Source organism: Denticeps clupeoides, chromosome 13, assembly GCF_900700375.1.
Source record: "Denticeps clupeoides chromosome 13, fDenClu1.1, whole genome shotgun sequence".
In the NCBI taxonomy this organism is placed as follows: Eukaryota; Metazoa; Chordata; class Actinopteri; order Clupeiformes; family Denticipitidae; genus Denticeps; species Denticeps clupeoides.
In genome coordinates, this window is record NC_041719.1 from 9,149,840 (window position 1) to 9,264,841 (window position 115,002).

At 43.9% G+C, this 115,002-nt stretch overlaps 4 protein-coding genes across 13 annotated transcripts; 3 read left to right on the forward strand and 1 right to left on the reverse strand.

Moving 5' to 3' along the window:
• The first annotated feature begins 5,984 nt into the window (after nt 1–5,984).
• On the forward strand, nt 5,985–54,850 carry raver2 (ribonucleoprotein, PTB-binding 2). Of its 2 annotated transcripts, none has more exons than XM_029001797.1 (15): nt 5,985–6,326; nt 16,336–16,402; nt 27,797–28,269; nt 35,569–35,760; nt 38,916–39,036; nt 39,432–39,514; nt 39,908–40,006; nt 41,242–41,353; nt 42,149–42,453; nt 44,887–44,998; nt 45,272–45,420; nt 48,222–48,323; nt 49,403–49,525; nt 49,670–49,867; nt 51,796–54,850. In XM_029001797.1, the coding sequence occupies exons 1-15, from the start codon at nt 6,078–6,080 to the stop codon at nt 51,931–51,933; spliced, it is 2,523 nt and encodes an 840-aa protein (XP_028857630.1). In that variant the 5' UTR covers nt 5,985–6,077; the 3' UTR covers nt 51,934–54,850. The 2 variants fall into 2 exon arrangements, with proteins under 2 accessions (XP_028857630.1, XP_028857629.1); XM_029001796.1 differs by having other exon boundaries at nt 5,986–6,326; nt 49,400–49,525.
• Nucleotides 54,851–55,023: 173 nt separating this feature from the next.
• Nucleotides 55,024–75,674, reverse strand: jak1 (Janus kinase 1). The gene is made up of 24 exons (XM_029001795.1): nt 75,353–75,674; nt 72,736–72,941; nt 71,555–71,678; nt 70,377–70,530; nt 69,821–69,984; nt 69,314–69,659; nt 68,139–68,315; nt 66,683–66,840; nt 65,458–65,572; nt 64,972–65,167; nt 63,507–63,616; nt 62,581–62,739; nt 62,402–62,489; nt 61,489–61,616; nt 61,208–61,343; nt 60,426–60,577; nt 59,931–60,081; nt 58,936–59,024; nt 58,653–58,845; nt 58,186–58,310; nt 57,437–57,609; nt 57,075–57,192; nt 56,300–56,410; nt 55,024–56,218 (listed from the first exon to the last, which is right to left on the reverse strand). Exons 2-24 carry the CDS (start codon nt 72,932–72,934, stop codon nt 56,114–56,116), a joined length of 3,471 nt encoding a protein of 1,156 aa, XP_028857628.1. The 5' UTR covers nt 72,935–72,941; nt 75,353–75,674; the 3' UTR covers nt 55,024–56,113.
• Nucleotides 75,675–78,123: 2,449 nt separating this feature from the next.
• On the forward strand, nt 78,124–84,915 carry ak4 (adenylate kinase 4). 4 transcript variants are annotated; one of them, XM_029000481.1, is made up of 6 exons: nt 78,124–78,193; nt 79,568–79,733; nt 80,924–81,043; nt 82,226–82,398; nt 83,033–83,151; nt 83,336–84,915. In XM_029000481.1, exons 2-6 carry the CDS (start codon nt 79,592–79,594, stop codon nt 83,460–83,462), a joined length of 681 nt encoding a protein of 226 aa, XP_028856314.1. In that variant the 5' UTR covers nt 78,124–78,193; nt 79,568–79,591; the 3' UTR covers nt 83,463–84,915. The 4 variants fall into 4 exon arrangements, with proteins under 4 accessions (XP_028856314.1, XP_028856311.1, XP_028856312.1 ...); XM_029000478.1 differs by lacking the exon at nt 78,124–78,193 and adding an exon at nt 79,132–79,246; XM_029000479.1 differs by lacking the exon at nt 78,124–78,193 and adding an exon at nt 79,246–79,348.
• Nucleotides 84,916–86,189: 1,274 nt separating this feature from the next.
• dnajc6 (DnaJ (Hsp40) homolog, subfamily C, member 6) lies at nt 86,190–109,939 on the forward strand. Of its 6 annotated transcripts, none has more exons than XM_029000523.1 (20): nt 86,190–86,502; nt 89,251–89,362; nt 94,067–94,202; nt 100,780–100,829; nt 101,048–101,196; nt 101,803–101,925; nt 102,295–102,428; nt 102,911–103,105; nt 103,397–103,514; nt 103,623–103,702; nt 103,786–103,979; nt 104,239–104,265; nt 105,026–105,433; nt 105,590–105,745; nt 105,945–106,040; nt 106,524–106,661; nt 106,781–107,083; nt 107,178–107,326; nt 107,555–107,731; nt 107,914–109,939. In XM_029000523.1, exons 2-20 carry the CDS (start codon nt 89,350–89,352, stop codon nt 108,013–108,015), a joined length of 2,748 nt encoding a protein of 915 aa, XP_028856356.1. In that variant the 5' UTR covers nt 86,190–86,502; nt 89,251–89,349; the 3' UTR covers nt 108,016–109,939. The 6 variants fall into 6 exon arrangements, with proteins under 6 accessions (XP_028856356.1, XP_028856355.1, XP_028856357.1 ...); XM_029000522.1 differs by having other exon boundaries at nt 86,190–86,457; XM_029000524.1 differs by lacking the exon at nt 86,190–86,502 and adding an exon at nt 86,783–86,801.
• Nucleotides 109,940–115,002: the final 5,063 nt, after the last annotated feature.

The following is a 115,002-nucleotide window of genomic DNA, read 5'->3' on the forward strand; positions in this document are numbered from 1 at the left end:
GTGAAAAATGCTGAGCGTTTAAGTGAGAGGTGGTCAGACTGAAATGGAAATGGTTACACAGATGGAGCATCTCCACCGAGGGTGCTGCCACACGCTTGTTTTAAAATTGTAATTAGACGTTTGTGATGAAACTACTTCATGCTTTCCAGCACATCCACGGAGAAGGACGAGTGTGAATCACTGCGGCCCCATCTGTGCTTTTAAGCTCCGCGATCATCGCGCCGCACAGAATCAGAATGGCGTTCGGGTATCATTTGGGAGAATGGTTGTCTGTATAAGAAAAGTGTATCTAAATGTAAAGTTTTAACAAATAGCTATAAATGTGTTGTACACACGGTCACATTTGCATTTGTTTTTAGAGGTACAGTTTGTGTGCAGATGTTTTTTTTTTTATATTATTTCCTAAGCTTGTTTTTAAGCTCACCCTGGAATGAAGTTTTAACCCATCTGAACATTCGTGCCAAGCATTGGGAGTCAGATGTTTTCTAAGGACCCAGTCACACATTTGATCCCATTCATAATAACTTCTGGAATATTTTATCTGTGTATAAAACCAGATCTTTTTTTTCATAGTAATGCTGCTGCAAAACCCTCAAAAGAATATTGAGATTATTTTTTTAAAACTTTTAAAGATGACCATTGTAATGTGTTTTTTTTTTTTTTTTGTGTGTCGGGATCATAGACAGTATTTACCATCTGATGTAAAGCAATCATAATCATAATGTGTATACTGAACACTATGAATTGCATTAATGTTTGTAAGGAATGAATGTGTGTGTATGTCATTCCTTTTTATTTCCCTATATAACGTTATAAAGACGGGGAATGGAGATTTATTGCAAAATGAATGTGATAAAAGGTCTGCTCTAAGTATCATGTCTCGGAGTCTCATTACATCTGAGCAAAATTAGCTTTTACTGGAAGCCAGCGTTCCCTCGGACGTGCTGGCCAGACTGTGTAACTAGCGAAAATAGATTTTAATGCACCGCAGGGTAAAGGTTGGTGCATTGTGGCGTTTAAAATGGCAGAATTATCATGTTTGCTGACACACACACGACTCTGGGGGTACACCACAAAGCTCCTTTAGCCAGATTACTACAGCCAAAATGTCCCGGGCAGTGGTGGCCTAGCGGTTAAGGAAGCGACCCCGTAATCAGAAGGTTGCCGGTTCGAATCACGAGCCGCCAAGGTGCCACTGAGGTGCCACTGAGCAAAGCACCGTCCCCACACACTGCTCCCCGGGCGCTGGTCATGGCTGCCCACTGCTCACTCAGGGTGATGGGTTAAATGCAGAGGACACATTTCACTGTGTGCACCGTGTGCTGTGCTGCTGTGTATCACATGTGACAATCACTTCACTTTACTTTATGAACCAGAAGACCCGGGTTCGAATCCCACTTACTACCATTGTGTCCCTGAGCAAGACACTGACTGTCCCCTGTAACTACTGATTGTAAGTCGCTCTGGATAAGGGTGTCTGATAAATGCTGTAAATGTAAATGTAAATGGGTAAGGAAGCAGACCCAAAATCGGAAGGTTATTGGCTTCCAAGTCCCGAACTGCCAAGATACCACTGAGGTGCCGCTTGAGCAAGGTACTATCCCCTCACACCTCTCCCCGGGCGCCCACCCGCCGCTCACCAAGGGTGATTGGTTAAATGCAGAGGACACAATTTAAAGATTGCACTGGAAATCGGCAGCTGCTTATTCTGGAAATGGTTAGAGAAGCGAGCCGATGAGCTTGTGGAGAGCTCAGAGCTGGAACATCTGGTCACTAGCAGCCTGCGTTTCGCACAAGACCTCATCGTCACGTGCAGGGTGCTTCTGAATGCACATGCAGTTTACAAGCCAAGGTCCTGAGTGGGTGTGGGTGGACGAGATCTGTGCTGCCGCCTGAAAACATTATCTTGCCATAGGCACGGTGGTCTGCACAGAAAACCTGCATCTTTATTATACTGGGTTCCGGTCGAGCCGTGGGGATCCCGTTTCATGAATTTTATTGTAAATGTCTTATCAGATTCGTTGTATTTTTCATTGTATATTCATCTGTTGTGCCGTTACCAGTAAATTAGATGAAGGTCAAGTGGGTGAATGGAAAAGGGCCACCGGCAGCCGTGCTTTCCATCGGTAAGCTGGACTGGCAGAAAAAGTGGAACAGCTCTGCTCAAGTTTGGTGGCGAGGGATTGGTGGTGGGGGGAGTGAGCCGGAGTTCTACGGCTGCCAAAAGCGGCACGAAGAATTAGAGCAGCCAAGCTTTCCTGCGGCTGGTCCGAGGCTGCGCCGCCGGGAACCGGTAGAAAGGAGCCCCGGCCTTCTCCTTCTCCGTCCCGTTTACCCTTTTTCCTTAAAATGCAGCACAGTAATTAAACATTCTCATTTGGCTCCGTGTCATAACATCTAAAATGCATAATGATGGGCCGTATGATAAGTACTGGTCAGCCATAACATTATGACCCCTGATGTGAATATCTTTGATTGTCTTGTTACAAATGTACCTAGAAGAGTGAAAGTTCGAAAGTGAAGTGATTGTCACATGTGATACACAGCAGCACAGCACACAGTGCACACAGTGAAATTTGTCCTCTGCATTTAACCCATCACCCTGAGTGAGCAGTGGGCAGCCATGACCGGCGCCCGGGGAGCAGTGTGTGGGGACGGTGCTTTGCTCAGTGGCACCTCAGTGGTACCTTGGCGGATCGGGATTCGAACCGGCAACCTTCTGATTACGGGGCCGCTTCCTTAACCGCTAGGCCACCACTGCCTGCCGCTAGGCCACCACTGCCTGGGATGTGGGATGTATGTATATAGTGGACAATTTTCTAGTAATTGGTGTGTCAGAAGGAGCAAGAACGGGCAATTGTACGAATTTGAGAGACCAAATTGTATTGTGAGGGCTAGATGACTAGGTTGTGGAATCTACAGTGCTGCTGTAAATGAAAATTGACAGCTACCAGTGAACTAGTGACAGGGTCATGGGCGATAAAGGCTCCTTGATGTGCGAGGAGGGCACAGTCTGATGTGAAGACAGTTCCAACAGAAATAAAGTGACATCACAGTGTGATTGCTGATCATTGCATGACTACATCATGGTAGAAAATAACAGTAAGTAGACCAGTGAGGCATGGTAAACTTTGTTGAGTTTTAACAAATATTTTTCCATGTTATGGTATAGTATATTAATAAATTAATAATTAATAATAAAAACTAGCCTGTGAGCAAATACTGTAAACATACCAACAAATATAGACCAAGTATTAATAAAACAGCACATAGTCAACATTCTAATGATAAAATCCTGAGATTCTTAGACCAGCATTGGTCTGAAACTATGGCCCGTGGACCGATACCGGTTCCTGCCCTTTGTCTCATTCACTCCAAACTGCAGGACCCTGCAGCCCGACATGACTGCTCCACAGGACAAATAAGTTTGACAAACTACTACATTTCAGAATCCAAAACAGCAGTGTGTGGGGACGGTGCTTTGCACAGTGGCACCTTGGCAGATTGGGATTCGAACCGGCAACCTTCTGATTATGGGGCCACCTTAACCGCTAGGCCACCACTGCCCCTGAAGTCACAGGCCCATGAAATAACACACATGAGGTTATGTAATAAACAAAAGCATAGCAAACAAGGCAAGACTTTTGCTGTGATGGCAGCACTTCACACTCTCGGCCTGTCTCCACCACTTTAAGTTAGAAAACAGGGATGATGGTTTAAAACAGTCCTGAAGGTTTATGCTGATCACTTTGATTTTTCTTACCATTCACTCATGTTAAAGAGGTGATTTTATCAAACAAACTTCACTTTCTCCTGCTACAAAAATACTAAATATGTTTCTTGCATTGGATTGTTCCAAATGGCTCCATCTTAGACTTTTGACTTGTAGTGCATGTTAAAATACACAAGAAATTTGGTGCATTAAACAAAACAACACAATAAACAATAAAGTGTACATTTAAGGTGCTTATTAACAGACAAGACATGATAAATTGAAAATGACATCTAACATTGGTTCACAGCGCTTCGTTAATTCTTAGACCAGCGTTTCTGAAACTTGTGGACTGGTACCGGTTCCTGCCCTTTGTCTCATTCACTCCAAACTTTGGAGTCCAAATGTTGGAGGCACCGCTTTCCTCATCTGGACTCAATCCCCCCAGAATTTTGCACTTTACTTTACACATTTCCACACCTTCACCCTACCTGTTACACATATTTTATGTTTAAAAACATACATTTATATATATGTAACATTTGGTTATGTTTGCAATATTTGCATATTGGTTCCACTTGAATACTTGCAATACTTGCAATATTGAGGTCTATTGCAGTCGCAAAAGCATTTCACTGCATATCATGCCGTGTGTGACCGTGCGCGTGACAAATAAAATTTGAATAATCTCTTTGGAACCGCCCACTCCTCCACCCGGAGCTTCCCCACCCCCGATCGATTGAAGGGTTCGAGGTCCCATTGCTCCCTTTACGTAAATGCGCACGTCGCCCCGTCCCGTGTGTTCGCGCCCACATGGCGGCTTCTCGTGCCGCGCTCCCACTCAGTGGTGCCGGGCCTACTCTCTACTCACCCACCTTCACCCGGCTCGAGCCGCGGCATGTTGGTCCCGTCCATGGTGCCCGCGTGCTTTACGGTGCTCTCCTCCGTGTGCTATTTTGAGGCCGTTCCCCGCGTCCATAATAGGCCCATTTATGCATGTGAGCTATTATTTATATTTGCAAGGACCGATTGTCGTTTACAGCCACGGCGTGCCTGATTCTCTTTTTATAAGCTCTGATCAGCTGGCCTGCTGAGGAGGACTCAGGTAAAGATTTCAAAATCTGAAATCGCAAGAAACGTAGACCATGTAACGTAGACCAAGTATGACAATCCTCATGCACCTGTAAGATGGGAAAAGCTCCTCTGTCCAGTTCTTAAATGTGGACGGAAAACAAGGAAGGCCTTAACAAGGTCTCCCACTCACAGTTAAGACCAGAATGTTTAAAATATTAACCAATTTATGCAGATGCAGGTTTCATGACCAAACGGAAGGCGTTCATTCATGCATGGGCTTTATTGGCTGCGGATGTTAAGTCGTCTGCCAAAAAGTGGAATTTTCTGCTGCTCCACACACACGGGACTAAATTCATTCCTGCCAGTCTATCTATTTGTTGTACCATTAAATAGAGTTTCTGTTTTATATTTTGAGGAGGACCCATATGAGGTCTATGTGATGAAATGCGTATTAATTTTCTATTCTGTGTTAAGCACAATGCACAAGGAAGCCCTCCATTCCTAATCAAAGCCCGAATCAGCAGCTATATTTTGGGACATGCTATATTTTCTGCCTTTTCAGCCTTATGCATAATCAGGACGAGGTATTGCAAGATGATGCCACAATAGAATGAAATTGAATAAAATAATATAAAACCATAGAATAAAATGTTTTGTTCCGTTGATGCGCGATTCTCTACAAATTCAACCACGCAACGACTGCACGATTGAAGAAGAAGCGCCACCTCATTGTCGTAAAAGCAGGATTCCAGCATGATAACGGTATGGATAAAAAAAAAGGGTGGTAGTAGCCTAGAAGACCCAGGTTCAAATCCCACTTACTACTTAACTTAACCCTGAGTGTCTCCAGGGGGGGGACTGTCCCTGTAACTACTGACTGTAAGTCGCTCTGGATAAGGACGTCTGGTAAATGCTGTAAATGTAAATGGTTAAAATACAGCCAGAGGAAGTATCGCGATATGTCGCGCCTGACGCGTAATAATGAAACGACACTGTAGGACAAGCCAAGACCATTTCTGTTGCAAAAAGCGTTTTCTTTCTGAGCTTAAAAGGGTTACCGGAGTGGAAACGCGACATCATCGTCGCCAAAAGCCCCAAAAAACGCTCGGCGGCATCCCGCTGTCCTGACTTCCGCCGGCGGGGGGCGCTTCGGACGGCCGAGCGAGGCGCCCTCAGGGCCGCGGGCGGGTGGGCGGATGGGTGCGCTACCTTCGCCCACCTCCTCCCTCCTCTCCCCGAGTCTCGCTCAGCCTCTCCGCGCCGCTCGCCGCTCGCCACACTCGCGATCAACATGGCGGCAGCTTCCTCCATCCAGCCGCCCAGCCTGCCCGCGCCAAAGCCCCAGAACTCGCCCTTCGCGGACTCGGACGGCGCCGAGAGCCGCCCGGATGACGAGCCGGCGCCCGAGGGCACGAGTCTCCGGGACCTGGCGGACCTGGAGGCGGAGGAGATGGAGGGGAGGCTGCGGAAAACTCGCACGGAGCTGAGCAACAGGAGGAAGATCCTCATCAGGAACCTGCCGCAGGACACCAGCACCCAGGTGAGAACTTTCACCACGTTCCGCGCCTGATGTCGCTCCGGTTCACTTTAAAACGGCGGGTTCGATTCTAACAGGTGAACTGGTGACATGGCGGCGACGCGACATTTCTTTTAAACACCGACTAGAAAAGCCCGTTTACCGACACCGTGAAAACCGGGGCGCCTTTAACTTTGTTTTTCTGTGCTTCTCTTTTTTTTTTTTTTTTTTTTTGCTCTCGGGTCGCCGAGGCGCGGGCGCGCGCCCGACAGACACTTTCGGGGTTCGCCGAGTCGCCCGTCAGACGCGCCCCGTTCGCTCTCGGTGTTTTTACCGCGGCGCGTCACTCTCTGTCCCGCGACCTCTTTCCGGAACTCCGGCAGTTCGGTAGGATTATTTATCCTGCACCCGTTCACCCCGCCCTGCCAGTAAAAGCTGCCTGTACTGCTTCATCTGAACTGTGCAGTTCCAGCCATGCTGCACAAGGGCAGGAGGTCAGGTCCTCTACATTATTAAAGCAGAAGTGAAGTCAGATCGTTGTTTAATGGGGAGAGCTAAAATCTTTTCCGCACACAGTGTTGACACGAAGGTAGAGAAATGGCCATAAGCAGGCATGAGGTCGTGAGGAAACCCCTTGAAAGGGTTTCGGTTTTGCCTGGGAGCAGGAAGATTGGACCGGTGTATCAGGTATGGATCAGGTATAAGGCGATGGTCCCTGGTCCCTACCGTGCGAGTCTTGATGGAGGTGGATGCACGAATGACGTCATGAGTGTACCGAATGACTTTTCCATCGATGGACACTTTCAAACATTAGGCCCGGAGAGATTGGTGAGATCACAAACTCTTTTGTGGAGAAGCTGGGCTGAGATAAATGTCAGAATTATATCATCAAATCTAATGGTGGTACATAACTCCACATGTGTCCATTCATAGTTTTGATGCCTTCAGTGAGAATCTACCAATGTAAAGGGTCATGAAGATAAAGACACATTGAATGAGAAGGTGTGTCCACACTGTACTGTATGTAGATTTGTTCTAGAGATGTGTGTACACGTGCCATAACGGTATGCAGTCGGTCACATGACACTGACTTACCGTCACAACAGTGTGGCCTCATGACGAAGTGCTTCCTCTGCACAGGGTGACGGGGACGTACCCGTGTCCAGCTGCTGTAAACTGAGACACATGTTGCAGTGTGACATTTGAGAGAACGAGGAAGCTGGAAACACGAACTGGTCGCGATCAGGTCACGGAGGGTGACGGTCCGATCTCTTTTTTCCGTCTTTCTGTCCCCCTGCGGAGGCATCTTTCTAACTTCCATCCATTTTTGTACTCTGTGTTCATGTATTTCTATGTTCCCAGCCCCCTCGTTTTTTCCTGCTCCGCCGTTTGCGTATCAGTAGAGCTTTTCAATTATTCAGTGCCTCTTTACAACAGGTGACTGTCACCCCAGGCCGGAGAAACAATGGGGCGCGTGAGCACCCGAGACGGTGGCTCTGGGGGCGGATGGATGACGGTAGAAACCCACGTGTGTGTGTGTGTGTGTGTGTGTGTGTGTGTGAGCGCACGCACTTTTAAGTGCAGTCAAAGTACGTTTTTTTTTTTTTTAAGCAGCGCCCTGTTAATACGCCCCGTCAGCCCTCCCCGCGCGTTACGCTTTTTTTTTTTTTTTTCTCGAGCCAGACAATGGAGCGTCATTAAAAGGAGCCCCGGGCTGCCCAGGCGAACCCCTCCCATCACACGGAGAGATCAACAGCGTCGCCACGCAGTGGCTACCGGCCCCATCTCCCCGTTTCGTGAGGCGGAAGGCCCCCGTTACAATGCGCTGTCCCGTTCCTGGTAGGGCGGGTGGCGGCGCGCTCTCGGAGGCTCCGGCCCTTTATTTTACAGCCTGGCGGGAGGATACTGTGTCCGCGTGCCGGGATGGAGTGGGGGTGTTAAAATCGGAAAGGCGACACCCTGGCCACGGTGTTTGTTGAGCTGTTTAGTGGACAGAAGCTTTATCCGCACGCAGTAATGTAAACTTGTAAACTTAGCCGTCCGTTACCGCAGTCGTTTGCATTTTCGGGAAGGCGGCTGCTGTTTTTCCGCTTTTTGCATTGAAAGTTCCCAGGGCTTCGGTGTGGCTTTGACATGCGACGGGACTTGAGCCCGTCACTGTGAAGGCGTGTTAATTTATAAAGCATTAATTCAAAACATTTCTCAGATGTGCCGCTGGGTCACAGGCTTATGCAAATTCTTCAAAGTTCATATTTAAAATACATAAAAATATATATATATATATATATACAGTACAGGCCTCAAGTTTGGACACACCTTCTCATTCAATGCGTTTTCTTTATTTTCATGACCATTTACATTGGTAGATTCTCACTGAAGGCATCAAAACTATGAATGAAGACATGTGGAGTTATGTACTTAACAAAAAGTGGAGACCTGACCTCCACAGTCACCGGACCTGAACCCAACCGAGATGGTTTGGGGTGAGCTGGAAAGTCCTAGTAAGACAGTAAATGAGTGAGAGAAGAACAAAATTGACAGCAGACAAGTCGGGAATCACCCCTTGTTGACGTACTTCTTCGTGCTGCCCATTATTGATTAAAGCGGTGCGAAGGTGACAGCAGGGTTGTCATGCATGGGAAATACTGCCAGATGTCACAGAACCGTTATGACCTTACATGAAGGGCTTTTGGGTCATTTTTGCAGAAATCAGGCAATAGGATTAAAACTAGGCGTGTTTTATGCAGAAAATTGCTGATTTCGTAGGATTTGATGTGATCGTGGAGGGACTGAACCAGGAAGTGCTCTGAACTCTGATCAGTATCTGTCATAGAGATAGCAGAGATCTAAGAATGTAGACAGTATTGTGCAAAACTCTATATATTTCTATATATTTTGCTTGGAAAATTAGACAATGGTTTATTCACGATGTGCACACATTCATCTAAATGCGGTATAAAACACAGAGCCAATATTTGGTATTGCATGATGGATCAGAATCTGCCTGTACATTTCTAGCATCAACTTTGACAACATCCCCAACTCCGCTGGCTGACATGCAGCCCCAAACCATCACAGAGCCTCCACCATGTTTTATAGATGGCCGTAGACGCTCACCGTTCCAATGCAGCTCTCTCCTGACTGTGAACAGAAAATCACTCCACTAGACCTGTTGTCAGTGATATTTAGCCGGGCTCTTGTGTAATAAGTACAGCATACGCTATATACTGTGGGTACGGAAAGTCTTCGGACCCCCTTAAATTGTTCACTCTTTGTTATATTGCAGCCAGTCCTCATTAATGTACACACAGCACCCCATATTGACAGAAAAACACAGAATTCTGGACATTTTTGCAGATTTATTAACAAAGAAAAACTGAAATATCACATGGTCCTAAGTATTCAGGCGCTTTGCTGTGAGACTCACATATTTAACTCAGGTGGTGTCCATTTCTTCTGATCATTCTTGAGATGGTTCTACACCTTCATTTAAGGTCCAGCTGTGTTTGATTATGCTGACTGGACACATGCTGTCTATATAAGACCTTCCAGCTCACAATGCAGGTAAGAGCAAATCATGAGGTCAAAGGAACTGCCTGAAGAGCTCAGAGACAGAATTGCAGCAAGGCACAGATCTGGCCAAGGTTACAAAAAATTCTGCTGCACTTAAAGTTCCTAAGAGCACAGTGGCCTCTATAATCCTTAAATAGAAGACTTTTGGGACAACCAGAACCCTTCCTAGAGCTGGCCGTCCGGCTAAACTGGGCTATCGGGGGAGAAGAGCCTTGGTGAGAGTGGTAAAGAAGAACCCAAAGATCTCTGTGGCTGAGCTCCAGAGATGCAGTCAGAGGGGGCCACCAATCGGAGCGTTACGGCAGAGTGGCCCGACGGCAGCTCCTCAGTGCAAGACACATGAAACCACGCATGGAGGGGCAACACCTGAAGGACTGGTGAAAGATGGTGAGAAGATTCTCTGGTCTGATGAGACCATTAACCTTTTAAGTGGTATGTGTGGAGAAAACCTGGCCCTGCTTATCACCTGTCCATCACAGTCCCAGCAGTGAAGCATGGTGGTGGCAGCATCATGCTATGGGGTGTTTTGCAGCTGCAGGGACAGGATGACTGGTTGCAATTGAGGGAAAGACGAGTGCGGCCAAGTACAGGGATATCCTGGATGAAAACCTTCTCCAGAGTGCTCAGGACCTCAGGACCTCTTCCAACAAGACAATGACCCTAAGCACACAACAAAAATAACAAAGGAGCAGCTTCACAACAACTCAAATTCAAATTTTATTTGTCAAGTACACAGTCATACACGGTATGATATGCAGTGAAATGCTTTTGCGACTGCTATTGGCCTCAATATTGCAGAAATTGAAAGTATTCAAGTGAAATCAATATGCAAATATTGCAAATATAACCAAATATTACAAATGTATGTTTTGAAACATTAAATATGTGTAACAGGTAGGGTGAAGGTGTGCAAATGTGTAAAGTGAAGTTGTGCAAAATTGTGCAAGATTCTGGGAGGATTGAGTCCCGAAGTGATTGAAAGTGCTGGAGTGTATTAGAGTTCTGGCCTATCACTCGGTGACTGTTCTTGAATGGCCCAGCCAGAGCCCTGATTTAAACCCAATTGAGCATCTCTGGAGACCCGAAAATGGCTGTCCACCAACGTTTACAATCCAACCTGCCAGAACTGGAGAGGATCTGCAAGGAGGAATCGCAAAGGATCCCCAAATCCAGCTGTGAAAAAACTGATGCATCTTTCCCAAAAGACTCTTTTTCTTTGTTAATAAATCAGCAAAAATGTCAACAATTCAGTTTTTTTTCTGTCAATATTGGGTGCTGTGTAAACATTAATGAGGAAAAAATGAACTTAAGTGATTTTAGCAAATGCAATATAACAAAGAGTGAAAAATTTAAGGAGGTCTGAATACCTTCCGTATCCACTGTATACAGTACATTTGCATAGCACTGTATATGGCAAAGGTCATTTTTGTGGGTGTATGTTTGTGCTGTACCAAAAAAAAAGTGCATTTCTCATCTGTACTGTAGCAGATGTTCTTGTTTATGTAGCAGCTCTGTCTGCAGTTAACAGACCTGCATGCCTGTCAGTCCGGGATTTCACAGATGCTGCTGCTTATCCTCACCGCCCAATAGTGTTGAGGTCAAGATCGTCTAAAATGAGACCAAGACATTGCCGAAACCGGAAGGTATCAAGACCAAGACACTGCCGAGATTTGAGGGTACTGAGACCAAGACCAAAACCAAGACACTCGAAAGCCAGACCAAGACCAAGGCTGGTCAAGATCGAGACCAAGACCAAAAACAGACTCGGGCTAGAATTGACATCACATTGTTCATATCAACTGTAGAGTAAAAAGGCATTGCTGTTAAGTGTCATTATTCGTTAAAATTTTTAATTATGTTTTCCATATTTCTCTCATTTGAAATCTCCCACATTTGTTATAGTTACGAAGCCTGATGGAAAATAATATTCTCAGCAATTTTCTCCTATAACCATTTTATCAGACCTTGGCAAGGGAAAGAGATGGGATGTAGCAGAAAGATCTTCATATTAAGGCTCTTATACCAGGGACAGAGGTATTGGGTACGCTATGAATATGTAATTATCCTTTGCTTTGAGTTGAAGACAATTGACATTTGGCTCTTAAATGTTCACTGAAGTGTGTTTTGTTCAAGCAAATTTGTCAAATGAACAATCGTAAGACAGTGCTGGTTCACTGATCTACAGTTAGTGACTTAAAAACTTAAAAACCAGAAGGTTACCGGTTCGAATCCCGATCCGCCAAGGTGCCACTGAGGTGTCACTGAGCAAAGCACCGTACTTAAGTGGCTGTGTAGTGGTGATCTAGCTGCTTGCAAAACACAAAATATCTCCCCCTGAACAAACGACTGTACTATGTGTGCATACACGACATTCTTTGTCAGATTTCGAATTTTTCCTCATAGTTTGATGACAAGAAATGCAGAGCTAGTCAACGATCTTGCAGTTACTTGTATTACTTTTCATGGTGCTTTCCCCCCAGATGCCAGGTGAATGTAGGCGGTATCCCTACCGTCTAGCGGGCTGTTCCAGCCGGTGTCACGTCAAGTTACCCTGAAATGTTTGCGCACCTGCCTGAGAGTATCTGCGTAGATACTCTCCTGTCCCTCTTCCTCCACCTGTCTCGCTCTGTACGAACAGTACGCAAAGCAGCGCAGCCCACCTACAGCATATCGCCTCCTTATAAAATAGTTACGTCATAAAAGTTGCAACAGAGGAATTACTGGGAAAATAATTAATTGCATTACAGGACACAAAATGGTTAGAAGGTATTATGCAATGACATTAGTTCTCCATTACTGGCTTTGCATAGCTTCTCTTCTCAGCGACTGGCCAATTTTTAGATTAGTTATATCTGCTGACTGTTTATCTGCTTTATATATGAACAGTTTGCAGTATGGTGAAAAGATTCGGGGAGAAGACTTTATAAACTGATATGTAAAATCTTGCACGAAATGAGGTTGGATTTTGGATTTTTTGAGGTTGGAAGGTTTGTCGTACATGGGGTGGACAGACCTCATGCCCTCTTAAAATCCAGGAACAGCTGTATTTCTGTATGTATTTGTCAAACAGACTGTTAATCCTTGATAGCAAGGGATTATCCGCAATCTACAACATCCGCAAGATTAGACCTTTTCTTTCACAACAGGCAATGCCACTCCTCATCCAGGCAATGGTCATCTCAAAACTCGACTATTGTAACTCTCTCCTGGCTGGAGCCTCTGCAGTCACCATAAAACCACTCCAGATGATCCAAAATTTGGCAGCCCGTCTCATCTTCAATCAGCCGAAACACCCATGTCACGCCTCTTTTCACCTCTCCACTGGCACCCGGTAGCCGCTCGCATTGAGTTCAAGTCCTTGATGCTGCCTACAGGGCTGTAAATGGAACTGCACCCTCCTACATCAATACAACACTAGCTAGCTACACTCCTGCATGCCCTCTCAGATCGGCAAATGAACCACCACGTTTAAGAAGCAGTTGAAAGCCCACTTATTCAAAAAGTATTTCAGACAAATCTAACACTTACACATGCACATGCACACACACTGCACAAAATAAATAAATAAAAAAAAATTTTTTTCTTCGTCAAGCACTTAACTTCCGAGCATGTTCTTTTTCTAACAAGCTAGGCCTGATCAGGGCTCTTAGTTTTGTTAACTCAAAATCTATAGAAATCGAACGAGAATTGCTGGTGTCTTCCTCCTGTAAGTCGCTTTGGATAAAAGCGTCTGCAAAATAAAGTAAAGTAAAGTAAAGGATAATTCCTCTCAGCAGTGATATGTTCAGCTCCCAGTGCTGGACTGATTTATTTAGCCCCGCCCTTTTCTATTATGACCCTGCAAATGATAGCCACAGATGTTGACTAGAGAAATACTGATTAACAAACACACAGATCCTTTAATGCTTTAATTCTGGTTTGTGTTTAAATGGGAATAAAAAATTTTACAAGCAGGGGGGATTCTGAGATCTGTGCTGATTCCTGAGAGTTGGGGATCCCTAATAAGATCAGTTACGGGCTTTCTTGCTTCTTGTAAAAGGGAACAGGTATGATGTGGATGAGCAAATTAAATCACCATGTCTGTGTTGTGGTCTGATGGAGTTCTGAAGCTTGTGGATCCCAGCCTCTGCAGTGCCTGTGGAGCGCAAACTGAATCATGGGAAATATTAGAGGGTCTTTTGTGAGCGCTTCAGTACAAATGAGTACAAATGATCCTATACCTGCCTTATAACTAATCATAAAAGGCACATAAATGTTACTGTGTGGTGGCAGTGGTGACCTAGCGAGTAAGGAAGCGGACCCGTAATCGGAAGGTTGCAGGTTCAACTGAGCAAGGTGCAACTGAGCAAAGTACCGTCCCCACACACTGCTCCGCGCTCGCCTGTCATGGCTGCCCACTGCTCACCAAGGGCGATGGTTAAAAGCAGAGGACACAATTTGCTGTGTGCACCATGTGCTGTGCTACAGCGTTTCACAATGACAATCACTTCACCTTCACTTTTCACTAATGCACGTTGTTTAAAATATTAACCACCTTTTTGGCTTTATGATGAAGACAATGTATTAGTCAATATATGTTATAGGCATCATTAACATCCCACACGGATATAAATAATTGATTACTGTAAATTAACAGAAGTTTTTCCTGGTAGCAGTGGTATCTGCTGAGTCCTGAGTTGAAAATGCAGAGCACACACATCGGTTACAGTTATTTAAAAATATGATATAGTTCTGATATATGCATATGATATAATTCTGCAGCGCACTCATCCAGGCTGTCGGGAAATACACCCATCTGGCAGAACCAGACAGGCGTCGGGTCTCAGATGTCATTCGGCCACTGGTCTGTTTCATGTCTGTGTTGCTTTGATGATTAAACCGCTCTTTGAGTTTTCACTGTCTGCCTCCCTGTCAATCTGACCCCTGACACCTGTGTTTATAGACGTCGGGATCAGGCTCAATAACCACAGGCCCAAAACCACAGTATGTCTCGGTGTGCTTTACAAAACACACCCCCCCAAAGGAGAAAATAATGGAAGACACCTCAGGAGGGGTACAAAAGAAGGAAACAACCCTTCAGGTAGAATGAATGTTGAATAGCTGTCACCGCAGGGTTGGTATTAAGTAGTCCATTATTGATATAAAGCCGAAATCTCCAGGTAGTGGAGAGGTGACTGGAGCTTCTCCAGCTTCAGTCCCTCTGGCACATCTTGCATGGGTCAAAGGCAGCGGCTCAAAGACAGTAGTAACACTAGAAGCTCCCATAATCTAACACTGATCCAGTCCTTTAGCCGCGAGACATTCCTGTTTCTACTATTTATGGCTGTAATTGTAACCCCGTTGTACGTGAGTATGTCAGATACTGTTATACGTAGGGTAGTAGTAGCTTTCACTGCTCACCACTGGATCGGAGCATTAAACGAATTTGGGCAATGGCTATAATTCGTAAAGGATCTATCTATAGCAGCTATTACATGCTGCTCTCTCATTAGAGTTCAGATCATGATGGATCACGCAGAAGGAATTGATAATAATTCCACCCACTGGTAACCAGCTTCCGATCCTCCCACAGCGAGTGGACCTGAACGAGGGCTGGGCCGCTTGGTTGCCCTTTAGTTAATGCGCCAGGCCGGGCTCCTGTCGAGGCTCCGGCCCGGCAGCAGTGGCTCACATGGGCTTGAAAGGGAAGAGGAGGCTGCAGCTCCAGCACTGCGAGGCGCTGCCGGTGGGTTCTGTGGGTGGGATCAGAGCCGATGAGGCGCTGGATCAGGAGGAGATTGGCTGTGTGTGGGTGGGAGGTCACTGTGGGGGATTCCATTTTGCACATTGTACTTTAAAAAAAAATGGTAAAAATAAGCACGCTCTCGCAGAGGCAGGTCCTCTCTGCCTTGGGGGGGGCGAACTTTGTATGTGTGTGTGTGAACTGAAAAAGATGCGAAAAGAGAAAAACTGCACTCGAGTGTGCACGCATCAAGCGCATCCAGCAGCGTTGATGTCTCAAGGCTTGGCAAAAGCACAGCAGAGGTTAAACATACAGCACCGTCTTTCTTAACTTTACTTCCCACACACACACACACACACACACACACACACACACACGTATTTCAAGAACCTTCAGCTGCTCGCTGAAAGATGAGACATCAGCACCCTAGGGGTACAAGTTGGTGCTGATATGTGTGTGTGTGTGTGTGTGTGTGCGCATTCATGTTTTCTATAAAAAGCCCCAACTGATGCATTCGGTCGCGAGGTAGCCCCTGAAGTTGGACACCAGTCCAGCATTCACATCTAAAATGCACCTCGATGAGCGCGCAAGCGAGCCTCCCAGAGGACGTATCAAATATCAATTAGCTTCAAATGCCACACAATGGATACTTGCCGGAGATGAGAAACTGTGCGTCATGTTCCTTTACAGAATCTATCTTTTCTGTCTTGATTAATGCATATTCTGTCTTTCCCGCAGGAGGTCCATGACATTTTGAAAGAGTACGAGCTCAAATACTGTTTTGTGGACAGGAACAAAGGGACAGGTAATTATCCATCTCCTGTCATTGTACTTTTTTTGAGAATGACTTTCACACCCGCACAGTTGAACCCACCAAGGGCTGCACCACGTACAGCAAGTCGACAAACCCAGTTGTGTTTCTGCGCTTCTCTTCCTGTGACGCACCTGAAAGGTTAATGACTTTCAGCAGATTAAAACTTAATGATAAAACACCTTATCAAGGGAAGGAGTCATTGCCACCAGAGACTTGGCTTGACTGGAGGTTGGAATAACGATAAATGGGGTTTAAAGAGGCTTTCATTGCCACGTTCTGGTCGGTTCTGTTTTTGTGTCGCTGCTGTCATGAAATTTGATTTGTTTTGGTCAATTCATTGAGAAAATGAGAGGAGTTCCTATTTGAAAATCAATGTCTTTAAAGAGATTTTACGAGTTCTGACGACAAAGAGGCTGAAGGTTGAGTTGGAGTTCACATTTGTTTTTTTTTTTTGTTTTTTTCATATTTTAAGGTCATATTTTATATTTTGATGCTTGATGTGACGTTAACAATCTTTTGGGCTTGCAGAAATAAAAACTTTTCTAAACACAGTCTACAATAAGAGCCGGCAGGGATGATTGACAGCTCTCGTGCACTCTCGTTCCTCATTCTGGATGGATGGATGTGAGGCCCAGGTGTCACCCAGCAACTCGTCCCTCTTCTCCAGTCTTTCCATGCATTCTCCCTAGTCAGAGCATTGTTTCTGAACCTGCGAATGTGATGGATTTCCTGCTGCCTTAATTTGAGTTTTTTTCTGTGATCTATATTTTAATATTTTAGGACAGTCACTTGTTTACTGTAGTTTTAGTGGATTTTAAGTCATGGACGCCCTCGTACTGTTAATTTGGATGCTGCTAAAAGTGGTGTCCTTGGGCTACTCATTGTGCTTTATGACAAACGAGGACCATTAACCATAAAGTGTTTATTATAAAAAAAAAAAGGTGTGTTACCTAACATTTATCACCATAAATGTTTTGGGGTATGCATTTTTAATCCAACAGAGTATTGCACAAAACAGCTGAACACAAGACCTGGAATATGTGCATATATATATTGATTCCAATTGTGAAGTACCAAAGCTCCTGGAACTGTTCTGGAGCTGTCACTCCATGACTTTCCATTGTCAACTGTGTGTCTGAGCGACAGATGCATCCATGCTGCTGCAGCACGTGACTTGAACGTGTCTCGGGGCAGCTGCCGAAGCGGTGGAAGCGATCGGATTCGTGTCGCCCCGTGTTAGCATTTTCGTATCTATGTTGATGTTGTATGGTCTTATCCAAATATACCTCTGACACTCAAGACATATGGAGTGACCGGGCGTTAACAGGATCAGGTCGCTGTGAAAATGCATCGGGTTAAAGTCCTGGCTTCTTTACCGACTCTCTTCCGCACTGAAATAGACTCGATATCCATATAACTGAAGAGTCCCAACTTTTACGACTACAGAAGATCAAACCATCATTTGAAAGTCTTAATCCGTGTCTTATTCTAGCCCTCTTGTAACACCATGTTCCTTGCTTTTTTTTTGGTTCGAGAGGGATAGTGTTAACCCTGTCCCTGATTATCGGGGATTGTAGGGTATTCCGGTCGTCATCCGTTTGCTGCCATACTGCCGGCCTTCGGGGCTCTTAAATGTCTGTGCAGGCACTGTTCAACAGCATGACATGGATGCCTGCATGCCCTAATTAGTGGTGTGTGTGAATGCGAAACCCATGATCTCATGCAGTAAACCCCCCCGGCTTGCCACCCGTTCCTTTTTCTCTCTCGCTCCCTGTGGTCGGAGCTCCGATGTCACGATTTGGAGAGAAGCTGGGCACGGCGTCCACGCCTCCACCTTCCCTGGCCACTTGTGAGCCACCCAGGGGTGACAAGGCCGAGCAAGTGCCTGGGTGATCCGTGAGCTGAAAAGAAACAGTGACAAAGAGAATGATGGGAAATGACTGGCAGTGATTTGGCCGAAGTCAACGAGATTTAAGGAGGATCATAGATTAATGTAAGGTCTTGTGGCTCAGGGCCGAATGGCTCAGCACCTGCTCCACCGGTCCCTGACGAACCTCATTGCGCCTGCCTCTGGCCCGAGGGACGAGGGAAGATCATCTTAGCATGCTCTGCCAGATACACAAAGCGTCAGGTATGAATTGAATCTGGCCTCGATGGCCATTCTGTTCCCAAACTTTTGCCAGTCCTTCTGGCACTGGCCTTCCCACGCACTTCTTCAGTTCACACCTCGGAGATGTCGACCATACAAGGGCCTAAACTAAGCAGCCTAAAGAGATCCTAGCCAGAATACCAAGCCACTAGACACACCCACTGTGAGAGTTGGCTTGAACGCACACATTTCTCCTAATGGGCCAACTTGGGGGTTCATTTGTTGCACTGTATGTTAAAATGCATGGTCAGGAAATCAGCAAGACGATCTATAGGCTTGATCCCACTTAGCCGAAAGCATACTCTCCCCTTCTCTCAGACAAAACACTCAGACACTCGTTCTGTGGAGAGAAAATCCATTTGTGAGAGTGGTGTGTGTGTGTGTGTGTGTGTGTGTGTGAGAGGGAAGAGAAGATCTGTGGCTGCTTCACTACCAAACAAGGCTGGTGGTCACAGCAGCTGGAAGATCTCAGAGTGTCTGGATGTTTACCTTGTGAGGCAGGCAGGCAGGCAGGCGCTCTCCTTCTTGATGAGTGTCTCTACTACACTGCTACATGCTTAAAACCATGAAGAACAGCGACAGAAAGGTGCTGTGTGTGAAAATGTGTCGTTAATTCTGATGAAATAACATTATAATTTTACCCAGACATTTACTGAAGATGTAGGAAAATTAGTATTTTGCGATACTGTACAGATAAAAAAATTCATGTAGTTTACAGGCGGTAAGTAGGTGGTAGTATCCTAGTGGGGAACACACTCGTCTATGAACCAGAAGACCCGGGTTCAAACCCCACTTACTACCATTGTGTCTCCAGGGGGGGACCGTCCCCGTAACTACTGATTGTAAGTCGCTCTGGATCAGGGCGTCTGATAAATGCTGTAAATTTAAATGTACAGGCTTAGTAGGATCACAAAAAGTCGGTTTCAAATTAGCTTGTATAGCTTTTCCCTTAAATCTTAATACACGGTGATGCTTTCTTTATACTATTTATACTAAGTTTTTCTAAAATAAAATTGTTAGAGCCATTTCTGGGGCATAATGAATATGTGTATGTGAATATTTGGATTTAACAAAGAAAATAACTATAAAATAACTATGAATATTTGCTGGAATGTAAGAATTATGAACATTAATAAGTAAGTGTTGCTTTAATGTGATGAATTTTGTTTAGTTGCTGAAGCCTCGAACCTTGGAGCATCAGCCTTGCATCAGTCATGTAAATTTGTTTTATTGATAAATTGTGGTGATGGATTTGCTGATCAATACATGTACACAACAGGAAATTATAGAAGACAATAGTTTTTTTTGCAACACACAACAAGACAACAGGCCGACAGAATCGAGCCACAGCACGTCTGGGCCTCGTTCTCATACACGTTTCCTATCTTCGGTCATCAGATCGCTCTTCCCCGCATGTTCAGAATAGATAAAGTGGCCGCCACAGATCAGGTACTAACCCACGCAACAGTGGCTCTTGCTCACTAGTTTCCATGGGGGAGGTCTCTTATTTGAAAAAAAAACATGGACCGCCGAACGTTACATCGCTGAAGTTGTCTTTTGACTCCTGCGTAATTCTACAGAATGCTGAAATTCCTCGGAATGTCAGGGCATCAGTGTGTTCACCCCCCCAGGCGTTCTGCGGGATTCCTGAGCCGGGGAAACATTTCCCAAAGCCCGCCGGCTGACATTTGGAAACAAATTCGGTGAAAAATGCAGTCCTGCACGCACACGCTAATTTATGGCCCGGCAAAGTGACCCGCTGGCGGCGAGAAACGAGGCGGAGCCGTACGTTTACAGGACTCGCCGTCAGATGGCCTGTAATGAGCGAAGCCGTCCGGCGTCAGCGAGCGCCTCCTTCGCTGAGCAGCGATGGACGAGCCGAGCGCCGGCTTCCTTTGAAACCTTCCTCCTGGCTGGTTTCAAAGGCAGCGTTCGACAGAACGCCGGGTGGATGAGAGGGAGAGAGAGAGAGAGAGAGAGAGACAACAGAACCCACACGGCAAAGCACATTTAATTGAATCATAAATAATGGTGCAGTCATTATGCAAAAGGGCTTCCTTTACAGCCCCTGACTAATGGCTTTCCATGGTGGGTGTTTGTGTCGTGCAAACAGGTGTTTTACCGTCCGAGTGAACATGGTGACCCTCTCCCTCTCCGTCTCCGTGTTCGGTACACTGCCGTGTTTTTCGTGTGTGTGTGTGTGTGTGCGTACCCCTCGGGCTGCTGTTCCCTCTCTTTAAGTAATGAGGAATATTTATCGCGGGTCCCCTGCGCAAAGTCGACTTCGGGCCCACCTCGGCGCGCTCGGCAAATTAGAAATGCGCTCGAGGAGACGCCGCAGCCGAGCGTGCACCGGCGCAGGGGCCGTTTAATTAACACTTCGCATCCGACAAGATCCGCCCCGGCCGCCTCTGCCCGCCCACGGATGCGGATGCTGGCCTGTTTCCATGGGGGAATCCGCCATGGAATTTGGAAAGTAGGCGCGGCGCCCTGGTCTACTGGAGGTGTAACAATGGATGGTGTCAGCATGGGAATCGGGGCATAAAAAAGTTAGCCTTTTGTTTGGCCCCATGCAGTCTGGTAATGAAGGGGCCACCTAATGATGGGAGCAAAGGGAATCCCATCAAGATTCAAATAGTTAAATGTTTTGTTATCTTAATTTTTGTTCACCATCGATAAATTTAACAATGACAACTAATATGTGCGCAACAACTGAGTTGAATTAGGAATTCTCTACACATCATTATGTGTGATACCAATTTGTGTATTTGTGTAGTGTAGAGAGGATGAAACAGTGGTTATTATTGGTCGAAAAACTGTGGAGTACTGGGTTTACAAAGGTTTACTTGGTAGAAGATGATTTTGAACGTCAGTAACTAATCTGAAGTTTAGTGAGCGTCTCAGCATGGGTGTAATTTTATGGTCAAGATGGTGGGCAAGTTTTGATATTATATTGATAAAATATACAGTGCAGTAATACCACACTGAGTAAAATTTTTACAATTACATTTACAGCATTTATCAGACGTACAATCAATAGTTACAGGGACAGTCCCCCTGGAGACACTCAGGGTTAAGTGTCCTGCTCAGGGACACAATGGTAGTAAGCGGGATTTGAACATGGGTGTTCAGGTTCATAGGCGAGTGTGTTACCCACCCTACTAAAATTTAATAAAAAAAAAAAATTTTAAATTTGGTTTCATGCATCTCCTCTCACACTTTCTCAGTCAAACATACACAGTATAAATTACAACTACTTAAATGATTTTGATGATTAATTAATAGCTATCTTATTGATTATGAGTTACCTTAGCAAACACATGGAAGGGATTTTCAATCAGTGCCATACACACGACAACAGGGTTTCCAGCGGGACATTCTCACTGACACAGTACTGAGACGACTGACTGGTGTCCATGAAATAGAGGCATAAAAAAACATCATTCTTATACTACATATTGACATAAGGTGCTATTTTTATTCAGATTTCTTTTCATGAAGCTTGAATTTTTGAGCATGCAGAAACCACCTCAGTGAAATCATTCAAAGCAATGGAAGCTGTTTAGAAAAAGGTCCTGTCTTTTGACAGCTTGTTCAATGAAGCATTTGAAACGCACACTTTTACATGTAATTAACCTGTATGTAGCATGACGGCGATAAAAAGACATTCCTACGGTTCTGTTCCCGGTTTGAATAATTCGCTTTGTATGGCATTTTGCGGCCGGAACGGTAAAAGCCCGCAACTATTTAGCATTTAAAGCCGCAAGTGTCCGGTATTAGCTGAAAGGCAGCGTCCCTTCATTTGACCCGGGCCCCTGTGCAGCGGGACCGGACGGCCACAGACGAGCTTCCGGCCCGCACTCGGCGCTGGACGCTCGATAGCGCCTGTTCTGTGCTGTGTCGTGGGGCTGCGGTGTTCTTGCCCCGGTTATGTGGAAGCGACCGGTGGCCCGCGCTGCTGTCCACGCTAGCTGGGCTAATTGCCATGATGGGCCGGCTTACTCTGCCACTTTCGCGGTCCATTTCGCCCGAGCTAATCCTGAGCTAATCACGAGCTTCTCGCGCCATCTTTTTATCCTGTCAGAGGTGGATTCCGTCGAAAGGGCATTACATCCCCGCTTGCTGTCACAAGTTAGCTAATTGGGCCATTAGCAGCTGTGGGTTTTTACAAATGTGCCTGAATCAACTTTTGGGTCGAACCGTTTCCCCGGCATAACACCCCAGATCAGCGTCCTGGTTTCCATTTCTTACACGATCTTCCACCTCTTTTTGCACCTGTTTACATACCGTACAGGCCTGTGTCCAGTGGCCATGTTGGTTAGGAAGGCTGGCATTTCATAGCGGGTTGCTGACCGGTCTTATCACCGCAGGCACATTTGTAGCCATTTCATGGTAGGTTATGGTCAAGAAAAAAATATTTTGTGAACCAGAATCTGATGGCCTTCATCGATCTCCACACCTCTTCAGTCGTTTGTCCTGGGGTGGCCTAGAAGGTAAGGAAGTGGCTGGTCCGGAAGGGGTTCGGACTGAAGTCATTATGGTTCCTGATTGTCCTCACCTGTGTCTTCCTGTATAAATCTGCCCTGTTTGTCTCTGTTCGCCGTCAGGCGCCATGTCCAGCCACCGTGACAGTTACTGAAGGCTTTAAATCCCGAACCATCAAGGTCCCCTTGAGCAAAGCACCGTCCCCCAAAATCGAGTCTGCCTTTTGTTATTCTAAACTGAAGATGAAAAAAATAAGAGATTTTCTTCGAACCTGCACTGCCAAGGATAGGCCTGCAGACATTCGACTCCGACCTACTGCTTACACACTTAAGCGACAGCATGAAGCAGGAACCGGTTTCATACCGTCTCACCCAGGTTACCTTTTATGACCTGGAGTGCTTGGCATGATGTTTGTGGGGCTGTGGTCCGGCTCCCAGTACATTTGCCTCTCGTGCTCCAGTGCAGGAGAGGATGAGGATGATGGAGGAAAATGGGGTTGTGTAGGAGGAGGACGGGAGAGGATGCATTAGTGTTCGTGGGTCTCATTGTCCACTTGAAGCCGGAGAGGCGCTCTTTTCGCGGCGATGCGTGGGAGTCCAGCCCCGCGCAGGCCGCCACTTCTGCCGGATGACTGGTGCTTGAAAGCGTGGAGGGGATCGCCATTAATTGATGCGGTGGCAAGTGTGGGTGGCTTTAATGTAAAACACACAGACACACACACACACACCCTCACCTACACATTCATGCATGTGAACGACCTTAGTGCAGACAGTGTGCGTTTGTCAAGCCTGGCTGCGTTTCCACAAACTTCCTTTTCTCTGACACGTTTGCAGGGTTGGGCCTGACATGGTGAGAGTAAACAATCCATCTGTGTGTGTGCAGACATTTGTAGGCTTGTGTGTCCCTGTACAGCGCAGACATGCAAAGTCAGTGGCTTTTTCATGCATCAGTCTCTGTTGCTCTGTGTGTGTGTGTCTCTGTGTTCGTTTGTTTCACTCCATGGGTGTGATGTGATGCATAGTCTATATTCAGCCGTCTTAGATATGTATCTTTTCATTTCAAAACATATTTATGGATCTTTCTTTATCTGAAACATTTTGCATTGTAGAAAAAAATCACAACTATGGAAGAACACACGCAGGAAACAAAAAAACAGTAAACAAGCTAAAACATTTTATGAGCATCAAAAAATGACATGAGTGAACGATGAAGGTACGTTCATGGCATTTATCAGATGTCCGTATCCACAGCGACTTACAACACTGGAGACACAATGGCGGTAATTGGGATTCGAACCTGTGACTTTGTGGACAGGGCTACTACCACCCCATGTACACTTGCATTTTTACCACATTTAGCAGACAGGCTTGTCTGGAGCAATGTACATCACAGTGAAGGTATATCAAAAGTATAACTTCAAATACTATATAGTGCAATATATACAGGTATGTATATAATGTATGTATATGTATGTGTGTGTGTGTGTGTGTGTGTGTGTGTATATATATAAAATATAGTGCAAATGCCAGTCTATATTAAACCTAAATTCGCCTCATGACAGCGTGCAGGTGTGTGTGTACGTTTGTCTCCGTATTTTCTGGCGTAATTGACTAGCTGTCGGCGGCCGGACACGCGTTTGTATTCAGGCCGCTTGCAGGTTCCTGTCAGTCTCGTGTCCACTCTGCCACAGTGATTGCGGGCAGACCTCACGTTGGCAGCCGAATGTCTGAGTGTTTGGCCGTCCGTGTCCACATTAGCTTCTAGGAACTGACACGCTGAATGTCAGCATGTAGCAGTGTGTGTGTGTGTGTGTGTGTGTGTGCGTGCGTGTGTGTTCACGTTGGCCCAGAGAGCTGACATACTGTAGATCAGCGGGTGCGGCCTTGCTTGTGCTCGGTCAGGGCGGAGCCGCGGAGGGAGGGGCTCTACATCCCGGAGCGCGACTTGGGCCGCCACCCGCCCCAGAACCTCGGCCATCTGCTCCCTGGACGCGCATCCCTAATGAAGTCTAACGAGTCTTAACAAGCGCCCAACACACCAGCCTAGCCCGGTCAGCCAAGGTGACTCGGATCCGTTGGGATCGGATCCATTTTTTTTTCCCACTTCCCCCTCCCGTCTTCCGAGTGCTTATTAGCAAGCATCTCTGGATTGTTAATGAGCTCTTTCCGTGGCCACATGGCAGAAGAATTGCAGGCTTTTACGCGGTTCTCCAGTAAGGCCCTCTCTTTTTTTTTCTGCCCCTTTGCACGCTTTACAGAAATATAAAAGCAATAATTGTCACATTTTGAGGCAAAGTCTGTAATTAAGTCCCCCTTTTGTATTTATATAAAAAAAAAATCCAGTCACCAGCACAGTGACTGTGAATTATAAGATTATTGTGTAAGCTATTTAAGAGCCGTTGAGTCGGCCTTTTCCACGTCTTTGTCACGTAATATTCAATAGCATTCCTTTTAGCTGCATGCGAGCCTCCATTAAAGGCTTTGTGCTGTGCTGTTCACAGCCCGTGGAGAGGTAGGGTGTCTCAGGAGTACAGAAAGTCCAAACTCGTGTTGCTGCATTACAGCGGTAGTAGATTAGAAGAGGAGGAAAATTGGTTGATTCCGCTTCCACAAAGTGTTTCATTATTTTATGTGCCCCAGTTTGGGTTGGTAGATGTTTGGGTAAGCACCCGCCTCTCGTCCAGTGCTAGCTCTGGTTTGAGGTGTCAAATGGGATTTGGGTGCACACACTCACACACAATGGGTGCTGAGTACAGCACTAAGCATGAAGCTAATTGCTGGTTTTAAGTTAAAGGCGTCTTCAGGATGTGCATAATTAGATGAAACAGGAAACAACATGAGCAACATGAGACGTATGGATGGGTGGGGTTTAAATCATCCGGAATGACAGAGATCTGTCAATCCCCCTCTTTCTAAAAAGCATATAATTAAATAATCAAACACCAACAAAAAGGTACAGATTTTATCTAGTTATGTAAATCCTCAGTACACTAGCAAACATGCCCCACCCCAGTGCAGCCAATTCAGAAACAGTCCGCAGTCGTAATCAGGTGGGAGAAATGGAAGGCGTGGCCCTGTGCACTGTTGCCAGATTGTAAAGGTTGAAGTATCGTACCAGCATCTTAAAACGATCGTATTTTGAGAACAATTCTTGTATGTATAATCTGCTGCAATAACACATACCATCATAGGCTGTGCATTATAGTGTATAATACAACTTTTACCGCCGATCTGCACCTTGTTGTGCTAATGAAATTAAAACTATGGGAACACATTATGGGATTTTTGGAATTATCGATCACACAGAGGGTAAAATTATGGTACAAAAACGATAATTATCGTACGTCTGGCAACACTGGCCCTGTGTGCTGCTGACCCTTGAGATTATCTCTACCTGCTGCTCTGCTGCTCTACATGTTCCGTATCAGTTCACTTCATCATTACATGGCTCATCAGCCCGCGCCGCACCGCACCGCACACTCGATTGAGCTCATCACCCAGCCATCAAAGTAATCAAATTCTGGGTTTTGTTTTTTTTTAATCTTTATTGTTGTTTTATTGTGGCTATGAGCGCCATGCCGCTATTTTGATGAAGAAATTAGTCCTGAATTGGTGCATTTGCAGCGATGACATCCTCTGATGCGCATGGCCTGCAGGAGGACAGGGTGCGTTTCGAGTCAGTATATTGGACACCATGTTTTCAGGTCTTTTACCCTGTAAGCTCTTCTGTTTTTATTATCTAAATATACTATGTGTGTGTGTGTGTGTGTGTGAGAGAGAGAGAGAGAGAGAGAGAGAGATAACATTTTCCACCTCATACTTGAAAACGGTTGACTTTTTGACAAATTCTTCTTAATTGGAGGTCTAAGCTGTTCAGATCAGTCGTGCTTACCTACTTATATGCTTACTTTGCAATTTTTTCCATACTTGTTCTCTTGTCTGTGTTTTGAGGATCATTTTTTTAGAGGTGCACTGAAAAAATAGCTGTTCAGATTTCAAACAGGGCTCATTAGTCACAACCTTATCTGTTAGGTAACCGGGTGAAATGTTCTCTAGCTTAAAATGCACCTCTTGAAAACCCAGTTTTGTTAAGTGTCTGATGCCATTTGCTACAATCTGAACATTTCAGAGAAATAACAATGTGAAAAATGTGAATATATTCATTTAGCATTATTCCATTACATTTCAAATCTGGTCTTACTAAATCTGGTTTATTTGTGTAGGACAAAATACACCACCCTGATGTAAATATGTTATATTGTTTTACTGTCATTGATGTCATGTATTTACTGTGTTCACTGTAGGCCTGTCAATTGATTTTAGAAAGTGTTACTAATTTATGACACATTTTGCAATGAATCATGATTAATTAAGAATGCATCTTGTATAATGCAAATTTAAAACAATAACAGTCCACCCATCAACTATGACTCCTTCACTGTCCATCTCCATCTTCGTGTAGGTAGGATTCATTTCACTTTTTTCAGGAAGTAAACACAATGCAGCTTCATTAGGCTAGTTTTTATTCATTTATTTTAACATCTTAAGTATTTCCAAATGTTAACAACCCAGGTATCTTTACTTTATGTACCACTGACCAAAGTGCTTGAGATACAGCACAATCTATGAAGGCATTCATGCCGCCTCAGAAGCTAATGAAAGGTTAGCGCAGAGGAGGAACGGCTCTGAAGAAGGGCGGATATGTGGACGATCGGCGTAAATCACGGTGTTCTGTGTGTGTTCGTCCTTCAGCGTTCGTGACCTTGCTGAATGGAGAGCAGGCCCAGGACGCCATCCGCTCCCTCCACCAGACGGGCGTGCGTGGGCGCGACATCACTGTGCAGCTGCAGCCCACAGACTCCCTGCTGTGTGTCACCAACCTGCCGCACACGTTCACCGCCACCCAGTTCCAGGAGCTGGTGCGCTCCTACGGCAACATCGAGCGCTGCTTCCTGGTGTACAGCCAGCTTTCCGGACACTCCAAGGGCTACGGCTTCGTGGAGTACATGAAAAAGGACTCTGCCTCGCGCGCCCGCTCCGAGCTGCTGGGCAAGCCGCTGGCTGACCGCGCGCTCATGGTCCAGTGGACCGACGTCAACCAGCTGACCACCGCTGACCACCTTCACTCCAAGTGCCTGTGTGTGGACCGGCTGCCTATGGACTTCTCTGACACAGAGGAGCTGGCCCGCATCTTCTCCCGCTGCCACAAGCCCGTCTTCTGCCAGGTGAGGGTCCTGGGTGGTATACAGTGCAGGTCATTTCATACGGAGAGGTCCGTAGAGGGCACTAAGTGACTGATGGACTCTCTCTCCGTGTGTGTGTGTGTGTGTGTGTGTGAGTTGCATGCCTCCGGTCCTGTTTAGGTTTGAGATATGCTGATGCATGCTTTGTTTGTGTGTGTGTGTGTGTGTGTGTGTGTGGTTTTGCTTTAGGCCATCTCGTCACCAGGAGCCTTAGCCAGCATTGATTACCCAGAAATCAATGCTCCATACCACTACAGTCTGAGTGCTGTGGGTGCCTGGGCCCAAAGTTTACCGATGCAGGAGGGAATGTGAGCAGGCAACGATTTCAACACTTACTGTACCTACGGGCTTGGGGGTCAATGTTGATGGATAGATTTCCATAAAATTAGGCAAATAAAATGTAAGCTTTTTAACACAGACTTTAGAATATGGTATTCAAGAGTAGAAAATGATGCTCAGTCTTTGCAAAGTACATCAGTTTTTATGGCATTGACTGCACCAACACTGAAAGGGCCATAGAATATTGATTCTTAAATTGTGTGTGTAATAGAAAGACGCTGCTTGTTCTCAGCTCCTGCTGAGAGGCACAGGGCCAGTAGGTCATGGGTGCTGGAGTCATAGGTGTTGAGATGGTAAATGACTAAAGAGCATTGGCAGAGAAAGGTCTTTCTCCAGCTGCGGAGCGTTGAGTCTGTCGTCCAGAATCATTCCAGCGTTTTCAGAACACAGACATATTGATTGTAATTTTCACACAGCCCGCTATTGATCTGTGGCACTTTATTTCTTTTAAACTTCTTTTTTTTGCTTTGAAATGCATTGAATTCACAAAAATGTATGGTTATATTATGGGGGGAAATGTTTGATTTTAAAACATACATACACTGTATTATGTGTATTCGCTTTATTCAAAAAATCTAAATCTTAACATTAAGCACGTCATATGTTTACCTTGGCCTACCCAACCGTTTATTTATTCAGGGTTTTTGGCCCTCATACCAATTTAGTCTGAGAATGTTCAGGTCCTCACAGTGCTACATGACATTATGTTTTGTCATTTTCTTAATAGGGACCAAATCCTTGTGAGGAAATTTGGACTCCGCTAAGATATAAATACAAGATCAGTCACATCTTGACTGCCATAGATCCCCCAGGGTCTGCTGCTGTCCAACAGACTGGCACACTGCTCACCCACTGCAGCCTTTGACCTTCCCGGCATCCCGGTGTCCTTTTATGTCTAATAGTGTGTGTGTGTTTATGCATGTCGGTCTCAGCTCAGCTCTTCAGATTTTGCTCCTTATTTATTCAGCTGCTGCTGTTCCACTTCCTGTCCTGCCGATTGCTTTGTGATGGTCCTCATAGGCACAGACCCCCCACACTGACTCGAGTGTTATTACCAAGCATTATTTTTCCTCCCCCAAAATGTGCATACATTTTTTATCAGTTACAATATTTGAGGGAGAATGTTCTTAATTTTGGTTGGGAGGTTGATGTTGATGATCTTACTGAAATATTCATGGTCGCGTTGGCTTGATGTGAAAAATGAAAGCCTGCATATTTTATTAGCACATGAGAATGTGGTGTAGAGGGACGAGATTTTCATTTTGTCTGGATTTTGTTTGCCTCTTGTCTCTGCGTGGGCACAGCGAGAAACTGGCATTAAAACCGGCATTCGTCTGAGGCGCTGCACATGCGAGCACATATGAGCTCATAAGGCTGTTTTTTTTTTGTGCTTTTTAAATGATGTGTGGCCTGTGTGCAATAAAAATTGGCTCACATGGATCTCATCTGCTCTGGTGCCGATTACATGTGCTACTGAGGACCACATTTCCTAATGTAAAGTAGGGCTGCAAGTAACGACTATTTTGATCACCTATAATCGATTAGTCATCGACTAGTCGTATTATAAGTGACCGATTATATGATGCATAATGATTAAATGGCCCTTGTTTAACGACAAGCTTTTACTTTTAGATTAAGGTTGTTTAAATTATTATGTGGCAAATAATAAAGACAAGAAAGATTCTTCACTCAGAAGCATATTTTAATAAACATTTGCCAAGGACAGGCACATTAGCAACACAAAACCAGGCAAAAAAAATATATCACAGTTTATTCATACTGAGGAATGTCAGCATCTCAACGTGGTCTCCAGTCAGGCTTGCTCAGGCATATATTCCCCGCTGCAGAGAAGATTCGCTCTGACGGGGTAGATGTTGCAGGAGTGGACAGAAAAGATCTTGGCAGGTTCGACAGTGATGTAAAAAAAAAAGGCACCTCATTTTCTTTCCACCATCTGAGAGGGTCTCCCTTTTTATAAAATTCTGGCTCTGTGAAGAACATCTTAATTTCCTTTCTCACCATTTTGTATTTTGGTATATGGATCACTGTGTGTGTTGCCTACTCATGGAGTCTGTGCTAGGAAAGAGCATCCTGATTGGCTTATTATCATTTGATATCATTTGATTTAATTTAATTTAATTTCTGGGTCATTTCACCCCTCATATAAAGTACTGAGATTTAGTGATAGGGTCAGCTTTCATCTAGTGCAAGTTTTTTTTGTTACACATTTATGATGTATTGGTTATTACTCACATATCCTTCAAAAATAGACATACTGAGAAATTGATAGTCGGATCCATTTAAAAAATAATCCTTTACCACCATGGCCCTGGTAAAAAAAAAAAAAATCTAAATATGCTTTTGAACATCACGCATGATTGCTGTATTCATGATGTTGCATGGTACATATTGGAAACAGAAGAGTTAATGTTTCACAAATCATCCTCCTTTGTGTTCTTTTTTCTTTTGACCATCTGAAAAGGCCCCAGCCAGCTGCGCTCATTCCCCACTCAGTGTTTCCCTGCAGCAGGAGATGAAGGCTTTCTCAGGAGTGAGCTATTTCCCCCCAAAGGTCAGCCTTTCATTGCTGAGCAATGGCCCTCAAGGCCGGGGGCAGTGAGCGCCTCTCAGGCCCGTGCTGGCCAGGTGGACGGTTGTAAGGGGGTGGGGGGGGTTACTGTGGAGCGGGGCGGGCGCAGGTGAAGGCTTGGACGTCCTGGTTGTGGTGCAGCGTGAGTGCCACCTCCAGTTGGCTGTCGCTGCTGTTTACTGTCTAGACGGGCACGGCGGGGCCGCTCACACTCCTACACGTCATGCACACACACGCTCCGTCTGGTAGCTGAGAGAAGAAACGTCACACGGGAATGTAAAGCAGACCCTGGTGTGTTTGACCAGACAGCTGAAGGAACGTACAAACTTGACATTTAGCACAAATGGACAAAATAGACATTACATGTTGTAAGTATTTTTGTCCATTTGTGCTAAATACTGAGAAAATACTGATATCGATTAAGTCTTTATTTATGTATTTATTTTAACAAGTACGGTGCATTATGAGGAATATTTTTGGCTTCATTCTGGTGTTTTGTATAAACCACATTTGATACTTCATATAAAATGCAATATTAGTCGCACGCTCACCCTGCTTTTATCTCCACCTCCTCGGCCTCCTTTAGCTCCTGAGTTCCTAAATTGCTTGACCACCATTTGTGGTCCCAGACACCTCCAGAAACTGGAGAGAGCGCTGATCCTTCCGCAGTGTTCCACAGAAGCAGGAGGCGCTCTCCAGCCGGTTGGTTTCGTATTTTCTGCCTACCCCTGCTCGCGTACCTCATCTGCCCAGGCTGTGCTCTGTGTGTGCTGGAAAGCTTAATGTTCAGTTAGAAACATAATGCAATGGGCACGGCGCCTCTGGCATGTGAACCCCAGCCAGATTCGATTCATTATTAGATTCTCTCCTTTCCGATTGGCTTGTTCACTCAGCTTCTATAGGATCGTTGCTAAAAGCTTTATAGTATTTTTTTTTACCTTTCAGGTTGTTGTTATTATCTTCTGATATTCATATGAACACCTGTATTTGAATGCATCTCTGAAACATTCCTTTTTTAGTTCTCTTGCAAAATAAAAAAAAACAATACAGTCAGTATCAGTGAAACTAGTCCTTAGCTGATCGACAGCGGCACCGAGACTGGAGGATGAGTGGATGCCAGTGCTGATGCTGGACAGCAGTGTGTCCTGCGCGGCACTGCAGGGTGTGCCAGATGGAATGTCACGGCAGCCTGCTGTAGAAATTCAATGTCTGTTGTGTTCCCTATTTCCCTCGGACATCTGAAAATGCTGCTTGATGCACCCTCGCATGTAATAATAATTATATTGAATTGAGAAATACACTCTGTTCATAGTTATATTAAATAAATGCACAGCAAACAGTGCAATATGTTTGGATATGTATTTGTACCCAAATGTCCAAATCCAGACGAAGGTATTTGTGGAATGGCATCTGTTCCCGTCACTGTATTGTGCTGGTGTGCTTTGTGCGGCCAGGGAATGCTGGTCCGGAGTTTGAAAGCCGACCCTGAGATTCTGTGAGCAAGCGCTGGCACCCTGGGTTCGGTTTCACTCCGACCTCCCAGTATCTAACAAACACTTTCAGAAGCTCTATATATAGAGTCTTTCATCCAGTGTCCTCAAACCATCCCGCCTCCTCCAACACGGACCGCTCACCCCTTCATCCATCACCCCATGACCCAGGGCATAAACACACATGCACACACACGCACACACACACACACACTCGGCCTGGTGGTGACTGTGTGTGAAAAAGTGAGCCAGAGCGACAGAGGAAGCGCTGTTATAATAGCGCTGTAGATCTCTTGCCCTGTTCTTTGGCCCTTTGGGACTGTGGGGAGGTTGTGTGTTAAACTGTGTGTTCGAAATGGAGACAGGACTGATGCTTCAGGATGTTGGCAGAGAACATATACAGAGGCCTTCTCACCACACACGCACATCAAGGCATCTTGTGTCCTTCTGTTTGATGGTCACTTGCTCTTTATGAATTCTTTTACAACATTTGGTCCTCACAAGAACTGTCCACTACTGTTACCAGAACTGAGGAGAATGTTCCCGTGGACTACTTACATGAAAAAGAAAAGGGACAGTCTACGTGGAGTCATGAAGAGGATGAGGAGTGAAGAAACCTGTGTGTTGTATGCAGACGTGAATGTTGAATCTTCCTCGCTGGCATACTTGGTTGAAAACAGCATCTCTCCTACAGCCAGCATTCCTCTCCTGCCACTGGCTGATGAGTCCTTGTGGAAAATGAAGCCATGTGGAGAAGTGGGTTATCTGCCTCTTTTCTCGGTGGGATTTAGGAGCTTCTCCATGTTCTCACCAGACCTGCAAAAAGTATTTCTTGTGTGTGTCCAAACTTTGGAGATTATCGTAACAATAAAACATCTTGTGAGGCCGGTACGGGAGAAGTCAAATGCGCATGGCCCTCAGACCACTTAAATGTTTCCGGTGATCTGGTGTCAGATTGTGCGTGAGCACTGCGGACCATTAGCTGAGGCCGACCGAGTGTCTCCCTGTAAACACTTACCAGAGTCTCCGGGGCTCCCCGAGGAGCATCACCATCCAGACACTGCTGATGGGTACAGCCAATAACACGAGCATGACTGACCTCGAACAAACCAATCGGCTCTGAACTGTGTATCCGTTGTTGTTACAGGATTGTTAATGGTTTGTGTCACAGCTTCAGGTGACTTTTTTTTTTTTTTTTCGGATTTTTCGGATTGATTTTAACTTAATGTGCAAAATGCACATTATTGACTGCTAGTTCCTTATCCGAGATGATATTAATAGTTTTTTTTATTTGATTTTGTTGTTTGAATCTGATATATATTGCAAAAAAAAAAAAAAAAAAAATTGCATCTTGTTTGGCTTCAATTATCCTCAGGCTACGTTCATGAGTACTTTGGCTGGACTTTTTTTTTTAAGTTTTAAAAGTTTCCTTCTTAAACAAGTTTTTAAAAAGTCCATGATATAATAGTTCACAGCCCCTACAAAAAGTTGTGTGCTACGGTACAATTTGCATGGCTTTTGAGAGCTGTCTTAAGTCTTGCTCCAGGACTTGTTCGGCACATGGCAATAATGTCCATCTCTTGTCTGACTAAATTGAAGATTCGGGTAAAATGTGTCTGTGCAGCAGCATTATGGTGTTGCGGTGGTGCTGGGCGTGATGCGTGCTGATTGGCTTGGGTAAAATGCTTGGTGCGGTGTCGGAGAGCAGGACTGTGTCGGATCTGCCGGCGTGACGGCTGTGGCAGCTGCTTTGACTGGGATGCTGGGCGGAGAGTCTCTTTCCTCAGCCGCAGTCTTCTGCTGCAGACCAGACTCCCTGGAGGCACCATCACACCTGTGACACTCACATGAAAAGAAGTGGAAAATGTGCAACCATGTGTTTTCTTACTGTTATATTGCATGTGATTTCCCAAGGGTTTCGACAAGCGCGGCACCAGCGTGGCATCCAAATGCAACACCGGTACACAACGGTACAAAGTACTGATCAGCTGTTATTAGACTTTAATGAAGTCTGGAAAATTCTGGAAAAGCATTTCAGCCCTCCAGACCACTTGAAAAGTATATTGATAATCATGGTGTCGGGGCTGCCGGTGGAGGGTACAGGAGTGGAACGGAGGGATTACAGTGGGTAATACGCCGGCGCGAGCGCTGGGGGAAGAGCGGTGGAGAGGAGAGCTGCGGCGGCATCCCCACAGAGGCGTGGAGACTGGTGCCTTTACCGTGGCATGAAGCAGAATGTGGCTGCGGGAAAACGCTGGCTCTGTGTCAGCGTTGTTCGGAGAGTCGGGATGGGAAGGAAGTCGGTCAGGGAGAACAGGATCAACAAAAGCACAGTTGGGGCGCGTTCAGAATGGTGGGTCCGGGTCAGGTAGACGTTGTCAACATGGGAACAAACAGGCCACAGTAGTGGCAATCCAGAAGCATTTTAGTCTGATTCAAAGCTAGCAGCAGCACTTGTAAAATTCCATTCAATGTAGGTTGACCTCGCCAGTGTCCCCGCCAGTGTCAGTGTCACTAATACGTTCTGTATTTTTCTAAATGTTGAATAAAGTCTGAATTCCAATACTGCTGTGACGCCCTGGGGACACCAAGGCACCTAATTAAGGAGTCCTGAGTAATCTCAGCTGGGTGCTGCGACATTAATGTGGACTTTGCTTACCTTGATTTTGTCTTGTTCCTGACTACATCGAGCCTGGTTTGATTTCTGTGTATAATAAATATCCTTTGTCAGAGCATGCCTCGTTCCTGCACCTCCCTTCCCTTCCATCCCCAAATTGTGACAATTGGTGTTTGGCAACCAGTGTTTTCAGTGTAGTAATGTGTGTGTGTGTGTGTGTGTGTGTGTGTGTTTGTGTGTTTCAGCTGGCTCAGGATGAAGGCAGTCCTGTGCGGGGATTTGCTGTGGTGGAGTATGAGACAGCGGAGCAGGCCGAGGCGGTACTTCTGGAGATGGACAGACAGCTCATCCAAGGTCAGGAGATCCGCCTGTCTTTCTGTAGTCCAGGAACTTCGGGGCGGAGCACTTTGGCTGCCCTCATTGCAGCTCAGGGAGTGGTGAGTTTATTATATACTCGATCTCTCTCTCTCGTTCTCTCCCTCCCTCTCTCTCACACACACACACACACACACACACACACACACACACACATACACAGACACAATATGCACCTAGAATATGCATCTTTTATTTAGTTTATTTTCTTTAATTAAATGGGTGAATCCTTTTTCAGATTTCTAAATAGATCAAATCAAATAAACCAATCAAACTCAAACCTTCAGTGGCAAAGAAAACCCAGTTGTGCACATTTATGAATTCATGTAGAAATCTGGGGGCTTGTTAGGCTAGTTAGGCTCTGCATCTCCTCCACACCTGTCAAAAAGAGTGAAAAAAGAGTTTTTGGGATGTATGTCTTTCGGTCCCTGCACAAAGCTTAGATGTCAGAGAAAACAGATGGGTCAGAATAAATTGTGAGAATAAATGACCTTTGTCTCATTTTCTTCAGTATTTGTTACAATGACTGCTGCCGGGAAATTTTTGAACCTTTGTGTTGTTCCCATACAGACCATACAGTACTGCTTTCTGATACTAATAAGCACTCGCCTACAAAGTGGACAGTCATAAACCAGAAGTCATAAAACCTTAATGACATCCCACAAGCCTTTTCCATCATGGCAAAAAAACAAACCAGTGATTTGTATTATAATCGCATAAAGCAGTGGCATGATTAGTATGATGTCCTTTCATACTACCATAGCTCACCCAGACACACAATTTTCTATATAGGTATTGGAACGCCTACACAACATGCATATAACTACATAGTCTAATACACTCGCGGTCACAGTGGTTTTCATATGCATGCATTAACACAGACAAAACACACGCGCACCCTTGTTCACGCCCACTGTGCTCGAGAGCCGTGGCACTGGCAGCATAATTACAGCGTACAGTGAGTGTGGCTGCTGGTTGTCCCCCCATCCTGAACATGAAGCATGTTGTTCCCCCATGGCACGCTGGCATGCAAGCCCTCGGAAGGTGTAATGTTGGGCTCACACTACCCATTTACCATGAAAATCCCTCCTGGTGGACTTTCTGGTGCGTCAACAAAAGAACCGCATTGAACAGCCACAGTTATTTATTCGTGGTATTCTCAACAAATTAGCCATGACAATGACTTTCCCAGCTCTTACCATTTAGGGATCCTTTTGTTGTGATATTTCAATTCAATATATCATTCACAAACAAGTATTATAGCACAATTAATTAACACTGTATTGCAACATAGGAGTATAGGAAGCAAGTATGGACACAGATGCAAGCAAATTCTGAAACGAAAGTGACGCATCTTAATACGTGTAAAAATTGGTCTGAATTCTCAGTAAATACTGCCGGGAAATGTATATCTGACCAAGACGTCTCTGGAACCAAATAACGTCAAGTTAATCACACTCTGAAACATTTTGTTTGTTTTCGCTTTTCGCCGTCATCCTCTAAACTGTTTCCAACCCCGGTTATGTTGAGAAGTGCGGCGATGTGCCGAAGCAGCCCGACTGCTTGGGAAATGTTTACCGAACCTAATTTAGTAAGTGACATCAGCCTGAACTATAGTGTGGGTGGGAAAACCTGGAGAGAGGACGACTTTCAATGCTCGATCGCTCTCTCTCTCTCTCTCTCTCTCTGTTTTCTCAGCACCCTCTCCTTTTCTGTCCTCCTCTGGTCTGTCCTCGTCTGTCCTGTCCTTTGGCTAAGGAGGGGAGAGCCTTAGCCAGGGGAAATAAACAGCTAGTCAAACAGAATGAATGCGAGCTGGCATTTTTCTGGAAAACATTTCCCCCCCTCCGAAAGACGCGTTTGGGAGGTTCGACGTGGCTCCCTCCGTCCCTCCGTCCCTCCGTCCCTCCCTCCCTGTCTCAGGCTGCAGAGCGGCGGTGGGTTACCCTCTGTTATTACAGCAGGGGTAAATTAGCCGTGCTCCTGTCTCATAGCAGGTGTCATCCCCGGCGTCAGAAAAAACGCTGAATGTACGTACATTTACAACACGATCAGTAGTTACAGGGACAGTCCCCCTGGAGACACTCAGGATTGTCTTGCTCAGGGACACAATGGTAGTAAATGGGGCTTGCACCTGTGACCTTGTGGCCTTTTGGTTCATAGGCGGGTGTGCCACCCACTAGGCCACCACCACCCTGTACTTGTCACATGTGGTTAGAAAAGATATAAACGTCTCAGTCCTCAACAGTCACCCACAGGCTGCAGCTTTAATACGGAAACTGGATTCGTGCTCCCAGTGGCTGCTTATCACGATTACGCAAGTCCTCTCTCCACAAAGTCTTCAGTTCTGGGCTGGTTTTGGAGGGAACTTCTAATATAATGGAGTCACACTGATCAGCCAGAACATTATGGACACTGACTGGTCAAGTGAGAGACATGGATGACCTCGTTCCAGTGGCCCCCGGCAGTGGGTGGGTGGGATATATTAGGCAGCGAGCGATCGTTTTGTTCTTGATTAAATTGACATGGGTACGTTTCTAAGCGACTTTGTGAGGCCTATGTGGCTAGGTGATAGCAGGTCTGCAGTGGTCCATGGTGGGAAATCTGGTGAACTGGTGAGAGTATCATGTTTATCAAGGTTCATTGATGCACTTGCAGAGTGCTGAGTAGCTTGTTTAGGTGCCGCTCAGTGTGGGTTATACTAAATCATTCTCACAAATGTATAAAATATTTACATTTACGCCATTATCCAAAGCGCCATACAATCAGTAGTAACTTAACGGGGACAGTCCCCCCCTGGAGACACTCAGGGTTAAGTGTCTTGCTCAGGGACAATGGTAGTAAATGGGGGGTTTGAACCTGTGACTTTGTGAATGTTGATGGAGCACATAACTCAGAAGTATGGAAGCACAGCTCTGTGTACATAACGGAGAGGTTTAAGAGCATAGAGGACTCCTCACACACTGTACGTGTGTGTGTGTGTCCCTGTCCTCTCATGAGATACAGTTGGCTGCGGATGAAGATGTGGGGCTTAGACATCAGGAGACGCCTAATGAGCAGATCAGAGCCTCTATGAGGAAATTAGACATTTTCTCTCTCTCTCTCTCCCCCAAAACACACAAATTTGGTTGTACAAGTCAACCATCCAAATGCAAACTACTCACTTCATTCTAGTTCCAATGGCCATACTTTAACGGTGTGTGTGTTTTTGCTGTAGATGTTGAGTAATAAGAAGGGTCTTCTGCCTGAGCCCAGCCTTGCCCAGCTGCTGAACAGCATGACCAATCCAGCAGCGTTGCAGGTCCTCATGAGACCATACCATACAGGGAAACGGGGAGGTGAGAGCTGTCGTTCGCACACACACACACACAAACTCCCTGTCTCTCGCTCTCTCATCTACGTTGACAGTAAATTAGCTGTAGAATATTTACCTCCGTTTGTGTCTCGCTCACGCGCGACTCCAGCTTGTTCTTTTCGTCGCAGCTCGCTGGGCTCTTGATGAATGTCTAATCATATATTAAAATGAACTTTTCATTGGTGAGCAGAATAAATGAGCCCAGGAAGGGACGGGGGCTGCTTCTTTAAAGGGGACACAATTAGAGGGCCGAATTTAGCCTGTTATTAAATGTTAAACCTGCCCACCTCTCCTCGCGGGAGCTGCCGTGCGTGAGCTGCAGTATCACGGCGGTGGAGTCCCACGTCCATCTGCTTGTTGTCCCCCTGCTTCTCTCAGGTAAATTCGGCCGACCCCACAGTCTGCTGTTCCTGCGGCCCCCCATCACAACAGCCCTGCTCCATCTGGGGAAGGCCCAGCAGGTAAAAACACTTCATTTACATTTACATTTACGCCCTTATCCAGAACAACTTACAATCAGTAGTTACAGGGACAGTCCCCCCCTGAAGACACTCAGGGTTAAGTGTCTTGCTCAAGGACACAATGGTAGTCAGTGGGGTTTGAACCTGGGTCTCCTGGGTCTTCATAGACTAGTGGGTTCCCCACTTAGCTACTACCACCCTGTTCACAATCAAACCGCTTTCTAATCCCACGTTCGCACCGAAAGCGGCAAGAGCGTCGCAGCTTTTGCATTTTCGATAAAAACGTTCCTGAACATGGAACATTCTTACACAGCGTCCGTCCTTACCGTTTCCGGTGTGACCGTCCTCGGGGCAGCGACGCGAAGGTATGTTAACAGCCTCTCCCTCTTCCAGAACGCGCTGCTGGGGAACGGCCTGGTTCTCCAGAATCTCCTGCACATGCAGCTGGCCCAACAACAGCTCCTGCAGATCAAAGACAAGCACATCAACAACGTAAGAGTGCGCGGGCGCGTTCCGACCCCCGTCACCGTTATTGTGTTCCGATCAGCTCTTTAAAGACCTGTCTGCATTGGTGCGCTAATGCTATGCAGACGTTCGTTTTGTTTTTATATTTTATTCTTAGTTTCTTTCTTCACACTGACCACATAGATACCTGACTAAGTTTTGGGTTAATTCGTTTTGTTTTTGTTTGGGGCATCGGAGGTTCCAGCCGGGGGTTGAGGCTGGTGTCAGAACGCGGGACGCTGGTGATATGAGCCAAAGCGCTCAGGAGTGATGGGTGTAATCAACCCTGCCAGTGCTTCTCACCAACCACTCATCCATCCCGCTTGTTTGTTTGTGTGCGTCTGTCTTTGCTTTGTGATAAATAATGTTTCTCCTGATGTTTGCAGATGGAGGTTTAATGATGGGGCTGGTTTCCCACCTCATGCGACAGGAAAAGGGAAAGGGACTTTTCGCAAGCAAATATTCTGTTGTAATCATGTCATGAAAGTGGTAGCAAGCACAGCACACGGTGACACAACACAATGTGTCCTCTGCATTTAACCATCACCCTTGGTGAGCAGTGGGCAGCCATGACAGGCACCCGGGGAGCAGTGTGTGGGGGGACGGTGCTTTGCTCAGGTACCTCAGTGGCACCTTGGCGGCAAGGGATTCAGTTATGAGTCTGCTTCCTTACCTGCTAGTATACCACTGCCCCATATATTGTTGTCGTTGTCCTCATACTGTACAGGCCAAATGTTTGGACCCACCTTCGTATTCAATGTGTTTTCTTTATTTTCATGACCATTTACATTGGTAGATTCTCACTGAAGGCATCAAAACTATGAATGAACACATGTGGAGTTACGTACTTTTACATTGTGGTTTGGACTTCATTTTGCCTGCTTACATTTTTTCCCCCACCATAAATTTTTATTATTATGTGGCCACAATTAGTATACTATCTATAAAAGTATGTTAAAGGTATTTTCTATCATACTTTAGCTTGTATTAACTGTAATAATGTTAAGAGCCCTTTGGACTAGTGAGGGTTAAGGTGCTAATTACTTTTACAAAAAGCTAACGTATTAAAGACTGTAAGACTGCTTCTGTGCTAGATGTATAAATGTCACAATGCAGTTGTATAAATGTCACAATGCAGTTGTATAAATGTCACAATGCAGTTTAACACTGAGTGGGATGGATACATCGTGATTCCGGGTTTTCCTTTCCTCTCCTCTCAACAGGTACCCAGCCTCTTGGGTGACCCCTCACGGGCCTTCCTGCACAAGGCCCTTGGCCTCCGTGCTCCTGGCCCCATGGCCCTAGGGAAGGGTCTGCTGGGCGATTCACCCACTGGTAAATGAAGTGAAGTGATTGTCACACGTGATACACAGCAGCACTGCACACAGTGAAATTTGTCCTCTGCATTACTGCCACCACTACCCTGCAGCGTCCATCTCAGGAGCAGCCGCATTTGCAATTCAAATACACCCACGATACAGAGACCATTATAAATAGTAGTCGCTGCTGCCAGTTTATTATCAGACATACAACGGCCTTTCATTGGGTGAGACAGATGAGTGTTCCTAGCCTAGGGGTCCATCAGCTAAGCCTCAAAGTGATAGCTTCATTGGCACTGACATCGACATTTGTGCCAGCATAGGACATTAATTAAGTATTAATTAGTTTAATTAATTAATGTGTCTTTAATTGTGTACGATTAAAACTGGATGCTGCAGATTTATTTGTTTGTTTGTGTGTTCGTTTATTAATGAATACATTTTTGTCACTAGAAGATATACTTTGCTGTATATGATTGTGTGGGTGTGTATGTATTTGAATGTTTAGCTATTTTATGCTCATTTTGATTAAGTATGTACCGTATACGCACACACATACATGCTGAAGGCGTCACTTTGAATGGGGTGACGTCATGCATTACCAAACTGAATTGTGGGTCTGTTGTTTCACATTGACGGCAGTGCAGATAGGCAAAACATGTTAAACTTTTCATATGTGTGTGTGTGTGTGTGTGTGTATATATGAATATGTATGGAGTATTTAAAAACAGGCTACAAGAAATCTACCATAGCTCAAATGGGAAGATTTGATAAGTAATCCTCTTTTTTCCTTTCTTGCTTCCTTTAACAGAGCTGGGCCAGGACTCTGCCCCAGTCACACCCCAGGCTCCAGTCTCTGCCGCAGGCATGATGCCTTACCTGCCCAGCCGGACTCATCTAGCCACCCAGACCGGCCCAGAGCAGAACGGAGCTGCCTGCACCAACACCTCTACTACCGACAAGCAGCCTGCACCTCCAGGGACCGCAGGGAGCTCGCCCGGTGTGCAGCCCCTGGTGCAGAGCTTTCTTGCGGGCACAAGCAGCCTGGGTCCGCTGCTTGGAGCCACAGCCCCCAAAGCACAGAGCAGCAGCTCAGAAAGCAGCTCCACAGTCACAGTATGACTCTTAATATACCATTTTCCTAAACCAATCTTTCACTTTTATGTTTTTGCTTCTGCTTGATTTCTTTATTCCTTTCCTCTCTTTATCTGCTCAAGCCCCAAGGCATCTGAAAGCTACAGCATTCATTTCTGCAGGTTGGCAGACAGGGGACATGGTTGCCTGGCTTCTCTTGAATATCTCTGAAGCTATATATGATGTACATATTCCACACCCCCTGAAGCCTTCAAGGCCCAAATCAAAATCTTTTTCCAGAAACAATTCTCAGCCTGTTAAATAAAGCAGAAAAAGCAGCCACATTATTCTACACTGGAAATGTCCACTCAAAGCAACACTCCCATCCAATAATGTACAGTGTACAAAAGCAGATTTCTGTGGCCCTGCAAAGCTTCTAGTGGGCAAATGCATGAAGGTGTTTTAGTCTGTAAAATATTCAGGCCAATATCTGTTCATAATGACATAGTGCTGGGTGCTGCAACAATAAAATTATATATTGTGATATAAACATTTAATACTTTATTTGATAGCTTTCAATCGATTCTTCCTTTCAGCATCCATAGATTTGGTGGCCAAATTTGTAAGCTTTTTAAAGTACTTTCACATCTTTTGTATGACACTGAGTACAGAAAAGCCATCTGTTTATTTAAATGAACGTATTATTATACAGGGTGGGCCATTTATATGGATACACCTTAATAAATGGGAATGGTTGATGATATTAATGTCCTGTTTGTGGCACATTAGTATATGTGAGGGGGCAAACTTTTCAAGATGGGTGGTGACCATAGTGGCCATTTTGAAGTCGGCCATCTTGGAACCAACTTTTGTTTTTTCAATAGGATTAGGTCATGTGACACATCACAATTTATTGGTAATTTCACAAGAAAAACAATTGTGTGCTTGGTTTTAACGTAACTTTATTCTTTCATGAGTTATTTACAAGTTTCTGACCACTTATAAAATGTGTTCAATGTCACCAACCATTCCCATTTTATTAAGGTGTATCCATATAAATGGCACACCCTGTAGATTAGCAATGAGTGAATATGTCCTAATGGTTTCAAAATACGGATGGATGCATTAGTGGGTGGTCCGTATCACCTCTGGCTGAACCGTTGGAAATGGCAAACAAGGTCAAGTGACATGTGGACAAGCCACTGTCATAGGTGGAGTTGTTTGGTTACTTGGCTGGACCAACACATTAATTATTTTGAGCTCTTGGCAGTCTGGTTGGCTCTGCAGCAGTCCCTAAGTGGGAAACATGGTGTTCCTTTACCCAGAACTCATGCCGTCCTGTTATGAGTTCAAATATCCGGGCAAAGATTTGCCCTCTAATGCTACTGCCATAATTCAAACGGCAAGGACCTTTTCAACAAAAGGGCCATTATGACTGTAAGTCGCATTTGGCCTCTGATGTCATGAGAAGGGACTGGGACCCTTCCACTTTCCCATCCACTATTTCTGTTCCATAATAACGGTTGATTAGGCAGCTATTTCCATCTGTCTGCTGACCTGGGGGGGTCATCTGGGGACTACCTGCTTGTTGTTGTTGTTGTTTTTTAAAAACATGATCCGACACAATTAGTGAACTATGGAAGATGGTAATGAATAAATAAAAAAAATAACAACTACTGTGAACACATCTACAACCAATAAATCAAAACCTGGCATATACATAAATAAATTAACCCAAAACTTAGTCAGGTATCTCTGTGGTCAGTGTGAAGAATGAAACGAAGAATAAAATATAAAAACCATAAACCAGGCCTGTCAATCTAATAATGTCCCATTAAACAGGAGCAAAGGGGAAATTCATTTTAAGATACCGGAAAAGGGACCCCAAATTCTCAAAAAAAAATTTTCCAAACTTTCCAAAAGGAATGTCTGTAAACCCCTGAGTATGCAAATGTAACACATTCTCCTCATCTGCCTTAGGGCATGATTATAGATGTCCTCAGCCAGGTGCACGTGGGTGTGGTAATGCCATACTGTTCCACGTTCGTCTGCTTCTCTATGCTGCATGTACTGATGCCTGTGTGTTTATTGCAATCTCGTCTCTTCAGTAGAACCTTATATAGGCCTTATATGTGTCCTATTCATTTGTCCTCTGAAATGTGTCAAAAAGTGTCCTCTGCAACCATCAACTTTAGTGAGCAGTGGGCAGCCATGAAAGGGACGGTACTCAAGGGGACCTCAGTGGCACCTTAACAGTTTGGGATTTGAGTCCACTTCATCACCCTTATTCTTACTACTGCCCCATTTGTGGGCTTGTACCCAAAGTTTGTTGGATTGAGATTCTTCTTTCCTTTAACTCTGACCTAGTTAAGCATTTAGGTAAAGTATGGACAGCCTTGTATGAAGTGTACGGTGTGAAGGACAGACTGTGTTGATTCTGATCTGGTCTCTTTTTTTTGTCCTGTCTGTGTTAAGACTCAGTCCAGCGGTCAGACGTCACTGCTTGGAGAGCCACCCAAAGATGTAAAACTGCCTTCGAATCCTTACCTGAACCTGGCTAGTGTCCTGCCTGGAGTGGTGCTGCAAGGTATATAAACCTTTGTCTTGAAATGAGCACAGCTAGCAGGGATGTGTCAGGTGTGTTTTCTACTTCCTGAATTTGTGTTGGCTTTTACCAGTGGTGTTCCCGGAGACACATATTGAAGCTCAGCATTGAACAGCTGTGTGTTCAGAGCGCTTGGTGAGGCCTTGAGATCACCGGGCTGTATTTATGTTGTGTTCTGTTTCTTTCTCTCTCTCTCTCTTTTTCTTTCCATCCTTTTGTTTCTTGGTCTACTTGGTCTCCTTCACTTTGCTTCAGCTGCTCCCAACAACAATAAAGCTCAAGCAGTGGCATCCCACAGTGGAGGATACAGCTCGGTCCTGCCCCCCGTCACCCACCCCACAACTCAGTACAGCACAGAGACCCCCACAGAGTACTGCCAGCAGTACAGCCAGGCCTACTCACAGGTAACTACTCTGGTGTAGTACGGCTAGCGGGTACTGCCACATCTACTACAGTACATATTTATACACAGTTATTTATACATAAATATACACAGTATAATTTATAAACAATTATCCATGCAGACATTCAAATTAAACTAAAGGTATGAAATGTTTGTGATTAGTTTAGTTGGATGTACGTTAGGATGGCATTCAAGAACACTCTGTATTTGTTGCAATTTTCTTCCGGGATTAATAAAGATTTCTGGTTCAGATACCATGAATACCATGGTATCAAAAGCCATGTCATCTTCAGCAACTTCATCACTGCTCTCCTGCATCCATGAGCATTCATATGTAATTATGGCTGTACAAAAAAAGTCTCTCAATTTACAAAGAAGCAGATCTCTCATTTACTCTGTATTACACCTACCCCAGATTTGAACCTTTTATGGTTTCTGCCCACACCAGTTGGCACTCCTGAAGGAATACCCTATAGACGTGCCAATTCGTAGATTGCTTATTCATATGCAAAGTAACCCGAGTTGCGTAGTTCTTTGTTTAAACTCCAGCAGACCATTGCATGTCATCAGATCTATTTTTCGTTCAATCTGAGCCTGCAGTACCTCCCACTGTTTACTATTAAATATTCACCAATTGGTCGTTTTCCAATAAAGGCTAAATAGAAAAATTTCATGCATAATTAACGGCTATTTGTAATATTTATATCCTTATTTCAGAAAGGCATATGGCTGGTGCTGGCACGCTATTACTAAACTGATGCTGATCATCTTATTCCAAAAGTGTCGTTCTCCCACAAATACAAAAAAAAACTTGCAATTTCGCAACAACCCAGGAAAAATTGACATAATGAACTTGAATTGAAAATATTATAAATGAAATGTGCTTTATTACCTCACGGTAGGTGTGAGACATGGTAGGTGTGAGGCAGCCCAGCAGCAGCAGCAAGCAGGCACACTGAGGACCTCGCGCTACCGTCCCGCATATATGGGTGTGATAAAATTTAGAGTACACAACGACGCTCCTTATTCTAATTGTCTGTTCCACCTTAAATACTGATCAGCAGGCTGTAATACTTATTTTACATGGAAATCTCCATATTCATCATAAATATATGTTCAGATGAGTAAAATTACCAGGTCAACTTTGAAATATGTATTGGCCTAGACACGTATTAATTGATACTATTTCTACACATCCTTTTTTACCCTAAACAAGTGAGTTTTCAGTGGTCCAGAGCTTTTAAACTGTATTTTTTTTACATTCTTTAATCCAATGCACAGTTCCTATGTGAAATTGACCCTGAAAACAGTGTTGGGTTAGACAGGAATCACTTAATAACATTTATAATACTGTGTTGTGGGACATTGTCACTGAATTATCCCCCTACAAGTATTTAAGGTGGAACTGACAATTTGAATAAGGAGCTAACTTCAGCATCTGGTTTTATTTTGTCACCCCCTCCCTCTGTGGCCCTTACTCCCGGCAGACGGGGGATAGAAAACCAATGCAATCATGATGATGATTGCCGACGCCCCCCACCATGATGCCGCCCATATCAAAAACCGCCAATGCCCACAGTGGCTTCGACTAATCTGAGCCAGTGCTCATTTGATCAGTGCTGGGTCAAATGCACATATCACATAAAGTTCAGTGACAAGACATCCTAATACTGATATTTTGAGCAGGATAAATCAGCGTTTCCACCATCTCCAGGTTTCCTACATTTTCCACTTCCTATTGGCCCTCCTGGACTGTGTCCACAAGCAGGTTAAGCCTTGAACTTGAGCTCATGTATTCGTGTAGTCTCGTGTTATTTTTGAGGAGCCAGGTTTAAGGACCCAGGCAGCTGATGGGATAGGAAGCGTGCGTCCCCGAGAGCCAGGCTGCTTTCCCATTATCTCGCTCTCTGTCTCTCCCACGCTGCCATTGTCTTCTCCTCCCTCGCGCTATTCCTCTTCAGAAATCTGTTGGGGTCCTTCCATGCAGCAAGTGTCACTGAGGGAAAGGGGGAGTGAAAGGCATCGAGGAAAGAAGGAACAGAGGGATGGAAAGCAAAAAAAAAAAAGAATAAGAGAGAGAGAACCAGATGCCTCGAGTGCAGGAGTGAGGAGGCGGGCGAGCAAGATCTAGCAAGAGCTCGAATGAAGCAGAGGGGGAGAGCGAGACTGAATGGGGTTTGAAAGCGAGAAACGGATGGAAGCCGGGCAGGAAGCGGGCCCGATCGCTCGGAAAGAGAAAGAAAGGGAAGAGAGTGAGATGGGAGGCAGGGGAGGAAAGATGGGAGCTCGCTAGCGAGAGAGAGCACGGGAGAGCGCGCTTGGCTCTGGGAACGGCGTCCCATCTGGTCCTCCACACCCCCGCACTTCAGTGGATCTGGAGGAACCAGACCCAGCTTTTCACGCTGTGGGCGCTCGGCAACACCAAGACAGACAGCAAGAGAGAGAGAGAGAAAGAGAGAGAGAGAGAGAGAGGGAGTGAGAGAGAGGAGGACTAGAAGTTGGAGAGGAAATGAATAGACACTGACATGTATTTAAGGAAAGAGACCATTGAACTGCCACAGGGCTTCAGCTCCCTTCAATTACCATTGTCTCCTTCCAATTGCAGCGGCGCTTCTTGACGGTGACTCATAAAAGCTGTCGACTGTCGGGGTTCTGAGCTGTGATCCGCTTCTGTCGCCGCTTTAGTCATCTCCGCTCTCGTATGACAGAGAGTGGGCTGTTGACTTGTTATATAGGTGTGACTCAGATTCAAGCACTGCCACTGGACGTGTGTGTGTGTGTGTGTGTGTGTGTGTGTTGTAGGAGACCATGCAGCAGTGGTATCAGCATTATCAGGCGCAGAGTTACAGCGGCGGCAACCAGGAGGGAACAGCAGCGAGCGAGTACAGCAAGGAACAGCAGCAGGTGCATACGCACACGCACACACACACAGACACACACACACACACACACTCAAAGCATACATTCACTTTAACTTTAAAAGTTAACTTTATACATTATATACTAATAAATACATTGTTCAAACTGTTCTTTTGTGTCAGGTGGGTTTTCTCCAAATGAAATAAATAAACTAATAAATGAAATTTTTATTTTTCAATTGCCTGTACATGGTACCCAGTGTCGTATACCACTAGTAATAACTCACAATGTGAGACATACCAGCACCACTGGCATGTCGATCAATACAAACATGCTAGATTATTAGAGCTAAAAAAAAATGGTGTTTTATATAATGCTGGGAAAATATAGATTTGCCTCGCTCACTAACCACTGGAGGCTGTCCTGGGATACTGGATGCAGGGTGCACAGAAATACACCATTCACTCACACACACACACACACACACACACCTACGTGCCACTCAGAGGCACCGATCCAAGTAGTGTACATGCCTGAGGACGACGGCAGGAAACTGGAGAACCCAGAGGAAACGCGTGCCTGCACAGGGAGAGCATGTAAACTCCGCCCACACGAGTTCACAGCCTTGGAGGTGTGAGGCCACGTCATATTGCACGCCATAAATTCAATGAATAAAAAGAAGAATGAAAATGAGTTTTGTTGCTTTGGTAACATGATGATTGAACGCTGCAGTGTGTTGGGGAGGGGTTGCATATGCATGTATCTAACTTACATGTGCATGATCATGAGGTTTATCCTACATTGCTTATCGTTCCAGCCCTGGTATGCTCACACGTCTTGTAGTACATGTACATTTACATTTACAGCATTTATCAGACGCCCTTATCCAGAGCGACTTACATGTACACATCCAAACCTTGTCTTTCAACCCACACACACTCACAATGCATGCCTGTTTTTAGTGTGTTTAACAGCATACGGCAAAATCTGTGCCGGTTTATGAACCTTAACCCAGGCTGGAGTATATTTCTCATTGTCCCGCCATCAGTGTTGCTATGAGACGTTTTACGATCCCACGGCTCGCTCGTGTATTGATCGCCCTCTCTCTTCCTCTCTCTCAGCAGGCTACAGTCCCCTCCTCCTATGGGGATTATAGCTCCTACATGCAGGCTGTCAGTCACTACTATTCTCAGACACAGATGAGCCAGGCAGCTGTGCAGGCCTACCAGCAGCGAGAGACAAACAAGGTAAAAACACACATCACGCTCAGGCAACAAAACTACACGCAAACACCAGCACATCAACTTGGTAGCACGTGTATGTGTGTGTGTGTGTGTGTATGACTTAGCGACAGCAAAGCGGTGTCACTAACCGCCGTCGTTTTTCTGTAGGAAACGGACGTGGTAAAGCCCCCACTGGCAGCAGGGCTGAATGGCAGTGCCCAGAGCGTCCTGCCCGCTGCTGTGTTGCCCACCTACAGCGCCCTTCCCATCATGCCCAGCTTTATCAGCACACCGCACACCACCCCCATTCCTGCCACACTAACACAGAGCCCTCCCACTACAGCTGACTGGAACCACTACTACTATGTAAGTATGCAGAGAGAGACAACAGAGGGGAAAGCGGAGTGGGGATAAATAATCCAAGGGTCCATGAACAGGGGAAGGACAGGTAGAAGAAAACCACAGAGCTGAAGATGGTTCTTCTGGCATGGATGGGACAGCTTCTTCTCCTCTTTTTTCTTCTTCTCTCATTCACTCAGTCGTCCTTTGTATCTCTTGTAAGTTAGGAAGCGTTTCAGAGTCGGCAGAATGGAGGTGTGAAGTTTCTTTCCCAGGCCGAGTGAGAAATGTGTGGCACATGGCAGTGTGTACTGTACATTCACACAAACTTGAGGCCCGTCCAAAAAAACGGCGGCGGCCTGCAATCGCTTCAAATCCCAACTGAGTGGCCGTTTGCTTGGATTGCGTTCTCAGTGAATCTGTGAAGACTGCCTTTGTGAGCCAGATTTAAATGGGAAACTTGGTAGAAGTCTGAGTTGTTAATGGTTGTGTAAACGTGTTGGTAGTGTTGATTGGTGAGGATGCGATATCTTGGATGTGATACTGGTTCACTAGAACCAAGCTTGGCGACAAGTCATGCAGCTACATTCTGGACCTGTTGGAGGAGGCCAGTGGAGCTCAGCAGCAGACCTGTACCCTAGATTTGAGGTCTTGATATGGGGATGAATCAGCTGGTGCTGATCAGCTGCCATGAACAAAGAGATCTGGGCAGAAACGTATGTCAGAGGGAGCATTAGAGATGTAGGGCGATTGGTGTGGCAGGAACAGGAAACAGGACGACAAGGGGATTTAATACATAACAAAGGCACATCATACTGGACTACATGCAGTACAGGTCAAAGGTTTGGACACACCTTCTCATTCAATGACCATTTACATTGGTAGATTCTCACTGAAGGCATCAAACTATGAATGAACACATGTGGAGTTACGTACTTAACAAAAAAAGTTGAAATAACTGAAAACATGTTTTATATTTTAGTTTCTTTGCTCTGGTTACTGCTTTGCCCACTCTTGGCATTCTCTCGATGAGCTTCAAGAGGTCGTCACCTGAAATGCTTTTCCAACAATGTATTAAATCCCCTTGTCGTCGTCCTGTTTCTTGTTCCTGCCACGCCAATCGCCCTTCATCTCTAATGCTCCCTCTTAACCTCCCAGAGGTGTTTAGCACTTGTTGGCCCCTTTACCTTCACTCTGCGGTCCAGCTCACCCCAAACCATCTGGATTGGGTTCAGGTCCGGTGACTGTGGAGGCCAGGTCTCCACTTTTTGTTAAGTACATAACTCCACATGTGTTCATTCCTTCATTGATGTCTTCAATCAGAATCTACCAATGTAGATGGTCATGAAAATAAATAAAACGCCTTGAATGAGAAGGTGTTTCAGAACTTTTGGCCTGTACTGTATATGTTCAAAGGTTTAGGTTTTTAGTTTGTGAAGAAGTTTGAATGTTGTAGTCAATGTTTACAGCAATACTAAAATAATTCAAGTGGGCTTTTCCAATTAAGCTTTTAAAGTGACAGACTTGGGCTAAAAAACAGCATTCCATTGGAACTTATTACTAATAGATGCTGATAATTTCCCTGTCTTAATGTACGCAGATATTCCATCATTAAGTATAAAAATGACATATATCATATAACATGATTGGTTAGCTCAGCTGAACCGATCAGCTGGAAAATGAACTGAAAAGTGTGAAACTACATACAAGTTCAGATACTTTGAATTGAGAAGTCCTTATGACGCTCGTTGTTTTCAAACCTTGTTTGAAAGTTCGTCTTTCTCTGTAAGGATGAAAGTGTCTACCAAATGAATGTAACATCACCTGTAGTCTCTGCCAGGTTGAAAGGTTCTTTTCTGAAAGGTTCTTTGTAAGGAGATGTGTGCATCTGTCTGTATGTATAGTGATTCTGTCTCGGAAATAAAAAGCCTCTGTCCTGTGATCTTCTCTCCCAGACTCAGGCACGGGGACAGAAGCGGGAATACTCGCAGCTGCCGGTGGCAGACGTGGCATCAGACGGGCCCTACGTCGGCCAGCACTCTCAAGGCCTGGGCGGCCAGTACGCAGACTACTTGAAGAAAAAGAGGGTCTAGCACACGGACGGGGGCCGGTTCTGCACCTCTCGCTGTGGCCTCCGCGTGACGTCTGAACCTTGTAATCTCCACAGGCGGACGTCTACCGTTCTACCACGTTGCTGTTGTTGTGTCCAGGCCTTAATTCTGCACTCTTAAGTTGCTGTTAAATACAAAACGTGTGTGTGTGTGTGTATGTGTGTTAGAGCTGAAAATGTCTTTTTTGATATCGCTCCAGTGTTGTCAGGGTAATGTGCCTGAAAAGGTCTCCTGCTACTGTTTTTTTTTTATTATTATTTTAAAAAGCAGCGCGGTGACCGATAATAGGTAGACATTTCGTCGTGACATTTCCCTGCTTTCCTCGCTTCTCTTCCTGAGTGCTCTCGTCTCCTCAGGTACGGGAGGGAGGCGGGCTCTGAGTGGGCTGCATAACCTTTCATCCTGCCGCTGATTCAGGCCTGGGACTCTCCGCCAAATGACTGAAATTAGCGAATTGCACTCCACCCCGTCTCGCCGGAGACGCGCGGTCCCTCCCCCTTCCCGACCCGCCGCCAGAGCCGCGTAGGTGGCTCTGTACATATCGCTGTACCTGTAGGAGTCACGAGCCATTCAACAGGCGTCCCGCATCGGGCAGGACCCGTCTGGTTCTTGAGGGGTCAGTCTCGAAAGGCAATAACGGGAGGGACGTGCCTGGACCACTGCATTTTAAACCGCTGCCGCTATTGCCGAATATCAATATGATTTCAATGTTAAATGTTACGCTTCTGACGATATGAGGACGATTTCAGAAGAGAGGACAGCTCTCCGTGGTTCAGTATACGGAGCCAGCGCTGCCCTGCCATCTTATTTCAGCACCCAGGCAATAATTCTCTCTGCACAATGCCACTACACGGTTATTATTGTGGTCGTTCTGGGATTTAATCCCTTGTTTCTCTCTCTCTCTCTCTCTCTAGCCCCGATTGTTCTCCCCCTCCACTGAATGCGTCGGAGTGGCTAGACGTTACCTGTGTTGTCTCTTACGGCATTTGTGACGTGTTTAGATGCATTTTAGCCTTGTGTTCGTGCCGTTCCCTGGATAATGGACCCCCCATATGTCTTAAAAAGGCAACGCTGGATAATCACTAGGGGCTACGGTCCTTCCTGTAAAATAGTTATATGGCTTCCGGTCTGTCCGTGTTCGTATTTGAAACTGAGCTTCTTTGTGGAATTTCTGCGCCGTTCTGGTGATTGTACCCGACTTTCTCTACTACCTTGGCCACATAAAAGCCATTACTGAGTGTAACACGGCTTGCTGGACTGTGTGTGTGTGTGTGTGTGTGTGTGTTTGGAGCTCTTTCAGCTCAAGCCTATATTGAGGTTTAACTCCCAAGCCATGCCAAACCACGGCCCCACGCCATGCTGATTGGGTACAGGGAAGGGGGACGTGGGCGGAGGCGTTGGGCAGCGGCACGGCCACTGGTCTGAAAGGGCTGGACAGATTAATGTGGCGAATGACCATTACACCCGAAATAGGCCTCTGGTGCCCCGCGGCCCCGTTTTTCGGTCGCGCGGGCGCTTAGGCGCCGCTTCCTGCCCGACGTTGATGAGATGCTTGTCTGTTCCAACGCTACAGTCTCTCTGCAGGGATTACACTGAAGCACATTTACCTCTCTTAACCATATTCTTCTTGTGCTACACTTTCTCGACTTGTGTTTCTGCTGGAACTGTCCGTCAGTTCTAACTGTTTGCTTTTTTTATATGGGTTAGAACAGCACAAATGAACGGAGCTTTGCAGCGGTGGGCAACAGAGGGAAACTCCACGTTTGTTGACGTGCCTACATACGCACGCTGCCGTGACGATGGCACATTGTTGATCTTGATTGTTCCACGGGTTTCCTTTGCCTCAGATTCGTCTTGAAGAACAGGGGTGGGAAACGGCTAATGGTACGACATCCAAATGTAACCACACAAACAGCAACATGCTGATGTCAGATATTCCGTATCCTGCAGGTATCAAAATATGATGCCAGATTGAACTTCAAAAGTATTAGAAACAAAAAATTTCTTGGTAATATTTCTTCTCTCAAATCATGCTGGTATATGTTGAACATTTGGAACTACACAAATCTGACATTTCTTTACATTTTTTTTTTAAGAAGAAATTTGGTGGTTTTAGACTTTTAAAGCTGAGCATAGTCATGCCAGCAGCGATTACCGTACATACACCGACCGTTAGCTGCCATGGAGGCACGGTTGACGATTAGCGAATGAAGTGAAGAGAATCTGAGCAGGACGCTGGTGCTGCAGGACCCCTGTTCTACGAGCACACTTCAGACCTGGGACTTCCAGGGTCGGTCATCATGGGATGGGTGTGTTCATTACAGGGTGAACTTTTACAAACTGTCCATAAGTGTAATGTAATTTAAGTGGCTGTGTGAGAATGTGTGTGTGTGTGTGTGTGTGTGTGCGTGCGTGCGTGTGAGGCAGTTTAAAAGCTTTGCAATACTAAAAGTAAATCTAGATGAAAGATGGTTTAACTTCTCTGGACATAAATACTACTACATGCCTCTTTGCTTTGTACACACTTTGCAGGCCATTGTCATTTGTACGTAGATTTTTCCCTTTGAATTTCGATTTTGCAATATTTTATATCTTGAGTCTGTTAATAATGCTTAATTGTGAATAAGCTATTTTTAGGAAACAGGATTTTAGCATGTCTTTTCTGCGCTGTTATAGAGATCTAGACATGTCTTCATTATATGCAGTTGAAGGCTTTTTCAGTTTGACAGCAAAAGGAGAAAAATATTTATTTTAAATGTGTATTTATGTGCATTTTTCTTCCATCTGTCACATTGTTCTGTCATCTTATTTCCTCTGAATCGCATTTTCAGTCTATCGTTCTTTTAAGGAAGGAATTGTTTTACATTCCAGAATAAATATATGGATGAATTCCAGTGCCCATATTTCTCTGTTGTCTTTTTTCCTCCTTCTTTTCTCCACAGCTGTCATCTTTTTCTGTGGCCCTGTGAACTGTGAACATCGCTGGCCCTCAGTGCTTCATGCCTATTAACATTCAGGAAAATTGACTAAAAGCACAGGGATTGCTGCAGTTAAAAAAAAAAAAAAAAAGTCTGGTCATTAAACAATTTAATCTTGAGCGCGGACCGGTTGACTGTGGAAAATGTGCTTTTAAACGAATAGCTGGAATGGCCATCATTAGCACTGTCTACAAAATTAGTGCAGCCGCTGTAATTCAGTAAAGGGCTACTGCAGTATAATTGTAGTGAGTGAACAAACATTCACCGGGCAGGTACAAACATACATTAAAAACGTGGCTTCTAATGTTATCTTTGTTCTGGTTTTAATATTTCATAGATATAAAAAGAAGAGAATTTTGCCTGAATTAGCCCGTTGTACATGACCCTTTAAAAGTTATAGAGTATAGAGCAGCTCTACAGAATGCACACTCTGCTGACCCCTAGTGGCTCTTATTCATGTGAATAAAACCACATGAGCATTTCACTCTTTGAGGTGTTGGTGGGCATAAAGTGAGCGATTACAATAATGATGTTAGGACGAATGAACATGCAACCATCTCCAGGAAGTGCCAAGAACAAACTGGTCATTCCATGTTTTTCAGGCAATTGACCGTCATTATGCACCGCCTTTGAGGCAAGTAGACTGTTCCATTTTTTTCTTCCCAGGAATCGCATTGGTTATGTAGGGGGTGCCTGGCTTCAGTGGAAATTCCACACTTTCTGCAGTGTATAAGCACACTCTTATGGCAACAGTCTTCTTCATGGCCAATGCTGGCTGCATTTAACTAGCAAGATTCCCATCTCCGGAACACTGGTCATCCAGTGCTTTCAAAGGCACACATGCGGCAGATAAACGTCATTGGTGGTGTTTGCTGTGCTCATGTCTAGATCCTCACTCTTATGCTTTCTTCCCCATGGGCTGGAGAATCATATACTTGTATTAAAAATAGCAATGAAATGAAAAGTTTGACATATTACAAATAAAGGTGGAATTGATGTTTTTTTAAAAAAACTACTTGCAGTTCAAGTTCACAGAGTAAACCTGTGGAATTTTCAATAAGGGGGAAAAATGGAAAGATGAGCACAGTGAGTGTCAAAGCGCATTGATGCCACGTTCAGCACATTTTGAGGATCTCTCGAGTCTTTGATTATGAAGGTGGAGCCCGTCCCAGACATCACCATGGTTACGGTCCATCAGCAAGCATCTGTTGAAAGGTGCTGATCAGGCCTTTGAAATCAATCCTCTTGTCTGGGGTGCTTTCCCAACATTTCCTCATCTGAGCGTAGATCTGTAAAAGTCAGAAGACAACACGTGGAGCAGCGGAAGTGAAAAATGTGTCTCTATACAGTAAATGTGTAACAGATCCTACCATATCAGGGCAGCCCTCAGGCTGGGGCAGCCTCCTTCCCTCATCCAGCACTTTGACCAGCCGGGTGACAGTCATCTGACCATGTGATCGTCCAATCATGTTAAGGAAAACCTGGGGACAGCAGAACCAATGTCATCACCTGGTCTCCAGATAAAAGCGCAGTAGAAGGATTTCCCCTGAGTCACAGATTTAAGTTGGACAATAATTGGTGAATCTTAAAACTGTTGATTGGTTGGAGTAAGCCATTTTGGAGAGCTTCCCAGCCCACTCACACTGCGGACTGGAACTGGCACAGGAGTTGGCAGCCACACAGGCACAGCCGCTGGGCGAGGCATCTGCCACCATGGGCACAAACAGCCACCATCTGCCACAACGACAGAGAGGCCCTCCCTGCTTCAAAAGGGGGCTTCTCTTAACAAATAGGAGGTCCAGCTGCCAATCAGGAATGAGCACCGCACCCTGCCCTCAGCTATAGGACCAGGATTATCTGTCTACAGATGACTGTATAGAAATACACTTGCTGCTTTAACAGTTCAAATTTCAACCACAAAAGCCCCCATAACTCCTGGCTGAATGGCAGGAGCTGAAAGACAATGGGTGAAGGAAAAAAGGCCTGCAGGAGCCCAGCTGTCACAGGGAACTCTTATCTGTGACTTTGAGCCTTGCTACGCAGCAGATGTGAAAGGCTGATTGACCGAACCATCAAATACATGTCCAACGTGAACATGAGGACATTGTGTGCGATAACTGTTACTACAGTGCTTGAACAGCTCACCGTCATCGGGCTGCGGGACGTGTCACAGTAGGTCAGCAGTTCGTACATGGTCACGCCAAAGGACCACACATCTGACGCCCTGTAAAACTTGCAGTGGACCAAGCACTCTGGAGCATACCTGTAGAAGAAAGAACAGGATGGCTATAGTTTAATTATACAACCATATGGATCAACTATCTGCTGTGGACTCCTCTAATTCATGCTTCACTGCTGCATAAAATATCTGGATTAAAGATGACATCCAATTAGTTGAGAGCCAATTCAAAATATATATTTTTAAATAAATAAAAAACACACATAATACAATCTTCTCAGTCCTAACATGTGGTGGACCTGTCTCTGATATGTGATGCGTGTCTCACCAGAAGACAGGGCTGTCCAGGTCATCTTTTACTGTGTAGTAGCCTTCATTGTCTTTAATGCTCTTGGTCAGGCCAAAGTCACCGATCTTGACCGTTCTCTCATTCTCCACCAAAACGTTCCGTGCTGCTAGATCCCGGTGAATGTAATTACGGGATCCCAGGTAATCCATGCCCTGCAGAACATGTGGTGATTCATCAGCTGCCCTAACCCTTGTTTCAGTGTCTTTAGTCAGAGCTCAAACAACTAATTTGTCTTGGTCTTCTGCACAAAAAGGGAATTGGCCAAATTGTATGCTCTCTCAATCAAATAAGATGTCTCAAAACTACACAGTTTAATTTTCTGCATATTACATAAAAATGTCTGACCATTAAGAAAACTCACACAGGCACATACTATAGCAATATGCCACTATAGCAATGGAAACTTATTTTGTTCTGATACAGCAAATTCTTCGACGAATGTCTCTTGTTTTGACATTTTCTGTGTTTGCGATTAGTAACTGAGTGATTCCTGAAATATATGTGAGTTTTGATGTGAAACAAGCAATCTGTTTTCAATGAGTAGTTACAGGGACAGTTACCCTGAAGTGGAGTAGTAAGTGGGGTTTGAACCTGTTACCCACTAGGCTATTACCACCCAGATGAAGTCAGATGAAGTGGTAAGTAGCATGGAACAACACATCTGAGGACAGATATTCCTCTACACTTTCAATTAATATCCTGCAGCGGGACTAAATAGGGTCGTTTACCTGACATATCTGTACAGCGTAGCTGAGCAGAGTCTTGAGGCTGGTGTTTGCTTTGTTCCTGGGCAGGTACTCCTTCAGACTGCCTGCAGGCAAGTACTCCATGATCAGCTTAATGGCTCTGCCTCCTGCAGAAAAATCATCTTTGTTTACTGAGGATATTGGAGCAGTGCACATCCAGTTAAGTCAAGATGTTTCTGTGTTTGTGTGTGAGGATTGACCAACATGTGTGTCATGATGTAGTAATTAGATTTGTGTAGTAGGAGTTCAAAAAGTTTAAACTTTAACTAATTTACTGTTCTCAAGGAATGAAAAAATGTACTGTATACAGTGACATTGTTACTACTACCAGAAATCAGTATCAATTAAAGCAATAAAAAAAACCTGATTGATTCTGGATTCTAGAGTATTGAAAATATGTTTGTAAATGTAAGAATATGTAAATTTAAGTATATATATGTATTTCATACCGTCTTCATTACAGATGCCCTTGTATTTGACAATGTTCTCGTGGTACAACTCTTTGAGAATGCCGATCTCACACCACAGGTTGCTGCTCTGCTGCTCCTTGCTCTCTGGTTTCAGAGACTTCACCGCCACCAGCTCCCCTGTGTGGTCTCCTCTGGGGTCATACATGCACAGCTCCACCTTCCCGAAATGACCCTAACATCCGCACAAACATAGGCAGACATCAGACAGCCTGACCACACAGTCCTGGTGTTCTGTACCTTGGACAGAAAGTGATGCACTCACCTCTCCCAGGTCTCTAATCTTTTTCAGGAATCGCTTCATAAACACTGTGGGGTCGACCTCCAGGGTAGGCACTGGTTTGATGGAGGGGTCTGATAAAGTGAACATATGTGTGTTTCACTAATCAGTACTCCACAGGCATATTTCCCTCGGTCGGTTTCAACCCCAAATGACACATGCGTTGATACTATCATTACAATGCAAAGAGCCATGAGTAACACTGGTGTTGCATTACAAGAACACAGATGTGAACACTCTAATGCATCATTGATGCAGCTGATGGAAAAAGGGAAACGCACCGAGTCCCTGAGCTGGTTCAAGTTACATCAAACTCAAAGAAATCTTCCATATATGGCCTGCATTGCCCCTCCACTGAGTGACAGTATTGAGTGTATTTCAATGAGGAACAGTTTCACAAAGATAAGCTTAATGTGATATGGCAAAATAACAGATCGGAAAGATCTCATAGATACACTAGACTTTTATGTCTAGGAATTTCCACACCACATGAGAGCTCTGTTAAAAAATTAAAAGTAAACCTGATCTCAGAATTTCCTAGGAACACTATGTATTTAAGTAATTCTGTAAATTCAACCATTCTTTCTGGACCCAGTCCACTCACTGCACTTTTTAAACAGTATACATATCAGAAGATAAATTAAATGTACAGTATTCACTGCAATGCATGGCCCAGGCCTTTCCCACGTAACAATACAGCACACTGTAGACTGGAATCCAGTGAAATGTCCAGTAGAGACAGTGATATGCTGTGTTGTGCTGCCTAGATGATTGCAAGGGTGACTCGTTGGTGTCCGAGCTGTCTGATGATTTAGGAGGTAGTGATGAAAAATAACAATACAGGTCTCTTTTGAGGCCCTGTAGTTGTAATCTTTCCAAAGACTACCTCCAAAGAAGGCCTCTGCTTTTCTAGAATTTACAGTGGATGCAAGACACAAGTACAGTCAAGTAATTGAGTAGTTTGTAAAGTTATGTCTTACTTTGTTCCTCCAACATGTCGATGTCTCTGACAATGGCTCGGAAGAATGGTCGCTTGCTTGGGTCGTAGGTCATACAGCTGGTCATGAGATCTGCCAACTCCTTGCAGTCTGGTGTGGCCAGCTGACACTCTGCTGCATAGAAGCGCTCCTTCTGCTCTCACACACACACACACACACACACACACACACACACACATAGAAGTGACTGGTTGTTGAACTGTAATGTACACTTACAGTGTAAGTGCTATTAAATGGATGTGAATGGATGTGACTTTCATCAAAATAACCACCCCTTGCCTTTATCACAGGAGCACAGATCAAACACAAAACCAATATATGTGATACGACAGACTATAAAATGGTTAATAATTATTAATATTTCATTAAATTGTAAGCATTTCTAATGTTATCTTAGGTTAAAAGTTAGGTTACAGTGCATGAGGGAATGTAACGTGTGCTAAGTGTAGATCACATGAGACTCCCTGAATTCTGTACCTCAGTCAGTTTCTTCTCCTTGAGAGGCACCTCTCCATTGTAGCAGATCTCCCACAAAGTTGTGCCAAAGCCCCACTTGTCTGCTGCTATGCTAAGGTTAGCTGGATCAGTCACACACTCTGGGGCAATCCATGGGATTCTGTCCACACACTCTGCAGAACAAATTGTGTGATCTCACTCAAAGAGGAATAAGATAAGTTTAACAAATTGTCATCGCATTTCCGTAAATGTCTGCCAAAGAAATAGCAAAAGAATAGCAATATAACAAGATCTTTTTCTGCTTTGTCCCTTTTTTTTCCTGACCTCCCATAAATGCATTATATCTGCAGCACACATTCCTGTAAAGTGACTTTTGGCGATCAGTCAACAAATTCCCACAAACAGCAAAACAAGCTTTTCCAGTAACAGGGTCTGACAGACATAAAAACCAAGAGCCGTTCGGGGCGGTGTGATGGATTAGATTGTAGCTGTGGGGTGGGGAGGCAGCACACTTGGCTGTGAGCCTGCCCAGTGCCAGTCAGCTTCTATATCCATTACCCCGGAATATTTACAGGACTAACACACCCCCAAGGCTTACCCTGGTCTATTTCAGGACCCTGTCTCTTAGAGACAAGCCATGGTTCGATATGCCTCAGTTATTTGAATTCCTTCCTGAAAGTGAAGCCGCAGCTAGCTTCTGAAGTGCCAGTTGCACCCTTCAGCAGCACTTATTTTACCAATATGTTTATATGTTCTTTTATGACTTTATGAACCAGCTGGGAAGTGAGATATGGAGCTCTTACCCTCTCTGGTGAGCACAGTGATGGGGATGCCCGGGTCACTGAGTTTGATGAAGGGACAGCCCTCTGTCTCTAAGCCATCCCGGGCCAGAAGGATATTTTTGGTGCAGATGTAGCCATGCACCAGCTTTTTATCTTCCTGCAAGTCACAGAGACACAGAACACAGATGTCAGGAACAGGACAGATTAAAATCTGTCTCCCAATAAAGGACTCTGTATCTGGCCAGAGCTGCTCCACACCTATGTTTGACTACTAATACCGGAGTCAGAGTTTGTGTTATTACCAGGTAGCTGAGGGCACTTGCAAGCTGTTTGGCCACTTGGAACTTCCATGGCGTGCTGAGCAGGTTGCTCTGTCTGCGCATAAACTGGTCTAGAGATCCCAGCTGAACAAACTCTTCCACCATGATGTCTGCAGGACAGTGTAATGCAAGGACAGTGTGTAATGCAAAGAAACATCCACGTAAAAACAGATACGCACTGAAACATGTTTGAATGCGATGCTCCAGCAGTCCACTCTGTGCTTGGTCAGCAACAGATTTTAAAAGTAGTTTTTTGACCTCAAAAGTGTTGGTGTGATGTACTACATTTCGTTGCCCTGTACTTGTACATGTGTAATGACAATAAAGTTGAATCTAATCTAATCAATGCAGATATGCATTGAGGAGTGCAGAGAATTTGGTAGCTGCCTGTTATTCCTCATTCAGAGTGGAATTCACTGGTTTCTATGATTACTGCATTAATGTCATATACAGGTATTGATCCTTAAAATATTTATACTAGCAATACATATCAAGTAATTGAAAATATTTACAAATATATAGGTGTATGTCTGTGTGTATATCATTGAAAAAGTAATTAAATTAAAATCAGCAGTTAAATTAGTCTACCCTATCAATTTTTCTACTTTATAAACCTACTTTCAGAGTTTCATAGTGACACAGCAGGCCAAAAAAACAAAAAAAAAAAAGAATTTGAATAATGTTGATTATCTACCCTATCTCATTTTATGTGTAGACTTGTGCCAAATACAGGCCTACGACTATGTATGTTTTGACTTTAAAAGGTGAAATTCCTCACATGTATCATACCCCGCCAAAGGAAAAAACACCCAATAATTCAGGTAGAGCGGCTAGACCGTTCTTGCTTCAAAGTGTAAAATTGTTAACTGAGAATTATTTATAACACTCAACTTACTCTCTTGGCTGCGGACGCATACTCCATATAGCAGTGCCATGTGTTTGTGCGAGACCTGCCGCATCATACTGGCTGTCTCAAAAAAGGCCTGAAGGAGACAGAGAGGGGAATACTGATTCAGTCAGTCAAAAATAAATAAATGAATAAGTAGAACCAGAAGACGGAGAGGAAATGCGCACCAATGAGATGTCTCTGTGGCCAGAACCCAGCACTTTCAAAACCACCTTAACTTCCAGAGAGACGTAGGGTCCTACTGTATCATCGTCCTCCTCCTCACTCTTCAGTTTCAGAACACCAGCGTAGATGTTGGTTCTGGTGCCAAGGCCTAAATGTTCTCCCTGGGAAGGACAGAACAAAATGAATGGTAAGGACGTTCGTGTTCTTTAATTATGGCAGCAGGTTGTCAGGACTCATTATTTCACAGAAATGACATGAGCTGACTTATCAATCGTGAAAGGGGATTTAAATGAAAGAAAATTAAAAGGCAGTTAGTCATTGGCAGCAGAGAATTTTGCAATTTGACAGAATGATGTTATGAAAATGCTGACATAACATTTCTGACAACCTGCAAACTCAAACTTTAATACAAAACTGTATACATAAAAACAATTGTGGATGCAGTAGCTAATTGGATCTCATTTTTATTAAGAAATATTATTATATGCATTTGCGCAAAGTTCGTTTATAAAAAAAGGGGACATCTTGCTGCTACCCATTAGGAAAAAGTAATAACATTAAAGTGGTAGCTTACTTTAATTTTAGGTTTTTGTCTCTTCTCTTGTTACATAGTGCTAATTAATTAACAAAAATAAACACAAACACAGTGACATATGACATATTTATTAACCTAAGTGAAAGCGAAGTGATTGTCATTGTGATGCACAGCACACAGCACACAATGAAATAAGTGTCCATCGTCCTTGGTGAGCAGTGGGCAGCCATGACAGGAGCAGTGTGTGGGGACGGTGCTTTGCTCAATGGCACATCAGTGGCACCTTGATGGTTCGAAATTCAAACCGGCAACTTTATGATTATGGGTCTGTTTCCTTAACCGCCATCACTGCCCTATTAACAACCTATAAAAACAAATGTGAGTGAATATTACCTGGACTATCTCCTCCTTGAGAATTCGGTGAAAACTGAGCTGGCTGACTTGAAGGGCCCTCTGAGGAACAGGTTCCCTGTTTTTGGTCATCACCAGCAGGTTGGACATCTCTGAAATCACAGATTAGATGTATTGGAGCTCAGCATAAATGCCATATTTGTATGGAGACCAATGTTTCATAAATATTTGCATTTTGCCTAGATTAACACTGAAAAAAATTATATTAAATCCCTTTTGCATGAAAAATGTGGGGGCAGGCTCAAATAAATAATGGACCCCCTACATTTGGAAGCATCTGACTCTCAAACAAAATTTAGGCTGGCTAACCTAATTTATGCAAATGGACTACAGTTTGACTGTCAGTGTGAGTGTGTGCGTGCATGCGTGCGTGCGGCTGTCTACTAAGCACGGGAACCAATGTGTGTGTACACAGTAGATCACCCCCACACTCTGAGGTTTCCTGGGGAAAGAGGAAGTAACAGAGAACACTGGTGCAGTGTTTGCTGTTGCCTCACTACTTTGCAGAGAAACAATAAGCGTGTGTGAGAGTGAGTGTGCAACAGAGAGGGAAACAGAGTCGTGTGTACATGCATGAATGCATTATGAAGGATAACAATGGCACCCAAAATTTTTGGGCCACAGCCTCCAGCCTACACACACACACACACACACACACACACACAATGCAGACCACCCAGATAAAAGGTATACAGATGATCTTGAAACCAATCGAGACGTTTCACAACAGACAGATGAGCTGACACAAACATCCCTGATGCGCACGCTGGCGGGAAACCGCACTTACTACTTGTGTTTCCTGCCCATCTCCAACACACCAGCATGTACACAAGAGACGTGGATGTAAACAAGGTGAGGAGCCTAGTGTCATAAGCCACACACTCGCCATTTTTCTGACTAGGTGTACACTTTGAGTCCATTAAGGGTGACGCCTCCGTTTCTTGCTGTTCTGTTTCCTCTTTCATTTGGCTTTTCAAAGTGATAAACCCATACACTCTTACAGCCACAGTATCCACATAGTTGCAAGAAGGGAATATACATATTGGCATATAAGTCTACAAATCAATTTGCTGCAAAAAGCACATGCAGAGCTGGTGCAAAAGCTGGTTATACATTTATTAAATTCAATGTTTTTTTAACTACATTTCTTTACATAGAATATTATTTGAATATGCACTGCATGATCCAAGTGAAATTTCAGTGATGATGAGCAGTCCATAATGTAACCGTAGTGAATAAACACTACAGGGTAAACATTAAACTAGGGTTCCTCCTTAAACTAGATCAGGGTGTTTTGTCCACAGAATTAACCGTGGCCTATATTTCAACCAGCAGGTCACACGGTATGGAACAGCTGGGCGGAGCGCAAAATAAAGGTGTTGTAACAGCATTTCCTCCCATGCATCGCTGGGGCAAAACACACTATGCGTCGAGTATGGTTTCATACCTCTGGGCTGGGGGGGGCAGCATCTCTTCAGCTGGAAACGCAGATTCTCTGTACGCAGGTTCTGTCTTGCCAGGTGCTCCAGCAGCTCCTTCAGGGATGAGTGGGATGAATCAGTCCCGTGCAACTGGTACCCATGGGAGCCCACCTCTATCTGGAAGTTCTTGTATTGAGGAACTTGTTTCCCATAATGGTCCGTCTAATTGAGAAAAAAACAGAGAGCGTACCTTTTCCATATCATAATGATCTTTTCATTAGGAGCAGAGGTTGCCATGGAACTATATATACTTAAATTATATTACTTATATTCATCTACTGATGAGTAACATTTAGGATTTTTTAACTGGCAGTTCCATACAGATTTACATTCTTTGAATAAACTGTTCAGAGAGGAAGTTGAAAAATGTTCTCCAAACACAATATAACAGAACTTCAAAATTATGAGCTTGTCATCACAGATGTCCACTTTTTTGAGTCTGTATGCCATACCTCCAAGCAGACAACAGTCATGATGATGTACTGATAGTCAGTGCAGCTCCAGCGCAGGACATAAGTGCCCTCATCGTTCCCCTCATGGCGCAGTTTATGGTTGGCATACTCCGTACTGAAAATGGACAAGAACAGGTCATGGGTTAAAAAACAACACCACCGAATTCAAGGTCATCGTCCGATGTTTCGAAACAAGTGAAGTGAAAGTGAAGTGATTGTCATTGTGATACACAGAACAGCAAACAGTGACACAACGAAATGTGTCATCTGCTTTTAACCATCACCCTTAGTGAGCAGTGGGCAGCCACTCGGGGAGCAGTGTGTGGGGACGGTGCTTTGCTCAATGGCACCTCGGCGGCTCGGGATTCGAACCGGCAACCTTCTGATTACGGGTCCATTTTCTTACCCACTAGGCAACCACTGCCCCCAAATAAGCATTAGGGCTGAACAATTTTAATATTTGTCAAATATTGGGATTTAATTTGCAATTATTCTCTATACTATGTGCATAAATAATTGTAGAATAACCGTACATTAAAATATGGACTGCGCTGTAACTAGAGTGCGCACCTTCGGTTGCATTTTAAGTGGGTGTGGCTTTAACATGGGACACATCTGATTGGAAAGCAAAACTATCCTTCACATTGTAGGGGGGGTTTTGTTAAGTGCCAACTTCCACATATGTGAAACGTGGAAGTTGTCACTTAACAGAAGAGCAGGACAAAAAGCTGAAGTAAAAAACAGAAACACAAAAGACAAATACTGGAACTTATCACAGACTTAAAACAATCCTAAAGCAAGGGTACTTTAACACAATGCCAATTTCAGTTTTACAAAATATTTTTTTTGTTACAATACTACCTTTTCAGCCCTTATACGAACAAGAATCAAACTGCAACTGAAACATTCTGACACTATATACATATGCAAAGACAAAACAAAGAGCTGTTTTCATGGAGGATTATGTTACAGTATATGTAGTGAAGAATACGGAAATGCAAGCATTCCTCCATCTGAGAACCAAGGAGGATGTTCTGTGAGCTAGGTGGAATTAAAAAAGAATGATTCACTGACATATGGATGGGGAAAAATACTACCTGTTAGGAAGAATAATTTGTCAAAGAGCTGTGGGATTTACTGTGTCTTTGTGGAAGTGCCCTTAACATCGAGATGGGAACTGAAATATTGATGTTCAATGGGGGGTCAGTTGGGTCCAGACACTGACCTTATGGGTCCATGACAGCCATGCTGTAGGTTCTGCACCACAGACGCAGGGGCTACCTCCTTGCAGAGGTAGTGGTGAGCGTCCACTGTCAGGCGGAAATACCCATCAATCAACGCGGCAAAGGAAAGTGCCTCTGCTCTAAAGCCCAGACGAAGTTCCTGTTGAACAGGAAAGAAGTTACCGTTACACAACAGAAATGTTCAGTTCTGTTCAAATACAGGGATAATAATAACAAGCAGTCTCTTCTCTGCCTATGGGCCTCAGTTACCAAAACGAGCGTATATTAGGAAAAATCCCAGTGCACCAAGTTGTGGTCCATAAAACTGTGCCAATCCATGCATAGCACATGATGGTCTTGGTAAACCCAACAGCTGTGCCCCAAAACTTTGCAACATAAAGGAACAGAAGATGGCAAAGAAGAGGGATGTCTCTGACGTGTAGATCAATGACATTACAAATGAGGTAGAGAAGACTTTTCTAATATTACTATTGTACTGAAATAACAAAGATGTTAATTCACTCAGGTGGAGAGGAATAAAATGGTGATGTTTGCCAACTTAAAATCAGAATAAAAAGGGGGCGATAAATTGTGTGTGTATGGAAGCAGATCACCACACCATAAATTGCCAAACTCCAGCTAAGTTATGAATATGCAGCTGGCCCGACAAAGAGCCCGACACAGCACACCACCATGGCCCATGTATGGCTGTGCACGGAATGCAGTCTTGTAACAGTGCCAAATCTACCATGGCTGAATATGATGACTGTCATTGCTCGTAATTAAGTCGATCTCTTCATCGTTTAACCTACAATGTTACATCAATTAAACAATGATTTCATTTATCCTAGATGTGTACATTTTCTTTGACTGCTCTACGCAATTACACATGACATAAAATATGTAAAATAATGGTAGCCATAGGAATGTCTGTAGTAATGTGCTGTAGGTAACTATGCGGACAATAATCTCAGAATTATATGAATTGATAAAAAGCTCATTAATCACGTATAACACATCTTCTAAAATTCTGGCTGCTTACAATAATTTAAAACTAGCTATGATGTAATATATTCCTTGTTACAGCTTGATTTCCTCTGCTGCACCGTGGGACCGCACTGACAGGAAGTGCATACAAGATCAGAGAGCAGTCATGAACTTTTGTGTATTGTACACTCACGTCAAAATTTGATAAATCACGAAATAGGTGTAATCATCGCAATTATCGTACGCCCGTTTTTCTGCCGTACGCACATTAGATAACTGAGGCCCTAGATGTGTACATTTGAAATCGTCTGTTCAAATTAAATGGTCTTTTCTCTAGTATTTGTGAAAAAGTGAAATGTGAAAATTAAGTACCAGAGAAAATCTTTGAAGTTACAAGCTTTTGTAACTTGTCAACAAATACGGACCCATTGTGTATTGGTCTATGGAAGGGCTGTGAATATGATTTCTCACCATTTTCTTGTTGTCCTGTCTGTAAATGCATACAGTGGCCTCCCTAACGACAATATGAGTGATCTCATGGAAGTCAGAAAACGTCACCCAATCCTTTTCTTTATTTTTTTCATTCTTGCTGCTGTCCATCTTGACCTTCTTGGATTTGTATTTGTTGTCTCTGTTGGCGGCTAAAGTCTTGTTGAAGACAAATACAAACAGAAGATCTCACACACAATGACAGAACATGGACCTGCCAAACTTTTTGCATACATGAATTTGCATACAGACTGTTGCCGCTTTGTAAATGCCTAAGTATATCCTGTGCCAGGCAAAACATCTGTTACTGTGAATAGTCAGCAGAAGACAATCTGATAGCCGAAAGGCGTAAAGTTAAATGTGAAATGTTTCTTTAATATTTTATTAACGGCTAGTATTAATGCCTGTAAACCTTTTTTGCAGCCATCTTAAGAGTTTTTCTAACTTGATGGATTTTCTTCCATTCTTCCTACCCAAAGACATCTGATTCTTTAAGTCATCTCGCATGTACGACTGTCTGGGATATTCAGCCAGATATTGAATGATGTTTATGTGAGGGGACTGTAAGTCCAATCAAGGATGTTTGGCTTTTTTTTTTTTTTTTTTTTTAATTTTTGTGATAATATTTTTGCCATTTTCTGGTATTTATTGAAATCCATTCTTCCCACTAGCATGGTTCCTGCTAGAGTCCACAACTAGGTTCCTGCTGACCATGAACCTGGTACTTGTTCTGGTGTCGCTGCACAGTATGACCACTACACCACTAAGCAGTCTTGGTCTTCCCAACCCCTACTGTTTTTATTGCCGAATGAGGAAACATTTATCTTCTTATAGTCTTCTCCTGCTGTGTGATCATCTGTTATTAAGTTATATAATAACATTGCAGTGCAAACATTGCAAAAAACACTGCATTGCTCAGTAATCTCTCCTTGTCGGTGACAACTTCTGCTCATTATGGACAGTAAGAGACATTTTACGTAAACTTTTGCATGCCATTCATTTCTTCATTGAACTGCAGAAAATTAGTTGAATTCCCATTCATCCTAATAAGCACAGGATTCAAAACGGACTTGAAGCAGATGCCTAAACTATGAATGTTACAACCTCATCCCTCCCACAAAGTAAATTTCACTTTAACAGAGAAATCTGGTGCTCACATTGGGAGATTTCTTCCTCCAGGCGATTCCTGCGGTGCCTGACACCTGCACCTCGTGGCCCTGACCATCCTCAGATGATGAGGTGTAAGGCAGAGTATACTCATTCTCTGCAGAGATGCGCAGGGTCAAGGGCTCCACTGTCTCGTAGCCCATTCCCTTGGTAAGAGTCTCTAGCGTGGACAGGTACTTAACCTTCAGGTCGTACATTGAGATGTTGCTGTCCTGGATGGTTTTACTGTTGAACTCGTTGAGGAAGTTTTTGAAGACGTTGTTGATGCGGATTCTCGTGAGGAAGTTACGTTGCTTGATGGTCTTATTCAGCTCCTCAGGGATGAAGCGCTTATAGCTGAGGAAGCAGGGAAGAAGGGGAAGGAAATCAGAGGTGGACTTTAATATGCAGATATTGTACAATATTTGTACTAAATGTACTATATGAGCACCTAAATTTTCAATTTAAATGTAAAGTTCATGGACGAAGAAGCTACATGTCCGATGTGTCCAAGTCACCTGATCTCTCCTGCAGCTCCTGGTAAGGGTATATCCTTCACTTTGGCATAATGTGTGATGGCCAACACAGCCATTCCCAGACACTCATTCTCAATCTCATGAAGCTCTGTCTCATTCTGAGGCTTACGCACTGGAGCAAGTCCTTTCAGGAAGTCATACTGACCCTGGAACACACAAATACAAAAACCTATCATTACAGGCATTATGGAATGCATTTCTGAACACAATGAGGAACAGAGAAATGTTTATGTCAGTACTAATATCTCTGTACGCAGTCAACTCATTGGTTTCACAATTGTTGTAAAGCAGGTATGGTTTCATATGAATAAAGAAAAGGAAAACCATTGACGTATATTAAATATTCAGAGAGAGTATACAAGAGGTCAGTTGCACAACAAAAAACACTGCTGGACTGCTACCAGACAAGATACCATACCGTTTACCTTAGTAACTTAGTTAACTTGGAAAATTTCTCCTACTCAACATGCATGGAAATAACAGTGAGAAAGTTTTTCATCAAAGCCCACTGACAGCTGAAAATTGGCTCTTTACTCACCTGAGCAAACAGGTAGTCTAGAGAGGCAGCATCCAGAAGAGGAGTTCCCTCTGGGCTTTTGTTAGTGCTCAGATTCCCCTTCTGTTTGCTTAATGTGTGTCTCCAGACAGGAGACTCGTTCTCACTCGTCCCATGCCAGTTTGTGAAGTAGAATCTAATGAAAGATAACTATTTTTACATTTTCACCCCACACACACATTTACAGCATTTATCAGACATTTACAGCACTTTACACATAAGTACTATGTAATGTTGTGCAGACTGTCCTGCAAGGAAATATGATGCCAGCTTACAATCATAGAAAGGTGTGTTCATCTGATCTGCCTCAGGAAAAAAATTCACTTTGTTTGCATGGACTGGTTGTTCTAGTATGCATTCCAAAGGCTGAAAATCCGCTGTTTTTTTTTTTTTTTTTTTTTTGGAAACACATTTAATGTGTATTGTTCCAAGTGCATTTGAAAGCCCCACAGATAAGTGAGTGTATTGAATGCTGAACATGATTAATGTAAAGTGACACGATGTTCACATTTGTCATTTTATATAAAGCAGCCTTCAGTTGTCACGATGAAGAGAATCACAGTAAACAGGAAGTTTTAGAAGAAAAAAAAAAAGAAAGACTTTGCCACAGAGGAAGAGAGGAAGTTTGAAGGTTGACCATGTTTGTTGAAACAACAGATCCAAGCTCTTTGGTACCCACGCTGAATACCACAGACAAACCCATTGGGGTTTGCATTCAGAAAACAATGTATTTTAGTACATACAATTAATCACTTTTCTCCTAAAATAATTCAACTTAATAATTAAAATCATTAAAATATACTCATTCTTATATCAAAATTAATCAACTAATTACCACAATTAAAATTCTATTTTACATATGGTAACATAATGCCAAATCATGTACACTTTAACACTGTTTTTTGAGATCAAGATTTTGAGTATAATAATGAATTATCCAGAGATTATATTAACAATGTATGTACTGTTAAAAACACAGACACACACACACACACACACACACAGACACACTCTAACAATTTTCAAAATAAAATGTAAAAGAAGACATGCACAAACACATCCTGACAGTATACAATTACATGTATGCATTCATATGAGGCATGGAGCTAAGGCAAAATGCTGATCCAATAAAATAAAGCTTTGTCTTCATATGGTCCTACCTCATCCGATAGTGCAGCTTGATGCTTGTGTCCTCTGTGACCTTGAATACCTGATTAGGGGGATACCATAGGCCTTGGCTCTCCTCATAAAGCGCAAATAGGTTGTGGCACAGAGGTGAGATACCTAAGAAAAAAAACACATTCACTTCTCTAAATAGAGATAGAATAAGAACCTGATGCTTAAGACATTTTTTACATAGTGCTTCACTAGATGCACCATAATGTATAATATATATGTAACGTGTTTATAATGAAAGGTGCCTGCTATTACTGCCAAGGCACTAGATCCTCATTATCCCTTCAGCTGGCGTCACAGGTATCAGCATCTCTGCAAAAGAAGTGGGCCAGCACTCTGCGACACTCGAGATTAAAAGGACTTCTTGGTTTTTTTAACCTTTGTCAAGCAAATTTCCATTTTGATATCTTTGTCAAACACCAAAAGGATATTTATTGTAATAACACAAATGATTAGTGAACCTTTTACAATAATTGGGCAGTAAAGTGTCTTATTATATGTCCAAATATAAAACATGCTATACCTTAAGAAGGCCTATGCAGGTTACTTTATAACACAAGCAGGAACAGCTACTGCTATAGATGTCCTATATTCCTACCTGATAAATGTCAAAAATGAAAATTTAAGGCCACCAAACAACTTGCTTCAGTTTGCTTGAAACTGGAGTTTCTTTTTTTTTCTTCAGGGCCACTCGCTAGCATGAATGAAACGCCATTCAGTGCCGTCAGTACAGACTTTGATTATTGAGCTGCGACTCAGTGCCTGCACAAACTTTTCCTTCCCCTCTCTGAGAGCTGTTGGCTTAGATCATGGCTTTGGCCTCTGTTTTAAGGAAATTCCTGCAGTGGCCTTGAAGGCCAGCAGCCATTTTGTATCTCAGCAGCTGACCCTTTGGTCAGAGAGAGGAAGAGAGGAGAGCTACCCCTGTTCATTTTCAACAGGACAACATTTTCAAGCAGCTATTCAAATCTGATCATTTCAAAATATCACAGTGAACTGCATGAACAAATCTATAACAAGGTCTCTTTAGTACAAAGGAAGACTGCTTTAAGATGAACAAATTTAGGATTTGTTCAACGTAAGCTTTGTTGTCTGTACAAACATGCTTTTTACACTGGATTAATGGACTATAGCATGCCTTTGTGGTGGTGATCAAGAGACTTACCACATCTCTTGGCTGCATCAACACAGATATCTTCAGCCACATAAGAGTCCTTCAGGTACTCCAACTGATGTTTGTCTGTAAGGCAGAAGTGGACCTCCAGTCCTCTCTGCACAGTTGGAGCGGTGGGCTCACCCCTCTTCCCCTTTCTCATCTTAACACACAGTTGCCTGCCCAGCTCCATAACTGCTGGCTCTGACATCCAGACTCTGGAGGGGAGTAAATGTAAATACTTTAAATATATTCCTTTAATTGTCCTGTAATAATCACAACACAGATGGATGGGTATTCCGTTATTCGGCACCAAGAAGATCATTATCATTATTAAAACGATCATTAAATTTAAATTTTGCAATGTAGTTAGACGGAGGCCTTGAGTCTGTGGCAGTCTCCAAGAAAAACACCTTTCGTGCCTAATATAAACCATTTGTAGTGACTGTTCAAATTGTTCCCACAGCCAGTGAAACGTTGTCCAAGATTACAGTTATCGGTAGTGTGCCCGGTGAGTTTTGCATGTTGTATGTACGCATGGGTATGTATTTTCTAAAACCAAAACAGCCTAAAGAGGTTGGTTACAGAAGTAACATTTAGGGTTATGGGGTGACTACACATTTATAATACGGTGAATTGTTGGACATGTTTTATTCAGACAGAAGAGAATGGCTGTGTCATCACAGTCCCCCGTGTGCGTCTGTGCCAGATGCATTTTGAACTATTGGGTCTTTTAGTTCCTGATACGCGGTGACTCGCGCAGTAATAGACCCTGCAGTGTTGCCCCTGTGACTACTCGTTGAGTCATCCAGCGAGAGGTGTCCATGCACTGAGACGTCCGCACCCCCCCCCCCTTCCCCCCTCTTTACATCCCTCAGAGTATGTGACCCCAGTGAAGGATCCATTCCCCTGTGCATGGTAAACAGATCATTTCTACCAAGGGACATCCCCCAGCTCCTCCAGCTGAAGCTGGTCACCCATGGTGGGGGGCTGTTTTAAAGACGTGTTTGGATTATTTCATTTGTTCAGTGTGTGTGTGAATCACCGGGGCCCTCTCTCCAGGTACAGAAATGAACCCCTGCTGGTGACTAATGGGAACATCCCTGAACCTGACAGCGCGTAGGCACACATTTAAATTAGCAATGCATTCGCATATTTATGCAGCAGACAAAATTAGCTCACACTGGTTTGGATGAGGGCAGAGATTTAATGCCTTAATGCTTAAAATTCTTGGCCCTTATTGTATTGTATTTTTATATTTTCTTGCTCTATTTACTACATTCATGTCTGCACTGAATGAGCTGCTTTTAATCTCATTGTACATGCATACAGTGACAATAAAGGGCACTCTTTTCTTCTATTCTACTCACTTTTTCAGTCCTGGATCTGGTCAGAGGTGGTACAAACCCCCTCAGGGAAGGCAAGACAATTTGAGATTTCATTAAAAAGCTTAGATAAAAGAATTTGGTAATAGTAGTTTCCAAAGGTCTGTGGATCTCACGTTTCCTGTGTTTGATGACTCTGTTCAGAAGTCCAGGGTGCTAAATAGATCCTTGTTATTGAAGAGCATTCGTTCTCAGAAGTAAAAATGCCAGTGGGCGTGATTTCAGGAATCTACGTGTTCAACTGTTCGAATTAATACACAACCTTTTCATTTTAGTCCATCCGAAACGGCGCGTATCACAATTATAAAATACGTGTTTAAAGTAATAATAAGCTGATAAATACATAAGTCAACTGAATCGATACACTTAACAGCATAGAAACTGGGCTTACTCAACAAGAGGTGAATATTGGGGGAATAAAATACATGATTACATTTCACCCAAAAAGAGAAGTTGCTTCAAAATGTGAAGGAATTTTTCTCCGTAGGATGCCATCACACAAAGTCAGACAGTTCTGTTAATAGAGAATACTGAGAGGTGGTTGTATTCATCAGTATTGATCAAAATGAATTAGCAAACTCCAAACTAAAAGACAATAATGCGGTTTTATTGCTGTAAGGTACCGTGGAAATTTCGTTTTTAAAATGTAAAGTTGGAGAAAATGAATTCAGTAAACTTTTTTCCTTTAAAGAGTGTAGAGAAAATGTTAGTTGTAGATTTAAATAATTAAACTTAACTCACCAAAACATTATGGATGTCTTATTACCGTGTATCAGCTCCTTACATTGGCAAAAGAGCATCGGCTCAATTGCAATTTGTCCCCCCCAATTGTTGATGGAAAAACCTAGATATTTCTATATCATCCAATACAGTGACGTACAAAATAAAATATCTATTTAAAGATTGACTCAGATTTTAACCAAAAAAAAAAGATTGGCCGAGTTTCAGCGAGCAGATGAATGAACAAACTCGTTCGTGTAAACAGTCAGATTGAATCATGTAATGAATTCGTCTAATAAAGAGCGGCTGCGGTGCGGTGCGGTGCGGTGCGGTGCGGGCCGAACGCAGCCACCTAGTGAGCAGGTTACCAGATACAATAATCCACCTCTGCCCCATTTTAACCGGCCGCCAGCTGGACGAGTCCGGCGAGCCGGTTCCGGCGGGTGAGTTCTGGTCAGCGTCGAGTCAATAAGACGAAGTTTTGTTTTTTTTTTTGGTGGGGGGGCGAAACGCCGTCGTCTTACCTCAGAGAAGCTACTTCCGCGACGCTCCCTTCTACTTCATCGTCGTGGGGAGGTGAAATGGTCCGGAACGAACGGCTGCCGTGCGAAGGCCTTACAAACCCTCCGGGCGGGGTAGGGGACGCTTGTCCGACGGCGGGACGCGCACGCAGCCCCGCTCCGCTCGGTCTAACCTTTCCTGTCAAGACGACGCCTGGGTTCCCGAAAGTAGGTCCCGCCGCGGGCGGCTGTGCGCGCCGCCGATTGGCGTTTCCGGCCGTCGGTCACGCGCGTCACGCGCGCGCGCGCCAGAGCGCCGCGAGCTGCGCGTCCTTTTTCCAACCCGGAGCCGTCGGTCCTCCTGAACATCTGTCAGCAAGGACACAGCGGTGCGAGGGACGTATTCTGAAAGGAGGAAATCTTCGATCCAGACGTGTTCTTTGCAATATGAAGCAGAGGCTTAGTGCCTGTTTAATTCAATATTTACTACAGCGTTACCACTGGCGCCACGCACCGAATAAAGTGCACAGGGCCTTTAAGAGAAGGCTCTGTTCGAAGCCATGGGAGGGACTTCCCATCCCAGCCATCAGGCGGGTTACCAGCACTTAAAAACTTGCCAGAAACTGTAGGCTGCAATTTCACAAGAACTCATCGCCTCTTAAAATCAATAGCGTGTGCTAAAAGGCATGTTGCTGTCATGCCATGTTAAAATAATAATAAAAAAATGTTAGGTAATTTGACACGTCATAATGAAGTATTTAAAGTTACTAACATACTAACAGCATGGAAATATATAGTAATACAAGTCAACAGAAGCTACTTTTGGTGCAACATCTTAAAACAATGAAAAGTAAATAAAAAAATTGTATGAAACAATAACGAACACCACTTTTTCAGGACTAAGAGGACAAGGCCCTCCGATTGCATGCAGCCCAACCCCCATAAAAAAAACCATGTTTTTCCCCCATTTAAAACGAAACTTAATATATAATCAATACAAATGACCAAGAAATCCATTAAGTGCGGTCAGTGTACAAATAGGATTAACTGATCCAGTTTAAAGGAGCAAATTCTTGCTGATTGAGAATACTTTTCAAAACATGTTTTGGTAGATCTTAGTACAATAATTTACCTTTGTCAAAAACCTTTTTACTCTTGCACATTTATATAGATCAATGATGGAATATTCACAATCCACAAATAACCACATATTTGATACTATGTTAAGTTAATTGTGGATGTGATGAACAAAATATGTAACACTAGAGAGAGAAAAGGAGAATCCAGTTTTTCAGACAAAGCTTTAATCTCTTCTTCTTCTTTTTTTTTTACAAAAGTATATAAACACAATATGTTATGTAATATAAATTGCTTCCATGGCAAGTCAACATGATTAAAAAAAAAAACGTGTTTTCCAGTTTTCTTTTTCCCCGAACCTCCACAGATCTTGCTGGATCAGTGGTGTCAAGATGGCTGCCATCCTTCAGTTATCACAGTACTGTACCTTTAAGATGGACAGCATCAGCACTGTGATAACTGAGCCAGGGCAGCCTGTCACATCAAGCAGAAGAAGCACAGGAGGCGTCCGTCCTTCTCCAAGTTGGCCCAGGAACCAGTCTTACCCACATATATAGAACATCTGATGCAATTTATCAAATAATAATGACGTCTGTTTTATTATTACAAAGGAGCAATTCGCATTGGATTTAATTTGAACTGCGATTCAAGAATTACTTCTGTTATTATGTGCTGATGAATGATTTATACCCACCATCGGCCTTACGTCAGACTTGTTATGGTTCCTCTGGCTCCGCCCCCACGCTTGTCTCTGGCCAGGCTCCTCCCACCTGCGCCCCGCCCTCCTGGCAAATCGCTTCTTGTAAACAACTCGATTAGCTCGTCCCGCTCGCTATCGCGGCGCTGCGCGGCGACGCCTGCCAACCGTGCGTTTCGGCAATAAAATCTGCGCAACGTGGCCCGGAGGGCGAAACAAAGCGAGCCTCCGAAAACGTACCTGCTTCTGTCCTCCCCCCCCCATGTCCCCGAGAAACGACAACTTCTCCCCCTTTTCCGTGCGCGTCTTAAAGACGGGCCGCCTCGCACTGCCAGCACGTCGCACGAACGAAGGCAAACGCGTGCAAAAGAATAATCACAATAAAATGGCGATAAACTACACTTACCGAGAAAAGCGCGTCTTATTAATACACGTGCACGACCCACGTTATTATAAAAACGTGGAGAACCCACTTCAGTAACTGGTGGTTATAAAAAAATAAGGTGCAGCCGAACATACGTACGCATTAACAAGCTGTTAATTGTATTACGCGTGTCGTGTATTTAATAGCTTACAGAAGGAGTCTCGGGTGCCGCGCAATTCGTGTTATTTCTTGCAAGTCGCATTATCGCACGGAACGCTAACGCCCAGCAGCGTACACACCCCTTTCCAGGCAAAAAACACAACCCCGCGTCCTCCCTTCTTCTTCTTCTTCTTCTTCTTTTTTTTTTTTTTTTTTTTTTTTAACAAAAAGACCGCTACTCACCAGATGTATACCTACCACGAGTGCCACCGCGGCTTGTTGCCTCGCACTTACTAGTTATTTGCACGTTTGCCTCCAGTGTTTACATGAATATTTTTAATGACGCAGCAAGCCCGCGGAGCGCAACGTGATTGTCGCCATTTTTTGTTGTTATTGAGAGCCCGGAGCCATGTGACAAAAAAAAAATAAAAATAAAAAAAAAAAACCGCGACTGGCTTCCGGGTCCCGCCGCTCCGAAGTTCGTCTGTCCCGGAACGACGGGTCGCCGCCGGCCGCTCGCAGCTGCGCCTCGGCGCGTTTCGGGCGGTGACGCCGGCGCTCGCAACAAGTAAGTTGCGCGGAGCAGTTCCGACGGCGGCCAGGGCGAACGGCGCATCTAACACACCAAATCCATGCGGCGAAATTATACAAGGAAAAGTGGAAACCTTGGGTTTCCTGCCAGAGGTTTTGGGATAATCCAAAACTAAAAAAATATTGTCAGGGTTGCTCAAAATCGAATTATTATTATTATTATCATTATAATCATCTCAGCCTCGTACGTAGATACAGAAATCACATTGAGCACAACAATGCCATAAAATATATAGACAGATAAAGCATACAACAGTGCAAGATCTTAAGAAATAATGAATTATTATCCCTTTTTACCAGAACCGCTTAGTCCTACTCAGGGTGGTGCTGCTGGAGCCCATCCAGGGTGCAGTGTGGGGACTCACCCAGGGTAGGGGAACCAGTCCACCACAGGGCGCACACTCACACACACTCATCGTTCGCTCACATACTCAAGGACAATTCAGAATTACCAATTCACCTAATGTACATGCCTTTGGACAGTGGGCAGAAATCAGAGAACCCAGAGGAAACCAACACCAACATGCCAACACAGGGAGAGCATGCAGACTCTGCACACACCACAACAAAACACTGGCATGTTAAAATAACCTCATAAGCCCCAGTTTTAATAAGCACACAACAATATTTGACACATAAATAAAGAGGTCAAGCACCTAAAGATCTGGCTAAGCAAAACATATAAGAATCTGTATTTCCATATTTGGCCCATTTTGTGTATTGCCTGAGAAACAGTAATGGGCATATTTAACAACTTACAAACTAAACACCGCAGCTGCCAGTGTTTACTTACACACCCTCTTCGAAGTGGGTGGAAAATTGCATAACCCTAGCAAGTCGCTCATAATGAGCGGACCTGGCAACACTTCCGGAAACTACAATTCCCAGAGTTCCGCGCGCCGCATTTTTCCACGATGATGTGTTGGGAGGCGTGCAGATTTGGGGCGTATAGCGGCAGCGCCTCCATTCATTTGCAGAGCGAAAATCCTCCCTTAAAGTAACAGCGAGACGACATTTGCGTGGGTGGAGGGTAAGCTTTTGGGTTTTTTTCTCAACTCTCTCCTTAACTTGGTTGGTGAGAATTTCCACTGTACATTATACGCACGTATGCAAAAGCAAAGGCAGATCTGGGGTGAGCAGCCACTTTTGCTCAGCGGTTTTACTCCGTATCGCGATACATTTTCCCTTGAAGCATCGTTTTAAACAATTTGGCCGATCTATTAATCACAGACGAGACAAATGGGCAATAAAGGTCTTTCTGTAGAGTGGGAGCATGCACGAATGACATCTTTCAAAATTATGCTCAAGTTAAATGAATGGTTAACCTTTTGGTCTGTTTTTTAATACACAGCAGACATTTGCATTTGAAAGAAAGATGTCAAGGATTTTCCGAGCCGTTATTCTGGGTCCTCCAGGCTCGGGCAAGGGGACTATCTCGGAGAGAATCGCGCAAAGTTTTGGCCTCCAGCACTTGTCCAGCGGAGATTTTTTACGAGAGAACATTGCTGCAAAAACGGGTGAGTCCATCGCATCATTCATTAAAACAATTTACGCGAAGCTCAAGTTCTCTAGTTTTTTTTTTGATTTTATAAACTACATGCTGGGGTGGGAGATGTAGAATTAAAGGGAAGATCGGCTTCCATGCTGGCCCCGTGCCGCGCGGTGAAGCCAGCCGTGGCGCATTTCTTCAACGCCCCAGGGGAAGAAACGTCAGTGTTGCCAGGTTCTTATCCTCCTGTCGAACAAAAGGCTCAGTGGACCGGGCGGGATGTCGTTTCCGCTGGACCCAGAAAGCACCACACACCCGATTTATCGTTACATCCAGGTTCTTTGTTGTGTTTTGCAATACGTGTGTTTTGGGCGAACGATTGGGATTTTATTTGGAAAGGGACCCTGTGATTAAGAGTTTTGTAATGGTATCTGGCAACCCGGGGTATCAGCGTTCGCGGCTATTGGAGGCCCGGAGTTGCAAAAATGGGGCAAGTTCTGGTGTTAAAATAACGGTGTTGCGCAATATGTCAACAGAGACGCGCGCAGCAAATAATTAGCGCTTCCTAAAAAGTCCTCCACGCTCCGATACACTTTAAAACGAATATAAGAACGATAGTTGTAATTTACTCTGATATATATATATATATATACATATTTTTTAAATAAATTGTTGGTATCTTAATCCTGGTTCTCTGCCAGGATGTTCTCTCTCTCAGGCTATATTAATTAGGCAATAATGCATTATGGCAGATTGTGAGCCACAATGGTTGTGGTCCGAGCAAAAAAAAATTGTGGACTGTTGCATAATGTGATTCTTCCTAGGTGACCGCGTTGTATTTATTAATGCGGTGGCCTGCAGGTCTGTGCAGGTCTGTTCACATGGCACTACCAGTATTAATTTCTCACCATTATTAGTCACTCATCGTCCAGATGCAGCTGTGGCTTAGTTGAAAAAAATTAATAATTGCCTCCAGTTTAGGTGTCTTGAAACACAGCTTGTATATCAGGGTGAATGTGTAATCCATCTTTAACCATCATGTCCTGGTTGTGTCAAACACCTTGATAGTTTATGTTAGACGATTTAATATTATATTGTAAATGCAGTGTTCATTGTATAAGCATTGTAATTTATGCACAGTACCATTCTGTTCCTCCTCATAGAAAACTTTTGTCATATAATTTAAATATTAAACAAGAATGTTGTTTGTGCTTACAGAAGCCGGGGTTTTGGCTAAGACCTATATTGAAAAGGGCCTGCTGGTTCCGGATCATGTGATGACACGGCTAGTGCTGCCCCGGCTGGAGGAGATCACCCGTCACAGCTGGCTGCTGGACGGTATGATGAACATCTTATTCCTACACTCTACGTTCTATTCCGCATAAATACATTTGAAATAAGCTTTATGGGTCAGTTTCCCAGACAAAAAGAGAACTTCAATGATAGGAAAATAACCCAACATGTCTAAAACTCGTTCTTACTCGCATAAATGGCACAATGCTTAATTTAACTTAAACAATATTTTAAAGGTTCTTTGTACCATTTTTTGTACCTGTTAGATTCTCACATTGTTAGCTCTTTAATGCACATGAGGACAAGCCATTACAGAGGACAAACGTGGGATCAAGGGGAAAGGGGCAGAGAGAAAAACATATATATTGCGCAATAGCATACAGTAAAGTAACCCCCTGGCTGCCAGATGTTCAGCCATCTTGTGTTTAATTTTGTGAACACATGCTCATGTTGTGCTCATTTTAAAACAACACATGAGCATGTAAAACACACTTTTTCCAAACCAATATTCCTTAACAGTGACACAAAATGTCAACTAAAGTGCTACATATGATTTATGTAATTGTTCTACACATTCCTTCTAAGAGTGTATGAAATTTATAGATAACTGAGGCATCGTACTGGTTGAATTATGTATTTACACTTTCCACAAATTGCTGCATCACACATTACACATAGTCAGCTGCAATAAGCTCTTCAGTTAAATGCTGGCACTAGATGCCAGATCAGACGTCAAACATTGACAATGAAGAAGAAGCATGTCGAGGCAACTCGGGCAGGTTCCAGCCCCAGCACATGTAAATGCATGCTTGCCCAGTTCAGTTCACACGATCTGCTGGCTTGCCTCAGAATGCTGGTGTGTACATGCCCTCAACATCTTTGTGTTTCGAAATAATATTAATCTCTTGCTACTCAAATCATTTTTAATGGTATCATCAGAAGCTGTTTTAATCTCCTCAATTTAATTTGAGGAATATTTTAAATCAGGTTTTGGGCAAATATTGAAAATGGTATGTAATCAAGTATTACTCTCAGAAACCTTGTTTATTCTAAATCGAGTCAAAGGGCCAATATGGCACACACAGTGCACATCTGTTCGTTGTTTGGTTGTTTTCCTGCGTGTGTTCTCGTCTAGTTTTCTTTAACTGTAATAACCCTGGTCAAAATGTGGTGTGAAAAAAAGAGAAAACTTTATACTTTGTGTTTTTCCTTCTCCTTCATCTCAAGGCTTTCCCCGGACGCTAGCCCAGGCCCACGCTCTGGACATTGCTTGTGACTTGGATTTAGTCATCAGTCTTAATGTCCCATTTGAGACCCTGAAGGAGAGGCTGAGCCATCGCTGGATCCATCCTGCCAGCGGGAGAGTTTACAACAAGGGCTTCAACCCGCCTCGTGTTAAGGTGGGAATGGCTCAGTGAAAGGCGAATGATACAATTCAAGGGCCCCCAATAGACAAGAATATTATATTAATCCTGTTAATTAAGATGTAATAATAATGGTCAAAGGAATCAGAATCATTCTGGGCAGTGGTGGCCTAGCGGTTAAGGAAGCGGCCCCGTAATCAGAAGTTTTGAATCCCGGTCTGCCGCTGTTCGCTAAGTGTGATGGGTTAAAAGCAGATGACACATTTTGTCGTATGCACCGTTCGCTGTGGTACAGTGTATCACAATGACAATCCCTTCCCTTTCATTCTAAACCCCACTCTGGACCCCAGCGTCTGTGCTTTTGGTGCCCCTAGGGGGCAGTGGTGGCCTAGCAGGTAAGGAAATGGACTTAAAATCAGAAAGTTGCAGGTAAAAATCCACTGAGGTCCCCCTGAGCAAGGAACCGTCTCCCTTTGTGGCTGCCCTCTGCTCAACAAGGTGCTTGTTTAAATTTCGTTGTGTGCACCGTGTGCTGTGCTGCATTGTATTACACTACATGCATAACATAGGTATTTCTGCGTTGTGCATTTGACATGGATTTCCATATTTTGCTAGTCACTGTTGCTTTGTGTCAGTGTGCTGTCAGTGAATGCAGATTGTTTTCTATCAGGGTGTGGATGACATCACTGGTGAGCCGCTGATTCAACACGAGGACGATAAACCGATGGCACTAGTTGCACGACTGCGGCATTACAAAGACGTTGCCAAGCCTGTCATAGACTTATACAAGTGAGTGTGTAGTGCGGTTGTGGTATATGTGATCTCTTTATATAATCTATTTTCAATGCTTTTTGAACCGAAGTGAATGGATTTCCATGTTATTGCAATTAATAGACATTTATAGGGTGTAATATAAACTAAAACGTTCTGCTAGATTTATAATAACCGCAGTCATCCCATTCTAATTTTCCAGGAGTAAAGGTATCCTCCACACGTTCTCAGACACAGAGACAGACCGCATTTGGCCGTACATCAGCACTCTCTTCAGCACCAAGATTCCCATGCATCAGGCCGACACCCACTATGCCCCATCGCATTGAGGGGAAGGTTGGAGCTTCTCTGCAGCTTCTGTCAGGATTTACTGTAATCTTTCAGCAAGCGTCTGACAGATTTACTCTTTATCTGTTACTATCACCTGACTTTTTCTGTTACTGATATGTGCAATCCAACGCTGTCTTCTTCTTCTTTAGTTTTTGCCAATTCATTTTCAGCTAACTTAATTGTTTCCAAAATCATTGCGAGTGTGGATGAGCTGTGAATCAAAATGGAGAACACTGTGTTCTTTTCTCTGACTTTTGATTTCTGTTTGAATGTGCCTGAATCCAGTGGATTTCATTAGCAACCGAGAAGGCATTACCACACTAAAGGACATCTTTACAGTATGATTTATACCTTATAATGGATAATGCTTGTATGCATTATCCATTATATACAACTAAAAGATTTTAGTGCTTCACCATTTGAATTGTCGGTCCAGTGCGGTGCAAAACAGAGTAATTTGTAAAATGAAATTTCCACTTTTCCAGTGCCTTTCTCAGCACTGTGTGAATTTAATGGAGCTAAAGGATCTAAGGGAACTGAACCCAATCAAAGCTTCACTTTATGCTCTATGATGGAACCATGTAACCGTGTATTGTCATGTGACCTGAAATCAGGCCATTGCCATTTATGAGTTGAGAAAACTAGACACATGACTTGAATTGAGTAACTGCACTGCTAGATTTCTTTCTACGCTGTCAGACTCAATCTGTTTTGCTCTCTCAATTCTCAGAACAAAAAATGTTTGCAATATACTATGTGAATATTTTTAATGCTTTTTGCACATAAAGCCAAGCATTTTCAACACATTGCCCCAGCTACTTGACAGAGAGCTCCAGTTCTCACAACAAATGCCATGACATACTGTAAATTTCTACCAGACTGAAAATATAATACCAAAATCTGTACAGCGTGGTCTTGGCTGATCGGAGTTAGAGTTTTTTTGTTGTTGTTGTTCTGATTGTCCGTGCATCCATTTATTTCATTGCATAAATAATAATTGTTCAAAGAGTGCCCTTTCTCCATTATAGTTGTGCTTTACATTTCCTCAAACAACTAGAAAAAAAAGAGTTTCCGATGGAAGGTCAGTTTTGGCTGATGTGATAAGAAATTGACTGTGATTTAAATGCTGTTTGAAGGATGTTAGGATGTGATTTGTAGTTATTTTGAATAAAGCCATAGATTTTTGTTGTTGTAGTGTCCTTGTGATTGGCCATTCTTCTTGTATGAATGTACAATTTCATTGGGCAGACATGTTGTGTCATCACTTTTATCACTTTATTGTTCCTCTCTCACTTTCGCAGAATTTTGCTGCTTGTGGAAAGTGTATGTGCTGGCCAATCAGAAATGTTTGAAGTGCCTCCACCCTCTCTTGTGCAATACCACACACTCTTGAGTCACACCGGAGGCAAAAGCTGCCACATTCCAAAGAAAATAAAACGTATTTTCTCAGAACCGTGGATTCTGTGTTCTTGTCTTACTGAAGCGTTGGAATTTTTTCTTGGGCACAGGGTTTATTTTTTTTTTGTCTACACAAAACTGGCATGGAGGTAGTAATATTGTCATTTTGCAACAACATTTGTCCCCACGCAGAACACTGTGAAGCCACTAGAGTGCATAGTTTTTGCGGTACATGACTTTAGTGGGGATGGAAACCCCAGGAAAAACAAAAGAAGGGAAGCGGTGTTGCCAGATTGGGTACCTGGCAACACTGATAATTTGTGAATGTAACATTGTTGCAGAACAGACAGAGGTGTGTGGGTGCATGAAAGCTGTCAAACAATAATTGTCAGTGCTCCTTTTATAAAATAATTACACAATTTCAGTTTTGTAATAAATAATTACATAGTAACATAAGAATTTGTTTCATTTTTGAATGTAACAAAATAGCCCCATGCGCTTGTGTAGACAAAATGGGTCTAGTAAAATGAACACTAGTTCTAGGCCATGAATCATATTTGAGAAAATACATGACAACGACCATGTTAACAATGTCAACCTTTTTGACATTTTTTTTAAACGTCCCATGACCATTTGTGCTTTGTAGAGCAGATTTGATCTGGTTGAAAAGTACAGCAGTGTACTTTCAAACCTACACCAATGGGCATCCCAGCCCCGTTTCTCAATATTTTCAATCCATCTGTGCTTTCGGGCTTTCAGTCAAATGCATCTTTATGATCCAATGATCTAAATATGTAAATGATCGAACAATGGGGGGAAACCTCCAGGAACAGCATTGGGAACCCTACTGCTAATACGCCCTAATACACTCAAAAGGGTCGAATAAAAGTACCAAAAAGGGCACATAGAGGGTGGTAGTAGCTTAACAACAGGACCCAGGTTCAAACCCCAATTACTACTATTGTGTCCCTGAGCAAGACCCTTAACCCTAAATTGCTCCAGGGTGACTGTCCCTTGCAAGTCGCTCTGTATAAGGGCGGCTGATAAAATGCCATAAAGCTAAAATGTAAATTTAGGATATAACCGGACTCCCACTGTTCATTTTGCTTTATGACAGCAACTTTTATTCATGACATACACTTCTGTGATAATTAGATGATGAGTGAAATGTTGCTCGACCCAGCGAATAAAACCGAAGCAGATTCCACAGGATCGCGGCACGCGCAGGGGATCCCCGCTCCGCTCGTCCGCGATCCGTTTGATCGCCGGCGAAGCGACGCGGGGTCACGCGCGCGCGCGCGCGCGCACCGGAGGGCGGGTGGCCTGGCCGCGCGCGTCCCGTTCAGTCCGCCTGGATCCTCGCCGCGGTTTGTGCGACGTCAGCGTTTTCCGTGAAGGCGTCGGGACGTGGGGGGGGGGGGAAGCAGAGAGACGCGCGCAGCTTCCGCGGATCGACGGCGATGCCGCGTCCGTCCCTCTCCATCCAATTGCGTCCCGTCCTCGGCCGGCGGGCTGCCGGTGGCGCGCCAGTGAGGAGCATCGCGCGGAGGGCGTGATGGTGTGACCTTTGACTGGGCAGCGAATGACAAATCAAAGGTCAGCATTTGCAGAGCCGCGCGCCGGGGAGAATGAGAGCGGAAGGTAACACTCCTCCATTCCACTTTAGCCTCCAGACTCCAGGTACGGCGACCGTCCTGCCGCGGAGACGTCAGCTGTTACGTAACGGGCGCCGCATCCCGCGAAGGGCAGGCTGGGCCGGCATGATGGGGAGGTCTTCGGATGATAATATAGTGTAGGGGGTGGGGGGGGGGGGGGGGGGGGGGGGTTCCCTCTTTGTGTGAAAACGCGCATCCTGTTTTAAATCGCCGTGCGCCTCGTCCGTGTTAGCGCTCGGGATGCAGTGACGTCACAGGGACGCTCAGCCGGATCCATCACGTGAGGTGCGTGTTTCTTTTTTTAAAAAAAACGACAACAACCAGAAAACAACGCGGGATTAAAACAACGCTGGATTAAAACGCGGCGAAATCAACGTCGGGGTTTAGGGGGGAGAAGCGAGCGCACTGCGTACCGAACACGGGCGCAGACCACCGCCAGTGGTCGGGGGGATGGGGGTGGGGGAAATATCTCAGATGATACATGATGGTGATGATGATGATTTATGCTGGTGAAAAGCATCGCTGCTGGTAAATCTTGTTTTTTTTTGACGCTATGATTGGTCAACACCAAGATGTTGTGTGGATGATGCACGAATCATGCCAGAGACTAGAGATTTGGATTCTTGGGCAGGAATGGGTGGAGAAATATGTAAAAAAAAAAAAAATTGCATTATATCCAACGCCCTGGTAAATGGTGAGCTACACTGTAAATGTAAATGTGAGTTTTCTGCATATGTCCATACGCCAGAGATTTAGCTGGAAGAATTATATGCAGTCCCTCCATTGGCAGCAGTCTAGAGCACCAGAGCAGTTTCCAAGAATTGAAGAATTGCTATTTATTAGTTATTGTTGTTCCATGGGTCTTGCACACACTTTTTTTTTTATTTTACTACACACCGGTGCAACAACAGTTCTGCACAATTTAATAATAGATGATTAGAGGAGAGGGTCTGAATTAAATTCATTGACGGCTATGTGAGCCTACACTCACCCCTCCTCCATCACTGTCACCGAGGGGTTTGACGTAATTACTGTCAAACAATTCCAATCAGGATGTAAACGGGAGACAGGACAACAGAGGCAGGGACATTGTTCTTTGGAGATTTTAAGACTTTTGGCATAAAACATCTGGACAAAAGCATTTCCAGTGTAACGGCAGATACTTTCCATCTTACTGCTGGCGAGATCAAAGCTCAAAAGATATGAGACAGTAAAGATGCCCATAAAAACACTGAAACCATGCTAACTTTAACTGGTTCCAGTTCAGCCTGTCTTTATTAGCACTTGGAGGTGTGCAAATATCTTTTACTACTAAAGAAAAAAAAGGTTTTACATCTTCAGGCCGTTGCAGCTCAGCCGAAATAATAATAATAAAAAAAAAAAAGTCACATGCCTTGGGAAGTTTTAAACTGCAGGCAACTGGCTGTCCTGCATAACCATGCCGTCGGCATTAGGCTGCGGCGTGATTGGCCATGCATAGTGCTGTGTCACCCTTCTCCGGAGGGCATTTCCTCCATGCTGAGCTTTCATTCTCTCTCCTCCTCCTCTGAAAGAGTTGCCCAGGCTGTCTCTGTCCTCTGAGAAAGCATTCAGCCGCTGTGGTTGCTAAGCGATCAGGCCACGGAAGGAAGCGCCCGGCTGGTAAATCTGCCTGCGGAAAGTCTGGAAGTGGAGCGCTTCCAGTGACAAAGAATTGCGTGCTGCATCACAGTGAGGGCCGAGAAAGCCCCAGCAAGTGCGCCTCTGCAATCCTTCCTCCCCATCACTCACACACAAACAGACATACCCCCTGGAAAACAATACAGATTGTGTTCATCAGGAAACAACAGGCCTTTGTCATTCCGTATTAGTGCCTAAAAACAATACTTTTCATCATGTACAAAAACATGGCCTGTAAGATTTGTAGCTCGGCTATAATTGCAGGAAGGCTTGTGTTGTAGGTGGCAAGAATGTTTCATTGTAATGCAAAACCCCGGAATTTTATCGTGTTCTTTAACCAGCTCTTGAACAAACTGCTCAGCTGTTTTTATGGGTGAGAGAGGGAAAAAAAATCAGGCAGTCCTTGGTCTGCTATAGCCTCCATTGTCCTGTCGGGATTGGCGCTGAAGGACCCGTACCTCTGCGCAGACTGGCGGCGTCGCGTGTCCGTGCGGCGCAGGGTTGCCAGGGCCGCCGTTTCCCCACCCTTTTTATACTAATGCACATTTTGAAATATAGTGCTAATGATAATAATAATAATATGTTCAGTCCTACCCTAGCACTTATTGGTCTCCTCTAATCCCATCTCTATCTTGGGTAAAATATTGGATAAATTATACTAAGGCGTGTCAAAAAAGTATCAGAAACGCTAAAGCACATTTGGGATGGACACGTGCCTGCATACATTTGAACCTGGCTATACCTTTTTTTTTTTTGCATCGGTTTGCATCCTTTTCGGACCGGTTTTCGCTCTACCCGCGGAGTGATTTTGTCGCGCAGACCTGGCAACACTGGCGCCGCGTAGTAAATGCGGCTCCTGATGAACAAGCCTCCCTCCCCGGCGGACACAGGCGAAGCCCAGCTCCGTACCCAGCCGGCACCCGTGTTCCTTTACGTGATTTCCCGACACATATACAGCAGTAATATAAAAAAAAATACATACATTTGTTTTTTTTTTTCTATTGGGAGAGAGCTGATGAGCCTGCTAAGTGGCTACAAGAAGAAGAGCAGTTATGATGGATATGAATCTTTGCAGCTGGTCGACAGCAGCGGTGACTTGAATAACGGGGGGAGAGGCGGCGGATTGGCCCTCGGCTCCAGATCAGGACCAGCGCGGCCGGACCAGTACAGCACCATGGACAGCGCAGGTAAGAGGAGCGCGCCGGCCGCCGGGCCTGCGCGTCGCCGTGCGGGCTCGCCGCAGCGTCTGGGTCCGGGATGCCGTGACAGCGCAGGTTGTCGTATCAGTGCCACGTTCTGTTCCTGGAAAGACAGACGCGTGATCTTGCAGTGCGAGACTCTGCCTGTTTATTAAAAAAAAAGAGAGAGATGATTGGCATCTCTGCAGTAGGAGGACAGGACGCTGCCATCGTTTGCCCCTGTAAAGTTCCTGTGAAGGGCAGCTGGTGTCTTATTTATCCATAATCCATTTTTTGATTTGGAGCAGCATCGTCTGGCTGACATTCGCACAGGTAATGCACTTGCCGATGGCTGTCATCTACACTGAAAGACTGTGGCTGTGGACACAGTCAGTCTGGCCTGATGTCCATTCGTTTGCATCTTTTGATGTCCATTCGTTTGCATCTCCCATGAAGGGGGAGATCAATGGGATGTGAACGGAACTGGCGCCACACTTTCATGGCTTTTCACCTCCTGCTACAAAACAAATGACTAATTGTCTTGCCTTACAGTCTTTTGTAAACCTTTTAAAAAATAATGCTGCATGCTGCAACAACTGCTTTCCCCAGGAATAGGTGGTGCCCCATGTACACATCCCGTTACTTATTCCCATTACAGGTAAAAAAACAAACACTGAAATGCCATACATGTTCATGCGCTCCTCAAATATTCAAGAGATAATATAAACAAATTAAATAATAAAAAAAGTTCACTAAAGATTTAAAACATTTGCTTTCAAATTCAAGAGAAGGCATGCATCCTAAAAGTTCACAGTTAATAGGAAAATGGCAAATGCGACTCTTGTGAATGAAATAATCATACTAATAATGATTCAGTCCAACACATTCAATAATAGTTGTGGTCATTGAATGTTGTTTGCAGAAACCATGATAAATTAAAGAACACCAGTAGTGTCTCCCTGTGATCTAAGACTTCACAGGGTTTGACTCATAGGTCACATGATCGTGAGGTCACATGATCCAAACAATGATTCAAAGCAACAGGAGTAAATGAACAACAGTGTGGCTCCAACAAAAGAAATTTTGTACTGCAGGAAGGCTGAGTCAGAGTCTCCACCTCAAAGCAAACTGCACGTGTACCTATCTAATTTCTTCAATAAATTGAAGATGAAAGGGATTCAGGCCTAAGTCCAGATTCCGGGCAGCTTTTCTGATTTTTCAAACATCGCGGTTAAACTGCAGAAGGTGCACTTGCCGAAAAATGTGCAAAGTGCTCGGTGCTGTGCCTTGTTGCAAAGTAAGACAAATGCTGCTTGCGCACAATCTATTATTCAAGAGCCAAGTCTGGGTCCTGTGACATGATACACACATGCACACACACACACACACACACACACACACACACACACACACACACACACACAGACCCACAGTGAGAAAGGGACAGAAGGGCCATGGCACATGTGCTCCATAGACCCAGGCCTCGTGTTCAGATGCTCATGGATGGGAGGAGTAGAGCAGATGAGGTTTGAAACACTTTATACCTGACGGTATTGGTGTGTTGGTGCACATTGTGTGGGGGTGGTTGTCTTTGGAGCTCAGACACACATACACACATTCAAATTCACGGACACACTCATGCACAAAAGCAGGCGTCAGGGGTGCGGCCAGATCGGGTTGGTCTGAGGATAAAAGGGATTGTAGGGTAGGTTCAGAGACACTGAACTCTGAGAGGTCTGAGTGGAGGAGGCTTTGATGCCCCTTTGGATTTGCCCTCTCCTACAGGAAGTCCCTTATGCCCAGTTCTACAGGAAGCCTTCTGTGCCATTGTGCCCAGTCCAAAAGGCCCACCCAGCCAGATTAAACTGGAGCACTGCTATTGACAAGCGGTGTGAAGAGCTGTTAATAGGCAGACACAGACAAACCCAAATCTTCGGTTAAATTATCCACTTAAAGGAATGACCTGGTGAAAAATGTACAATATTATTTTGCAGCTTATCAGGTTTTCGGGAGAAAACGCAACTACCAGTTGATCCCAGGGGGGTGAATTGACCATAACATAAATCCACCTAACTCAGGTTTTGTGCGGGCTTTCATTAGATGGTCCAGATGTCAGTGCTGATATGCATCTGTAGCAGAGGGACTCTCAGCCAGCAGCGCCTGTCCTAATGACTGCAGTTCTGTTGATGGGTGGGGGCTTTATGTGGGTGACGTGTGTGCCTTTATTTCTGTTTGCCAGCAGGTCTGTAATGCTGACCAGACACTAGATCATTGTGGAGCATTTAAAATTGGGACAGGGCGCTAGGTGTATTTTCATCATTATTGTTGGTGTTGTTGTTATTATGTTGCTCTTATTTGATGCTGTTTTTTAACGATACAGCAGAGAAAGATAAGAGAAAAGGTAACACACTTCCACACACAAACCCGATCTAGAGTAGAATCACAGTGGACAGATGAGGATACAGCAAGGATGCATTTAAATACTGAGAAAGACACTTAATGTCAGGATTGCCTACAGCTGGGCTCCACACCTGACTCCAATCCTGACGCCCCATAAATGCCGGATTTTTCCGCCCCTTCTAGGTCTCCGGCATTTTCGTGAACTTCAGTTGGTAACAGTGTTTGTAATTGGAGTTCTGGCAATCGCCACACGCCTACGGGTTGTTTATGTTCGTAATTTAAGTTAAATTGTTTTCGGCCACCGCGCCATTGTTTATTTGTATTTCTTTATTGTTTGTTATAATAAAACGCCATTCTCAGAATGTCCGACCTCTGCGCTTCCTTCCCCCCTTAGTCCGTAGTCGTGACACTTAACCCTAAGTGTCTCCAGGGCGGGACTGTCCCTGTGACTACTGATTGTAAGTCGTTCTGGATAAGGGCGTCTGATAAATGCTGTAAAATGCAAATGTAAGGGAAGCAAGGTTGTCACGATGGCTGGACATGGTGTGGAAGAAGGATGCATACGCACAATGTCACGAAACAGAGGTTTAATACATTGTAGACAGGACAAGGGAAACATCACCAAACAATGACCCGACGGCGAACAAACAGGGCAGCTTTATACAATCCTACACAGGTAAACACAATCAGGGGACATAATAACACAGGACCAACATGAAACTCCGGTCTGAACTGCCGGACCGGATCATGACAAAGGTGAAAAAAACAAGGCAAAGACATGAAGTGCTCAGGTGAATTCCCTTCAGATGTAGAAGTGTAGATAGATTGGTAATATAGAAAGAATATATACAATGTCGACTGGCATAGGATCTGGAAATAACAGCCCATAAAACAAAATACTATCAACATTTTTGGATGTGACACTATCATATTTTTGTGACAGTATCATATTTTTGAGGAAGCACAATTTTGCAGGGAAAACATGAAATCAAAACTCAACCAATACCAACCAGCAAGTAGCACAAAGCACAACACGCACAGCACGAAGAGGCAGGCAAAGGAAGAGGTAAGACCAGACGGGGTGGGGCAGATTACTTTATTACACTGGACTCTTTGAAATCATCTGATCATAATCCGAGGAGTCCGGGTTCTCTTGCAGAGATTAATTTCTCTGATCCAATTGAAACTGAAATTTGGACGAGCCATGCTCCATCACCCACCTCTCTCCCTGCAAATGCCTCATTCTGAGACCCCTCTGGTCCCTGTGGCCCGAACCAAGGCCAGAGAGGCAGGGCATGACTGGCATGTTAAAGATTCCAATCACTGGCGTCGTCCAAATTCTCAAGATGCCCTGTCCCCGTGACTTCCTCTTCTTGGAGAGCGGTGGCCTTACATGGCTGTTAAGCCCCTTTTATTAGGCCTCAACCATATTGCATCTCTGTTCTCTTGTCATTCAGAGTGGATGCGGGAAAGGCGGACAGAAGGAGATGTCGTTGTCGATGTTTGCTTCTTTTAAAAAAGGCAGATTAGTCTCTATAGGAGAGCTCCACTTTTTATGTCATTAAATTTACAGCGTGAAGAGTTGGCACCATGTTATTTGGGCTATGGTCACTTTCCATTAACTGGATGTTGAATAAAATTTTTAATAAGATTACTACTGGTGTGTAAGTATATCGCACCCCTACACATTTGTGAATGTTTAGGTACCTAAAACTGTGCTTGTGATCTGTGCTTGTGATCAAATGTTGCTAAAGGCTCAGAGTTTCATTGGTAGGAGCTGCGTTGTGCTGCTTCAAACAAATGGCAAAACATGAAAATGTAATTTCACAAGAGAAGCGAAAGTGAAATGTGTACTGACTCGAGCTGAATGTACTGAGAGCTGACGCTCCCGCCAGAAAGCCCAGTCGGTTCAGTGGCAGCTTGGCATTCCCAGCTACTGTAGCGTATAGATTGCAGAACTCCCAACTCTACGGAGAGTGGATGCTATGTGTTTCTGGTACTTCGGGCTGAATAGCTTGTAGTTTTTTTACAACACACAGATATATTGGGATGTGTGAAATGATTTTTCTTGCTAAATGTCTCTCTCATTCAGACACACACACACACACACACACACACACCAGTGAATACTGTAGCAAATGTAGATACATTCCATCCCAAAACTCCCAACTACTTACAACTTGCCATCAGGTCAAGGGTCACATTTTTCATGCTTTATGGCAGCTGTTAATGATTTGTGAGTGTACCAATGTGTGTGTGTGTGTGTGTGTGTATGAGAGGTTTATTTTTAATACAAAGGTGCCTGGTTTGCAGATATGGAGGGCAGCTATGGAGGGGGGCTACTGGACATGGTGAAGGGAGGAGCCGGAAAGTTCTTCAGTAACTTCAAGGACAACCTGAAGGACACCATCAAGGACACGTCCACCAAAGTCATGCACCAGGTGGCCACGTAAGTGATGGCATTTGCTCTCAACTGCATGGTACTGTGGAGTTAGTCATGCATAATTCTTAAATTCTGCATTTGCTGTAATATATAATATAATAACATATTCGAGGAAATTTAAACTGTTGTAATATTGTGACTTGATATAACAGTGAAACGTGAACATTGTTGAAGTAATCCTGTAGTTTGCGATCTCAGCATATGTGTGGTTGGCTGTATATTGAATACGTTGTACAGTTCTTTGTGAAAAGAAAGTGAAAGCTTGGCGCAGGATTGGAGAAAGGAGGTGGGAGGCGAGACAGAAAGAGCTGTGGGAGGGTAAGGTGGTGGGATCTGGCACCACTGGGCTCTGTGTACTGGCCACAAAGAGCCCTCTGTTAGCACCACATTTACTATGTTTGTGTGTCAGGAGACTCTCTCTATGACACACACACACACACACACAGATAAAAAAAATTCTCCTCCTCTCCCTCATCTTTACCCCTTTCGCTGGTATGCTTGTGCATATCTGTCAGTCAGATGATTCAGACTTTCAGTAATCAAATCATCTCTGATTGGCTCCCTATTTGCATTTGTCGGCACATTCCCTCTCCTCTCCTCCCCTCTCCTCTACTCTCTTCTCTTCGCCTCTCCTTTCCACAGTCATGGATTATTCATAACAGCTGTGGTTGCCAAATACCCACCTAAGCAGAGACAGTGTGGGGTTTAATTTCATAGCATGAGTGTAGTGCAGCACAAGCACTACAATGCTACTTCCTGTTTCTTATGCAGGCACGTCTACAACATTTTGATGTCTGATCCACTGTAGGCGCGAGTTGCAGTGCTCGTTTTCCGTCACGCTATTTGTGTTGTCGTTGCTAAGTGTGTGAAACGTGCAGCCGCTCAGCTGGCCGAGAGGAAGGAAGGGCCTCGGTGCTGCGTAGGCGCTTCTTGACTGGCAGGCGTTTGGGCCCGATGGAGGGAGGCGAGAACCGGGCAAAGGGTCGGGGATCAATAAACAGTCAACAGTCAAAAAGGCGGTATGGTGAACCAGAAGACCCAGGTTCAAATCCCACTTACTACCACTGTGTCCCTGAGCAAGACACTTAACCTTAAGTTGCTCCAGGGTGGACTGTCCCTGTAACTACTGATTGTAAGTCGCTCTGGATAAGGGCGTCTGATAAATGCTGTAAATGTAAATGTGATCTTCAAAGAGCGGTCAGCACCCGAGATGGCCCGGTTTTTAGGTGGCGGAACGGTGGCCGTGACAATTTATCAAAAAGACAAAACTCATCCATGAAACATGTGTGCACATGGAGCTGCAGTTTGAGGTTTCTGTCTGGGGACTGGGTGTCCTTGGCTGATTCTCCACAGCATTCATCTTGCCTCTGAATAACCTCATGCTAAGAAGTGCTAGATTGGGGCTGCTGTGTAGTGCGAGGCTCATCGGAGACGTCCACATGAAGGTGAAGGCGGAGCAGATGCACAAAAACATTCTGAGAAGATCAGATGATAACAAAAAGCAATGTAGTTCTGGGTGGTAGAAATTGGGAATCCACTTGTATAGACAAAACAGAGTTTATCTGCATGAGCTGCTCTTTCACTTCTCTTACATCATGCTCCTGGCCTGTACCCTGTACCTTCCCTGCTGTTTCCAATATATATATATATATATATATACATTCATTTATTTCTTATGTAACCCAAAATCACATACATTTTGTCTTAATGGGCTTTGACAAACCCTACAGTTAACACCCCAACACTTGACTGTTTTGCACGCAAGGAAAACCTCTAGGAGAGAGAAAAAAAGAAAGGAAGAAACCTTGGGAAGAGTGAGCCTGCAACTGGTGCCAGTGCAGGGTTGGTGATGGTCTGTCCAAGAAGAGAAAAAGTCCTACAGTTGTAGAGGTATAGAGCACCTGTCCATGTCTTTCTGGAGGTGCTGGACAGCACAGAGTAGTTCTTTAGTTCAGTGTCATGGTGTACATTGTGTGTACATTATGATGCTCGATTTGAAGATCCCTGAAGCTTTAGCTGTTAAGGTGGTGGTTGCTGTGGTGACACTCTGGTACATTTCATGCAAAGTCGTCGTTTAGCAGTTGCCAGGAACCAGGATTTATCTGGTGGACTTTTCACTGGAGTCTGCCAGTATTCTGTGCGCTTGTTTCTTCAGTTGCTTTTTTGTTCAGTTTTTTGTGACTCGGGTTGATAGAAAATCTTTTGTATTTCACATGCTACTGTAATTGTGTGTGTTCGGGTCATGTGTATGCACAGGGGGGCATTTTTAGCCTTGGGGGAAAAAATAGAGAGCGACTGTGTTCTTATCTCATTATGAGGATTGCCACCTGCGAAAGCCGACAGAGATCCTAAACCTGTTGCATAACAAATCCCAGGATTCCCTTTGGCATGTTTGCCCTACGTCGCTGTCTCAATGCAATGAGCTTCAAGAAAGTAGTTGTAGTGTAAATAATATAACAAAATCATAATTTGCACGTAAAAATTAAGCTACTGGCTAAACAGTGGTGCGGCAGTTAGCGACGTGGTCTCACACCTCCAAGGTTGTAAGTTTTATACAGGGAGTGCAGAATTATTAGGCAAGTTGTATTTTTGAGGAATAATTTTATTATTGAACAACAACCATGTTCTCAATGAACCCAAACCCATTAATATCAAAGCTGAATGCTTTTGGAAGTAGTTTTTAGTTTTTTTTATTTTTCTCTATTTTAGGGGGATATCTGTGTGTGCAGGTGACTATTACTGTGCATAATTATTAGGCAACTTAACAAAAAACAAATATATACCCATTTCAATTATTTAATTTTACCAGTGAAACCAATATAACATCTCCACATTCACAAATATACATTTCTGACATTCAAAAACAAAACAAAAACAAATCAGCAACCAATATAGCCACCTTTCTTTGCAAGGACACTCAAAAGCCTGCCATCCATGGATTCTGTCAGTGTTTTGATCTGTTCACCATCAACATTGCGTGCAGCAGCAACCACAGCCTCCCAGACACTGTTCAGAGAGGTGTACTGTTTTCCCTCCTTGTAAATCTCACATTTGATGATGGACCACAGGTTCTCAATGGGGTTCAGATCAGGTGAACAAGGAGGCCATGTCATTAGTTTTTCTTCTTTTATACCCTTTCTTGCCAGCCACGCTGTGGAGTACTTGGACGCGTGTGATGGAGCATTGTCCTGCATGAAAATCATGTTTTTCTTGAAGGATGCAGACTTCTTCCTGTACCACTGCTTGAAGAAGGTGTCTTCCAGAAACTGGCAGTAGGACTGGGAGTTGAGCTTGACTCCATCCTCAACCCGAAAAGGCCCCACAAGCTCATCTTTGATGATACCAGCCCAAACCAGTACTCCACCTCCACCTTGCTGGCATCTGAGTCGGACTGGAGCTCTCTGCCCTTTACCAATCCAGCCAAGGGCCCATCCATCTGGCCCATCAAGACTCACTCTCATTTCATCAGTCCATAAAACCTTAGAAAAATCAGTCTTGAGATATTTCTTGGCCCAGTCTTGACGTTTCAGCTTGTGTGTCTTGTTCAGTGGTGGTCGTCTTTCAGCCTTTCTTACCTTGGCCATGTCTCTGAGTATTGCACACCTTGTGCTTTTGGGCACTCCAGTGATGTTGCAGCTCTGAAATATGGCCAAACTGGTGGCAAGTGGCATCTTGGCAGCTGCACGCTTGACTTTTCTCAGTTCATGGGCAGTTATTTTGCGCCTTGGTTTTTCCACACGCTTCTTGCGACCCTGTTGACTATTTTGAATGAAACGCTTGATTGTTCGATGATCACGCTTCAGAAGCTTTGCAATTTTAAGAGTGCTGCATCACTCTGCAAGGTATCACTATTTTTGACTTTTCTGAGCCTGTCAAGTCCTTCTTTTGACCCATTTTGCCAAAGGAAAGGAAGTTGCCTAATAATTATGCACACCTGATATAGGGTGTTGATGTCATTAGACCACACCCCTTCTAATTTCAGAGATGCACATCACCTAATATGCTTAATTGGTAGTAGGCTTTTGAACCTATACAGCTTGGAGTAAGACAACATGCATGAAGAGGATGATGTGGACAAAATACTCATTTGCCTAATAATTCTGCACTCCCTGTATTGTGTGCGTGGGGTTTGCACGCTCTTCCCAAGGTTCTCCAGCTTCCTCCCACCCTAATCCTTACCCTAACCCTAACCCAAACTAGAGGTGTGAACCTTCACTGGTCTCACGATTCGATTACGATTATCAGTGCCTCTATATCGATGCATCGTGATGCATCCCAGACATTTTCTACATGGTCACATGATGTTAAGGTCTCGTTCGCCTGTGTGGATGCTCTGATTTGCTCCAGAGCAGAAAAACTTGTTACGTCCGCACTCACCTTGTAACAGTTGTATATACTGGTAGTTCTCCTTTAAATGCACATGGCACTATGTTGTGGGCGGAGTTAATCATCTGCCCCGGTCCTGATGGAGATCGACATCTCCACCAAGCAGAGGAACCGAGCAGACTGGTCCAAGCTCTGTGGTTCTTGTCCCTGTGGTCCTTGTATTATTTCATTTTGTATTACATAAAAGCAGTAATATTTGGTACGTGTAATGTCCAAATTATTCTGACACCTTAGTTCCAAATAGTATTCATTACAGAATTTTTTTTTTTTAATTCAACTGAATGCTCACCACACGAAAAATATGCGTGTTTTTTTGTAAATCCCGGTACGATGATATTGTTGTGTTGTAGATCTCTGAACACTCAGAGAAAGATCAACTTTTCCTCCATTCCCGCTTCATGTGTCTGTTTCGAAGTGGCGTAAAAAAGACACCCCCGCTTGGATTCTATTGGTCGCCCGCAAAAATACGTCATGGTCGCCACGCCACGCAGCGTAAAACTCCGACACGGAACGGCACTGTATTCTGTAGAACAGGCCGCCACAGTCACTACCTGCACTACTTTTTAACGAGATTCACCAACAGAAAATCACCAAGCAACATCATTATGATAATCGATTATGGTCTGCACTGCATCGATGCAATATCATCCACATCAGCATCGCGATGCATCGATCATATGATTAATTTGAACACCCCTAACCCAAACCCACAGGCTTGAACACTAGGTGTATTGGTGACTGAATTCACCTTTGGTGTGTGAGTGTGAATGGTGTGTGTATGTACTTGTGGGGCAGGTGAGCCCCTGCGCTGTTCCCAGTGTTCCGGGATGGGCTCTGGCAGCCGCCACACTGAGTAGTTCTAAGTGGTTATGGGAAGTGTGTGAGTGATTGAGTGGGCTGCTGTCTGCCCTAATTTGCTGTATACTCTGTACCTGGAAAGTATTCACGGCACATCACTTTTTTTTCACATTTTGTTATGTTACAGCTTTATTACAAAATGGATGCAATTTCTTTATTTAATTTTTTTCCCCCTCTGAATTCTGCACACAACACCCCAACATGAAAAAAGTATACTTTGAGGTGAAATCACCTTCAAAACACTGTCATGAAAGTAGTTATAAAAATACATTTAAAAAATTGTTGTGTCCGAGGGGGGAAACGATGAAAATTCTATATTTTATTGCACAGTGATACAAAACTGAAAAGCGCAGGGATCTCAGAGGGGGGATCTTCTCAGTTCGGGATGTCATCCAGGCACTCTGCCAGATACAGCATCCTGCGATCACACGCCCTCCAAGTATTCCACCTTGGATCAGCGAAGTAGTCACCAGAGGTCCTCGTGGCAATACACAATCCTGTTTGGCACAATAACAGTCACTTGACACAGACAATAAACTTCAGCACATATAAGCGTGGGGACACGCAGGACAAGGGAAAACCTCGGATAGTTCTGTAGATCACAAAGGGCTTTTATAGAGGAGGGGATGAGACGAACCAAGCTGCACCAGATGCTTGTTACACCTGGGAGGATCCCTATTCATGCCGAAGGGAACGTGATGAAGAACCCTCACACCGGAAGTGCCAGAGAGGTGCACACTACCGGATTGGGACTTACCCAATCCGGGACTTACCCAGGAACCCGCGACTACGGGCGACACAGACAATGTCCCTAATACTCAGGGAAGGGATGTACTTGGGGACTGAGCCGGCACGGACGGGACAGATATTTTATGATACAAAAATTTATTAAGGTTGTCAAAAGTCTACTTGCAACCCTAACCCTAGCCAGAAAGCAAGATCTTGAATATTAAAATGATAACTACTGTATAATTGTTTCCATTAGTCAAACGCAATGTGTCCAGTTGTAGAAGTGGGTTAAACATTTGCCTGTGACCCCTTATCCTGACAGGTTCAAACCCCACTTACTACCATTGGCATCAAATTAAATACTGTAAATGTAAATGACACACATTTATTTATTTTTGTTTATGTTTTGGGTTCAACAACAAGTTCTTTGTTAGATCAATAATGTGTGGAAAGTAAATATAAGCATGAATAAATGTATAAATAAATAATCATTTCAATTCTGAAAGAAAAACAGAATGAATTATTCTATTGAAAAGGGACAATACATTTAAGAGAGTATGTTATAATATAGGTTATATTAATATAGGTTATATTGTTTTTTTTCTTATAGGTACACTAAAGGAGAGCTGGACATTGCCTATATCACTTCACGGATCATAGGTGCCTCATTTTCTTTACCCTACTGTCATACTGACATAAAGGCCAAAGAGATGTAGAAAATGGTTGTCAGCTTTTCAGTTTCACAATGTCACCTTCTCAAATGCATGCGAACACAGACCATCCATGATCAGTTTTATAAAGCAACACGCTGAAAGGCAGTTTTTTTATGACAGGCATTTTACATAGGTGTTATCAATAATAAAGTATGTTTTCACCAGTGATGTCATATCCTTCATCTGCCGTTGAGATGGGCTACACGAACCATGTGGAGGACATGCGCTCCTTCCTGGATTCCCGCCATGCTGACCATTACACCGTTTTCAACCTGTCCCAGAGGAACTACCGCGGCGCCAAGTTCTCTAACAGGGTGAGAGACCTGCTTCTCTGTATCTGGCATATATTATAGATATATTAAAATATTATATTATTATATTATTATGGAACCTGTAGATGGGGTTTCACAATTTTCCCAATGCCCCTATAATGTATGGCATTGTGAGTCATTGTGTTTGTCAAATTGTGAGTCATGCATTTGTAAAACCTGTCTTCTGTGGCAATAGCTATCAGGTTGTGACATATTCAGAAGATCGGGACATAGGGAAAAAACGTCATCCTCCTATGGGGTGCCTTTCCATTTTTGGTCATCTTACTCATACATCTGATGTTGGTGTTTTAGGAAGTTTTTCATCAATGACACCCATCTTATGAAACTCATAATGAACCTTACACAGAAAGTAATATACATTAGAATTATATACAATTAAATATACATTTCCACAACGTACAGTTTGTTGACCGGTAGAGAAGAATAACAGGGAACATTTGTCCACATTTATTCATTCCTGTTATTGTGCCTCTGACCAATACACTGAGACTAATGTATTAGATGCTTGGACGGACCAAATCAACCATCGTTTTTGTGTGTGTGTGCGTTTTGTGTAACCACTTTTTTTTCTTCTGTCCTCTCTTAAAGGTATCCGAATGCAACTGGCCCTCAAAGCAGGCTCCCAGTCTTCACAACCTGTTTGCTGTGTGCAAAAACATGCACAACTGGCTCAAACAGAACCCCAAGAATGTGTGTGTCATCACCTGCTCGGTAAGAGACTCCATACACAAGCTCCACTTTTATTCTTTTAATTAGTTAACAAATTTAAGTTGCAGCAAATCGACAGAACAACACTGTCGAATGTTCTTGCAAATACCATGACAGACTCAGATTGTGTGCTGTTGTGACCAGCGGTCTTCTTTCTGTTCTAGGTAGTGGTCTATACATAGAGTGGTGTAATATTTAGCAAGTCTCTAAATAGCATTTATAATTCTGGTGATTGTGTTTTTTTTTTTGTTTTTTTTAACATGCTCAAAATATTATCTTATATATGGACCCTTTCTTTTCCACAGGAATCACGGTCATATGGATAGCAATCTTCAGTAATTGCACTTTTGATTTCATGTCCTTTTCATCCAGGATGGCAGAGCTCCGTCGGGCATCCTGGTCTGTGCCATGTTCTGTTTCTGTCATCTCTTCGCCAACCCAGTACCCGCCATGCAGCTGCTCAGCGCCAAGAGACCCGGCTCTGGTCTGTGGCCTTCACACAGGAGGTAGAGTGACTACTAGAGTTATACTAAATAAGTCAAGGTGACATAGCAGTGTAGGGATGTGACAGTGGAAGATTGTGAAGAATGACTGTGAGACCTATGAACCAGGAGACCACAAAGTCTCAGGTTCAAACCCCACTTACTACCATTGTGTCCCAGATCAAGACACTTAACTCTTGAGTGTCTCGGAGGGAACTGTCCCTGTAACTTCTGATTGTAAGTCGCTCTACACAAGGGCATCTGATAAATGCTGTAAATGTAACTGTTATGTAATAGATGGTTGTCTACACTGAAAAAAGTGGACACTGGATGAGTGAACTGGATAAACTGAAGTAATATGTCACACTTAATAATTTAGCATTGACGTAATTCAGTGTACAAAAATGCATCATTTAAAACATATCTAAGTGGCACAGGTGGAATCTACTTTGTAACAAAAAGGTCTAATTTGTGTTAATGTCTCTCTGGCCCTTGTCTGTGCTCAGGTACATTGGCTACGTTTGCAGCATGGTTTCAGAGAAGCCGACCCTCCCTCACTTCAAACCACTGATCATCAAAGCGGTCACCGTGAGTCCAGTGCCCTGCTTCAACAAGCAGCGTAGTGGCTGCCGCCCCTTCTGTGACATCCTCATTGGTGAAACCAAGATCTTCTCCACAGCGCAGGAGTATGAGAGGATGAGGTAGGGGTCTGTTTACCAGAAAACATACCACACATAGTACACTCAGGGTCTAAAGGGGTATTTACAATAAAATCAGACACAGTAATGAGCTTTAGGTATGTTTAAATTGAGTTATCATCAATTTCTGTAAGCCTCTTGTGTTTATTCTAAAACACCATGCTTCCAAATGTTTTTTTGGTTTATTCACATTATGGCAATCAATGCTAAATATTAGGTGTGACAGAATCATTCATTTTTTTCAGGTTTAATGAATGAACTGAAGTTAAATGATTAGGAATATTATTTTATTAGAGAATACAGGGTACATGATGGCAAGGTGGTCTTTCCACTTGGGGTGAGTGTCCATGGTGATGTGGTGATCTCCATCTATCACATGAGATCTACCATCGGTGGCAGACTGCAGGCAAAGGTAATAATGGCACACCGGTGTTATACACTGTCAGATGTTTCTTAACTTATTCTGAGTGTTCATGGTGTTACTTTTATGCAATTACTGTGAACAATTCACCCTGTTTAGGTTACCAACACACAGATATTCCAGATTCAGTTTCACACCGGCTTCATTGCTCCTGGTACAACATTCCTGAAGTTCTTGAAGTAAGAAATTCTTGTTGCATGTCTGTGCCTTGCTACGGTGTTTATAATAACTGCATAACTCTAATAACCATGGGTGTGTGTAGGCCAGAGCTGGATGCATGTGATTCTCCAGAGAAGTACCCTCAGCTCTTTCAAGTGCTGCTGGACATGGAGGTGGAAAGCACTGAGAAGCAGAAGGACCTGACTCCGCCATGGGAACAGTTCCCCACCAAAGATCTGAGCCCCAATGTGCTTTTCTCCTCCCACCAGGAGCACCAGGAAGCCCTGGCTATAGCAGGTGATGAGATTTGATAGCTGTTTACACAGTCAACAGTTGTTGCTATAATTATATTGTCATTATACTTGAACCATAGTATATTATAAAATGGATATAAAATTATCCATTAGCTTAATGAAGGAAATATTTTTTTGTCGTTATTCATGTCACCAGGGAACGAAACCCATTACCCTTCCTCACCCAGTTACTGTAGAGTGTCCATATGCACCATTAGACTGATTACATCTGCTAAATGTTTTTTTCATTCTCACCTAATAAGATGAAATGGAGGGCTTGGACTTGGAAGGTAAGATTCCGACTGTAGACAAACATAGAGTAGGCATTATAAAAGGAAGATAATTGGTTGGTGAATAATGGATGATGGAAGAACTGATACGGCGATCATCAGTCAACAGACGGGCAGAGTGGTGGATGGTGTGATGAACAAATGTAGAACAAGCTGCCAAACAATGGCAATTATATTGTGCTTGTGTTAGCTGTGGCTTCTCCCTTAGGCACAGTTTGTTTAGTGCAGTACCCCCTGCTACAGTAGACTATTCGTTTTGTGATCATACATTTCATGGAAAAATAAAAAAACCTGATAAATAATTGGTGATTTCAGTTTTGGTGTGCCATGTTTATTTTCACACAGTAGAAAAGGGTGACAAAACCTGAGTAGAATTTATTTTTGTGAAAGATTTTGAATGCCCTTAGAAGGGAGGTTCTCAACTGAAAAGTTGACTGAATTCTCTTGAATTCTGCTGAGAAACATTGCGTGTCTTATGCCAGTGTTCCTGATTATGACACCATCCTTATGACACAAGTGTCACAAATATGACTGGACTGTCAGTCATATGGATTCACCTAAGATGGATTTTGGACTGAAATCATAAGATGGAATGTACACTAATCAACCAATCAATTAATGTTCAAGTTAGAGTTTAATGTCGTGAAACAGTACAAGAATAGGTTTTAATTTAATTTTTCAAATTAATAGTATAGACTCACGTTGATGTACCTTTTAGTAGAGATCTTGACATGTGTGTTCTGACATGTACGTTCTGCAGATCCAAGTCGGAATCATGGTCCTGATGGTCGTTCAGGTCCGCATGAAGAGAGTGAGCCATCAGATGACGAGATGCTGTCCCTCTCCAGCCAGCAGAGCAATGCCAGCAATGACAAGTCAGGAGGCGCCAATGCAGCCAATGCTCCCAAGGGCCACCCAAAACCAGATGCCCCACCTGCTGCTGCTCCTCCACCTGCGGAGGATGTGGATCTGCTGGGACTCGATGGAGGCGTGCTGGAGCCGCCCTGTGCCTCTCCACAGCCCCCCACTTCCACCACAACGGACCTGCTGGGAGATCTGTTTGGAGGCCCTCCCCGTCAGCCTACTAGCGCCCCCACTTCAGCGCAGTCCACGCCCCGCAGGACAGTTCCCTCTGCTTCACCATCGTCCTCGCCCCGGCCTGCAAACAGTGAGCACTAAATCACTCTTCGTTCTTACTTTAATAGGTCATAATAATTTCTCTGTAACAGTGAAAAGCTACAACTTCCATAATTTACATTAACAATATGCTATATATCATAGTAAATATTATTTATTCAGTTAGCTTGAATCTTTGTTTTTACAGCTTTTGACCCCTTTGGGTCTGGACCAACACCCCAGCCTCAACCCAAACCCCAGGACTTTATGGGGTCTTTCCTTGGCCCAGGTAATATGGGGCAGCCAGACCCCTTCCTGCATGCCGCACGATCGCCGTCTCCTACTATGCAGAACACGGGCTTTGGTAAGGCATGTGATGAATGCGGGATTCGGCAGTTATACCTCTGCGGCTGTGTATGAATGGCCAGTACAGATATATGGGCATGTTTTTTCCATAATGTTTGGTGTTCCTTTCCTAATGAATGTGAATGGTGAAAGTCCTAGGTCATAGATTATCTGGGTGAACGACTTGCTCTAGGTTGACAGTGCTGTGCATTACATAGGTCGAAATTCTCCCGTGCCACCCACCACCCCCACTGTCAACATCCAGCAGCCTAATGCCATGGGAGGATGGGACTGGAATAGACCTGCCGCACCAGGTAAGGATAAGGGGGAAGACTTATTTTGAGATTTGTTTCTCTTGTGATGTTTAGAGCAACCATGTTACATTTATTATTTACATAATTTTACAAAATTTATATTATAATGTAATGACATCATTACATACAACTGACTAACTAACCATCATACATATCTACTTGGTGTATTCTGAAGGTTTCCAATTTAAAAGACATATCATTGTCCATGTAATTTAAATTGATCACGTTGGGCTGGATCTTCTCTCACAGTTTGAGTAAGAGGATCATGTGTTAGTCAAATGTAATTACAGTTAACAGAATTGGATTTGGGACTGAAATATAACTGCCTTACAGCGACATCTAGTGGTTGAACTAATTGCGGTGATCTTTTGGATGTCACCATTTATCACTTGTCATTATCTTGGCATGCGGTACATATAAACTAAGGCATCTGTTATTGTAATGATTAGAACGGTTTTATTGATTTATTTTTACGGTGTTCAGGAGGAGGCTTTGGGATGGGCAGCAAGTCAGCCAGCACCAGTCCAACTGGATCTGTCCATAGCACTCCCACACATCAGCCCAAACCCAACACACTGGACCCATTCGCTGACCTGGGTAATCTAGGATCCAGCCTGGGAGGTGTGTAGGCAGTAAGAACTTTTTAAACCACATATTAGGTATAGGCATAAACATAATGTTCCGTTATTTCATTTTGTACAACGGACTGCTTGATTCAGAGAATTGCACTCTCCCTGCAGGTGGCTCCGGGTTCTCCAGTAAGCCCACTACACCCACAGGCACTGGGGGTGGTTTCCCACCCATGGGCTCCCCTCAGCGACCTTCGCCCCAGCACACAGCAGGCGGTGGCTGGCAGCCCAGCTCTGGCTTCCCCTCATGGCAGCCTGGAGGTGGGGGTCAGTGGCAGGGGCAGAACCAGTCTAAGACGCCAGTTTCCTCAATGCCTCACACATCTCCACAGAACCGACCAAATTACAACGTCAGCTTCTCCAATATGGGTGGGGTCTCGTCTGGAGCTGCTGGCAAACCACAAGCCAGCATGGGTCAGTAAGACTCTTGATGTTGATCATGAATAGTGAAGAAGTGATTATGAAGCATTTGCTATCTATGATTTACTCTATATTCTGTTTTTTACAGGGACCAAACCTAAGGTATCAGATGCCAACTTTGATGACCTGCTGTCTGGCCAGGCTTTCATGGGTAATAAAGACAAGAAAGGTCCAAGAACCATTGCAGAGATGAGGAAGGAGGAGATGGCCAAGGAGATGGACCCTGAGAAACTCAAGGTGAGAAGACACCAAACACTCTATTGGTTTTACCATCAGATTTCCTAAATTTGTTGTCTTATGATATATTATAAATATGTAAACACTTGGCTATTATGACTGGTCATAAAATCTGGACCTGTGACAGTCCAAATTTCATTCCAGAAACAAGTTGGTAACCAGGAGATCCCCTCACACCACATGCAAGCCCCATCTGTCAGACTTATTTCAATCTTTCTTCACCCACAGATCCTTGACTGGATTGAAGGGAAGGAGCGCAACATTCGTGCTCTGCTGTCCACCATGCACACGGTGCTCTGGGAAGGGGAAACCCGCTGGAAGCCTGTGGGCATGGCTGACCTTGTAACTCCGGAGCAGGTGAAGAAGGTCTACCGCAAGGCAGTGCTGGTGGTCCACCCAGACAAGGTGAGCAACACTTGCCTTTATGAAAGAACGACTTGAGTTAGCTAAAGGCTTGCAAAGAAAACATTCTTATCTCGGTATTACTGTAATATAACTTTTTATATATTTTATCAATGTATTTAATTTCTTTAAGTTTTTTAAAACACAATTTAATATTCTGATTACTACTTTCCTCTGATTTTAAGGCAACTGGGCAACCCTATGAACAATATGCCAAGATGATTTTTATGGAACTTAATGACGCTTGGTCAGAATTTGAGAACCAAGGACAGAAGCCACTTTACTGAAACAAAGAAGAACAGTAGAAGAAACACTCCCCTTTCATAAAAAATAAAGAGCAATCATGGTGCCCCAAAACCTCACCCTCCCTGAATCAGCGATGTGTCCCCTCTGTCCATCCTCTGTCATTATATGCAGCCATACAGAAGTTGTTTCCTTGGACTTCCACATTTCAAGTGTAGAAGACCACCATCCATGTACCTGGTGCAGCAGGGTCCAGCTGAAGTTGTGCATTTTGACTGCAAAAAGGGAAACTAAAGGTCCAGCTTGGTGAGGAGACAAGAGCACTGGCCCAAGGACATATGGAGACCACCGAACTTGCTGATGGAGTAGTACCAAGGCGGAGGGCACAGCGGCATATGGAAAATCCCGAATGTCTGTAATTTGTGGAGTACTGGTACTAGTATGCACAAGTAAAAATATGGTACTGTTTTCTATTAAGTAAGCACCTAATATACAGTATAGGTAGTTGATTAATAAAATTAAAACAAACAAAAAAAATACAATGATATCTGTGCTGATATTCTGTGGCAAATATTAATACTAGAAGCAAATAAACTCTTTTAATAATATTTAAAATAGGATTATACTGTATATTTATATGGTACAGAATATTCTGACCAGTGTGACAGTCTTAATTGTTTGAAGTAAAAAAAAAGAAAGCACAACAAAGTGTAAAGGTCAGGATATGGAATACACATGGACATGGCAGGCTACTTTAATATCAGTGATCCACAAATGAAATCTGTATATCAGAAACAATGAAATATTGCTTATAAACATTAGCCTTTTTTAACCTACCACTGGGAACGCCACTCTCTGTCGGTAGAATGTGTTGTACTGTAATAGAAATTATGTTTACATGATATTTTGGTTACTTTTTACTTATTTTGGGTCAGGCAAATATGTATGCTTAATGCACATGTAGCAAATCCATAAACATGCCTGAAGTAGTCCTTGCTTTTAAACTAACACTGGGAACAGGACTGAATGCATAATTGTCTGGGTACTTGTTCTGGGAAGAAACAAAATTGGAGTAAGATGTCTTAACATTGCACTGCAAACTGGTTTCAGCTCTCTTACCTGACATATCTCAAGTGTTAGAACATTAAGCCAGAACCGAACAAAAAAGCCTTTCAAAACTGTGAAGTCATGTATTAAGTATAATTTACAATTTCTCTTTTTGTTGGTATGGAAATACATTGTGTTAATCTCTGGATTCCTCACATATTAGTGCCACTTGTTTTGGGGGTAACTTTGATGTTTCCAGCTTTCCCCTCTTTTTATTATAAATACACAATCATACTAGTGTGCATGGATTTAAAATCATGTATACAGATCTGATGTACTAAACAACATATCGCTGGTTTCTGGACTAGTAAGACATGTGCTTGTCATGTGAGCAGAATATTGACCAGCCTCTCCAGATCGGCACTACGCTGGAAGCATTGATGGTTGATGAACGGCCATTTAACATTTAACAGTGCAGTCTTGCCATAACCCAGTTGGATCCTACCAGAATGGAGGTGGCGCTTAATGGCTCAGTGTTCAACGCATCATTGTGTTTCCCGTAATAAACGTCTTCATGGTTTCTGCTGGGTGTAACCCTTCCAGCGCAATGGACAAACTCTGGACAAGTTGTGGACATTAAAAAATACAAACTTGTGGCTCCATAATCTGCTGCTTCGGAATTGCCGTCAGAAGGCCCTCCTGTCTAAATCGCTCACAATGTTACAAAGCTAACCTCTGTGTAGTGGATGTGTGCCGTCATGTGAGAAAGTGGTATGATTTGGATGAAGCTACGTGTTTTGCCTGTCTGCTGTAAAAGTGTTACTGAACCGTGAATTGTGTCTGTGGTTTTCATGTTTTGTTCCCCCTTTCATCTGTACATAGGTTAAAGTGCTTTGCACAAATAAAGAGAGAAAGACGAAACAGCAGCCTTGTGTGTTTTTCCGTTGGCATTGAGGTGTAGATATTTCCTGAAATTGTCCCAGACTGGTAGTTGCCAATGGGAATTTTTTTATGTAGAGAATGGAAATGAACAATCAATCTTCCTAATTCTCATTTTTAAAAAATGAACTTGAAATACTAGAAAAGTCAGTGATGTTTCGCATTTCATTACTGATGCAACATGGCAACCCAAGACCCAAATTCCTGTTGCATGCACTGACTAGCCTATAGTTTCATAAACTCCCTGTAGTAATCATGGACACAGGTTTATTAAGACGTGTCTGTTTGCAAGGTTTTCAACAAGAAATTCTACAATTTCAGATTTTTAAAATCTGTGGACCAGATATTGATCTTTTAGGTAGATGCTGCTCGAAACTCTAAAGGCAATGAGTGAACAAACTTCAGCCATTTTCAATGAATTTAAATTATAATTTAACTGGCACCTTGTGACTCCCGGGAACTGGACACACACAGCAGTCCACCTAAGGTTATTCTGCTGGGGCAATTAGGACCCGTTCAAATAGACAGAGCAGCCACAGAACGTGGCTGCAGCACTAATGTGGACTCTGTTACTTACCTTGCGTTTGATTTCAGCTCCTGGCCTTATTTCCACATGCATTCGGGTCAGTTTCTGTTGCTCCCTTGTTTCCCTTTGTTTTGGCCCTCGTGACGTTTTTGTTTGCATTCATAATAAATCCTTGGTTCCAAATGTCCTGCTCCCGCGAATCCTTCCTGCCCCCACCCCGAGACATGACACACCTCTACAGCCTTTTAAATCCTGAGTCCCAGTAGAACTGGGGCTTGAATCTATTCTCTCTGCAAAATAAAAAAGAAAAGTAAAAAAATGAAGTGATATTCCTTGTAACATTTTTATTGTTTGAGAGGACACTGTGTGTCTGTTGTGTAACCCATGAAGAAGTGAGGAAGCCAATGTAACATGACAATTCCACTGGGTGGCGTGAATGCTCTTAGACCAGCATTTCTCAGACTATGGGCCGTGTACCACTGCTGCTCAGAAGCGGAGCCTCACTTCTACACCAATCACAATCCAGTCAGATCAGGTCTGATCTTAGTGCTTCTGTCACGATTCTTTCTGGATTCTTTCTTTTGGAAGCATGCGTCAAATGATGCCAGCTTACAGGATGAGCCAGATGCAAAAAAACATTTTACTTGATATTATGACATTTGATACGTCGAATGACGAATGTTTAAGGCGCTCTAAAAACACCGAAAGGACGCAAGAACCCGGACGGTCCTCCTCCTGAGTGACGTGAACACTGGCGTGACGCAGCTCGGAGCAGCTTCTCCTGTGATGGAACTCACCTCCAGCCGAAGCTGACGTTTGTTAGGGTGGCCCACGTAACTAACATGGCAGGGCACTTTATGTGCGGCCAGCTTCTTCTTTCCCCTCTCCCAAGAAGCTGGGGACGCGCACCCAATAAAGCGCGAAGAACGTGCACCACCAAAATCTGTTTCTCGTTTATGAACTGCTTACCAAGCAGAATGGGAAAGCAATTTGGAAGTACGGAATCACAAGACCTTGCTCCCTAACATTTATGAGCACGAGTTGGAGCACACCAGTGCTTAATGCAAGGTTTCACTGTTTTCAGGACGTCTATCCTTTCGCCAGCAGCGCTTCAGTGAGATGGTTTTATAAGATGAGTGACACATCTAATTACATCACACCAAGATAGCTGGAGCTCACAGATTTGGGAAATGAGCGAAGTAGCCACATGCATTAGACACATAATCAACTCCATCCCACTGTAGAGTCCTGGAAGTGTTGAGTGCTCAACGTTACTCTGACTAATAAATTTTTTTTCCTGTCCTTTCACAATTCACTCAACACATCAGCAGAATCTCCAGTCTGTTGCACAATCATTATAACTTTATCACAAGAGCCTACAGTTTAAAAGCAAATTGGATTTCCTCTATAGTGACTGATTAAAGGTTTCATTCACTGGAGCTGTGAGGGTTTAGCGTTCAACAACAACATTTATTTCTTATTTAGCCCCAAATCACATACAGTATGTCTCAATGGGCTTTGACAGGCCCAACTATTGACACTTTCCACATTTTAACCCTTTCTGCACACAAGGTAAAACTCATGAAGGGAAAAAAAGGAAGAATCCTCGGGAAGGTGTGAGTCAGAAAGGGACTCCCTTCCAGGGTAGAGTGAGTGTGCAATAGGTGTCCAAGCAGTATATTACTATGCTGGCTGCAAGCCATCACTCCACAATGAACAGGGTGGTAGTAGCCTAGTGGGTAACACACTCGCCTTTGAACCAGAAGACCCAGGTTCAAATCCCACTTACTACCATTGTGTCCCTGAGAAAGACACTTAACCCTGAGTTGCTCCTTAATGCTCATCATGATGGGAAATTACTCACTGAATCTGAGGTTGTATTGACTTTGTATCCTTCAAACAAACAAGTTCAATGTGTTAAATTGGACCACATAATGCCTAAAACTTAAATCAATCAAGCGTCTGTGGGATGTGATGGAAAACAAGTCCAATCTGTGAAGCCCTCATGATGTACAAGCAGTGATTACCAACTTTTCCAACTTCACCCCAACCCTACTTTTATTAAGCCTAGGTGTTTCGTAATGGCGGAATAACGAGTGTGGCAGGTTGTGAAGCCATGTGGGTTGGAATGAAAATTTACTAGCAGATGTTCCTCCAGGACCAGGGTTGGGAAACTTTGCTTAAAGAATCTGCTGCTTTTGTCATGGTGCCAGATACCACAAACCACCTTCAGAGGATTTGCAGAGTCCAAATCTCTATGGGTCAATGATGTTTTCACAGCAAATGTGCATGTTCAGGTATATGCTGCATTTTGCATAATACTGTATAGTATATTGTGACATGGCAACTGGACCTCTTTCTTTACGGTTGAGATGTTTTGTTCTGCATCCACAGAACTTTGTCAATATTGTGAAATATAATATTGCCTGTCTGGATTATTGACTCCGGACAGCTGTACCCTTCACCCTGCCCAGCGCTTCCGCCCTGCCAGAAGGTCAGGAGTCTGTTAACATAACAACCTACACAAGCCAGAGGGAGCATGGAGTTCATTTTATGGCCCCTGTTCATTTTCTGGCAATGCAAACCTGGAGACTGTAACCCCCCTGGGAATGGTTTGTATTTTATGTGGTGTCACCTGCATTAAAGTTGAGGATTATTGATCAAAGGTGCATCGGCTGAGGCATTTTTTGTTGTTGTTGTAAAATACAGCAATGTGCTGGCAATTTCCACACAAAAAAATCTCTATAGATACCTTCCAAGCAGTCCATAAATAGATGGCTAAATATAGCTTTACTGTTACACAGAATATGCCTCCAGCTGCTATGGAAGAAAAATATAATAATAGAAATAATAATAAATATTTTAAAATACTTTTATGGGAAAAGTGTCTTGCATTCCAGTTAAAACAGGAGAACACATGCTAGAAAAAGTTGGGGGTTTCCACGTCCATTTTGCTCTGGCTATGCTACATAGTGATTCTGCCATAGTAGCTGTCAGGGTGGCATGAGGGCAGCTTTTGATCGCCTGTCACACACACATGACACCTGCAGCCCCTCATCTAACTTGTTATTTACCACTGCTTCTTCTGCCAAGCTCTGTGGCGTGTGCACATTTTTTCCTTCATCATGAAACCTATTCTGTTCCACACTAGGGTCTTTCTGTTTCTTAAGTGTGGCTGACAGCAGCTGTATCCCCACCTTTTTTCAGAATTCATGTATGTTGCTTTTTTTGCGAAGAGATGTAAAATTTAACATTATTTTTATTTACAGTTTGGTCAATGTAGTCAAATTTCGTTACCAGTAATTCATTCATATTCATTCCTATTCATTATATCTACAAACCTGTAACAATATGCACCGTTGTCCAGGCCCCGCCCCTTCCTGATTCTCTGCACCTTGTTCCCGTCCTTTAAAGGAGTACCTGCACTAGTGTTCCAGGTACTGCGATCTGCCTGTCCGTGGGGTGTGAGTATGTGGTATTGTTGAGTGTGTATTGTGCGTGTGGTCGGTGTGTGCAGTGCAGGACCCTGAGTGGGCCGCACAAGTGTGGTCAGCGGGCTGGCAGGGCCGTCAAGCAGATCCTGACCTCGCCCTTGCCCACAGGTCTTGTCAGAGTGTCTTTGTGTGTGTAAGTTCACACAGTGTGTGTGTGTGTGTGTGTGTATGTTCCACGAGTGAGTGTAACCTTTCCTTTCTCCGTCTCTAATTCCATTTGCCCCAAGTAGAGCCCTTCATTACAATAAACTGTTTAAGCACCTGAAGTGAAAGCGATACCAGTGATTGTCAGTGTGAAACATTGCAGCACAGCACACGGTGACACAACAAATTGTGTCGTCTGCCTTTAACCATCACCCTTGGTGAGCAGGACAGGCGCCCGGGGGGCAGTGTGTGGGGACGGTGCTTTGTTCAGTGGCACCTTGGCGGATTGGGATTAAAACTGGCAACCTTCTGATTATGGGGCCGCTTCCTTTACCGCTAGGCCACTGCACCTGGGTTGTCCTCTTGCTCGGTGTCGTGAGTGCAGTGTTTTTCAGGATACTGAATGCAATTTCTGTGTTTTTGACACTGCTTTTTAGCCCACCTGGCAAAGTGAAGATCAGTGCTGGGTGATGTTGGTCATGATGGCCAATCTTGATGGTTATGCTGGGTGAACATAGAAGGCTTGCTGTTCAGCTCATGATGACCAGACATAGTTCTAGATGGTTATTGTGTTACTAAATCTATGTATAGCAAATAGTACATAATTTTCAATATAATGACAGTTAATATGATGGTTTTATAGTAAATGTCACGCATAGCATGGTGTTCTGGCACAACTGCTGCAAATATAGCATTCTGCAAGGCAGAATAGCAGAATTATATACTGCAATTTTATATACTTCAATTTTTTTTTATCCCCTATAAAACCAGTATCCACCTGTTACACCCACCTCATAGCCTTGTTCAATGACTTTTAAATAAGAACCCTCCAACAGCCATGGAGACTATGGTTGCAGAATCTGGTTTGCTTTGTCCTTTAT

Coding starts and splice junctions, on each gene's coding strand:
- raver2 (XM_029001796.1), top strand. CDS start 6,078: ATGGCGGCAGCTTCCTCCATCCAGCCGCCCAGCCTGCCCGCGCCAAAG. Junction 35,761..38,915: donor TCATTGCAGCTCAGGGAGTG/GTGAGTTTATTA, acceptor TTTTTGCTGTAG/ATGTTGAGTAATAAGAAGGG. Junction 49,526..49,669: donor AGCAGCGAGAGACAAACAAG/GTAAAAACACAC, acceptor GTTTTTCTGTAG/GAAACGGACGTGGTAAAGCC.
- ak4 (XM_029000481.1), top strand. CDS start 79,592: ATGTCAAGGATTTTCCGAGCCGTTATTCTGGGTCCTCCAGGCTCGGGC. Junction 82,399..83,032: donor TCAACCCGCCTCGTGTTAAG/GTGGGAATGGCT, acceptor GTTTTCTATCAG/GGTGTGGATGACATCACTGG. Junction 83,152..83,335: donor CCTGTCATAGACTTATACAA/GTGAGTGTGTAG, acceptor CTAATTTTCCAG/GAGTAAAGGTATCCTCCACA.
- jak1 (XM_029001795.1), bottom strand. CDS start 72,934: ATGTCAGAGCCAGCAGTTATGGAGCTGGGCAGGCAACTGTGTGTTAAG. Junction 66,841..68,138: donor GACAGGACAACAAGAAAATG/GTGAGAAATCAT, acceptor CCTGTTCAACAG/GAACTTCGTCTGGGCTTTAG. Junction 57,193..57,436: donor CTGGACAGCCCTGTCTTCTG/GTGAGACACGCA, acceptor TTTCTTCTACAG/GTATGCTCCAGAGTGCTTGG.
- dnajc6 (XM_029000519.1), top strand. CDS start 89,191: ATGAGCCTGCTAAGTGGCTACAAGAAGAAGAGCAGTTATGATGGATAT. Junction 103,980..104,238: donor GGAAGCCCTGGCTATAGCAG/GTGATGAGATTT, acceptor TCACCTAATAAG/ATGAAATGGAGGGCTTGGAC. Junction 107,732..107,913: donor TGGTGGTCCACCCAGACAAG/GTGAGCAACACT, acceptor TCTGATTTTAAG/GCAACTGGGCAACCCTATGA.